Source organism: Hemitrygon akajei, chromosome 6 (genome assembly GCF_048418815.1).
Source record: "Hemitrygon akajei chromosome 6, sHemAka1.3, whole genome shotgun sequence".
Taxonomy (NCBI): Eukaryota; Metazoa; Chordata; class Chondrichthyes; order Myliobatiformes; family Dasyatidae; genus Hemitrygon; species Hemitrygon akajei.
In genome coordinates, this window is record NC_133129.1 from 39741581 (window position 1) to 39885759 (window position 144179).

Here is a 144179-nt window from a genome sequence, read left to right on the forward strand (position 1 = left end):
GCCAATAAAAGCCGATATCTCGCCTCACGTCTCCGAGAGTTATTGATGGTGCATCAGTTTCAAAATGAATGCCGAAAATATATCCATTTGCCTCTGTTGAGTTGTGCAAATGGGGTGGGGGGACTGTCTTTGCAATGAAGGCCGCAGCCCTGAGGTAGTGGGTCAAGTTGAGTGCTGGTATCGGAGTCTAAACCTGGGCTACTTTTACTGTGACTAACAGTTCAGTGTGTGGCTACATCTCATATACACCTTTGCAGTGTTCTGGAATATTTAGTATACATGCAATATTATAAACACTTGCATTTTTACGGTAACTTTTAAGATTTCAAGGTTTTCGAAGGGCCTGACAATTAACTTTGGAAATGTTACCAGCGCGGAACAGGAGGCAAATGGAACCAATTTACTCATCCCTTACAAACAGCAATGAGATAAAGTACAAATCATTTAATGTTGGCCTGGGCACCGGGAGAATCATGTTAGAGCAGGGGATCTTCGGTCGGATTTTATTTTCTGTGACACTGTTGCCGTGGGTGTCGGCAGATTTGAATTTCCATTGGTGGAAGACTAGCAAATCCGCTTGCACCTTCCAAAGAAAGGTCTAAACTTTCCGCCTTCCGTGAAGTAAGCAGTTCAGGGAATTATCTTGAAAGTTTTGCTAAGCTTACTGACGCGAGTGATGGGGTGCATTTTTATAATGATGCTATTTCTGAAATTAATAGCCTGCTCGATGAAACAGGGGGTTGAAACAGTAACGAGATACACTTGGGGGGGGGGGGGGGGGATCTTTGTTTCTCCAGTAGCTGCCTGATTTTATTTTTAGCCTCCAAACCCCTTTCCTCCGAACATAATTCATCTCCTGTGCTTGTGTTCTTGAAGACGAGATTAAGCCTATTTTTAGTCTTTTTTTTCGCAACAACACCCATTTTATTTTTTCTTAAATAAACTCGGACTGAGCTGAGACCTGCTTCAGACACTCACTCTCTCGTCAAATGGAAAGATCATCAAGTGTAACTATCTCAATGGTTCCCATATGTTCAGGCAAATTGCGTAACCGAATAGCTCGGAAAGAACAAATCTGATGCAGCCAAGTTCGGAAGAGAAACATGCAAATTAATATTCTTCTGGTAATTGGGGAGGGAGGTGCGGTAAGAACTCGAGCATTAAGTATGTTTGTCAGTCAACTGCGAAAAAAAAACTTGTCATTACCATTTCCCCTCTGTGTCTCCGCTTTTCCGCAGAACTGACTCGCTATCACCCTCTCCCCTAATCGCCAGAGAATCGAAGTGGTAAGGATATTTCGGCCAAATTCTCACCCCTGTTATTCCATCACTAGCTGGCAGGAGGTGTAGTTGAAGCAGAATTACTGGATCTCGTTCTCCCTCTTTCATCCCCTCCCCACCCTGACATACATTGCGTCCCGAGAGGCGCTTCACCTCGCAGCTTGGCTGAAATGTGTTGAAACATATGCCAAGTGCAGTATGCAGTTGCAAAGGGACACGCAGTCCTAGGATTTTGCGTGTCAATTACAGGTCAGTTTCATAACAGCTCGAATCGTCAATGTTCCCTGCGTGCTGGGGCTCAGTTAGAAGCGGGGATGGCATTGCTGTGATAACATTTATATAGCATTCACATTAAAATAACAAGAAACTTGCTGTCCTTTTAAATAATTAAGGAAGTTAAAACTAGGTTGAAGTGGACATTCTTCAATCTATTTGAAAAGGGGTGCTGCAAGAAGTTGACGTATTTCTGTTCTGTTTAATGGTTCTGCACCCAGTCGTTTCCAGTGATAGTAAGTTGCAGTTCCAACTCCTGTATTTGTGATTCAGATAAGAGAGGGTTAGAGTTCATTCCTTCCCCCTCCTGACTCCCATCAGCAGACGGGGTTGGCAGCCTTCCAGTAACCAGACTCAGTGGGTGGAGGAACACAAGTTTAAGTCTCTGTTGAGAAGTCTGTTTTAAAAAAAAATGCATTCGTTATCTTCGGACCTTTAAAATGAGACTACAGAATATAAATCTGGGAAGTTATTTTAAACATGAGTTGGGCTGCAACTGCAGGGCTTTGTTCAGTTCCGGGCCATCCTTTTGGAACCCGGGCTTGGTATGGGTACACTGGCATCAGGGTTTAAAGGTCAGGGACTTGCAAAGGCCAGAGGAAATTGGGAAAAACTGTAGAATTGCGTTTAGCGTAACACGATCACAGTGCCGTCAACCCCGGGATCACTTCTACCACTGTCAGTAAGGAGTTTGTACATTCTCCCCATTAACTGAAGGGTTTTCTCCGGGTGCCCTGGTTTCCTCCCACATTGCAAAGGCGTATCGGTTAGTAGGTTAATAGGTCACGTGGGCAGCACAGGATCATTGGCCAGAAAGGCCTGCTACAGATCTGTATCTCTAAATTTAAAAAAAACTAAGATTGCTCTTACAGCAAAGGAGGTTATAGGGGTGGGACTTGATAGAAGGCTCAAATTCATGAAAAAAAACACTGCAGATGCTGGAAATTGGAAGTTTAAATAAAAAACCCAGGAAATACTCACCTGGTCAGGTGGTATTTGTGAGAAGGATAATAGGGGTAACATTTCAGGTTAGAGGCCATTCTCTGAGCTGAGAGAGGAAATAAGTTTTCTTGCAGCAAGGACAAAGAGGGATGGATAGGGCAACAGGAAAATATCTGAAAGAGTGAGGCCAAGATTGCTATGGTGATAAGCTGATGATGAAATTGATGGATTGATAAAGGCAGCTGAAGAGAGAACAAAGAACAGGTTTTTTATTTTTTAAAAAAGCTGCAAAATACAAGACACAGCTGTAGGAGCTATCAGCAGATCAGGCAGCTCCGGCTCCTTTTAAGCATGAGTGCCCCTCACTGTCCATGGTCCACAAAAATCGGGGGATGCGATTCAGGCTACAGTGCGTCTTTGACCACCTGTACTGATAAGCACATTAAATGTTTCGAGGACCCAGAACTCAAAAGACTTTGTGGAGTGCACCTTTAGGTTCTGTGATCTTATCAAACACTTCTGCTGCAGATATCAAACACTAGAACGGATAGAACTTATCATTATTCCTAAAAGGGAGGAGGTACAGGCGTCTGAGGACATACACTCAATGTTTTAGAAGCAGATTCTTCCCCACCACCATCAGATTTCTGAGCGTTCCATGAACACTATCTCACTATTTTGCTCTATTTATTACTTATTGTAACTTATAGTATTTTATGTATTATACTATGCTGCCATCGTAAAACGAAAAGAATTCACAATGTATGTCGGTGATAATAAATCAGATTCTGATTCAGGTTCAGATTCAAGCCTTTCCCTTCCCTCTCAAGTTACTGCCCCCATATTGAAGAGGACTATTATGGTGAGCCTACTGAAGAAAAGCATTTGGGTTAAAGCTCTGGGGACTCGGGTGGTGGGTGGCATGGGTACTGCAGAGGGGCGTGGGAGCTTGGTCAGTTTGTGTACCTGTGATTTACAGGCAGGTATTGCAATCAGGAGAGACTGGACTTGCATTTCTTCCGGATACAGTGTTTCTTTCCTTCAGACAGGACAACATCGTAGGCATAATTTGCAGGGCACTAGAACACTACGTTGCCTTGTACTAAAAAGTGTTTCATGCCCTCCAATGACTGACTGGAATGGTTTCAGAATCCCTGGACTGGATGCATTTGGAATTAGAGCTATAAGAAGATTCTGTCACCTGTTCTAATGAAACTTCTGAATTTTCTTTTGGTTTTACTTTCTATCATCAGCTATGATGATAATTTATCCAGAACTCATATTTCCTCAAGGAGCCACAGAGCAGAGAAACAGGCCTGAGAGCCCATCAAGTCTGACATAGAAGGAGGATCTTTCATCCCATAGTGTCCGCTCTGGCTCTTTGAGCCATTCCTTTCCTCACTAATACTCCCTGTCACCTATCTCAGTCAGCTCCAGTTTAGACTCTGCACTCACCTGTGCATCAACACATGTCCTTTATAAAATAAAGTGAGCGGCACTCGGTGGTTGGTGGGGCCTCGTTGTCACTCTGTACAGTAGAAGCAATCCAGAATCAGGTTTATTCTTACTGACATGCGTCATGAGATTTATTTATCTGTGGCAACAGTACAGCGCAATACATTAAAAAAATACTATAAGTTACAATAAGAAATACAAAAATGTATAAAGAGCAAAATAATGAGGTAGTGTTCATGGGTTCATGAACTGTTCAAAAATCAGATGGCAAAGGGGAAGAAACTGTTCCTAAACGTTGAATGTGCATCTTCAGGCTTTACAATTCAACCGCCAGGACTTAAGAACTTTTTAAAAGCTATTATTAATGCTTTTTGAGATAGTGATTTAGATGCATATCATATTTTTTTACTGAGTTAAGTATTGTATGTTATTAGTTTTGCTACAACAAGTGTATGGGACATTGGAAAAAAAGTTGAATTTCCCCATGGGGATGAATAAAGTATCTATCTATCTATCTATCTATCTCAGACTTCTATACCTCTTCCCTGATGATAGCATGTCCCAGATAGTGTGGGTCCTTAATGAAGGTTGCTCCCTTCTTTGGTCACTGCCTTTTGAAGATGGCCTTGATGATGGGGTGGGTGGTGCCCACACTGAAACTGGCTGAGTCTAGAACCCTCGGCAGACTCTTCTGATCCTTTGTTTTGGAGCCTCCGTACTAGGCAGTGGCGCAATTGGTCAGAATTCTCTCCATGGTACTTCTGTACAATCTGCAAAAGTGTTTGGTGTCACACCAAATCTCCTCAAATCCTATTGAAATAAAGCCACTGGTGTGACTTCTTTGTGATTGCATCAATATGTTGGGCTCAGGACAGGTTCTCTGAAATGTTGACTCCCAGGAACTTGAAGCTGCTCATCCTTTCCACTGCTGACCCCTCAATGGGGGGGGGGGGGGGGAGAAATTCCCTTCCTGAAGTCCACAATAAATTCCTTGATCTTACTGATGTTGAGTGCAAGGGCCACTCAAGCAGCCAGTGTGGATTTAATCTGGCTTTTTTTTGACACTGATCAACAGAAAAAGTTTCTTCCTTGTCAAAGTGAAAACAGATCTCTACAAAGTGATCTAAATTAATTACAAACATAAAGCACAAAATAATGGTTTGTATAATTACTCACCCCCTTCAAGTCAGTATTTAGTAGATGCACCTTTGGCAGCAATTACAGGCTTGAGTCTGTGTGGACAGGTCTCTATCAGCTTTGCACATCTGGATACTGCAATTTTTCCCCATTCTTCTTTACAAAACTGCTCAAGCTCTGTCAGATTGCACGGGGATTGTGAGTGAACAGCCCTTTTCAAGTCCGGTCACAAATTTTCAATTGGATTGAGGTCTGGACTCTGACTTAGCCACTCCAGGACATTAACTTTGCTGCTTTTAAGCCATTTCTGTGTAGTTTTGTCTTTACGCTTGGTGTCATAGTCTTGCTGGAAAACAAATCTCACAAGTCACAGTTCTCTTGCAGACTGCATCGAGTTTTCCTCCAAGATTTCCCTGTATTTTGCTGCATTCATTTTACCCTCTACCTTCACAAGCCTTCCAGGACCTGCTGCAGTGAAGCACCTCCACAGCATGATGCAGCCACCACCATGCTTCATGGTAGAGATGGTGTGTTTTTGATAATGTGCATAGCATTTAGTTTGATGGCTAAAAAGCTCAATTTTGTTTTCATTAGACCATTGAACCATCTTCCAGCTGATTTCAGAGCTTCCCATATGCCTTCTGGCAAACTCTAGCAAGATTTCATGTGAGTTTTTTTCAACAGTGGCTTTCTCTTTGCCACTCTCCCATAAAGCTGCAACTAGGCAACAGTTGTTGTATGCGCAGTCTCTCCCATCTCAGCCACTGAAGCTTGTAACTCCTCCAGAGTTGTCATAGGTCTCTTGGTGGCCTCACTCACTAGTCCCCTTCTTGTACGTCCACTCAGTTTTTGAGGCAGATTTACAGCTGTGCCATATTCTTTCTATTTCTTGATGATTGACTTAACTGTGCTCCAAGGGATATTCAGTGACTTGGAAATTTTCTTGTATCCATCTCCTGACTTGTGCTTTTCAAAAACACTTTTCATGGAGTTGCTTGGAGTGTTCTTTTTTCTTCACGATGTAGTTTTTTGCCAAGATACTGACTTACCAGCAGTTAGACCTTTCAGATACAGGTGTATTTTTACTACAATCAATTGTAACACATTGACTGCACACAGGCCTCCAAAAACAAATCTTCATTTAACTGGTTATGTGTCTTCTAAAACCATTTGGTTGTGCCAGTGATGATTTGGTGTACCATATTAAAGGGGGTGAATAATTATGCAATCAATTACTTTGTGTTTTATCTTCGTAATTAATTTAGATCACTTTGTATAGATCTGTTTTCACTTTGACACAGAAGAGTTCTTTTCTGTTGATCTGTGTCAAAAACTCCAAATTAAATCCACTGTGATTCAATGTTGTGAAACAATAAAACATGAACACTTCTGGTGGGGGGGGGGGGGGGGGGTGAATACTTTTTATAGGCACTGTATCGCACACCTGTACACCTTTTATTGCTATTGGAGATTCTACCAACAATAGAAGTGTCATTGGTGAATTTGTAGATGGAGTTTCAGCTGTGCCTAGTCAAACTGTCATGAGTGTAGAGAGAGTGGAGCACACATCCTTAAAGTGCACCTGTGTTGATTATCAGTGAGGAGGAGATGTTGCTTCTGATCCACAGTAACTGTAGTCTCCCAATGAGGAAATCAAGGATCCAGTTGCAAACGGAGGTACTGAGGCCCAGGTTTCGATGCCCAGTCCTCCTCTTACGTATCCATCTGCTTACAATAAAGCAAGCCTCCCTCTTTCATATCCAGCAGTGGTCGACTTATGGCTTCTTCACGTTCCAGTGCTTGTGGCATAAGTATAAAGAGTAAATATCAGTGTGTGCCCAGAGTTCATGTAAAAATGCAGCTTTAGAACTCCGATCCATGCCTGTTGGAAAACTGGAGTCAAGGGTACATAGGTAATTAGAAAGCTACCCAGAATTCCAATATAAGGACAAGAGGTCAGTGAGCATTATCAAGTACGGGAAAGTGGCTGAAGAAGAATGTGATGTGATTAACGTATTTTCTCTAAGTGCAGGGACTGAGCAGGGAAAAGTTACTGATTGTTAAAGGTAGTTCCAAAACTATCCTGTTATTTAAGATAATTGAATCTTGTATCATCCTATACATCTTTCTTTTCATTATTAGAAGAGATTTTGTCTTAACTAAGATACCTCAACAGATTTATGAATTGAACGTATATGCTCAGTGTCTACTTTATGAGGTCACCTGTACACCTCGGTATTGCCAATATCTAATCAGCCAATCATGTGGCAGCAACTCTGCATAAAAGCATGCCGACATGATCAAGATGTTCAGTTGTTGTTCAGACCAAAGATCAGAATGGGGAAGGAGCCCCTCAGGGCTGTGTACTAAGTCCTCTCCTTTACTCACCGTATACCCATGACTGTGTCGCCACCCACAGCTCCAATCTGCGAATTAAATCTGCAGATGACACTACATTAATTGGCCTAATCTCAAACAATAACAAGGTGGCCTACAGGGAAGAAATCATCTCTCTGACACAGGGGTGTTAAGAAAACAACCTCTCCATGTCGCAAAAACAAAGGAGCTGGTTGGAGATTACAGGAGGAATGGAGACGGGCTAGCCCCTATTGACCTCAATGGATCTGGTATTGAGAGGGTAAACAGCTTTAAGTTCCTCAGCATCCACATCACCGAGGACCTCACGTGGTCTGTACACACCAGCTGTGTGGTGAAAAAGGCACAACAGTGCCTCTTTCACCTCAGATAGTTGAGGAAGTTCGGTATGGGGCCCCAAATCCTAAGAACTTCCTACAGGGGCACAATTGAGAGCACCCTGACTGGCTGCATCACTGCCTTAGATCAGAACTCTGCCACTCTTAATCGCAGAGTTCCGCAGTGAGTGTTAAGGACAGCCCAGCGATGATTCAGGACGTTTACAAAGACAGTTATGAAAAAAGGGCCAGAAGATTCATTGGGGACCCGAGTCACCCCAACCACAATCTATTCCAGCTTCTACCATCTGGGAAACAATACTGCAGCATAAAAGCCAGGACCAAAAGGCTCTGGGACAGCTTCTTCCACCAGGCCATCAGATTGCTTAACTCATGCTGATTTGAGTGTATTACTATGTTACATCGACTGATCTATGTATTATAAATTATTATAAATTACTATCATTGCACATTTAGATAGAGATGTAATATAAAGAGTTTTACTCACATATGTGAAAGATGCAAGAAATAAAATCAATTCAATTCAATTCAATTCAAAATGTGATCTAAATAACTTTGATTGTGGAATGATTGTTGGTGCCAGATGCGGTGGTTTGAGTATCTCAGGAACTGCTGATCTCCTGGGATTTTCATTCACAACAGTCTCTAAAATTTGCACAGAATGGTGCGAGAAACAAAAAAAAAATCCAGTGAGGTCAGAGGAGAATGGTCCATCTGGTTCAAGATGACAGGAAGACAACAGTAACTCAAATAACCATGAGTTACAATAGTGGTGTGCAGGAAGCCGTCCCTGAATGCACAACGTATTAAACCTTAAAGTGGATGGGCTACAGCAGCAGAAGACAATGAAGGTGATTCAAAGATTGGTGGAGGGCCAGGTAGTGTTGAAGAAACGGTAAGCTTGTGGAAGGACTTAGATTAGGGGAATGGGCTAGAAAGTGGCAAATGAAATACTATGTTGGAAAATGCATGGTCATGCACTTTGGTAGAAGAAATATATATACAGACTATTTTCTAAATGGGGAAAAAAATCCAAAAATCTGAAATGCAAAGGGACGTGGGAGTCCTTGTGCAGATGTTAACTTGCAGGTAGAGTCACTGGTGAGGAAGGCAAATGTAATGTTAGCATTCATTTCAAGAGGTCTAGAATATAAGAGCAAGGATGTGATGCTGAAGCTTTATAGGGCACTGGTGAGGCCTCACCTTCAGTATTTTGAACAGTTTTGGGCTCTTTATCTAAGAAATGATGTGCTGGTATTGGGCAGGATTCAGGGGAGGTCCACCAGGATGATCCTGGAAATGAAAGGGTCATCATACAAGGAACATTTGATGGCTTTGGGCCTGTACTCACTGGAACTTAGAAGGATGAGGGGGGACTCTCATTAAAAACTTTCAAATGTTGAAAGGCCTAGACAGAGTAGATGTGGAAAGGCTATTTCCCATGGTGGGGAAGTCTAGGACAAGAGGGCACAGCCTCAGTTTAGAGGGGGGTCCATTTAAAGCAGAGATGCGGAGTAATTTCTTTAGCGAGAGGGTGGTGAATTTGTGGAATTTGTTATCACAGACAGCTGTGGAGGCCAAATCGTTGGGTGTATTTAAGGTGGAGATTGATAGGTTCTTGATTGGCCACAGCATCAAAGGTTATGGGGAAGGCCAGGGAATGGGGCTGAGGAAGGAGAAAAAATGATCAGCCATGTTTGAAAGGTGGAACAGACTCAATGGGCCAAATGGCCTAATTCTGCTCCTATACCTTATGGTCTTAATGGCTACTTTGTTAGGTACAGCAAGTACCTAATAAAGTGGCCACAGAGTGTAAATTCCCTTTGGCACAGTCAACTGCAAAACTAAAAACAAAATGTGAAATAAAATAGATCATTTGTGTTATTTCATAGTTTATGCCAAATGACAATCAACACATTGCATTTAGATGCAAAATACCTAACAGATGTTGCTTTGCATAGGGCAGACAGACTCTAGTATATGATCCTGTCATTTAAAATACTTAGCAGTGGTTTAACCAGGATTATCAATAAACATACTAAATCTTTAATCCACCTCAATTTTCTGAACCAATGAAAAATGCAGATGATGACTAGGAATGTACTTAGCTAATTTGAAGTACTGTGTGAGGCATGTTAATTATCTCAGCAGTTGAATACATCCAGGTCGTATGACTGCCAATTCCGACAAAAATCTACGGCGTGTATTTTGCTGAACTTCATAATTGCAGCTTATCAAAGAATCTGTCAGATAGGACCTGGCTCTTTGTGATTACAAAACTGTGGGCTGGAAATTCTTAAATTCTCGGAAAGGTGTGTTAAGTAGCCACTACACGGTGCCCAAAGTATAGTTGTTACACTGTTCCCTGCTGCAAAGTTTTATGGTATATGAATGCGTCCAAAAGCCTTTCCCCCAGTGATGGATTGTGAGAGTCACAATGGGAACAATAAAACATAGAAACGTACAGCAGAAGAACAGAATCTCTGGCCCACAATGTCTGTGTTGGACATAATGCCAAATTAAACTAATCCCTTCTGCTGTACTTGATCAATATCCCTCCATTCCCTGCACGTCTCATGTCTCTACCTATAGTACGATGCCAAAGTCTCTGGCACAAATACAGTATATTGCTAGGGTGCCTAAGATGTTTTCAGAGTACTGCATTAATGTTATGTATTGCACTGTACTGCTGCTGCAAAATAAAACCGAATTTCATGACATTTGTTTGTGATAATAAACCTGATTCTGATGTGGACTGAGAGGGAGAAGGGGGCAAAGGGGGAGGTCATGTTTGGGAAAAGGGGATGGGAGAGGGGAGGAAGTGGGAAGCACCAGAGGGACATTCTATAATGAAAATTTGAAAGTTCAAAGTAAATTTGTTTTCAAAGTACATATATGTCACCCTGTACAACCCTGAGATTCATTGTCTTGTGGGCATACTCAATAAATCCATAGAATAATAACCATAACAGAATCAATGAAAGACTGCACCAACGTCGGTGTTCAACCAGTGTGCTAAAGACCTACAAATACAAAAGGAAAGAAAGAATAATAATAAATATATAAGCAATAAGTATCAAGAGCATGAGATGATAAGTCCTTGAAAGTGAATCCATAGGTTGTGGGGACATTTCAATGATGGGGTAAATGAAGTTGAGTGAAGTTATCCCCTTTGGTTCAAGTGCCTGATGGTTGAGGGGTAATAACTGTTCCTGAACCTGTTGGTGTGAGTCTTGAGACTCCGGTACTTTCTTCCTAATGGCAGCTATGAGAAGGGAGTATGAACTGGGTGGTGGGGGATCCTTGATGATGGATGCTGCTTTCTTGCGGAAACGCTTTGTGTAGAAGTACTCAATGGTGGGGAGAACTTTACCTGTGATGGATTGCGCCGTATCCACTACTTTTTGTTGGAATTTCCATTCAAGGACATTGGTGTTTCCATACCAGGCTGTGATGCAGCCAATCGGTATACTCTGCACTACACATCTATAGAAGTTTTTCAAAGTTCTGGATGTCATGTTGAATCTTCACAAAATCCTAAGGAAGCAGAGTCACTGCTGTGCTTTCTTTGTAATTGCACTTACATGTTGGGCCAAGGACCGGTCCTCTGAAATAATAACACCAGGGAATCTAAAGTGGCTGGCCCTCTGCACTCTGATCCTCTGATGAGGACTGGTTTCCTCTTCCTCAACTCAATAATTACCGACATTGAGTGAGACGTCGTTGTTGTGGCACCACTCAGCCATATTTTCAATTTCCCTCCTCTCTGCTGATTCATCACCACCTACGATTCAGCCTACAAAGTGGTCAGCAAACAGTTCAGGACTGTGCGAAAGTCATAGCCCAGCTATATATAGGTGCCCAAGACTTTTGCACAGTACTGTAAATGTATTTGCTTCTACCACTACCCTTGGCAGTGCTTTCCAGGTGCCTATCCCGCTCAGGGTATGTCTTGCTTTGCATATCTCCCTTAAGCTTCCTTACATCTGCTCACCTTCCTTCCCCAAAACCAAATTCTGAATTTGCCCCCGAGTTATCAGGTGTCAGAGTAGGCTATAAAAGAGGCTTATGTTTGGTCCCGTGATCCATCTCCGCCATTCAGAAAGACCATGGCTGATCTCTTCGCTCAGAGCAATTTTATTTCACTAACCCACATCTCTTGGTATCCAAAAATCTTTGTCATGAAATACTCAGCAGATGAGCATTTACAGCCATTCCAGAAAGCAGATTCTAAATACTCACTAAGTGTTCTCTAAGTGAAGAAATTTCTTCTCAACTTTGTTCTGAATGTCCAACCCATTACTTTTAGACAGTCACCCCTGTGTGAAACCCATAAGCGAAACATCATCTCTGTAAGCTCTGTCAAGCCCCAAACATTTTAGTGTGATTACTGCTCATTCCTTTAAACTCCAGACAGTTTAATTCATCTTTATGTATAGGACAACCACCATTTCTAGGTATCAACCTAATTTCAACCACTCACATTGGGCTGGCTACACACTGAAGTTTAGAACTTCAGGGTCCTCTATAAAATTTACATTGACTGTAATAGTATAGTAACTGAAATTCTCACGGTAATACTGCTAGCAGCATGGAGGCCAAGTCACTGGGTACATTTAAAGTGGAGGTCTGTAGGTTCTTGATTAGTAAAGCATCAAATGATACTGAGAGAAGGCAGGAGAATGGGATTGAGAGGGATAATAAATCAGCCACGATGGAATGAAGTAGCAGATTCAATGGGCTGAATGGCCTAATTCTACTCCTATGTCTTTTGGCAATTTTGAACTTGTCAGATTTTTTTTAATGTATGTCCAACAAGATGGTAAGGAAATGGGTGGAATATAGCTCTCAAAATTTACTGCAATTCAAAGTGATCATGACTGATCTATGCTGGGCTCAACCCTTCTTCACTACCAGCTCCCCATAGTCTTTAATTCCTTGTCTGTCTTCATCTTAAGTATTTCCAGTTAACCGACCTCCTCCAGATCATTAATGTAAACAGTAAACAACTGAGGACCAAGAACTGATCTCTGGCATACTTAAGTAATTTCATCCCTTCAGCCTGAAATGGATCCATTTATCCCAACTCTATACTTTCTACAAGACAGGCAGTTTTCAATCTGTACTAACACATTTTCTGCATTATCTTCATTGATCCACCTGCTTCTTATGCCGCACCTTTGCCAAGTGCTTTTTGGAAAACTAATTGCACTACATCTACAGCTCCCCTCTATCAACTCTCCCTGTAATGTCAAAAGTCTTTCACAAATTTGTCAAACATGATTCATCTTTAATAAAAACATACTGAGGAGTTTTGAATATATTCTGATTTCCTATAAGATCGGTTATTTCCTCTTAGATAATTGATACTAGCACTTTGCTAACAATAGTTACAGCTCTCTGTTTCCTGTCTCCCTCCTTTTGTGATCAAGGGAGTCAGACTGGCTGTTTTCCAGTCTTCTTGTGGTCCCCTTGAAGTCAACAAGTTCTGAAAAATTTCAGCCATGGGTCCACTATCTCTGCAGCCGCCTCCTTTATAACCTACAGGTGCAGGTTATTAGTGATTTCTTTGCTTTGAGCCCATGGGGTTCTCTAATACTTTCTCCCTTGTGATTTTGATTTTTACAACTTCCTTCCTGATCGTTGAAATTAGCCCATCTGTTATCTTAGGGATAGTTGTAGTGTGCTCCCTGCTGAAGACAGATAGAAAAATTGATTTAACATATCTTCCATTTCTTAGGTTCCTGTAATTAATTCCCCAGCCTCATTCTCTGGAGGGTCCACACTCCTTAGCTGTCCTCTTCCTACTTATATATCTTTAGAAGCACTTCCTGTTTAGATATTACACACAAGCCTTCTCTCAAAATCATGTTTCCCACTTCTAATGACCTTTTACTCCTTTACTGCAGGATCCTAAGGATTTCCCAGTGCACTGGGCTATCACCAGCCCTTGCAGTTTTGTATGCTGTGCTTCTAAATGTAACATCCTTGTCCTCTTTTGCGAGACACAGAATGTGATTTATCTGGGATTCCTTTCTGAGTGGAATAAATTCATGTTGAGACTTAAGGACCAGCTCTTTGATTATCCACTCCTGATCATCCACTGACTTGCCTCTTAGCTTACAATCCCAGTCTACTTTAGACTACTGGACCATCATACCATTATAATTACTATTATTAAGTTGAAGACAGTGGCTTTGGTCCTGTGGTGTTCTTTCTCAAAGTGAATATAGTGGGGAGAAAAGATAGTAAGAGATGTAAGAGATAAGAGATAGTAAGATGGTTTTGGTCTCGGCCCAAAACGTCGACAGTGCTTCTTCCTATAGATGCTGCCTGGCCTGCTGCGTTCCACCAGGATTTTGTGTGTGTTGCTGGAATTTCCAGCATCTGCAGATTTCCTCATGATGACAACATCTTTGCTTTCTTTGAAGTTTGCTTAGATCCAGCACAATCTCAATAACTTTCACAAACCCTTGTAAATGCACAGTGGACAGTATCCTAATTGGTTACTGGTTGCATCACAGCCTGGTATGGAAACACCAATGGCCAGGAATGGAAAAGGCTCCAGAAAATGATGGATGCAGCCCAGTCCATCATAGCTAAACTGTTCCACACCATTGAGTATATTTACATGGAGCCCTACCACAAGAAACCAGCATCCATCATCAAAGATCTCCATCACACTACCGCCTGTTTCTCACTGTCACCATCTGGCAAGAGGTACAGAAGCCTTGTATCTCACACTATCAAGGTCAGGAACAATTAAGCTCGTGACCGGTGTGGATGACTTCAGTCACCATTACTCTGAACTGATTCTAAGACCTAGAAACTCACTTTCAAGGACTCCTTGCAAATAAATCATGTTCTCAATATTATTTTTATTTTGTCAGCTTGCCTTCATTTGCATATTGTTGTTAGTCATTCTTTGTCTGTTTATGTCACGAACAAGAGAAAATCTGCAGATGCTGCAAATCCAAGCAACCCACATAAAATACTGGAGGAACTCAGCAGGTCAGGCAGCATCTATGGAAATGTCGACTGTGCTTTTCTCCATAGATGCTGCCTGACCTGCTGAGTTCCTCCAGCATTTTGTGTGCGTGGTTTGTCTGTTTATGTACTGTTTTTCATAAAATTCTTTTGTATATCTTTTTTCCTGTAAACACCTGCAAGGAAATGAATCTCAAGGTGGTATATGTTGGCTTTATATGAACTTTGATAATGAATTCCCTTTGAACTTTGAACTTTAGTGAGTGGAAGATGACTGAGTGTAATTTCTATGAAGATGGGATAACTGTTACACATCACAGGTAGCAGCCTCACATGGTCGTGCCAGAGGGAGTTCTTGGTCCAGTAGCAAGGAGGTGCAAGGCAATTGGAGATGAGGTTCTGATGTATATTTCATGTGCACAGGGTGGATTCCTTCTGGAGGACTGGGGTTGTCTGACTCAGAAGGAGCTGTGACTCTATGTTAGGCTCTCTGAGCTCTATGTTAGGATCAGCTCACCAGTGCTGAGGGGGTGCCATACACTGAGTGTGGCTGCACCAACCTTGTAGACTGTACATCTGGCATTTAGACAACTAGTATTAAGCCTGGTCAAAATCCTGTTTCATCTACTCCCAATCTTTGTTTGCTCTGCTCTTCTAACTCTCTCTCTAGTTCCTCGGCTTCCATTCTCAGCTTTGCTCTTCTATCTCCCTGCCGAGCAGTTGAAACCTTTGCCCAGCAGCAACCACATACTTGTTTACGGGCACGCTGACCTGGTCCTCCTGAGGAGCAGCCCCTGTGGCATGTGTAGGTCCCACTTTGTCCAGCACTGGCTTCATAGACCCAGAAATCAAAAGCCCTTCCTGCTACACCATCTCCTCAGTGTGCCTTTTCCCCAGATCTGTTCTCACTGCTGCATCATTGGGAGATTACTACTTTTAAGGCTCACTCTCCTAACCCCTTAAAGACTTTTGCCTGAACTCATCATTTCATCTATTTTGTTGGCACTAATACGGATACCAACCTTTGGTTGTTTGGCCTACTCTCCAGAATATTTAACATCAGCTCTGTGATAGCCTTAATGCTAGCATCAGGGACCACCTTGGAAATACGATTGTAGCCATCGAATCCACTATCTATATAATCCTTATTGATCTTTATTTCTGTAGTTTTTATTTTTTATTTTTTATTTCTTATTTAGAGATTCAGCATGGTAACAGTCCTTCTGGCCTAATTACACTCAATGTGACCAATTAACCTCCTAACTTGTATGTCTTTGATTGGTGGATACCGACAGCAAATCACAGAGAAAACCCTCCCCACCGCAGAATACATCTGCAATGAAGCTGCTGGTTGGAGACCCGACATCGTCGAGGCTAGATTTTGGGGCCTAAAACTGGAGGCTGGGAGGTGACCTGTCCTGGCGTTGGAGGCCTTTCGGTCTGTGTGAGTGGGGAAAGAGGCTTGTTTTGCTGCTGCTCTTTTATCCTTTTGTAGTTGAGGCTGCCGCTTGTGTTCATCTCAAACCTCTGTAGATATACGGTTGAGAGGACCCGGAATGGTTGCTTCACTGCCTGGAATGGAAGCATCAATGTCCAAGAATGGAAATGCCCATACACGGTGTACAGCTCAGTGCATCGAATGCAAAGCCCTCCCCAGGGATGAGCATGTCAACAAGGAGCTCTGCCGCAAATAAGTCACGTCCATCATCGAGGACCCCAGCATCCAGGCCATGCTGTCTCTTAATGTTGCTGTCAGAAAGGAGATACAGTAACCTTAGGCCCTGCACCTCCAGGTTCAGGAACAGTTATTACCCTTCAACCATCAGGCTCCTGAAACAGCACGGATAACTTCACTCACTTTAACACTGAACTCATTCCCCAATCACTCTCAAGGACTCCACAACTCGTGTTCTCAGTATTACAGTTTCTATCTATTTATTTATTTTAAAATTTGCACAATTTGTCTTCTTTTGCACATCAGTTGTTTGCCAGTCTCTGCGTGCGGTTCATTGAGTCTATTGCATTTTCTTTGTTTTACGGTGAACGTCTGCAAGAAAATGTATCTCAAAGTAGCATATGGAGATGAAAGTGGACTTCGATAATCAATTTGCTTCGAACGTCGAACTTTGTAATGTGGTAGGAGACCAGAGCACTCGGAGGAAACCCAGTGCTAACCTTACAGACAGAGACAGGAACTGACCCTGTAATAGGATTACGCTGACCACTACACTACCAAGTGGCCCCGAGGACAGCTTTTACTCTTCCTGTGCAGCTGAAGGACTCAGGGTACTACAGTTTTGGCCCTTGCTGTAGTCCCCAGGAACATAGAACAGTATAGCAAAAACACCCAAACACTAATCCTTCCTAATGACCCATGTCCACATCCTTCCATCTTACTTCCATCCATGTGCTTATCCAAACATCTCTTAAAAAGCCTTGAATGTATTTGCCTTTACCACCATACTAAGCAGCGCATTCCAGGCATCCACGACTCTCTGAGTGAAAAAACTTACCCCTCACGGCCACCTTGAACTATGACCTCTCACCTTCAATGCACGCCCTTTAGTATCAGACATTTCAACCCTGGGAAACAGATATTCTCTGACCTACGCCTCTGATCATCATGTAAAACTCTATCAGATCTCCCCTCAGCCTCCAGTGCCCCAGAGAAAACAAGTCAACTCTATCCAGCCTTGTGTGATAGCATACACCCTCTAAGTTGAGCAGCATCCTGGTACCCTCTCCAAAGCTTCCTCTAACGGGGCGACTAGAGCTGTATGCAATTTTCCAGATGTGCCCTGTCCCTTGGCAACATGCAAAAACAAATGCTGGCTTGGGGCCAGGAGTCTCCTGAACTACCTGTTTGTTGTTTCACTCGACTGGAGCCCACCCTGCCCCTCTCTCCCTGCATTCTACTGAGCTGTGAGACAACCATCTCCTGAAACAAACCATCCATGAAGCACTATATGTCACAGATGGACTTAAATGAGATCCACTGTTGCGCAAGCTCTGAAACACAGACTCCAAAGCTCCGACAGCTGATAACACTGCCTCCCCTTGTGGTTGACCAGGACACAGGAAGCATCCTGGCATTCTTACACAGCACAGGAGATGCCCCGCCATATGGCACTTGGCAGCAGTCCGCCAACCAGCCACTTCCATGGTGCCTGGATGAAGTTGGGGCTTGATTTATTCTAGGTCTTTCCGTGTAGGTCTTGCCCTTTTAGGGCAATAATGATTTCAGCACCAGAAGTGGCTTGAAGAAGTACTGACCCACTTTATGTGCCTTCCTCACTGCTGCCTCTGTTTAGTAGTGTGGTGCGGATTACGTTGGAATGGATGACTTAAAATAAGGGGAAAAAAACAGATCTGGTTCTTTAAAGGCTGAGGAAAAAACATGTTGCTCAGAAGTAGGAGACTCTTTGCTTTCATTATGTTTAAAGTAATGAATGTGGCCCTTCAGTGTGTTTTAATATATGACCATTTATGTTCCTCCTCTGCCTTGGATTTCTTCACAATATCCTCTCACATTGATTTTACTGTCCAATCGATGCCAAATTTATAGGATGTTTTGGAATATGTACAATATAAATCTGCTTTACTTCTTAACATTTGAGTAACAATGAATTACACTTTGAAAAACTGAAGCACTGTTGTGGGACTGAATCAGCTGAAGTCAGCTGTTCTGTCAGGTTTTACAGTGTTTAGATTAGCTAGTTTATTTATTTCTCCATGCAGTTTGGAGCCTATTGATCATTGCATTTGATACCAGAGTCTGGACACTTAAGTATATGAATGACGTTTTATGTTGTCCATTAAATTTAAATGGATTAATACCTCAGTCAAAATAAATATCAAATTAACATGTCACATGCTGCAGTGCACACAGAATTTGTAGACTTTTTTTCCACTCACCAATGGGGAAGGCCTATTTAATTGGCTCAACACTTGCAGTCACTTTTAACAAATACACTGGCAGTTCATAAAATAACATTTAAATCCACTGCTCAACTACACTCACATATAAGTCCAATATGCTTCCTGCTATCAAACAAAAAGATAAAAATATATTTCTGTAAAACTTTTCTTACTGTAACCCTGTGAATAACAATTTTTTTACATTTCCTAGAAATATGTACTGAGCTTCACTCATGAAATTATTAGCAACCTACAGTTGAAAAATAGGTCACTCGGCAGATTTTGAAAGGATTTTTTTGTATGCAGACATTTTAAAGCAGCAGACAGGTTTTTCATTTTTCTTCAAATCCGGTATTAATTTGTCTGCAGGATTTGTACAAAACAGATGTATGTTGGATTGGTTTTAAAGGTTTCGCTACCAGGAAAACTTACTTTCAAATTCTATATACATTTCATCTTAGCAAGAATATTCCCGGAAAATCTGACGAACTCCTTTAAAAGAGAATCCTGCTGTGTGAGAGAAAAAACATGCAATAGTTGCACGCAAACGTAATTACAACTGAAATGTTAAACATAATTTGCCATTGATTTCTGACTTGACTTCTGTAAATAAAAGATTTCCTTTGCCAAGCACGCCATTCATTAGTGGTTTTTGGATTACAAACCTCCCTTACTTTAACAGATATTTTCCTGGGAACATTCTGTAAATGCGAATGACTTTTGTCTTCACCACATCAGCACCTCCCCCAGCAGACAGTGCAGCTGTGCTAAGTGCAGCAGCCCAGATTTCATGAGAGCACAATGCCGTCTCAATGTGCATTACATAAGCAGCATAAAATATATCTTTACACCGAAAGATGGCAACTGTCTGTCAGTCTCATTCAATTCAAGGATTAATAGCATTTTCAGATTTCTGTGCAGAATAAACATGGTTTCTCCATGCACAGTTAATGTTGAACTGCCCAGTTGCACAGATTGATTTTCAATCCACAGTCACAGAATAAGTAGGCCGCAGTCCAAGTACTTTCATGATTTTGGGTGGTGTGCCAAAATTCTCTTCATGAAAGTACTACATTTTCCAGCAGACTATATATAATCAATGCTCATACTTAGAAAAAAGAATGGGAACAAGAATTCTGAAGTCTTGGTGGTTTATTTGAACCAAGGAACTTACAATTTATTTTAGCTTAGTTGGTTCTGTACTTAAAACATCACTGTACAATGTCTTCATTGAAAGTTTTTCCTCACCACCAGTTTGAGCTAGAAATTGCTTGAAGTCTGAACTTCTCTCAGTAATGTGTTCCAGATGTGTGCAGAGTAGGCCAAGTCTGTGACTGAAGCACAACCAATGTCCATTGGTCACGCTCTGTGCACTTGTGGCGAGCCAGCTTACACAGAGACTCAGCATTAAGGTAATCTTAAATAAAGGAAATCTGTTTTTATTTTAAATCCCCTTTCATAACTATCGTCATTTACATTTACATCCAATTAAAAGCATTAAAGGCATTCCATCACTTGGATACAAAGTGATTCCAAATATCACTGAACTTTCAACTCATTGATAAATTTCCCTAAATGATATCCCTCAAAGGAATCCATTGATGCCTCCACATGATAATGAGACCCTGGCATGTTTTCACACCACAAGAAATAGTTGATAGAAATAGAGGAATATCAAAGCGAGACACCACAATGTTGAATATCCATGTATACAAGTTAAGAAAATCAAAATATACCAAAGATATATGTGAAAATATTAACATCAAAGGCAATGATTTGGTACAGAAAGACGTCAGATGGTTTTATGATGTGGAAATATACAAAGCTGTTAGGAAGGAAAAGCCTGTCTGGTCCATTGAGCCTGTCTCACACAGTTGTGATGTCTGAAGTATCACAACTGGATACTTCTACACACCACAAGCATGTTACAAAGAACATGGCACATGACAGCACAGTACAGGCCCTTCAGCCCACGATGTTGTGGCAGCCTTCTAACTTACTCTGAGATCAAACTCACCCTTTCCTCCTGCATGAGCTTCCATTTTCTAGCATCCATACACCAACCTGAGAGTTTCTGAAATGGTCCTAATGCAGTGTTTCTCAATCGGGGTTCCGTGAGAGATCACCATTAAAATAAACATAGTTTTATTGAACTTTGTGTGACAGGCATTGCTAGTGCTCGCAGTGTGGGCAGTGACTGAGCAGTCCTGTTAGCAATCTCATTAGAGGTCTCTCAATCCAGTATGGCGGTGCACAGCAGGACCGTTATTTGGCTGAGTTTTCTGTCTCCCGAAATACCTTTCCCGACTTCCAAAATCAATTTGCAACCTTTATTTAAAAATTCATTCTCTATTCAAAAGAGCATTGACAATTATTTTTGGATTATTATATCTACAATTTACTGATCATACTGTAGATATATTAATTTTCATGCAGGGGATCCCTAAGACCTGAGAGAGGCAATGGGCAGGCAAGGAGATAAGGTGAGAGTGTGGCCACATTCAGTTTGGAGAAACTACACCTTATATTCCGTCTGGGTAGCTTCCAACCTGATAGCATGAACATCAACTTCTCGAACTTCTGGTAATGCCCCCGCCCCCCCCCTTCACCATTCCCCGTCCCTTTTTCCCTCTCTCACCTTATCTCCTTGCCTGCCCATCGCTTCCCTCTGGTTCTCTTCCCACCCTTTTCTTTCTTCCACGGACTTCTGTCCTCTCCTATCAGATTTCCCCTTTTCCAGCCCTGTATCTCCTTCAGCAATCAACTTCCCAGCTCTTTACTTCACCCCTCCCCCTCCTGGTTTCACCCATCACCTTGGGCTTCTCTCTCCCCTTCCCCCACTTTTAAACTCTACTCCTCATCTTTTTTCCTCCAGTCCTGATGAAGAGTCTCGGCCCGAAACATTGACTGTACTTTTTTCTATAGATGCTGCCTGGCCTGCTGAGTTCCTCCAGCATTTTGTGTGTGTTGCTTGGATTTCCAGCATCTGCCGATTTGATGGAGTTGCTTTTGTGATTGGAAACCTGTAACCAGTGGTGTATTGCTGTTAATTATATACACTATGGGAAGGACGTGGCTGCACTGGGGAGAAGCCATGGATGACTCAGAATCAGGTTGAATACCACTGCCATATGTCATGGAATCCTGGGATAAAATGTTATGAGGAGAGATTGGATGATTAATAATGTTGTTGTCAGGCATGATTACTACACAAAAAGCCGGTGGTGTTGTTGATAGTGAGAAAGATAGTCTTAACTATTTGAATGTTATTGAACAGCTGGTAAATTGGGCAGGGCAATGACATGGAATTTAATCCTAATAGTATAAGGTAATGCATTGTTTGAGGTGCAATAAGGAAACAACATATTCCATTTTTGGAAGTTGTGGGGCGAAAAGGAATATTGTGGAACAAAGAGACCTTGCTGTGCAAATGCAAAATGCTTGAATGTGTCAGCACAGGGAAGTTGTAGAGTGAAGAAGGTATATGGAGTGCTTGACATCATTAGCTGAGGCCTAGCAGGAAGGTTTTGGTACAACTCATGGCACCAGAGCCCTGGGTTCAACCCTGAACTCTGGCACTGTCTGAGACCATAAAACCATATGACCTAGGATCAGAATTAGGCCATTTGGCCCATCCAGTCTGTTCTGCCATTCAATCATGGTTGATTTATTTCCCTCTCAACTCCATTCTCCCAGTGAGAGAGGAAAGTTTAAAGGAGATTTACAAGGGAAGTTTTTTGTTAATGGAGGGAGTGTTAGGTGCCTGGAACACGCTGCCAGGGCTGGTGGAAGTGAAAACATATGTGGTGTTTAAAAAGCTTTTCAACAAGGCACATGAATATGCAGAGAATATGTCATCATGTGCAGGCAGAAAGGATTAGTTTAATTTGGCTTCATCTTTGTCACAGACGGCATGTGGGCCAAAGGGCCTGTTTCTGTTCTGTTCGATTCTAACCATTCAGAACACAATAGGTTTCAATAAATAACTGCCATTACCAACTTTCCATTATTTAGTCTTAGTGCTAACACTGCCATTCAACTGAGGATTTGTTCTTCCAAAGTATACTGTTACACTCTGGCAGATTATAATGTTGTTTAATTTAGTTTTACTGGAAACCTATAAATTAAAATCAAAACTTAAATACTAGTAACAAAAGTTCAAAGACCTTTTATAATAGTAACCAAGAATGGAAAAGTACAGATTGAGGGATCTGCCTGTGCATTCCTTTACAAAATCTTCTCCAATTTCAGCCAAATCTCCTCCCCAACAGTCAGAAAGAATCTCCACATCAACTTCAATGTGCGGTTGAAAACCTCTGGCATTGCGAGGGCCGGATTGTGGAGTAGAACACCTTCCTGCGCAAAGGTTGCAACCTGGTGGAGGAGAAGGGTCACGCATTGGATTTGTACAGGATTAGTACCGAGCAGTCTCCGCTTGGAATTGAACTGAAATAGGTTGAGAGAGACGATTGTGAGTCATAGTTCATATTTCTCCAAGGTTTTTGGGCAATTCCATGAATTCAGAACCAAAGCAAATAAGGGATTAGATTGTTGTGATAGGTGCTTCTGGTCCAATGCGCTCCATTCTGTCCTTGCCCAAGATTTTACTTAGACCAAATCTGGAATATTACTTAAGATTTATTTCCTCCTGTCTTTAACAGAATTTTCAGTGGAGAATGTAGAATCTAAGTAGTTGGAAAAGAAATTGAGAAAGCCCATTAGAGTGATTCCCAGCATGAAGCAACTTAGTTTCTCACACGGATTTAAAATGATATGTGAATTTAGAAGCAAAGTGAAGATAGCACACTGCAGTGTATTATGGTTTAAGGGAATTGATGAGAGTGTGGATCTTAAAAGGAAAGTTATAACAGGATAGGTTTAGTAACCTGACAGAACAGCACTAAATATTAGTTATATAGTCTTAGACACATTGAAGAAACAGACTTTTCAGCCACCATGCTGACCATCAATGTACCAATTCATCCGAATCCCATTTGCCTGCACCTGTTCCATGGAACATTATGTCTTGCTGATTCAAGTGCCTTTCTAGATTCTTACTAAATGTGTAAGAGCACATGCCTCCAAAACCTTTCAGTGCATTCCAAGTTCCAACCGCCCTATGGGCGAAAGAATTTCACCTCAGATCCCCTTTAAATCGCCTCCTCCTCCTCCTCATTGTAAACCAATGCCCTCTGATCTTAGTTGGCTTTGCCATTGGGGAATGTTTCCTACTATCTACCCTACCTATGTCTCTCACACCTTTGTATACCTGTGTCAGTCGCCGGCTCTGCTCGAGAGGCAACTGTCCCAGCTTACACACCTTCTCCTCGGGGCTCAAAGTTTAATGTAAATGTATTATCCAAGTATGTATATACTACCTTGAGATTCACAGGCATTCACAGTAGAACTCTGAAATGTAATAGAATCAAATATAATAGATATAATAGAATAGAGAAACAATGCCTTTAAAAAGTATTCAACCCCCTTGGAAGTTTACATGTTTTATTATTTTACAACATTGAATCACAGTGGATTAATTTGGCTTTTTTTCACACTGATAACAGATGTCACAAAAGCCAAATTAAATCTGTTGTGATTCAGTGCTGTAAAGCAATAAAACATGAAAACTTGCAAGGGGGTGAGGTGAATACTTTTTATAGGCTCTGTATATACTGTAGAGACTGACAACCGATGTGCAAAAGTATACAATTTATGCAAATGAGATAATAATAAAAATAATAGATAGATAAAATAAATAATGAAAAATACTTCATGGCATTTTATCCCAAGATTCCTGATTAATCTTCCCCATTTTCTCTCCAGTGGTTTGGATCCTTCCCATGGTTTGGTGACTACAACTGCACAGTGGTGATTTAAGCAATATTTTATAAACCTATAGTATCAGGTGGAGATAGAACATGGAAACAGCTCTTTAGGCCAATCGAGTCCATACCAATCACCAATCTCCCATTTTCGACTAACCCCATTTTTTAATTCGCCCCACATGCTCTTCAACCCCCCTCGGATTCTGCCTCTCACCTACACACTAAGGGAAATTTACAGTGTTTACTGGGATACGATGTTACGAGGCATAATTCATTATTTGTTTATTTATCTATCTATTTAACTGGCCATCTTTGGGAGAAAACCCAAAGAACCAGAGGAAACCCATACAGTCGCAAGGAGCATGCGCAAACTCCTTATCTGAGAAACGATGTGCTGGGGTTGGAGAGGGCCCAGAGGAGATTCATGAGAATAATCCCAGGAATGAAAAGGTTAACACATGAAGAGAGTTCGATGGCTCTGGGCCTGTACTTGCTGGAATTTAGAAGAAAAAGGCGGGATCTCATCGAAACCTATCGAATATTGAAAGGCCTGGATAAAGTGGATATGGAGGGGATGTTTCCTACAGTGGAGGAGTCTAGGACTGGAGGGCACAGCCTCAGAATACAAGCATGTCCCTTTAGAACAGAGATGAGGAGGAATTTATTTAGGAAGAAGGTAGTGAATCTGTGGAGTTTATTGCCACAGACAGCTGTGGAGGCCAAGTCATCGGGTATGTTTAAAGCTGAAGCAACAGACACAAAATACTGGAGGAATTTGGTTGGTCAGGCATCATCTATGGAAATGATTAAACAGTCAACATTTCAGGCAAAGACCTTTCTTCAGGACAGAGAAGGAAAGGGAATAATGCCAGAATAAAAAGGTAGGGGAGGGGAAGGAGGCTAGCTAGGAGGTGGTGGGTGAAGCTGGGTTAGTGGGAAAGATCAGGGGCTGGGGGAGGAATCAGAGAATGTACCATGGGAGAAATAGAAAGAAGAGGGGTCCCAAGGGGACGTAATATGCAGGAAAGAAGAGATAAAAGGTCAGAGTGGGGAATAGAGGAGAGGAGGCAGCAATTTTTTTACTGGAAGGAGAATCAATATTCATGCCATCAGGTTGGAGGCTATCTGGATGGAATATAAGGATTTGCTCTCCGATCTGAGGGTGGCCTCATCCTGGCACATGAGGAGACCATGGACCGTGACTTTGGAACGGGAATGCAAATCGGAATTAAAATGCTTAGCCACCAGGAAGTTCCCTTGTAACGGCTGGAGTGGATGTGTTCGACGAAATGGTTCCCCAATTTACAACAGGTCTCACCAATGAGGCTGCCTCAGGAGCGCAGGACACAGTGGAAGGACCCCAGCAGATTTGCAGGTGAAGTGCTGCCTGGGACCCTGAACAGAGGTGTATGGGCAGGTGTAGAACTTAGGCCACTTGCAGGGGTAAATTAGCGGGGAGGGAGGAACGGACGAGGGAATCACAGAAGAAGCAATCCCTGCAGAAAGCGGAGAGTGGAGGGTAGGTAAAGACATTTTGGTGGTAGGATCCCTTTGGAGATGGTGGAAGTTGTGGAGAATGATGTGTTTGATTTGGAGGGTGATGGATGGCAAGTAAGGACAAGAGGAGCTCCATCACTATTAAGGTGGCGGGAAGACGGGGTGAGCGCGGATGTACGAGAAATGTCCTCTGATGCCAGGAGAAGGTCAGGTGTGCTAACCTGAGTTACACCTGAAAGTATTCGATCCAATTTTGTGATTGGTGTGATTTCACTAATCGTGTGAATATTATTCTGATTATAATTCCTAGTCCACTACTTCTACTTCTCCACAGACTCCAGGAACCATCTCCATTTGAGTGAATGGTGGATATCTGTGGCAATTCAAAAGCTGATGGATATCTGAAATAAAATTGGAACAGGATGGAACCGTTCAGCAGGTTGGACATTAAGTCATAAATCAGGCAACAGAGAAACTGGCCCAGACTCACTGAGTCTTCACCGATCAGCAAGCCCTCACTTACTGTACATCTGTCTGACTCTAATGCTAGTTTAGTCTTCCCACATTCCTGTTAATTTTCTACAGATTTTATCACTTACCTACGCACCCTTGGCAATAGTTGCCAATTAATCAACTGACTTGAACAGCTTTGGATATGGGAGTGAACCGGTGCAGAAAGCACACATGGGGACACAGGAAGAATGTGCAAACTCCACACAGATGGCAGTGAAGGTCAGGTTTGATTCCAGATCATTGGCACAGTGAGATGTTAGCAATATCAGCTGCACCAGTGTTTGAAGAGAAGTAGATTTAACTTTTCAGATCATCAAAACAGGGAAAATGAGAAAAACAACACACACAAAATGCTGGTGGAACACAGCAGGCCAGGCAGCATCTATAAGGAGAAGCACTGTCGATGTTTCGGGCCGAGACCCTTCGTCAGGAAATGAGAAAAATGAGGGTCTTGTGTTAGGTTGCAGAGAAAGTAGGATTGGATGGACTATTGCTGGGAGGGTGAAGTCAGGATTGTCCAGGTCATCCCAATATGGCCCTTGTTAGATATTTGGATATGGCCAAGTTAGATATGGCCCTTGTGGCTAAAGGGATCGGGGGTATGGAGAGAAAGCAGGTACAGGGTTCTGAGTTGGATGATCAGCCATGATCATACTGAATGGTGGTGCAGGCTTAAAGGGCTGAATGGCCTACTCCTGCACCTATGTTTCTATGTTTAATTTTCCTGAACAGTTTGATTAGCAGATTAGTAAGAGTAGTTATATATATTAAAGCTTTATCGGAGTTGTTGCTGGAGCCTGAAACAATCTCAAGAAGTATTGGGATCACCTGAATCACTCGGTCTTCAAAATGGAACTGATATTCGCTTTGTCCTATCCATTTCTCTGCAACTTCGTGCAAACTGGTTTTCCAGTGCTGATGACACGTCTTCCCTGAAATGACATTCATTCCCTTTTCCGACATATTTTTGAATTGGTTCCAAGGTACCGTGGATAAGGGTAGGTCACAAATTGAACAATGCTAAACCTGGAGATAAGGTAATACTCTGAAAGTCTGGCTTCTGATTGTCTGTAAATCCTGATGAGCTGGTATTTGGCTCACTCATTAGTTTGGAGCTTGATCTGTAGATCCAGAGTGTGGCCCCTGATCTGGAGGTTCAGACTGAGCTGGGCTCATGGTCCAGCTCTGGGACACCAGGGATGAAGCAGACAAGTCAGTTTGTGGGAAGAGCCAGGATCTGGAAAGCTTAAATATTTCCTGCACCCTTTAAGCCCACTGGGTTCACTGGAAATTGTATTATACCTTTGTGTAACAAATAAAAGAAGTGAAATAAAATTGTGTTTTGGGATTAGCATACAATTATCTGGAAAACCTGATAGTCTGCCACCAGCAGACTGTTTTTGGAGTTTAGCTTTAGGTGTGTGCAATGTTAAGTTTTGATAGTGTGCTGTTGAATACCAGTAAGTTGGAATATTACAGAGGAATGTTATAATGATGAAGTAACCAACAGATGGCAATGCCATCTGACTTGTTTGGAAGAGCGAACCTTTGCATTTTCCTAATTGGCGTTGAAGCACACACCCCGAAGGTAGAATTTTAATTTACTGATGATGGCATGATTTTACTTCAGGAGGCATACGAAAATCTTATTACTGGCAGTGGCAGTACAATTGCTTCTGTTACATCTGATCTGATCCTACACTCAGTTGACACTTTATTAGGTACCTCCTGTATCTAATAAAATGGCCGCTGTGTGTAGGTTCATGGTGTTCTGCTGCTGTAGCCCATCCACTTCAAAATTTGACATGTTGTGCATTCTGAGACGCTCTTCTGCACACCACTGTTGTAGTGCGTGGTTGTTTGAGTCACTGTCGCCTTCCTGTCAGCTTGAAACAGTCTGGCCATTCTCCTCTGACCCCTCTCATTAACGAGGTGCTTTCTCCCACACAACTGCTGCTCACTGAATGTTTCTTTTGTTTCCTGGTCTAACATTATCTCTGTAAACTCTGAAAATCACCAAGGGATCAATAGTTTCTGAGATACTCAAAGGACTCCATCTGGCATGAATACTCTGATGTTCGGTGTGAACAAAAACGGAACCTCTGGACCATGTTTGTGTGTTTTTATGCACTGAGTTGCTGCTACATGATTGGTTGATTAAATATTTGCATTAACAAGCAGGTGTACCTAATAAAGTGGCCACTCCAAGTTGGGACATGCCTGGTTACAAAAATCTGATCTGTGTGCCAATCAAGTCCCTTTCCGTCATACACGGAAATCCACTTGGGCTGTAGAGATCTGGAAGTCTCTAATCTAAAGAGCCATTGAGAACAGTCTAATTGAAAATCCTAAAACTGAGATTGCAAGATGTTTGTAAATGTGAGATGTTATGAGTCATATGTCTGGAAATTTAGTTACGCTATCTATATAGTAGCTCCATATAGTAACTTCGGTACATTGTTCCCTGCCTTTGAAATGCATTCTGTTGAATTTCCCTCATCCTGTTTATTGGAGATAAGTTGGGAAGGCAAATGAATTTATGATTCAGAACAGCCATGTCCTATTTGGATAGCAGTACTGGCTCGAGAGGCTGAATAGTCCACTCCTCCCCCCTTGTCCCAAAACCACTAACCTTTGTTTAAAAAATAAACTTTTTGTGTCAAGTGGAATCAAATTATTTGACATATTACATATATTTAGGATCATAAATATAAGCCCCTTCTAAAGAGATGCTAACTAGATGATGTGCACGTTCTAATTAGATGAACAAGCTTCAGGTGTATACATTGAGAACTGTATGGAGGAAGATACTATAAAGTATAAAACCACATTTAGGTGGTAAAATGTACAAAGTAATTGATAGTTTTAAAATTATGACATGAATAAGTACATATGCACGGCACATGAAATTTCTGTGCAGCATGTGACACGTCATTTAGGACTATAGTTCCATTGTCCTGACTACACAAGAAAAAATAGCAACAACTATACTAGACCAGTGACGCTTCCCTCCCTGACACTCCAATCAACTTCTATGCCACACTTTGAGGCATGCAACACAATGCCACCATGAATGCCACCCCCTTCCCAGGTGAGCAGCGACTGTAACAGCAGCAGATGTGAGGAGGACTCCACAGAGAGTCAATCCCTGTAAAGAGTCAGGCTAGACACCAACCCAGGCCGAGTACTCGAGGAGTGTGCACACCGGCTCACTGTGTCATTCACAGATTGCTTCAACACTTCGCTAATCTAGGCTGCTGTCCCCACAGGTTTCAAATCAGCCACCTGTACCAAAGAACTCTACACCTCCAGAAATAAACTTCTATCTGCCATAGCACTGATGCCAATCATCATGAAGTGCTTTGAATGGCTGGTAATGATACATATCAAAAACTCCATTCCTTCCATATTGGATACTCACCAATGCGATTACTGAAAAAAGCTCACTATGACAGATGCCACAGCATTCAACTAGCCCTAACACATATAGAAATAAGGAAACTTATCTCAGAAGGATGATTTCGCCCGACTCCGGCCCCCCTAGGCCTGAGTCAACGTAGTAGTAGATGATTCTGGATTCCAGTTTGGCATTCAACACTATTGTCCGACAGATCTTGGTGAACAAACACCTACTCCTTGGTCTAAGTACACCACTGTGCTACTGGGGTTGGACTTCCTAATGAACAGACGTCAGATACTGAGGATGCACAACCACTCCTCCCTTCCCCCCCCCCCCCCCCCCCCCCAGGGCTGTGTGCTGATCCCACTGCTGTACACCCTGCTCGCACGTGACTGCACAGTCAAACACCCGAGTAATCGTCGTTTACTGGCGACACGATGGTGGTGGAGCTCATCACCAATAAAGATGAGATGGCCGACAGAGTGGAGTTGCAAGAGCCTGAGATCTACTGCCAGGTAACTAACCTCTTACTCAGTGTCAACAAGACAAAGGAGATGGTTATCGACTTCAGGATCACTTGTACCACTCACACAACTCTTTACATCGGTGGCACAGCAGTGCAGACTGTGAGCAGTTTCAAACTCCTGGGAACTCCTGAAATAAACAATCTTGTTTCTTGAATCTTACCAATAGTTTGAGTGGTCAGTTTCAAGTTCAAGTTTATAGTCAGTCAATGCACACAAGTATAATGCCAAATGGAACAAGGTTCCTCTGGACCAAGGTGCACAACACAGGACATATAATAAACCTGAGAAAGTCTGCAGATGCCGGAGATCCAGAGCAACACGCACAAAATGCTGGAGGAACTCAGCATCTACGGAAATGAGTAAACGGTTGACATTTTGGCCAAGACCCTTCTTCAGTTGTAGGTACTTCTTACAGTACATATAACTCACAACACGTAAAGTAATATTACCACAAATAAATTAAGGAACAACAATATATTTTCCAGAAGATTGACATTTAGGCACAAGTCAGAAATTAAACAGTATAATGTCATGGGCACTTCATAAGTGACATGACCTCGGTGCTGGCATGGAGTTCAGTGGTCTTATGGTCTGGAGAAAGAAGCTGTTTCCCATCCTAACATTCCTGGTCCTAATGCAGTGGTGCTGCCTGCCTGAACGTAGTGGGTGTTGGGTCAAAGAGGTTGTTGGGTGGATGGAAGGGATCCTTGATAATCCCTGAGTACACAGCGCTCCTGATAAATGTCTCTGATGGGTGGAAGAGAGACCCCGATTATCCTCTCAGCAGTCCTCACAATCCCTTTAGGATCTTGCCATAAATGATCAGATATAATGTTTGCTGAAAATAATTTTTCTGAGGTTTAAACCAAAGCACCATAAAACAAAATCTGAGAAATCACACAGGACATCAGCAAATGGATAATAATCTTGAAATATATAAAGCAGAGGTTTTACTTTCCGTCCTTTGGCACAAGAAACATCACTGCAGACCTCCCAACAACTGCTTGAGAAGCAGGCCCAGAAGAGCCCGCAGTTTACACTATCTGGTGGAAACCTGAATGACGTTTTCAGCGGTTTTGCAGCCAGGAATTTCACTGGAGATTTCAGGGTTATCCAGCTGAAGGCTTGGTATCTTCAAATCAAAATATTAACCGCATTCATGTGCTTTGCAAAATTTTTAAAAAAGGCTATCTACTGATGAGATAAAGCACGACTTGTGGAGTATAAAGACTGTTCGTGCATTCTTTGCTTTGACATGACAAGTCTACTTGAATAGATAATCATGATTCAAAATGCCTTCCTTTATCTGCCTTTGTTATTGCATGTGGGCAGTATCGATCATTGGGCATCTCAAAGGATAAGGAGGATTGAATGAAAAGAATGTTGAGGTGGGCATGCTCCACTGGAAAAATCTGAAAACAGCCATTAAACTGAGCATATTTCTGCATTATGCTCAGTGTTGTGGTGAGTAATGCAACCTAATCCCTTTCTTGTTTGTCTTTGTAGTGTGGCTGAATGCACGATCCAAAGAGAGTAGCATTAAACAAGTTTTTTATATATCAGAAGAAAATACCATTGGCAGGATTATCATGCGTATGCAATAGTTATTTTTACAATAAAATATATTTATTAAGTTGAATGCAATGTATAAACATAAATTGAGAAAACTCCTAAGCTGCGTTTGCATTTTTGTTCAGAAACGGTAAAAGAAAATCTAACACGAGGAAATATGCAGATGCTGGAAATTCAAGCAACACACCAAATGCTGATGGAACACAGCAGGCCAGGCAGCATCTATAGGGAGAAGCACTGTCGATGTTTTGGGCCGAGACCCTTCGCCAGGCCTTTCAGTTAGTCCTGACAAAGGGTCTCGGCCCAAAACGTCGACAGTGCTTCTCCCAATAGATGCTGCCTAGCCTGCTGTGTTCCACCAGCATTTCGTGTGTGTTGCTTGAAAAGAAAATCTAGTTTGTGAGGCAGCTAACCATATCCATTCAAAAACAGAAGAGAATATGCAGATGCTGGAAATCCAGAGCAATGCACATAAAATGGTAGAGGATCTGAGCAGATTAAACAGCATGTATGGAGAGGAATAAACAGCTTAGATCCATCTATTTATTTCAAGATCAAGTCCAAGTTATTGTCATTGAGCCACACATGTATACAGCTAAACGAAATAATGTTCTTTAGGGACCAAGGTGCAAAACACAGTACATATACAGTCCCTAAAAAAAGTATTCAACCTCCCCCCACCCGGAAATTTTTGTGTTTTACTCTTTTACAACATTGAATCACAGTGGATTTAATTTGGCTTTTTTGACACTGATCAAGAGAAAAAAGACTTTTCTGTCAAAGTGAAACAGATCTCTACAAAGTGATCTAAATTAATTACAAATATAAAACACAAGATAATCGATTGTGTGAGTGTTCACCCCCTTCAAGTCAGTATTTAGTAGATACACCTTTGGAAGCAATTCTAGCCTTGAGTCTGTGTGTATAGGTCTTCTTCAGCTTTGCAATTTTTCCCCATTCTTCTTTACAAAACTGCTCAAGCTCTGTCAGATTGCATGGGGATCGTGAGTGAACAGCCCTTTTCAAGTCCAGCCACAAATTCTCAATTGGATTGAAGTCTGCATACTGACTTGGCCACTCCAGGACATTAACTTTGCTGTTTTTAAGTCATTCCTGTGTAGGCTTTGCTTTATGCTTGGGGTCATTGACTTGCCGGAAAACAAATCTTCTCCCAAGGTTTTTCTCCAGGATTTCCCTGTATTTTGATGAATTCACTTTACCCTCTACTTCCACAAGCCTTCCAGGGCCTGCTGCAGTGAAGCATCCCCACAGCGTGATGCAGCCACCCCCATGCTTCATGAAGTGTTTTCAATGATGTGTGGTGTTTGGCTTATGCCAAGCATAGCTTTCTTTTGTTGGCCAAGGAGCTAGATTTTGGTTTCATTAGACCATAGAACCTCCTTCTAGCTGACTTCAGGGTCTCCCACATGCCTTCTGGCAAACCCTAGCTGAGATTTTGTAACAGGTACAACGAGGAGCAGGTAGGGAGACAGATTCTAGAAAGGAGTAATAATAACAGGGTTGTCATGGTGGGAGATTTTAATTTCCCAAATATCAATTGGCATGTCCCTAGACCGAAGGATTTAGATGGGGTGGAATTTGTTAGATGTGTTCAAGAAGGATTCTTGACACAATATGTAGATAGACCTACAAGAGGAGAGGCTGTACTTGATCTGGTGTTGGGAAATGAACGTGCTCAGGTGTCAGGTCTCTCAGTGGGAGAGCATTTTGGAGATAGTGATCACAATTCTATTCCCTTTACCACAGCATTGGAGAGGGATAGTAACAGACAAGTTAGGAATGCGTTTAACTGGAGTAAGGGGAAATATGAGGCTATCAGGCAGGAGCTTGGAAGCATAAATTGGGAACAGATGTTCTCAGGGAAATGTACGGAAGAAATGTGGCAGATGTTCAGGGGATATTTGCGTGGAGTTCTGCATTGGTATGTTCCATTGAGACAGGGAAAGGATGGTAGGGTATGGGAACCGTGGTGTACAAAGGCTGTTGTAAATCTAGTCAAGAAGGAAAAAAGACCTTACGAAAGGTTCAAAAAACTAGGTAATGATAGAGATCTAAAAGATTATAAGGCTAGCAGCAGGGAGTTTAAGAAAGAAATTAGGAGAGCTAGAAGGGGCCATGAGAAGGCCTTGGCAGACAGGATTAAGGAAAACCCCAAGGCATTCTACAAGTATGTGAAGTGCAAGAGGATAAGACGTGAGAAGATAGGAACAATCAAGTGAGACAGTGGAAAAGTGTGTGTGGAACCGGAGGAGATAGCAGCGGTAATTAATGAGTACTTTGCTTCAGTGTTCACTACGGAAAAGGATCTTGGTGATTGTAGGGATGACTTACGGTGGACTGAAAAACTTGAGCATGTAGATATTAAGAAAGAGGATGTGCTGGAGCTTTTGGAAAGCATCAAGTTGGATAAGTCACTGGGACCGGATGAAATGTGCCCCAGGCTACAGGCGAGGGAGGAGATTACTGAGCCTTTGGTGATGATCTTTGAATCATCAATGGGGATGGGAGAACTTCCGGAGGATTGAAGGGTTGCTGATGTTGTTCCATTATTCAAGAAAGGGAGTAGAGATAGCCCAGGAAATTACAGACCAGTGAGTCTTACCTCAGTGTTTGGTAAGTTGATGGAGAAGATCCTGAGAGGCAGGATTTATGAACATTTGGAGATGCATAATATGATTAGGAATAGTCAGCATGGCTTTGTGAAAGGCAGGTCATGCTTTACGCGTCTGATTGAATTTTTTGAGGATGTGATTAAACACATTGATGAAAGAAGAGCAGTAGATGTAGTGGGCTGAGAAGTGGCAGAATGAGTTCAACCCAGGTAAGTGTGAGGTGGTTCATTTTGGTAGATCAAATACAATGGCAGAATATAGCATTAATGATAAGACTCTTGGCAGTGTAGAGGATCAGAGGGACCTTGTGGTCTGAGTCCATAGGACACTCAAAGCTGCTGTGCCAATTGACTCTGTGGTTACAAAAACAAACGGTACATTGGGTTTGTGTTTAGGAGCCGAGAGGTAATGTTGCAGCTATATAGGACCCTGGTCAGACCCCACTTGAAGTACTATGCTCAGTTCTGGTCACCTCACTATAAGAAGGATGTAGAAACCATAGAAAAGGTGCAGAGGAGATTTACAAGGATGTTGCCTGGATTGGGGAGCATGCCTTATGAGAATAGGTTGAGTGAACTCGGCCTTTTCTCCTTGGAGCGACAGAAGATGAGAGGTGACTGATAGGGGTGTATAAGATGATGAGGGGCATTGATCGCGTGGATAGTCAGAGGCTTTTTACCAGGGCTGAAATGGCTAGCACGAGAGGGTACAGTTTTAAGGTACAGAGGTTAAGAAGTAGGTACAGAGGAGATGTCAGGGGTATGTTTTTTACGCAGAGAGTTGTGAGTGGGTGGGATGGGCTGCTGGCGACGGTGGTGGAGGCAGATACGATAGGGTCTTTTAAGAGACTCCTGGACAGGCATATGGAACTCAGAAAAATAGAGGGCTATAGGTAACCCTAGGTATTTTCTCAGGTAAGGACATGTTCAGCACAGCTTTGTGGGCCAAAAGGCCTGTATTGTGCTGTAGGCTTTTTATGTTTCTATGATTTCATGTGATTTTTTTTCAACAGTGGCTTTCTCTTTGCCTCTTTCCCATAAAGCAGCACCTGAAGCACCTGGGTAACAGGTGTTGTGTGCATAATCTCTCCCATCTCGGCCACTGAAGCTTGTAATTCATCCAGAGGTCTCCTGGTGGCCTTCCTCACTAGTGGACGTTCTTGCACGGTCACTCAGTGTTTGAGGACAGCTTGCCATAAGCAGATTTACAGCCATGCCATATTCTTTTCATTTCTTGATGATTAACTTAACTGTACCCCAAGGGATATTCAATGACTCGGAAATTTTCTTGCATCCATCCTCTGACTTGTGCTTTTAATAACCTTTTCGCAGAGTTGTTTGGAGTGTTCTTTTGTCTTCATGGTGCAGTTTTTTCCAGGATACTGACTCAATAGCAGTTGGACCTTCCAGATACAGGTGTATTTTTACTGCAATCAATTGAAACACCTTGACTGTACACAGGTCTCTAAAAACAGATCTCCATTTTATTAATTATCTGACTTCTAAAACCTGTTGGCTGCACCACTGATGATTTGATGTGTTATCTTAAAAGGTGTGAATACTTACGCAATCACTTTATAGAGATCCGTTTTCACTTTGACATGAAAGAGACTTTTTCTGTTGATCAGTGTCAGAAAAACCAAATTAAATCCACTGTAATTCAATGTTGTAAAACAATAACACATGAAAACTTCCAAGGGTGGAAGAATATCTTTTATAGGCATTGTATAACATACAGCTCATAAAAATTATTACCACAACATTAACACATTAAAAGTATTCTGTAGATGTACAAGTTGACTTAAAGTGCATATACAACATACAGTTGAAACACCAGTATATTGCTACTGTTGCTGTCATAAATAATGTGTACTGTGTGGTAGCAGGGTGTTCTGAAGTCTCGCAGCCTGGGGAAAAAAGCTGTTACCCTGCCTAACAGCCCTTGTTCTTATACTGTGGTACCTTCTGCCTGAGGGTAGGAGATCATGGAGATTGTGGGGCAGATGAGAGGGGTCTTGACCATGTAGAGGGCTCTGTGAACATAGCACTTCTGGTATATAGTATGCCCCTAGATGGGGTGGGGGAGGTGGAAGAGAGACCTCAATGATTCTCTCAGCAATCTTCATATTCTGTTACAGGGTCTTCTGGTCAAATGCCTTGCAATTCCCATACCGGACAGTGATATAGCTGGTTAAGACACACTCAGTGGTGCTCTGGTAGAATGTGGTTAGAATGGGGTGTGGGGAGTCTCACTCGCCTCCATCTCCTCAAGAAGTAGAGGTGTTGCTGTGCTTTCTTGATGAAAGAGGTAGTGTTGAGTGATCAGGTGAGATTGTCCGTGATGTGCCCTTCAAGAAACTTGGTGCTGCAAACTTCCCCAGTGGAGGAGATGTTGATGTGGAGTGGTCAGTTTGCAACTTCTTGAAGTCCTCAATCATCTCATTAGTCTTATCCACACTGAGACACGTTGATGAGTTTGCACTGGTCCCCTTGAGCCGCTCTATCTTCTCTCTGTATGCTGACTCATAATTTTTGCTGATGAGGCCAGCCACTGGTGATTAGTTAAAGATGTTACTGCCAGCATGGACTGTCTGGGACCTCTCCAGAAGTCCACGATCCGGTTACGGAGCGACAAAAAGGACAGTTTACTCACCAGCTTCTGAGGAATGCCCGAATGAAATTGATGAACTGTATACTGACGTAGGACATCATCCTCCAGATAGGACAGGACTGAGGCTACGGCATCATCGGTTGCTCTGATTTGGGTGATATGCAAACTGGTAGGGTTTGCAATGGCATGGGAAGGCAAAGTTTAATGCAAGATTTGAACATAATCAGTGCAATTTACATGATAAGATTGTGATCTGGAAAGATTAATCTTTTCCTGCATCATCCAGGTACACAAGTTCTATTATCAGCTCTCATCAAAGATAAACACTTGGTTGTGGAAATTCACTTTTGCTACAGTTTTCCTAAATCAATGCTTATAGCAACATATAAAAAGACAAGAATATCTTTACCTCCATACATATGATTTAAAAAAATTACACCTTCTAAAGAATTTTTGAAGTGCCACGAATAATCCCATTTCCTGGTGATGGAACAAATACAATGGAATTCCAAGGAATCATCATGGTAGGAGCTGTTGGGTTGTGCTGGAGAATTACCCATGTATTGCAGTGGAGACTAAGTTTCATCCAGTATTAATGCCCCACATAGAGATGCACCAACTAGCTGTTGGTTTTGGGTGTTTGCACACAGAGTATACTGTTCACTCTTGTATTTTGGAATGTGATTTAATGTTGATAAGGTTAGTAGTCATCTCCATACCCTTGGCTGAGGCTATCAGGAGTATATCCTCAAAAATACTTTTCAGAGGTTTGTGATTGGTGAGAATCATGAAGTTCCATCCACTAGATTTCCTATGTGGAACCCTTGGCCACCAAAAGAAATGTTGATGCAAAACAGGTAGATTGCTTATTTCCATTCTCCATAAATTAGTCAAAAGTTACACCAGTGCCATGAAGTAATGCATCACCCAACAACAGAAATATTTTTGCTGGCTCATAGTGAACAGCCGACTCAGCAGCAAGTGCTTCACCTCCTGAAATTCAGCTTCTTCTTTCCTTGCCCACCTCCATGTTGCCTTGTGAATTAGCAATTTATCTCGAGGTTAAGAGTAAAAGATTAAATATTTAAGGCAGAACTTCTTTACTCAGAGGGTGGTGAAAATGTGGGAAGAGTTGCCAGTGGAATTGGTGGATGCAGCTTTGATTTCAACATTTAAGGGAAGTCTGGATAAGTACGTGGATGGGAGGGCTATGGAGGACTATGGTCCAGGTACATTTCAATGGGACTAGGCAGAATAATAGTTTGGCATGGACTAGATAGGCTGAATGGCCTATTTCTGTGCTGTAGCACTCTTTGACTGTAAGGGAAGAACCATTTATAACATTCGAGGAGTTTCAAGTAGGCCTGTTAGATGGACTAGGTATATCCAACACAACCTAGAACTTTTCTGCAACTGGTGGAGACCTTCAATATAACAAACATGAATCAGTTTTGAGGAAACAAAAACGTACTTGTCTTCCATTTTCAGCTGCACAGTTCCATCTGGCCAATGTCATTTAAACTCTCCTCGCACATCTTTGCACATCAAATACTGTGCATTCTCTTCATTACCTTTGATAATTGGAAAGATTCAATAGACATGTGACATGAAGACTGCGTCATGAAGCTGTCATCTAGGTCAACACTTTATTCACATGATCCTCCCAGTCCATCGTAGGCAAAGCACTCCCCATCATTGAACACATTTACATGGAGCGCGGCTACAAAAAAGCAACATCCATCATCAAAGACTCTCACTATCCAGGCCATATACTCTTCTCCCCACTACTATGAGGCAGGAGCTACAGAAGTCTTAGGTCCCACATCACCAGGTTCAGGAACAGTTATCACCTTACAGCTGACAGTCATCTGAATTTCAATTGCCACAACTCTGAACTGATTCTATGACCTACAGACTCATCTTAAGCTTCCAGTTTAAGATGGCGCTGGTGAACTTCAGCCACTACCGGCTGACAAAAACAAGGAAAACAACTAAATACTTTGATATTCATACTTCTTCTGACAAATGATCATCACAAGTAGTAGGCTGTAACTTCCCCTCACTCTTGGAGGCAATTTGATGTGGCAGAACCGAGGCAAGGTGAGGCAGCAGGCCCGTCGCGGAGAGCGAGGAAGACCCGGGATTCGATCATTTTAAGCACCATGCCAAATTGGAGAGGTTGGTTATATGCCAAATTGAGGCAACTCTGTCCAGGCCCAGAGCCTATCAAGGTGACTGAACTCAATATTTGGATAGAGATTCAGGCATCGGGCCAAATTTAAAAAGTCAAGGTGTCAGAGCACGAGGGAAGGGTTGGGCTGTTCAGATCTCTGCTCAACAACACAGCTCTGCGCTGAACTATGTTGCACTTTCTTTGCAGTCTTATGTTCAGAACACTATTTGCTTGTGGGTATTCTTCGCGTGATTTTTTCCCTCTTTTTTAATATAGGTTACTTTGGGTTTCTTTGTTTCATTTCTGCCTGTTAGGAGATGAATCTCAGGGTTGTATAATGTGATAATGTTGTATACTTTGATAATAAATGTACTTTGAACTTTGAAGGACAATTGTCTCAGATACACACAGAAAATGTTGTAGAAACTCAGCAGGTCAGGCAGCACTGACGGAGAGGAATAAGTGATCGATGTTTTGGGCCAAGGCCCTTCATCAGGATGCTAATTATGGGAATTTGGAGGATTTCACAGAGCAGAAAGGTGGGGAGTGATTTAGGAAGAGGGAGGACTGAGGGTGTGTGAGGTAAAGGAGAGGATAGGTGAGGTGATGGAGGAGGAAGAAATTGAGGGAAAGCCAATGGGTAAAGTCGCTTTTACCTGAGCCCATTTGTTTATATATATGCCAAATACTTCCTTCATGTTAAGGGCAATCACATTGGAATTCAATTCATGGTCCACACTTGAGCCAAAGCTCTGATGCTGTGTAGAGTCAAATAGTGAAACCCCAAGTGTGCATCAAAGTGTTGGTTATTAGTGGATAAGTGACTCTGAATAATACTGCTGACCTTACCTTCTGCACTCAGTGACCTCTTTATTAACACCTACTTGTTCCTGTAATTGTCTTATCAGACGATCATGTGGCAGCAGCTCAATGCATAAAACATGCAAACATGGTCAAGAGGTTCAGTTGTTGTTTAGACAAACATCAGAATAGGGAAGAAATGTGATTTAAGTGCCTTTGACGGTGGAATGGTTGTTGGTGCCAGGTGTGGTGATTTGAGTATCTCAGAAACTGCTGATCTCCTGGCATTTTCTTACACAACAGTATTTAGAGTTTACGGAGAATGGTGTGAAAAACAAAAATACGTTCAGTGAGCAGCAGCTCCGTGGGCCAAGGCACTTTGTTGATGAGAGTGGTCAGAGGAGAATGGCCAGACTGATTCAAGCTGACAGGAAGGCAACAGTAACTCAAATAACCAGATGTAGCATCATTGAAGAGCATCTCAAAATGCACAAAACATCATTTCTTGAAGTGGATGTGCTACAGCAGCAGAAGATCATGAACATACACTTACCTTCTGTACCTAATAAAGTAGCCATTGAGTGTATAACTTTGCTGATGAAATGGTCCTAATAAAGATGTGGTAGACAAGCAAAATTGTTGGCATGGCACAGTGTGCCAAAAGACACATTTCTGTGCTCTATGATCCTATGACTTTGCTGAGAGAAGACACTAGGTGGTTAATAACTAGAAAAGATTTGTCTTGCACTTTGTGAATATGACCTTTCTAGAAAACACAAGACAAAGTCGCAAAACACACCACAGAACTGGGTAATTTTCCACATGTTTGGGTGTTGCAACTATACTGGAAAACCATGATTGAATCAGAATGGTTTTTACTGCAATTTGCAAGTTTCGTGTTTGTCATTACTAATGGCAACTTTAAAAAATAAATTCCAGATCATTAACTTAAATTCCACAGCTGCTGTAGCGGGATTCGAAGTCACGTTTGTTTTGATTAGCTTGCACTTTACCCTACTAGCCTCCAAGAGGACCACAATCTTGTCATAGGATTTGGAGGCTTGCGTGCCTCAGTGACCTGGAGAGCCATGTTAGCTGGAGTCAAGGCTTTATGCTTTGACTCTTGGTAGGGTCACCCATGCCAAACAAGTCAAAGGGTAGAGGACAGACTAGGAGTGGTCCACCGGTCCTCCAGGTTTGGGGGTTCAGCAGAGGGCTAACAACCCTGTCTGGTAAAACAACATTGTTATGGAGACAGCAATGAAGAATCCTTCTACGTCTGAGCATTCCTAAGTCTCCACCCTGGACTTGCATGACTGACAGCAGGGAAAACTGGGAGGAGGCTACTGGGCACCCTTGAAGGAACCCTGAACACCACCAGAGATGGAGGACCTTCATTGCTACCCTAAATGCCAGCAGTATAACAGGCAGTAAGTGAGTTATCCTACTAGTGTGGTAACTTAACTATTGCTTCACTTTAAGAGATACAAATGGAAGCAGGTCTCTTGGCCCTGTGTTCAACAAATATGTTGGTTCATCTTTGACCTCTGCCTCACTTTCCTGCTCCAACTCCATATTCCCTGCTTTCCATCATTTCAGAAAAAAAATCTATTGATCTCTATCTTGAATGTATTTGGCAATTGAGCCTCCACAACTACCCAAGGAGAAGAATTCCATAAACTCACTACTCCCTCTGAGTGAAGAATTGTCTTTTCATCGTTCTCCTCAATGCCTTACCACTTACACTCAGTGGGCACTTTATTAGGTACACCTGCTCGTTAATGCAGATATCTTAGCAGTCAATTATGTGGCAGCAACTCAATGCATTAAAGCATACAGGCATGGTCAAGAGGTTCATCTGTTGTTCAGACCAAACATCAGAATGGAGAGGAAATGTGATCTAAGTGACTTTGACCATGGAATCTGTGTTGGGTGCAGATGGGCTTGCTTTGAGGATCCCAGAAACAACTGAACGCTCTTGGGATTTTCATGCTCAACATTCTCTAGAATTCTCAGAGAATGATGTGGAAAACAAAAAACATTCAGTGAGTAGCCATTCTACAGGGGAAACCGGTTTGTTAATGAGAAAGGTCAGGGGAGAATGGCCAGGATAGGCTGCAGCAGTAGAAGACCACGAACATACACTAGGTGTAGTTTGAGACTGGGATACATGGTTGTAAGCAGCGCAGCCAAGAGAAGTATCAATTCTGCATTAAACCTTTTCAAGCCCCATAAGCGTTTTATATGTTTCAATGAGATTATCTTTCATTCCTCTAAACTCCAGAGAGCATAGGCCCAGACTGTTTACCTTTTCTCATATGTCAAAAGAATCAACTGGGTGAACCTGCATTACACTCTCCCTATTACATTTATCCTCCCCTATGTAGGGATAAGAAATCTATGCACAGATTTCCAGATGTGCTCTCACTAGGATCCTCTCTAATTGAAGCAAGGCATTGGCCATTTGGCCGTTTGTACCTGCTCTTTCATTCAGCAAGATCTTTAACATCATCTGTTGTCAAATCCTTTTACAGCAAGGCCAAAACAGAAACTGCCTTTGAAATTGCTTGATTCACCTGAAAATTAAATAACTTGTGTACAAGGACACTCAGGTTCTGCTTAACTTCTGTTGATTCCTGCTGATTATTCGAACTTAAAGGTAAATTTGTTATCAAGGTACATATACGTTACCATACACAACTGAGATTAATTTACTTGTGGGCAATCACAGTAAATATAGAAACACAATGGAATCAGTGAAAGACCTCACCCACCAGGGCGGACAACAACCAATTAGCCAACCAACTGGTACGTCTTTGGACTGTGGGAGAAAATCGGAGCACCGAGAGGGTGTCCACGCGGTCACGGGGAGAATGTACAAACTCCTTACAAGCAGTGGCAAGAATTGAACCTGGGTCACTGGTACTGTAAACATTGTGCTAATGACTATGCTGCTGTGCCATATTATTAAGGCTACGTCCACACTACACCGGATAAATCCGTAACCAAAGCTTTTTCTCTTCGTTTTTACCCTCCGTCCACACTAAAACAGCGTTTTCGTCCCCAGAAACCAGAGCTTTTCAGAAATGCTTTCCAGGGTGGGTATTTTTGAAAACGCTGCTCGGGCAGATCAGTGTGGATGGGGTAACCGGAGACTTTTGAAAACGCTGTCAGACAGCAGCGCACTATTTCATTGTTTTCTTGAACGCAACCTAGCAACTTCAGAACAGACGGCAATGAGACTGAAGCCAGAAGAGTTAGAAATGTACTCACCAAATACTTTGACCCATAACTTACTGAATAAATAAGCATACACACTTTGCCCTGTTTTCAGTCCTTGCTCGTATGAAGGTGGTTTACCTATTTATGCAAATATTTCTCTGACAATAGTTGTGTAACAGCCTAATGTAACATTGTATGGAAATACAAGATAACACTGATGCAGACATGTTTTATACATTTAACAAAGTGCTTTATTAATGCAACAGAGTTAGTCAGTTTTTCAATGTTTGTCGTCAGCTGGGTCAATCTGTCCGTGAACTCCCTGTCAGTTGCCCCCATACGCTCCAGTATTTGTTTTTTTTTTTTACTTTTAAGTTCTCCTGCACGAAAGCCGACAGCTGTCTGTCATTTTAAGTTTTTCTAGTCTGTAACTACACAAACGCGCACTTTTACGGCGAGATTCGACTCCAAACATGTCACTGTTTTTCGGTAGATGTGTCCTGCGCATGCGCAGGAAGAGGAGATTCACTGAGATCTCCGTTTCAATGTGGATAGAGATATTTTCAAAAACGCACAGTGTGAATGCCTATCGTTTTTACACGAAACCGGCGTTTTCAAAATTATCCGGTCTAGTGTGGATGTAGCCTAAGTGTTACATGCACAAAGAACAAACAGAGAAAAATGAGCTGTGAGAACAAAGAAAGGAGCAAAAGGCAAGTAGATGTGGTGTTTCATACTCAGACTAGAGATCACCAAAAATTTCAGTGATAACAATTAACCTACGAAACAGCCAGATTCAAGTGACATGACACATGCTACTGAAAGCTACAAAGTTTCTGGAAAAATGCAGAAGCAATGTTACCATAATTACTGGAAAATTCACTGAACCTAATAAAGTGACCACTGGGTGTACGTTCATGGCCTTCTGCTCCTGTAGCCCGTCTACTTCAAGGTTCAACATGCTGTGTGTTCAGAGATGCTTTTCTGCACACCAGTAATGTAACCCATGAGTATTTGAGTTACTGTTGCATTCCTGTCATTCTCCCTTGACCTCTCTCATTAACAAGGCATTTTTGCCTGCAGAACTGTTGCTCAGTGGATGTTCTTTGTTTATCGCACTATTCTCTTTAAACTCCAGAGAACATTGTGTGTGAAAACCCCAGGAGATCAGCAGCTTCTGAGATCCTCACCTCCACCACCCTTCCTGGCACTGACAGTCGAAGTTATTTAGATCACATTTCTTACTCATTCTGTGCAACAACTGAACCTCTTGACCATGTCTGTGTGCTTTTATGCATTGAGCTGCTGCACATGATTGGCTGAATAGGTGATCATTGAAAATTGCAAGTAAGCTTAGAAAGGTTAAACTACAAAAAATACAAGAAAAATAACAAGCTTAACACAATGCTACAGCATACACTGATGAGATAGCAGAAGGGGAATGAGCAATGGGAATTGAAGGCATATAGAAAGGAATGAATTTTCCTCCCCATCATGTTAACATTATTTACCTTTGTTTGCTTCCAGTGAATTCCACAGGGGTTCATAGAAGAGCAAGTAAAATAAGTTTTATCAGAAATCTGTGTATTGGAGGAAAGAAAGCCTGGAAGACATTATTCTTTGGAATTCTGCATTGGTTGGTGAATGAGTAATGTGAAATAATAATGCTTGGCTTCTTTACAAATATGAGAAAAGTCCATAGGCTCAAGTTCAAAAAAGATAAACTGACTTCTAAATATAAGTAGATTGCACAAGGTGGTAAATAAATAGAAAGGGAATGTGGAGGCAGATTATGTTGCCAAATACTGAAGGAACAGAAGTGGGGAATGTTTTTCAAATTTTAAATAAGAAGCTCTGTAATGGGAAAAATGACTTTTGAACACAATGCTCAAAAACATCCAAAGTTCAATAGAAAATTCAATTATTTCCATCAGAGAAAGATACAATAATCCTTGAAAGAAGTGTAGTTATTACAAGTGTGCCTCTAGGACAGTAAGTTAAATAATAAAAAAATACGTTTTTTCATATACAACACTAAATGCTAAACTTGTTGAGAAATTTAAGTCTTGACATGTTCAGCAATTGGCATTTTTTCATCATCCTGGGAATATCACAGTGATATTCACTTCTGGTTTCACAGTACTAATGGACTGACTTCCAGATACCGTAGTTTAGAAAAAATCTGAACTATAAAATCCCACCCATTCTTTCTTTCTTTGTGCTGAGTAGGTCAATAAATGATCAATTTCAATTGCCAAGTGAACCCAGTCAAGTTACACACAGTGTAATATAGAATTAGGTGTTATATCTTGTGGAAATCATATGACCTTCAGATGAGAAATACATTTAATATGTGATCTTCTAGCTAATATGTTGAGAGATAGATAAAAGGTCAGAGGGTAACCGTAGAACATGTTTTCTCACTGTTCGCCAGTGGTCACCTGCCTGAATCCAGATAGCACTCATCCTTCCTGAGACCCAACGATATTCTTTATCCACTCTGTCATCTTCTGAAATTGTAGTAAGCACTTCAGTGCTTGCTTGTCTTAGAGGAAATGCATCAAAAGTTTCCATCTGCAACAAGCAACATGCTGGAAGAAGGCTACGGCTGAGGTACCTATCATATCCTAGCATCTGTCACTATTTCCACGCTCTCCTCCCACTGAATCCATCTATAGAAACATAGAAACATAGAAAATAGGTGCAGGAGTAGGCCGTTCGGCCCTTCGAGCCTGCACCGCCATTCAGTATGATCATGGCTGATCATCCAACTCAGAACCCTGTACCTGCTTTCTCTCCATACCCCTTGATCCCTTTAGCCACAAGGGCCATATCTAACTTCCTCTTAAATATAGCCAATGAACCGGCCTCAACTGTTTCCTGTGGCAGAGAATTCCACAGATTCACCACTCTCTGTGTGAAGAAGTTTTTCCTCATCTCGGTCCTAAAAGGCTTCCCCTTTATCCTTAAACTTAAACTATCACTTGCTAACTCTTGCTTCACCCCTTCCCTTCACCTTTTGTTACTGGCTGTCTCTCCTCTTGGGTGGCAGGGTGGAGATATATCACTACTATAGGAGGTGTAAGACACTCCTTGCCTTCGCTAGCCTGCAGGTCACCCTTGGGAAAGGTGTAGTACCTAGTTAGCCCCCCTGATCAGGGTCATGTGAAGTCATGGGAGCAGGTGGTGGATGGTCATATGAGCAGCTGGTGCATATCACAAGTCCTGGTTATGTGACCATTAACACCAGGCAGACAATTTCTGAAGAGTATTGCTAATGGTTGGAATCACCCATCTTGTAAAGACACTCTTCACAAGAAAGCAAGCCACTTCTGCAGAAAATTCGGCAAGAACACTCATGGTTATGAAGACCATGATCGCCCAAGTCATTACAATATGGCACATGATGATGATTTTCTTTCCTCTGTTTCTCAGTCCAGATGAATGGTGTGAACCCAAAATATTTTCTGTCTGTTTCCCTCCATCCCTTTGACTTCCTCCAGCTTCTTGTTGTTTGCTATAGATTCTAACATCTCCAGTCTCTTGTGCCTCCAACAGTTTACACTTTTCCACATAGAACTCATTCTAGGCCTTTGTGACTATGAATCAGGATCAATCCACTGACCATGGTCAATGCAGCAAAGGAGGGACAAGTAACATAAGGAAGAGAGGGCAGCACAGAAGCACAGCTAGTAGAGATGCTGCCTCACAGTGTCAGAGACCCAGGCCTAGTCCTCAACTTGGGTGCTGTCTTTGTGAAGCTTGCATGATCTCTCCAGGACCATTAAGGTTCCCTCCAGGTGCACTGGTTTCCCCCACACCCCAAGGATGTCTGTGTTGGTCGGTTAATTGGTCACTGTAAATTGTCTCTAGTGTGTTGGTGAATGCTGTGATCTGTGGGCAGTTGATGGGAATAAAATATCAGATAAGTGGGACAATAAAAAAATTGAAAAGTGTAGGAATGGAATAAGTGAGTGATTAGTGGTTAGTGAAGGCCTTTGTGATATAGGGTCTGTTTCTGTACTGTACCTGACTATGATTCTATAATTCTATGATATAAGTCTGCTTGGAATGTAACAAAAATCATAAGCTCTAAGAGCAGAATTAGGCCGTTCAGTCCATTGAGTCTGCTCTGCCATTCCACCATGGCTGATTTATTATCCTTCTCACCCCATTCTCCTGCCTTCTCCCTGTAACCTTTGATCCCTAATTAATCAAGAACCTATTAGCATCTGCCTTTAATATACCCAATGACTTGGCCTGCACATCCGTCTTTGGCAAAGAATTCCACAGATTCACCACCCTCTGGCTAAAGCCATTTTTCCTCATCTCTGTTCTAAATGTATGTTCCTTAATTCTGAGGCTGTGTCCTCTGGTCCTAGAGTCCCCCACTGTAGGAAACTTCCTCTTCACTTCCACTCTATCCAGACTTTTCAATAGTCGATAGGTTTCAATGAGATTCCCTCCCCCCCCCCCACCACCTCATTCTTCTAATCTTCAGTGAGTACAAGCCCAGAGCCATCAAACACTCCTGATATGTTAACCTTTCCATTAGGGGTATCTGTACTACAATGTCTTTATTTGGAGTCATCTGAAATACTCCTGATGATCTGTTTTGGTTAGATGGTGCATGTTTGACCTTCCTGCTTGTCTAGCTTTTTAACTTGCAATGCCGAGTGACGAGTACCCAAGGCATTATGCAAATAGAGGGATGAGCAGAATTTGAGGAGTGCAGATGCCTTAGAGAATTGATGGGCTGGGGGATAGAATGGGCATGGATATGGGATAAATTGAAAATAAGGCAACATCTTAAAGTGGCTACTTTTTATTTATTTTATTTACTTAGAGATGCAGCATGGAAACAGGGTGTTACGGCCCAATGTGCCCGCACCGTCCAATTACACCCATGCAGCAAATTAGCCCAGTAACTCGTATATCTTGGGAATGAGGGAGGAAGCTAGAGCTCCTGGAGGAGTCTCATGTGATCATGGAGAGTGCATACAAGCTTACAGAGAGTGGCGGAACTGAAATATGCTGGCGCTGTAACAGCATTGCGCTAACAGATATGTGACTTTGTCTAACCTAATGTATGGGTGAAGGGTGAACTCGACTAGGCTAACATTAAGTCCTGAGGAGCAGAGTTTTGGTTGACCTCATGCTTACAGAGATCAGTGGGATGTTAGTCATGCATGGGCAGGAATAATTAATTAAAAAGGCAACAAAGTGCATGTATAAAGGTCTCAGCAACAGACAGGCTCAGTGAAGGTAGTGATAGGAATTGGACTTCTTAATAATGGTATGAATGTGTGGTCTGCCTCTGAAGCACCAGCAGTCTGGGTCAATCCTGCCATTCACTGGAGAACTCAGCTTTTGCTTTTACTGAGCATGTTCCTGCTCTCCAAATAACCTTTCCCTTCTCTGTAACTTTCTTAGTACAAATGGCTCTTATTAACTGAGAGAAATAATTAATTTTTGGTTGTTAGTACACTAAGTGTACATGATTATATTACCTTTTTGTATAAGGTCTTGTTTTTGTTCAGTCATTTATTTCTCTCTCTTCACTGTGGTGTATAATTTATGTTCTGGGAGTTGTCTGTAGCTACAGGTCTGTGATGCTGCTGCAGACAAGTTTTTCATTGTATGGTACCACCTCACCGTACTTACACACATGACAAAAAACTCGAGCTGACTTGAATTGCCCTGGAAGCTAATATAATATAGAAATCTAGTTGCTTGCTGGTAATTAGTGAGGTTTCTGCCAAAAGTGCTGCTGGGATGAGTCAATTCCATGAATTTTCTATCAAATGCCATTAATAATTATTTTGTTCTTTTATACCACCTGTCCGAGGTCAGTCCTATGGGTACCTTTACGATGTTGCACTGGACTTCATCATTATTTTATTTGTCTCATACAATACTAATCAAGGATTCACGCTTGTGGCCCTGATCCCCAGACTAACTCAGAAATACATCTCAGAACTTCTGGAATCTTTCAACAGGTCAGGCAGCATCTGCTGAAACCTGTAATGGGCGGAGATGTTAACTCTGATTCTTGCTGCCGGTTAGGGTGAGTGAGTTGTGGGCGTGCTATGTAGGTGCCGGAAGCCTGGGGACACCTGCCTGCCCAGCACCATGGAAATGACCCACTTCACTGTATGCTTCGATGTGCATGTGACAAGCAAAGCTAATCTTTAAAATCTTTATCTATCTTTGTTTCAAGCATTTTCAAGTTTTGTTTTCAATTTCCAACAGCTACTTTTTCCTTTATTTTTCGGAAGCATATCTCAGTTGCCCGTTCGGTCTCTTGGTAATTGATGTTACGCATTTACAAAGGTTGCAGAACTAGGTTGCTCTATTTTAACTTCATTTTTTAATTATTCAATTATTAATATCCTAACATGTCCAGAATTTTAAATTCTATTAAAAGGATAAATTTTTAATAATTTTTCAAAGCAAAAGGATGAAGGAGAGTCAGAAGAAAAAAGTTTAAAAAATTAAAGAAAACCATTTAAAAATGAATATTTAAGAAGAACTTCAGTCAAAGCTTGGAAATTGGACTCCTTTTAATTGTGAAAGCTTCTGTGTTAGGTTATGCAAGTGTAGAGGTATCTTTGAAGCTGGTCAAGGGAGTGTGCTGACAATGTTTTTTGTGTACCTTGAAAATTTATTGCTGGGCCAGAGTGTGATTCTTAAGACTGAGAGATGGTGAGAAAGCTTCTGAGGCATTGAACACTTTCCAAACCTTCTTGGGTTAAGGAATATAATGCTTGAGCCAATCTGTTCGAGTCATATTTGATGTTTGTTGGAGATAAAGATCCTTTGCCATTCACCTAAGAGCGAATTAGGACAAGGTCATAAAAGGCCAGTTGTTCTGCCCTTCATCAGGTGGTTTGGTGCCAACGCTGCCGGTTCAGGTCACCTGTGCTGAAAAGTCCGAAACAGGGAAAACTAAAAATAACAGTGCCGAGTTAGTGTACATGGGTGATAGTCAGTGGACTGAAAGGTCTGTTCCTATGATGTATCTCTCTCTATGATAACAGAATTAAAACTATTATTACTATCACGGGTTTATATAAGGTGAAATTAGTTGTTTGTTTCAGCAGTACAGTGCAAAGACATGATGTAACGTAGCAGTTAGGGCGACTCGATTACAGCTGGGGTGTTTTGGATTTCAGAGTTCAGAGTCAAATGAGGAACATTTGACCGCTCTTGGACTGTACTCCTTGGAGTTTAGAAGAATGAGGGGAGACCTCATAGAAACATTTCGAATGTTGAAAGGCATGGACAGAGTGAATGTGGCAAAGTTGTTTCCCATGGTGGGTGAGAGGACATGACTTGAGGATTGCAGGGCACCCATTCGGAATAGAGATGCGAAAAAAAATTTTTAGCCAGAGGGTGGTGAATCTGTGGATTTTGTTGCCACGGGCGGCAGTGGAGGCCAAGTCATTGGGTGTATTTAAAGCAGAGATTGATAGGTATCTGAGTAGTCAGGACATCAAAGGTTATGGAGAGAAGGCGGGGGAATGGGATAAAAGGGGAGATTGGATCAGCTCATGTTGAAATGGCAGAGCAGACTCGATGGGCTGAATGGCCGACTTCTGCTCCTTTGTCTTATGGTCTTATGGTCTATTCCTTGTGGGTAGCCTCCAACCTGATGGCATGAACTTCAATTTTTCAAACTTCTGGCAATGCCCCACCCCCCCTCATCATTTCCCATCTCCTTTTCCCTCTCTCACCTTACCTCCTTGCCCACCTATTGCCCATCACTTCCTTCTTGTGCTCCTCCCCACTTTTTCTTTCTTCCATGGCCTTCTGTCTCTTTCATCAGTCAACTTCCCAGCTCTTTACTTCATCCCTCCCCCTCCAGTTTTCACCTATCAACTGGTGTTTCTCTCTCCCCTCTCCCCACGTTTTAAATCTACTCCTCAGCATTTTTTGCCAGTCCTGCTGAAGGATTTCGGCCCAAAACGTCGCCTGTACCTTTTTACATAGATGCTGCCTGGCCTGCTCAGTTCCTCCAGCATTTTGTGTGTGTTGCTTGGATTTCCAGCATCTGCAGATTTTCTCTTGTTTGAAACTAGAAGAGGCTCCCTTTATTCCCACTCTTTTTCTCCTGCCAATCAGCCACTGCTTTATCCATTTTAGAATCTTCCCTGTAATACCATGGGCTCGTGGTTTGTTAAGCAGCTTCATGTGTGGTACCTTATCAAAGGCCTTCAAATACACTACATCAACCGATTCTCCTTTGTCTATCCTGTTTGTTATTTCTTCAAAGAATTCCAACAGATTTGACAGACAAGATTTTCCCTTGAGGAAACCAGCCTATTTTATCATGTGCTCCCAAGTAACATTTTCCCAACCAATGAGGTCAGACTAACTGGCCTATAATTTCCTTCCTTCTGGCTCTCTCCCTTCTTGAAGAATGGAGTGACATTTGCAATTTTCCAATCTTCCAGAACCATTCCAGAATCCCATGATTCTTGAAAGATCATTATTAATGCCACCTCTTTCAGAACCCTGGGGTCTCTATCATCTAGTCCAGCTGACTTAGCTACCTTCAGACCTTTCAGTTTCCCAAGAGCCTTCTCCTTAAGTAATGTTAACTTCACACACTTCATGACCCCTGATACCTGGAACTTCCACCATACTGCTGGTGTCTTTCACAGTGAAGACTGATGCATAATACTTATTCAGTTTGTCTGCCATTTCATCATTCCCCGTTACTACCTCTCCAGCATCATTTTCCAGTGGTCCAATATCCATCTTGCCTCTCTTTGACAGTTTATGTATCTGAAGAAACTTTTGCTATCCTCTTTAATATTACTGACTAGCTTTCTTTTGAATTCCATTTTTACCTTCTTCATGACTTTTTTAGTCACCTTCTGTAGATATTTGAAAGCTTCCAATCCTCTAACTTCCCACTAATTTTTGCTCTATTATATACCCTCTTTTGATTTTATGTTGCCTTTAACTTCCCCTGTTAGCCACAGTTGTGTTATGTTTCCTTTAGAATACTTTTTCCTCTTTGGGATGTATGTATCCTGTGCCTTCTGAATTGCTTCCAGAAATTCCAGCCATTGCTGCTCTGCCATCATCCTTGCCAGTGTTCTTTTCCAATCGATTCTGGCCAATTCCTCACTCATGCCTCTGTAATTCCAGTTCCTCCAATGTAATACTAATAAATCTGACTTTAGCTCCTCTTTCTTAAAATTCAGGGTGAATTTGATCATATTATAATCACTCTCCCCAAGGGCTCTTTTACCTTAGCTCACTAATCAATTCTGGATCTTTGCACAGAATAGCTGATTCCCGAGTGGGCTCTAAAAGTCATCTGTAGACATTCTAGAAATTCCCCCTCCTGTAATCCAGCACCTGCCTGATTTTCCCAATCTACCTGCATATTGAAATCCACCATGATGATTGTGAAATTGCCCTTGTGGCATGTATTTTCCATTTCCCTTTGAAATTTGTAGACCGGATCCTTACTACATTTGGGGGTCTGTATGCAACTCCCATCAGGGTCTTTTCACCCTTGCAGTTCCTTAGCTCTATCCACAATGATTCAACACCTTCTGACCCTATGTCATCTCTCTGTAATTATTTGATTTCATTTTTTACCAACAGAGCCACACCACCTTTTCTTCCTTCCTGCCTGTCCTTTCAATACAATATGTATCCTTGGACATTAAGCTCCCAGTTATAATCTTCTTTCAGCCATGATTCAGTGCTGCCTACAACATCATACATGCCAATCTGCACCTGTGCTATAGGTCCTTCTACCTTATTCTATAGACTACACACATTCAAATATAATACCTTTAATCTCGTATTCACCCCCTTTGATTTTGTCCACCTTTTGTATTGTACCCCATTCTGTTGACTGCAATGTTGCCCTATCATCGGACTCCCCTTGCTAGAGTCTCACTATGCATTGCCTCTGTTTGTAAAGCAACTACCTTATCTTCAGCACTATCATTCCAGTTCCCATCCCCCCGCCAAATTAGTTTAAATCTACCCAAACAGGTCTAGCAAACCTGCCCGCAAGGATATTGCACCCCTCGGGTTCAACTGTAACCCACCCCTTTTGTATGGGTCATACCTTCCCCAGAAGAGATCCCTATGATCCATAAATCTGAAATCCTGCCCTCTGCACCAGTTCCTCAACCATGCATTCACCTGCTAAATCATCCTCTTCTTACCCTCACTGGCACGTGTCACAGGCAGCAATCCAGAGATGACTACCCTGAAGATCCTGTTTCTCAGCTTTCTACCTAGCTCCCTAAAATCTTCCTTCAGGATCTCCTCACCTTGTCCACTTAGGTTATTCGTGCCAATATGCACCAAGACTTTTGGCTATTCACCATTGCCCTTGAGAATGCCATGGACCCGATCCGAGACATCCCTGATCCAGGCACCAGGGAGGCAACATACCATCCGGGTGTCTCTATCGTGCCCACAGAACCTCGTTTCTGTTCCTCTGACTAAGGAATCCCCTGTCAATGCTGCAGTCCTCTTCTCCTCTCTGCTCTTCTGAGCCACAGCACCAGACTCATTGCCAGAGACCCAGTCACTGTGGGTCCTCTCGGTAGATCATTCCCCTCAGTAGTATCTAAAGTTGTGTACTTATTATCGAGGGCAATAGCCACAGGTGTACTCTGCGCTGGCTGTGCATTTCCCCTCCTTCTCCTGACAGTCACCCAGTTACCCATCTCCTGCAACCTAGGACTGACTACATCCCTGTAGCTCCTGTCTATCTCCTCCTCATTCTCCTGTCTGAGTCAAAGGTCATCCAACTGCAGCTCCAGTTCCTTAATACTTTCTCTCAGATGCCGCAACCCGGTGCACCTGGTGCAGGTGCATTTATCTTAGAGACTGGACGTCTCCCAGACTTCCCACATCCCACACAGAGTGCAAAACACTGACCCTGGAGCCATTCTCACTGATCTACTGCAAGAACATAACAAACAGGAGCAGGAATAGGTTGAGACTGCTCCGCCATTCGTTGCCCTTTCTAATGAACCCTTCTTGCAGATTGGTTGCTCCTCAAATTGGAAGAACAGCCACAAAGCTCTGCCTTCAAAATCTCAATCGCCACCCTGATTAAAAAGTAGCTTTTTTCACACACCCCTAATTTGGATCGTCCAACTCAGAGAAAACTGGCTTGAAGCTTTGCTTTTTAAATCTTGAAAGCAGACCTGACTGAAAGGTAGCTCTTATTACGCACTGACAATGGTGATTGTTGTCTACTCAAATCAGAAAAACCACTGTGAAACTCTCCAAGCCATCAAAATCCTGATCGCCACATTGATTAAGAAGTAGCTGTTTTCACACTCCCCTGGTGTGTGGATTGTCCAACTCAGAGGCAGGTTAATTGGTCATCGTAAATTATCCCGTGATTAAATTAGGGTTAGTCAGGTTTGTCGGGAATTGCTGGGGCCTACTCTGCACTATCGCTAAATAAAAATAAATAAACTACGGTATATATTACAAAATAAACAACAAACACAAAAGGAAATAATGGTGTGGTGTTCGTTGTTTCATGGAACATTCAGAAATCTGATGAAAGAGGGTAAGGACTGTCCTGTATCATTGATAATGGGTCTTTGGGCTCCTGTATCTTTTCCCTAAAGGTAGTAACAAGAGGACATGTACCAGATTGCGAAGGTGTTAGATGAATGTTGCCTACTCGGGGCTCTACCTCTTGAAGATGTTCTCAACAAGAGGGTTGTGTCCATGATGAAGCTACTAGCTGAGTCTACAACCTTCTGCAGCCTCTGGCAATGGTGCATTGGAAGCTCCATACCAGGCTATGATACGATCAGAATGCTCTCCACTGTACATCTGTAGAAATTTGTAAGAGCATTTGGTGACATACTGAACCTTCGCAAACTCTTAATGCTGCTGGCGTACCTTCTTCACGAATGCATCAATGTGTTGGGCCCAGGATAGATCCTCTGAGATGCTGACGCCCAGGAACTTAAAGCTGTTCACTTTTTCCACCCTGACCCCTCTGCTAAGGAATTAAGATTGCTTGCATGACTCTTGCTTCCGTCTAATCTCTCTTTCCTTGAGGTAGCGGCCAAACACATTGCTGCTTCATGAATGTCAAGCATCTTAAGATAAAATGCTAAAGAGCTGTTCAAGAGACTAACATACCCCTTTTCTGTCTTGTGAGAGGTCTTCTACTAACACTGCCATGGGGTCCTGTTACACAATTCCTTAAAGTCACCTGGTCTTATTTCATTTGCAGGGACCAGAATGTACTGAAGGGTAAAATTATGTCAAAATTAACCTTGCTGAAAGGGGACTGGACTTCACTTCAACATTACTGAAGACTTTTTTCCACTGCAAAATCCCTGCCAAAAATAATAAGGAACGGAAAGAGTCAAAGACAAGGTCATAAGTAAATACTTCATTCTGGCAGGGTAGCGAAGATAACCACAAGTCCACATGGTTTTTGTCAGTCACCATCAGTTATTGATTCCCCTCCCCGCCCCAAACCAGCATAAAATAGCTTATTTACATTTATGCAAATCGGTGAGCAAATGACAACTGAAGCTCGAGGTGCGGATTTATGTATCACTCGGAAGCCTTTGGCATTCATCAGTTATGAGAGACAATGGGAACTCTGTAGACTGCCCTGGCTGTGACCTACTCCGAGCCTGAAGAGTGTGTGCACACTCAGCTCAAAATTCAGGTATAAATATGTGACCATGCAACGCCCACGCGTGCATCAGGTTCAGTAAAGCTCTAAAACAGAAGCTCTTTTGGTTTCAGGCTTGGCCTGTGTTTTGCCAACTGCTTTGAGTTACTGTGTTTACAAGAGAATGTGCAGCTGTGTGCATGAGAAGTACATTGGTGCCTGTAAATGGAGTAGGAAGGGCAGAGCGTGCAAGCTGGAATCAGGTCATGCCACATGCATGACAGAGAAGATTAAGAACACTGTGAATGGATTTTCTTCAGACTTCTGTGAAGGAGCATACCTTTCAATTTTAGAATTTTAGTCTTGGATCAAGTTAAGCAGAACGTTTTAGGTCCCAAGAATTAGAAGTTATAAACGGATTCATTTCTGTGTTGAATCTTTACATGTTTCCATAACCTTTAGTTTAACCTCACACTCCATTAAAATTTTTGCTGCTGTTGCAGCTTGACATCCTTTAAGATGTGCGTTCTATTAAATTTGTTTAAAAGCTGATACCATGGATTTTAACTGTTTGACTCCCGGAGGTTGGCTTCCTACTCATTCAAGAATACAATAAGGAAACATGGAACCTGTCTACCAGTAGAAAGTCAATGGCCTGATTGACTGGCAGGGTAGTTCCTTGGGAGAGTGCCCATTGATTGATTAGGGGCTTGAGAGAATTAGATCAAGGCGGGAATAGCTGGAGATTTTCTGGTGACATCTGGGAGCACTCCTGCTCTTCCTGACAACAGGCATGATGATGCAAAGCGGGGGAGATGGTAACGGGCGAAATTTCACGAAAAGATGGACACAGAGGAGGTGCAGATTGAATTAACAGAATATCCATTGAGTCCAAAGCATGACCTCAATCTTCTGGTTGACTGTCACTCTAATAATCTGTCCCAATCCTCCTGTTCTGTGTCATTAGCTCCTTGCTGTTCCAGTGAAGTTTAGTTTGGTGTCAAGAAACATGATGTCACTCTTTGATAAGGCATGTTGCAAAAATATTCTGCTCTTCTTGCTCAGAAAAGGTGGTGAACTTACCTGTATGTTTATATTTCTAACACATGGAATCTATGCCACTCTTCAGAGTAGCTCCATCGATACCAAGTCAAGTTGAGTTTCTTGTCACATGCTCAAGTATGATAAGATACAGGTGCAATAAAAAACTTGCTAGCAGCAGCATCACAGACCTGTAGATTCAGACAACAACATAAAAACATTATACAAGACAGTGAAAACAAACTGGGCAAAATAAAGCATTATTGAAAAAAGATAGGTCATGGGTTTAACTTTTATCTGCACAATTTGTCTCCTTTTGCACATTAGTTCTCTGTCATTGTTTATGTATATTTTTCATAAATTATATTGTATTTCTTTATTTTCCTGTGAATGCCTGCAAGAAAATGAATCACAAGGTAGTACCGTAGATTCCGGATTATAAGCCGCTACTTTTTTCCCACATTTTGAACAGCTTTGAACTCTGCGGCCTATAATCCAGAGCGGCTAATACATGGTTTTTTTTCATGCCGCCTCGTAAACATTTTGCCTCGTAACAGTAGACCAATAAAATTGATGAGTAGTTCACAGAGGTCCAATGAAATTGTACGATAAATCAAGCGCACTTTCACAATTAAATTATTGTAAATCAGTCATTTGTACTCACCCTCATCAACATGGAAAATACTCGAAGAAAAGCAAGACCCGAGCGCGTCAGACCCGATTAGACCCGATCGCAATGCGCAAGCGTCAGACCCGATTAGACCCGAGCGCATTGTGCAAGCGCGTCAGACCCGATTAGACCCGATCGCATTGTGCAAGCGTGTCAGACCCGATTAGACCCGATCGCAATGCGCAAGCATCAGACCCGATTAGACCCGATCGCATTGCGCAAACGTCAGACCCGATTAGACCCGATCGCATTGCGCAAGCGTGTCAGACCCGATTAGACCCGATCGCAATGCGCAAGCGTCAGACCCGATTAGACCCGATCGCATTGCGCAAGCGTGTCAGACCCGATTAGACCCGATCGCAATGCGCAAGCGTCAGACCCGATTAGACCCGATCGCATTGCGCAAGCGTGTCAGACCCGATTAGATCCGATCGCAATGCGCAAGCGTCAGACCCGATTAGACCCGATCGCATTGCGCAAGCGTGTCAGACCCGATTAGACCCGATCGCAATGCGCAAGCGTCAGACCCGATTAGACCCGATCGCATTGCGCAAGCGTGTCAGACCCGATTAGACCCGAGCGCATTGCGCAAGCGTCAGACCCGATTAGACCCGATCGCATTGCGCAAGCGTGTCAGACCCGATTAGACCCGATCGCAATGCGCAAGCGTCAGACCCGATTAGACCCGATCGTATTGCGCAAGCGCGTCAGACCCGATTAGACCCGAGCGAAAACGCTGCTTTTAAGTTAAAGTCGATCAATAACTTCCTGGTAGGCTGCAGTATATATATTTTTACCAGTCGCTAGGAGATATTGGAATGTTGTTCGTGCTGTTCAGTAAAAAAGTATATGCAACGTAATTTGTGTTACCGATACGTATGTATATTTAAAAGTAGCGGTGCGGCCTAAAATCCGGTGCGGCCTTTACAATTAAAAAATTGATTTTATTTCTAAAATTAGAGCCTGAGGCTTTTAATCAGGTGCGCTCTGTAGTCCGGAATCTACGGTATGTGGTAACACACACTCTGTGGCCACTTTATTAGGTACACCTGTACACCTGCTCATTAATGCAGATACCTAATCAGCCAATCATGTGGCAGCAACTCAATGCATAAGAGCATGCAGACATGGTCAAGAGGTTTAATTGTTCAGATCAAACATCAAAATGGGGAAAAAATGTGATCTAAGTGACCTTGACTGTGGAATGATTGTTGGTGCTGGACGGGGTGGTTTGAGTATCTCAGAAACTGCTGGTCTCCTGGTGTTTTCACATACAAGTCTCTAGAGTTTACAGAGAATAGTATGAAAATCAAAAAACAAAATCTAGAGAGCAGCTGTTCTATGGGCAAATATGCCTTGTTGTGAGAGAGGTCAGTGGAGGATGGCCAGACTGGTTCACGTTGAGAAGAAGGCAACTATAACTCAACTAACCACACGTTAGAGCAATGATGTGCTGGAGCATCTCTGAACACACAACACATCAAACCTTGAAGTAGGTGGGCTATAGCAGAAGAAAACTCCACATAATGAGTGTATATGTACTTTGATAATAAACTTACTTTGACTTTGACTCTCAATAACTTGTTCTTTCTCATTTGTTCAATGCCACCCTTCTTCACGACCAAAAATGTCAACCATTCCTTTTCATCACAGATGTTGTCTGACCTGCCAAGTTCCTCCACTAGTTTGTTTTTCACCAACAGTTGCTTCTGTTTTCCTCATTTACCTCAGTACTCTCTCTTCCCTTTGAGTTGCATTTCCCCGTCTGATGATCTGAAACATTAACTCTCATTCTCCTTGCACAGATCCTACCTGACCTGCTGGGGTTGCAGCATTTTCTGGTTTTATTTCAGATTTCCAGCTTCTGCAGCATTTAAAAAAAAATTCCATTCACCTCTTTTGCCATTTGATTTCTCCACATGATCACAGACTTTTTCTTTTGATGTTTATTCCCCTCACTTGCTCGGAGGCACAGTGGTTAGTGCTGCTTCCCTCATAGCTCCAGTGACCCAGGGTTAGTCCTCGCCTCTGTTGCTGCCTGTATAGAGTTTGCCTCTTCCTGTTGTGGCCACATGGACATGCGAGAAGAGCTTCGATTTCCTCTCACCTCCCAAAGACAACATGCATCGTGGTGAGCTATACGAATACTGTAAATAACCCTGGTGCAGATTCCTGGGAAAATAATTCACCGAAGTTCATGAACATATATGAAAAAGTGTTTATCAGGAATTAAGTACCTTATGGATTGAAGGGATCGCTCTGAGAACTGGTGTGGACCAATGGGCTGAAAGACTCTTTTAATCTTGTTTGAAGTAAGTTTGCTACCTTCCTCTGCATTCGTTCCATCTCCAAATTCCCCCGGTTCAAATGAGGAATAATCAGATTAACAGTTAATTCTTTATTTTCTCCATAGACTTGCTGAGCATCTCTGGCGGTTTCTGCATTTATTTTAAGATTTCCTACATCTCCATTTTCTTGCTTTTGTCTCAGAAATATATAAAGTCATTCTCCACAGAAGCAGGTCCTTTGGTCCATCTGGTTCATGCCCAGCAAGATGCCCATCCAAGATAGTCCCATTTGCCCATGCCTTATCCTTCTAACCTGTTCTATCCATGGACCTGTCCAAAAGTATTTTGAAATTTGGTAATTTAACTTCCTCTAACACATTCTATATATGAACCACACACTGTGTATAAAATATCTCCCCTTTCACCTTAAACCTATACCCTCTAGTTCTTGATTCCCTGACTCTGGGAGTAAGTTCAGAGTTCAGAGTAAATTTATTAACGAAGTACTCATATATCACTATATACAACCCTGAGATTCATCTTCTTGCGGCTATACTCAATAAATCCAATAACCATAATACAATCAATGATAGATTGCACCAACAGGGCAGACAACCAATGTGCAAAAGTCAACATACTATGCAAATATAAAAGAAAGAAAAAAAATAATAGTATTAATGATAACAAATAAATAAGCAATAAATATCAAGAACAGGAAGAGTCCGTGAAAATGAGCCCATAGGTTGAGAGAACAGTTCAGGGCAAGTTCATGTGAAGTTGAGTGAAATTATTGGCTCCTGTACCTTCTTCCTGATGGCAGCAGTGAGAAGAAGCCATGAAGAAAGCATACTATCTTTTCCACTCCTGGGAATTATGGGTTCTAAATATCTTTATCAAGTGTTATTGAACTACAAGATTGTATGTGTATGAGAAAGAGTGAGACATCGCCTACTCATTTGGCAACCCAATCTTAAGCCTGGTCCTGCCTAAAATTGGGTTAGTGGTGGTCCCAGTGGAATGGAGACCCTGATTGTCAAATCCAATGTCATGGACTTTCAGCAAAACACAAAGTGCTGGAGGAACTCAGCAGGTAAAGTAGCATCTTTGGAAGGAAATCTACAGTCAACGTTTTGGGTCACAATCCTTCATCTGGACTTGTGTCTATTCTAAGGCAGGAGTATAGTAGTCCTAATTAGTTTCATCTGGACTCAGTCCAGATGAAGGGTCTTGACCTGAAGGGTTGTTTGTCCATTTCCCATCATAGATGCTGCCTTACCTGCTGAGTTCCCCTGGTGCTTCGTGTGTTGCTCCAGATTCCAACATCTGCAGTCTTTTGTGTCTCCATCATTGATTTTCAGTCTCACTGAGCTAGAATAAGTGCGCACAGAGGAGAGAGTTCTTTCTTACATTCAAAATGCACTCAGTAGTAGCCGTACCTCCGTCTAGTCTAAGGCAGGACTGCAAAGGTGTTAGCTAATTTCAATTTTAAGGCTCCTTTAATTGTTCTTTGGCAAGCCACATGCACTAAACATGTGTTTTCCTGTATCTCACTGGCTTGTAATCACTGGGAAACATCAATTAGCTGCCACGGGGGGGGGGATAGGAATGTTAGTGGAGTTTGGTGGGGGAGGGAGAGGAGGAGAGATACAATTAGATCCACAGCTGTCTTGAAGATTTGCTAGTCGTTTTGAGGTGCTCCTGGAAGTTTAAAATGCCAAGGACAAGTACTGAAAGTGTATCAAAAGGCTGAGAGAGGACAAGGCAGAGGGGGTAAGCTGGTGCTTGGTGAGCAGTTCTGAATATAAAAGCAGAGAGCTCCTCAGCAGGTACAGCAACAGAAAAAAAGCAGTGTTAATGTTTCAAGTCAACGACTAATAATCAGAACTACAAGTTTAGATAATTCACTCAGGGCCACTTTATTAGGTACCCCCGGTGACTAATAAAGTAGTCGTTGAGTGTAAGTTTGTGGTCCCCTACTGCTTCTTCAGCCCTTACTTTTTCATCTATCACCTCCCAGCTTCTCACTTCAATTCTCCCCACCCCAACACCACTCGCCTCCATCCCCAACTTGGTTTCACCTATCACCTTGCTCTCCTTCCCCTCCCCCCACCTTACTCTGGCTTCCTCCCCATTCCTTTCCAGTCCAGATGAAGATGCTCAGCCTGAAACGTCAGCTGTTTATTCCCCTCCATAGACGCTGCCTGACCAGCTGAGTTCCTCCAGTATTTTGTGTCTTTTCCCTGTTGAAAGTTCCTTCAACAGCTAGCATCTTCCTATCCCATTCACAGAAACTGAATGATTCTCCTCTCTCCTCTTACCTACCCTGAGGAAACTAAATGGATTCTAGGATGAACTGTTTGGTTACTTCATTAGGAGTTTGAGGAGATCTGGTGTATCAGCAAGGATTTGAGAATGTCTATGGATGTATGGTGGAGAGCTTTCTGACAGGTTGCATCACTACCTGGTGTGGAGCTTTCAAAGTTCAGGATCCAGAGAAGCTGCAGGGGATTGTAGGCTTAATCAGCTCCATCATAGGCACAACCCTCCTTAGCAGCTAGAACATCTTCAGAAGATAATGCCTTTTGTTGGTCCACAGCACAACAGCAGTCTTTTTAACTACTCAGCCAGCCATTCAGCTCAATAGGTGGTGACACTGTTGGGATTTGAGTACTGAGAAGTGCAAGGATTTAGGAAAGGGAAGCAGAGGATCTCTGAGGAAGGAAGTCCTGAAGTTCAGCAGAACTGGAGTCAGCCTTTTGGACTACTGGGGTTTGTTTAGGGGAGTAAATCTTGTGGGGGTAGGATAAATAGAAAATTGGGAGATTAGGAGCTCATCTTCAATGAATTTGCTTACTCTCCACTAACTGTTCCCATGTGTTTACCTTCATCCTATGTACCATGGAATCCATAGTCAATCATCTTAGAAACAGCTCACTATGCTGATGCTGGCCATCAAACTACCCATCACTCACTAACACTCAGACCTTAGTGCCTAACCATTGCATTTGCTTGCCACCGTCAGCGTAGGAGGTGAAATATTAAATGCAAATGCTGCAAGTTGGCAATAAGAAAAGGGCAACCTGAAATGTATCTAAAAGAGAAAATGAGACTAATATGTGTGTGCCTGGCGCAGTGTGCTGATACCATCGCTGATTCTGTGGTCCAGAATCCTGTGAGAGATGGAGAGCAGGCTCTGTGCCAAATTCCTCATGGCCTGCTATCCCACACCCTTCTATTTTTAGTGAAGCATCCATTTCCTCTACAAGCCTCATTAAGAGGCTGGTTTTAATGAGCACATATTTAAATATACACCCAGCATTAGTCATTTGGGCTTACCCTCTTCTGATTAAACTCCCTGATCATTTCTTTGCTCACAGGGTTCTCATTGGACTTCAGGATGGGCAATACTATGATATTAATACAGAAAGCAAATTGTTGCACTGTTACTTGGATATACCTGTGGATCAGTGCCCAATGAAAGTGAAAGTGACATTTATATACAAGGTCACATGAGTAGAACCACAATGAAGATAGAATCAAAACCATAATACATAAATAGAAGGGAATTAAGAAGAATTAAGTAGGGGGGAAGAGAGGAAATGTTTATTGGCCAGGGAGGAGAGTAAAATCGCAAGAGGAAATGGGGTTGAAGAACAAAATAAAAGAAGTCCTGGTGAAACCAAACTCAGCAACAAGATGGAAAAAAGTGTAATTGCAGAAAATAAGTACAATAACTAAAGGAATAAGGAAGGTCTATTTGCAAGAGGATTTGTGCTACAACGCCATAGGTACTTATGTCCTGATGTGAGATACTCTCATCTGTGCAAATTGTCATGGGTTGTTTTAAGTCAGTTCGAGTTGGCGCTGGATGAAGCTCCACAGCAGGATAGATAGGATATCTTGACAATGGATCTTTCCGAAGGGGAAGGTAGTGCTTCAACAGAGTTTCTAATTCAGCGTGTGTGAAATTCTCCAAGTCACAAGGGAGGCATGCTGGCCTGCATGGCAGATTTAAAGATATCTGCTGGGGACAGACAGCAGACATTTAGAAACCTGTCGGAATTTCACTGGCTCTTCTTCAAGTAATCTAGTTCCCTTGGCAAACCCTAAAGGTTAATTTCCACTGTTATTAGTCCCTTTTACCATAATTTCCTGTAGGTCTTTTCATTTCTGGCATAAGATGTAAAATATTTTAAAAATGGGGCCATTAAAACAGCAGAAGAGAGCTGTTCTGTAGCATATGCACATCTTGTGGGACTGACTTTTGTCTTGCAATTGTGTTGGCGTTGCAGGAGATCCTCACTGTGCAGAGTGCAGTTGTTTAAGAATCTTGCCATGATTAGCTATAGTGTCATCAATCAGTTGTACCCTAAGCTCTGGAATTCCTACCGTGAACCCTACTTCCCTTCTTTAGCATCCTCCTGAAAACTACTGATTTGATTACGCTTTTGATCATCTTCCTTAATATCTTCTGCAATAGCTGATGTCTGCTGGATTTAACTGGATGGTCCAAGTGGCCTCTGTGGGAGTATGGAAATCAGTTCACAAGAGACTGCAGATGCTGAAATCTGGAGCAACAAACAATCGGCCGGGAATCTCAATGGGTCGAGCCGCATCTACGAGGGAGGGGAGGGAACTGACGTCATTTCAGGTCAAAATCTTACATCAGGGTGTGCTGATGCAGGGCTTTCCCCCAAAATGTCAACAAGTTCTTTCCTGCCCCCAATACTGCATGACCTACTGAGATCGTCCAACAGATTGCTGTTTAATATAGAAATTAAGTTCTGTTTGTTAAATCCCAGCAATGTGCTTCAAGTCATTTCCCCATGGAAACGGAAATACAGGTTGTTGTTTTAGTTGTGCTCCTTTTTTTTTTAAATTGAATTTTTTATTTCAAGATACAGCGTGGAACAGGTCCCACTGAGCTACGCTGCCCAGCAGCCCACCAATTTAACCCTAACCTAATCACAGGGCAGTTTACAATGACCAATTAACCGACTAACTGGTATGTCTTTGGGCTGTGGGAGAAAACTGGGCCACCCAGAGGAAGGAACATACAAACTTTCATATATTGGGTGTTGGAATTGAATTCCGAACTCCGAAGCCCTGATTCACAATAGCATCACACTACACTTTCCAACATGCTTCCTTGGTTCCCAGATGAATATTTTCTAATGCTAATGTGGTGCCAAAGTTTCTTAGTCATTGGTCCAGTTCAAGATGTTCAGAGTTTGTTGCAGGATTTAGATTTAGATTTTCTCATGTCTGAGGAACTGTGAATGGAACTGAACAGTGTCCAGTCATCCACAGACTGTCAGATCGCTGATCCCATGGTAGAGGAAGGTGCCTATGAATAATCAAACAGAACATTCTGGAAACATTCAGCACATCAGGCAGTATCTGTGGATATAGGAACCAAGTTAATTCATCAGGCTGAAGTGTCTTTGTTAAAACTGGGGGAAATGGGAATGAAGGAAGGAGAGTAAAAGAGATACTGTCCGAGAGATCAGCAGAATTTCTTCAGGGTTGGCACTCCTGGAAGAGAAGGGGCAATAAATTCTATAGTAAATGAAAATAAAAAGGTTGCAGATACAGAGAAACTGAAATATAATCAGAAAATTTTGGAAGCGCTCATCAGATCTGCTTTGTGTGTGCAGAAAAATGGAGTTAACATTTAGGATAAAAACCCTTCATTAAAACTCAGTATTATATTTTTATTGACCAAATCCATGAGCGTGTTCAATAATGAAAATTGAGCCCAAGTTTTTGTTAGAGTGAACAGATTTTTTGAAGTTCCACGATCACAATGTTGAATGACATATTTGCACCACACTCGGAACATCATGGTCTGGTATGTCAATCCCCATAAACAGGAGTTATGAGAGAGCACTTGAGTTAGAAAGAGCACTGTATGAGAAGGATTTGGGCATTCTGGTAGACTCATCACTATCAACATCCAGACAATGCACAGAAGTGATTAGGAAAGCTAATAGAATGTTGGGCTATAAGATGCACTCAGTGGAATTCAAGTCAAGAGACATCTTCCTTAAGCTGTAAAATGCACTTGTGAGGCCGCACCTTGAATACTGTACAGTTCTGGTCTCCATATTTTGTGAGGGATGTGAAGGCACAGGAGAGAGCCCAGAGAAGGGAGACTAGACTCATCCTAGTCTACAGGGTATGAGCTATGAAAGAAGATTGAAAGAATTAAATATTTTTAGCTCAAGTAGACGTAGAATGAGAGGAGACATGATAGAAGTGATCAAAATCATTAAGGGTATAAGGAAGGTGGATGTAAGCTGCTACTTCAAAATTAATCCATTATCAAGGACACAGGACCATTGCTGGTTAAAGGGAGATCTTAAACTAATATCAGGAAGCATTTCTTTACACAGAGAGTAGTGGACACATGGAGCAAACTATCTAGTATGTATTTGAGGGTAGTACCTTAGTGATTCTAATTCTGATTCTAAACTTGATAGTTATCTCAACACACTGTGTGAATTGGAATTTTGTAAGCTTTGTTGGGCCGAATGGCCTGTTGTTGTCAAAAGCTTTCTAAACTTCTAATCACTACCACAGTATAGAAACACTATGACCACTTTGAGCACTTTAGTCAGCTGATGGTGTAGTGTCATCTGCACTGGACTTCGATGCGACTAGGCCCACTGTTGAATTTGGCCGGCTCTTTGAACACTTTCCATCCACGCTGGGTTTAGTGTCGAGCCAGTAACTCAGCCTCGTGAACAATAAAACAGACAAATGCTGAAGAAACAGCAAGGCTGCTGCCCGATGTGCTGCAAGGAACGGAAAGTGACAACAACTCTGACCACTTTGCACTACAATAAACCATTTTAAAGTTTATCTGTTTACAGTATTGAGATACAGCATGGAACAGGTCTTTATGGCCCTTCGAATCGTGCTGCCCAGCAACCCACGTTTTAACCCTATCTTCATCACAGGACAATTTACAATGACCAGTTAACTTACTAACCGATACATCTTTGGACTGTGCAAGGAAAGCAGAGCACCCAGAAGAAACACATGTGGTCATGGGGAGAATGTACAAATTCCTTACAGACAGTGGGAGGAATATTTGTTATAACTGTGTTCTTTCTTGTATAATTTTGGATAATATATGTATAATTAATGTTTCTCTTGTGAATTTTGTCACGTTGTATATCTGATGCTATGTCCCTGTGTGTGATGCTGCTGCAAGTAAGTTTTTCTTTGGGTTTAAGAGAGATGGTTTTAAACTTGCCCGGGTCTTTTATGATGTCAATCCGTTGAGTCGGGGGAGTTGGTTCCCCGTTGTTAGTTCAAAGCCGTTTTCCGTGGTACCAGCCACCAGTCCCAGGCAATGGAACTGAATGCACATGGCTTCCTTCAAATGGCTTCCCGCTATTATGGGATCGCTAGCGTTTCTTCTGGTGCATCTGAGGGGCTGTTCCTACAGCCCCTCTTTTATCCTGACTCGCAGGGTCATAGATGTCAATCAGGTTGGGGATGATGCAATCTCTCTCTCAACCAGCCCCCTTTGCCCGAGGGTGTGCATGTAGCATAGTCCCCAATCCACAAACATTGTCTCCAGGAGGCAATGGCCATGTCTCGTAGTTTTACATCGCCAGGGAACGAGGCATTTTGCACGTCTCTCTCTCATTTCCTGGGTCCCCTGACCCAACCCAATAGTGATCTTGTGATTCTCACAAAGGAGGGGGCTGCAGGCATAATACCCCCCTTCTTCAACGCGTTTTTACCAGCGGTTAAAACGAAGTAGTACAGAGTCTTACAGGATTGTGGAATCTACCACAATACAAAAGCTTTTCCTCTTCACTACAGAGTAATACAGTTATACATCCAATTCAGCATCCAAACAGTTAACGATTACAGTGTCACTTCCTTTACTAGCTTAACATCTTGTACCTTACTAAAGTCTTATAGCATCAGACTTCAACTTAATAACCACCTATTTTTTTTTCAGCAAACAAAACTAAAGAGTTGTGATCTTAAGCTTACGTGTATACTACCAAAGGTCATGCAAATACCAATCGTTATGTTGCTTTCAAACTTAACAGGCAGGCTTCCATGGGGGTTGTCTTTTATTATTCACAGGCGTTGTCGAAATCCCTTAAAACCGGTTTCTGCTATTTTAAAATGGCATCCCCCATTAACCCTCGCCTCTTTTCCGGTTATTTCCCACATGGGGAGCTCGGGTAGTTTGGCGAGGTAAACTCCCGCCCGCCTCTTTCATAGGGGTTATTTTATCAACACCGTGTCCCAAACTTAGACCATTTCCACCCAATTCTTTAATTTTACACAGGTGGCTAGCCCACTCGTCAGGACCCTTCAGGCTATTGGTTTTTAATTCGAACTCTTTGTTCAAGCAGCATTTCAAATTCTGCCTCTTCAGACCACATTCTGGAATAACAATAGGGTGGGGGGCCCCGGCATCTCCCGGCTTAATCTGTAGATAGATAGATAGATAGATAGATAGATAGATAGATAGATAGATAGATACTTTATTCATCCCCATGGGGAAATTCAACTTTTTTTTTCCAATGTCCCATACACTTGTTGTAGCAAAACTAATTACATACAATACTTAACTCAGTAAAAAAATATGATATGCATCTAAATCACTATCTCAAAAAGCATTAATAATAGCTTTTAAAAAGTTCTTAAGTCCTGGCGGTTGAATTGTAAAGCCTAATGGCATTGGGGAGTATTGACCTCTTCATCCTGTCTGAGGAGCATTGCATCGATAGTAACCTGTCGCTGAAACTGCTTCTCTGTCTCTGGATGGTGCTATGTAGAGGATGTTCAGAGTTTTCCATAATTGACCGTAGCCTACTCAGTGCCCTTCGCTCAGCTACCGATGTTAAACTCTCCAGTACTTTGCCCACGACAGAGCCCGCCTTCCTTACCAGCTTATTAAGACGTGAGGCGTCCCTCTTCTTAATGCTTCCTCCCCAACACGCCACCACAAAGAAGAGGGCGCTCTCCACAACTGACCTATAGAACATCTTCAGCATCTCACTACAGACATTGAATGACGCCAACCTTCTAAGGAAGTACAGTCGACTCTGTGCCTTCCTGCACAAGGCATCTGTGTTGGCAGTCCAGTCTAGCTTCTCGTCTAACTGTACTCCCAGATACTTGTAGGTCTTAACCTGCTCCACACATTCTCCATTAATGATCACTGTAAGCGATCTGCAGGGTTTAAAATTTCTTCATTCGATTTGGGAACTGCAGATTTCCCGTTTCCTTCAATAATAATATTTATCTCCCCATTTTTGAGCTCCGCATTAACTTTCAACACACCTTTGAGCACAAACACCTGGGAACTCTCACTTCCCACTATTACCAAGGTTAACCCTTTCTTCACTGATCCCAGTCTATCTGACCCACAAGGACGGCCGTCTCGTTCAGCTGAATCAAATACCTCAGACTTTTCCTGAGCTCCGTTACTAGGTTCAGTACCACGTGCATCCCCATCTTGGACACACTCAAACAGGACATTGGCCTCTTCCAGGCTTTCAATACCCGTACCCTTTTCAAATTCTAAGCTCCCCTGATCCTCCCAGTTACTCTCTGGGCAACTCCTTTCCGGAGTAAACTCAACCCCACGGGCTGAAACAACCTCATCTGCCAACCCAGCAGACTTCTTCAAGGCAAGGGCACCCTTTTCATCTAGGACTGCCCTCATTTCATTATCGGGAACACCTTTAGAATTTTCAACTTCGTCAAACAGTTCTGCCAAACCAGACAGATCATCCTTGTCCAACTCTGGACCTCTTAACCGCTCTAATGGTTCCTCATCTTTATTTTCTGCCTCTAGAACCTTTTTCCTCGCTAAGGGAAGATCTACCTCCTCTCCCTTACCCTCTTTCACTTTACTACTCTTCGTTTTTCCACCCTCTAAGCCCTCGTGGTACAGGGTCGGTAAAAACATCTCGGCCAAATCGAAACTGGCCAGATTTAAACTGCTCTCATTCTCAGCTGCCTCTCTCGACAGGCTGCGAGTGACCACGCATGCGGGATAGCTCTTGGAATCTAGGGGTGGAGCCTCAACACTCACAGGCTGTTTTGTCAGCGTCATGGCTGCCCAAACCTTACCACCGGCTAAATCGTTCCCAAGAAGGACGTCCACGTCAGTTCTCGGGAATTCTGATCGCACCCCTATTTCAACTGGTCCAGACGCCAGCTCACAATCCATAATAACCTTATGTAAGGGCACCATTTCTGTCCCTTTACTTATTCCTTTCACAGCTACCATTCTCGTCTTGCGATGAAACTCTAATACCTTACGGCTGATCAACGACAGCTCAGCCCCCGTGTCTCTCCAGATCCGTACGGGAACTGGTGTGTCCCCCTTCCTCACAGACACGGTTCCGTGTGACAAACAAGTCTCAGACCCTTCTTGTACTCTGTCTACCCAGGGCTCTCTTGTCGATTTACTGATTACCACAGCACATCCGATGTGGACTGCTGCTTTCCCTTTTCCTGTCTCTTTCCTCGGAGCAAAGCACCGAGATGCAATATGCCCGCTCTTCCCACAATTAAAACAGGTCAAGCCTGGAAATCTCTGTCCGTCTGGCCTTTCCCCCTCAACCTTACCACTAGCTCCCGGCGGGACCTCTGCCTCAGCCGGCAGACTTTCTCGATCGTTCCCACGGTCTCTCGGGGAACTTTTATTTGAGGAAAACTTTGTCTTGTGGGTTAGGGCATATTCATCTGCGAATCTAGCAAATTCTGAGATGGACTTATTCGGCTTCTCATTCAAATACATCTGGATCTCCTCCGAAACACAACCTTTAAATTCCTCAATCAGAATTAACTCCCTGAGATGCCCATAATCCTCATCCACTATTTCTGCGGTGCACCAACAGTCCAAGAGCACCCCCTTCTCATAGGCAAACTCGGTATACGTCTGATTCCACCCCTTCCTTAAATTTCTGAACTTTTGTCTATACGCTTTAGGTATTAGCTCATAACCCCGGAGAATGGCCGCCTTTACTTTGTCATAACTCTCCTCCTCTTCCTCCTCCATGGACAATGCCGTATATGCCCGCTGTGCCTTCCCTGTTAACACACTTTGCAACAACGCCACCCACTGTTCTCTGGGCCACTTCTGATTCACTGCCACCTTTTCAAAAAGCAAGAAATAACTATCAACATCCGTCTCCTCGAACAGAGGTACTAACCTCAACGCCCGACTAACATTAAACCGCTCCTCTCGGTCTGACCCCTGACCTCGTTGCTCTTGCTTTAACTTCTCCATCTCCAAGTCATGTTTCCTCTGTTTCTCTGCCTCCCTCTCCTTCTCGGCCCTTTCCTTCTCCTTCTCAACTCTTTCCTTCTCCTTCTCAGCTGCTTCCAGCTGTTTTAACTGAAGTTCATGCTCTCTTTGCTTCTCAGCTCTGTCCTGCTCCCTTTTCACCTCTAACGCCTTTAGCTGGAGCTCATGCTCCCGTTTCACCTCTAACTCCTTTAGCTGGAGCGCATGCTCCCTTTATTTGTTGGCCCTTTCTTTCTCCTTCTCAGCTGCTTCCAGCTGCTTTAACTTAATTGCATGTTCCAACCTTAATTTCTCCAACTCTAACTGAGCCATCCCACTAGCTGGTACCTTTTCAGGGATATTTTCCAATACCTCAGCTGCAAACACATTCTTCTCAATGTAATACTGAGTTATGGCCCTTCGCACCTCCCGCATTTTCATTGACAACATCACCTCTGCAAGGTTTAACCCCTTCGCCACATTTATCAAGTCTGATTTGGTGGCCGCCTCTAGTGCCTCCAGAGTCGGGTTTTCTATAAATTCATCCATGTCCATCTTTGCTGGTTTCCCATCTGGCTACCTGCGTAACCAGATCCAAGTTTGGACTTACAAGCCCGATTCACTGGCTCCCCAATTTGGTATCAAATCCCGGATGAGCCCCCAATTTGTTATGTACCCCGTAACTGGGTCACTTACCAGCAAAGATAGAGCGGTCCATTGAAGTCTGATGGTACTATTTTTAAAAGTCTTTATTAATAAAGGGGCACAAAAATAAGATTAATACAAACATTCAGATAATATACATCGTCAATACTCAATCTAAAAGTGAGGGTATAATAATAATAATCAATAAGAAATAGCTCTATCGTTGTCTAGGGGATACTGTATTGTCCGATGGAAAAATAAAAGTCACTGTCATTCAAGCTGTAGCTCTTTGGGTTTAAGAGAGATGGTTTTAAACTTGCCCGGGTCTTTTAAGATGTCAATCCGTTGAGTCGGGGGAGTTGGTTCCCCGTTGTTAGTTCAAAGCCGTTTTCCATGGTACCAGCCACCAGTCCCAGGCAATGGAACTGAACGCACGTGGCTTCCTTCAAATGGCTTCCCGCTATTACGGGATCGCTAGCGTTTCTTCTGGTGTGTCTGAGGGGCTGTTCCTACAGACCCTCTTTTATCCTGACTCGCAGGGTCGTAGATGTTAATCAGGTTGGGGATGATGCAATCTCTCTCTCAACCAGTCCCCTTTGCCCGAGGGCATGCACGTAGTATAGTCCCCAATCCACAAACATTGTCTCCAGGAGACAATGGCCATGTCTCGTAGTTTTACATCGCCGGGGAACGAGGCATTTTGCACGTCTCTCTCTCATTTCCTGGGTCCCCTGACCCAACCCAATAGTGATCTTGTGATTCTCACAAAGGAGGGGGCTGCAGGCATAACACATGGCACTGTACTCCTCTGCGTACTTGCGCATGTAACAATAAACTTGATTTTCTGACATCCTGATAAGTGTAAGGGTTCATTTAAACTGTGTATCTCCTACAGTTAAAATGTTGGTAGTTAACAAAAAAAATATTTTAAGTCCATTACCAACCTTATGCCTCAAAGGCAATTTTTAAACAAGCTTTACATGTGAATTTCTCCAAGAGAAATAAATGTCTACTATTGTGCCAAAGTATATATTATTGGAATTTCTGAATCACAGAGCCATTGCTATTTTGTTTACCAGGACAATCCAATCAAAACCTTAAATAAAGAAATCAGAATGATCGTAGGAAGGCAACAATATTGGTCGAAACACAAAATCAATACTGTTAAAATTTAGAGTCAAAAAGTACTACAGCACAGAAATAGGTCCTTCCGCTCATCCATGCTGAGCTATCTTCTGCACCTGTACCATAGCTCTTCATACCCCTCCCACCCATGTATCTATCCAAATTTCTCTTAAATGTTGAATTGAACTCACATCCACTGATTCTGCTGGCAGCTCATTCGACACTCTCACCACCACCTGAGTGAAGAAGTTTCCCTTCATGTTCCCCTTAAACATTTCACCTTTCAACCTTAACTCATGATCTCTAGTTCGAGTCTCAACCAATGTCAATGGAAATCCATACCCCTAATAAATTTGTATGCCTCTATCAAATCTCCTCTTATTCCTCTACACTCTAGGGAATATTGAATATTCACAACCAATCTTTTGCCTCAAAAGGTAGTTTATTTTTAAACAAGCTTTACAAGTGAATTTCTCAAATAGAAGTATATGTCTTTTATTTATTATTTTCTTTTTTACTCTGTTTATTAGTAATATAGTACTGAACTACACCAAGAGAGTGATCTGTTTAAGCTTTACATTGCATGGGATGTCTAAGACCAGTACCCGTCAGTTAAATATCTTATTTTTGTGCCTGATGGGACATCTATAAAAGTGCAAGATTTCATTAAAGTATATCAATATAACTTGGCTCAGGAATTGTTGCAGTTGTACATTCGTACTTCAAGTGCAGAGGAAAATAATCAGCTATGTCTCCAGTCAGTTGTTGTGAATAAGCTAAGAACAGCAGACATTTATTTCATGGGAATATTTTGGTGAATGAATAAGGCTCTGAGTGGGGCTGTGCTGGTAAAACATTCCTGCTTTGAATCCCTTCATTAACCTCCTTGGAGGCTTGCTGGCATCTAAAGTATGTGATGAAAATGACCCCCAGTAAAGTATAAGTTTGATTACACTCCTTTGTTTCACTGAAGGCATTTGGCTCTAAACTCATTGCAAAGCCACAAGCTTCATCACCCTTCATATTGTGTATTGGCATTGGCTTGCTGGCAGAGATGTGTGTGTGTGTGTGTGTGTGTGTGTGTGTGTGTGTGTATGTGTGTGTGTGTGTGTGTGTGTGTGTGTGTGTGTGTGTGTGTGTGTGTGTGTGTGTGTGTGTGTGTGTGTGTGTGTGTATGAGAGAGAGCACCAGTCACCAGTGAACCGGCTTCAGTACTGCTCTCCCCTGCAATCTACCCAGTTGGAGCTCACTCATACACAGATCCTGACCACAGACAGAACCGTCCCCATTCTAGACTGTAAAAATGGCCCTGCAAGTGAAATACTGAGCGGTGATGTCTCATTGTCTTCTTTCTCTTCTGAATTAGAAGTTTGGAGTATTTGGCATTGGAAGGAGCAAGAGTTGGATTGTCATAGAGAACAGAAGAAACATGTGCTTGTGAGTCAGAGATTGTGGGATAAAACATCAAAAGGACAAAACATGAATGTAATTTACGTAGTTCCTTTGCCTTCAATGCCTTCCAATTTGCCAGGAGATGGTATTCCTTTTACTATGTGGGCCTGCACTTTCTCCTCTATGAGGGGTAACGTGCAAACATTCTCACTTGTCTCCAGTTCTCTTTTACTGACTCCAGTTCATGTGCAACCTTCAACAGGAAAGTATGAGACATAGCAATGAGTGTCCTGCAATGTATTTTAACAAAGTGATATCCAAAGTTGACTAGTAGCTATGAGCTGTATGAGTGAGGCTTGTGACTGCTACGTGTGTGAAGGTGTAGAGATTATGATCTTCATTATATTATTGGCCAGAAGGGCTATTTTGCTGAAATGGAAAGATGCTTCTGCTCCAACTTTGATACAATGGTTTTCTCAGGTGATGCTATGTCTTAGTTTGGAGAAAATCAGAAGTTGAACTTTTGATCCTGGATTTGATTTTGAGAAAAGGTTGGGTTCATTCGCCTGCTACTATCATCTGATTTGAGTTAATTAACATGGTTTCCTTCCGATTTTTCTTTAAGTAGATTTGAGTTGGCGGATTGATTTTTTTTCTTGGAAGCTTGTATGATGTTTAGCTCCGGGGTCGTGCTCCCAATGAGGTTTTTTTTTTTTTTGTTTTTTTTTCAGTTAGTAGAGGTTTTTTTTAGTTAGAAGGGGTTCTTTTGTTTTTTCCTCTTTTTTCTTTCAAAAAATATTCTTAACACTTTATTTTTTCTTATTATTGTTGATATATTGCTTAGCCTTGTTAATCAGTTATTTGCTAATTTAATTCTTTATTGTACATAATGACATATTGACTTAATGTATCTTTTTTTTGCTAATCTTCAATAATAATTAATAAAAGAAGATTTAAAATGAAAATGAGATTATGATCTTTGGGGTTGAGAGCTCATTGTTAGAGCTTGCCAGCAGATGAGTGATGAGGGTGGAACAAGTTAAGCCTGGATAAGGTTTATCAGCACAATTGAAAGGAAATGTGAATAAACCTTAATAACATGCCAATGCTTCCTACACAATATCCAGAATCCAGAATCTATACCCTCGACATTGACCTCTGCCGTATCCAGTATCCAGTGCCTTCCAAATATAGAAGATGGGGTGTTATGGGGTATTAAAACATTAATGAGGCTGTATTTGGAATATTATGGTCAGTTTTGGACACCAAGCTATTGGAAAGATGCCATTACACTGAAAGGAGTGCAAAAGTGATTTATAAAGTAGTTGTCAGGACTTGAGGGACTGAGTTATGGAGATAGGTTGACTAGGTTGAGCCTTTAATCATTGGACCAGAGGTGAATGGGAGGTGATATTATAGAGATGTATAAAATCATGAGGTGTATAGATATGGTGAACATGCATAGTTTTTATCCCTGGGTTAGTAGCCCCTCTAGCCGTAGAAGATAAAACAAGATTTAACTTTGTCTGCGATTGCACCAAATGCTTTCGGACTTTATCAGAGCATAGTATCCTGCCTCCAACATGGTGTCTCAATAGCTAACCACACCATTCACTAATGACTCCTGGTACTGCAGTAACTGTGTGCTTACCTCTCCTTTAAGAGATTCAGCCAATGAATGAACAGAGAGTACTGGATGCAAGCAGCAATTATTTTAAACAACAAGTCCCAGAAATATAGAGCCAGATCTTGCTTGATTGTCTTCTCCCTGGGCCACCCAATGTGACCCCGTGTATTCTCTTCCACTGGCAAACCAGCTCCTAGTTCATCAGCAATATACAGTGTAGTGCTGGGCTCTTGCCTGTGAACATGGCTGGCTGCAGTGTCAAGAATGGTGTAAATAATGGTGTGACCTCCCAGCTCGCCGGCTGATTCAATTTACAAGACAAGTCAGGAAAGTAATCAAATACTCTTTCCTTCTCTGAATGAGTTTGCTCTTGAGAAACTCAACACCATCTAGGAAAGAGCATGCTGTTTGCTTGGCACCCAATACCCTTCAACACCATTTGTACAGCATGTATCGTGTAGAAAATGTACTGCAGGTAACTGGCCATGTGGCCAAAGCCATGACCTTTCCCACCATGAAGGCCAAAGGTTCATTGGAGCACCACCACTTGCAGTTCCCCTCCAAGTTGTGCACCATCTTGATGTAGAAACAAGTCACTGTTACTTCTATTTCACTCATTCTAAGTCATGGAACTTCCTAGTCATCGATACTTTGGGAACAACATCAAAAGCGAGGAGAACTTCACCAGCGTGATTGCAATGGTTCATTAAGGTAGTTCACTGAGGCTTTCTCAAGACCAATGAGAGATGGGACATAGAACATAGAACAGTACAGTATATTACAGGCTGTTCGGCCCACAACATTTTGCCAACATTTTATCTTTGCCCTCCGTAGGTCAGGGTTGGCCATGGATGTTTGTCCTAGCTATCTACGTGATACGCAAGCCAGGGCAGTACAACATGGAGAGGAAGCTGCCCATGCAGCTGATGAATCCAAAGGAACAGCAGATACTAATACAGATTGGCACCAGTGGCATCACAGGATATGCCAGGCAGCATTAAACTTAACATAGGACTGTCCTAGGGACTCCAGTTCTGGATTGTTTCTACGGTTTACTACCAAAGACTTCGTCATGAGTGGGTATAGCCACAAGGCAACAGAGGTTTGAGATCAGAGTTTTCCTTCTCCTAGATGAGCTGCCAACCATGGCTGATGAGCCCCATCTGCCTGGTTTTTATGGCACCAGTAACCCATCCTGTCAGTAGAAACTGTTCTGCCGGGCTTAGTAGCTACACCAGATGTGAAGGCCAGGACCTGGACTTAGCTGACAGAGACTATTTGAGTCACACGCCATTGGGAGCATTTAATAGGTAGTGAGAGCTTATCCATACTACTTCCTCCAGCTATGACAACCTAAAGGAACTACTGATGTTTTAACCTACTGCAAAATCAATCTACCCTTTTGTTCCTACACAGCCCTTCATTTCACTGTGAAAGAACTGATTGTGGACTCAGAAAGGGTAAGACATGGAACATGCACCAGTCAACATAAAGGGATCAAGTAGAAAGACTGAGCAACTTCAAGTTCCTGGGTGGCAAGATCTCTGATGATCTAACCTGGTCCCAACATATCGATGCAGATACCGAGAAGGTAACTGACCACAGCTGTATTTCATTAGGGGTTTAAGGAGATTTTGTATGTCATCAAGGTCACTTGCAAATTTCTACTGATGTACTGTGGAGAGCATTCCAACTGGCTGCATCACCATCTGATATAGGGGGGTGGGGTGGCTACTGCACTGGATCGAAAAAAGCTGCAGAAAGTTATGAACTCTGTGGCCTCCCTAGCATCCAAGACATTTTCAAGGAGCGATGCCTCATCCGTCATTACCCCACCACCCAGGACATGCCCACTTCTCATTGTTACCGTCAGGAAGGAGGTCCAGAAGCCTAAGGGCACACACTCAGCAATTCAAGAACAGCTTCTTCCCCTCAGCTATCCAATTCCTAAATGGATATTGAACCCATGAACACAACCTCACTTCTTTAATAAATATTATTTCTGTTTCTGAACTATTTTTAATCTGAAATTACTCACTCCACTTCTGATCCCTGTATGAGGATTGGTTCGTGTTTCCACTCCTTACCCTTCCTGAAGTTCACAATCAGCTCTTTCGTCTTACTGACATTGAGTGCAAGGTTGTTGCTATGATACCACTCAACTAGCTGGTATATCTTACTCCTGTACACCCTCTCATCTCCATCTGAGATTCTACCAACAATGGTTGAATCATCAGCAAACTTATAGATGGTATTTGAGCTATGCCTGGCCACACAGTCATGGGTAGAGAGGGAGTAGAGCAGTGGGCTAAGCACAACACCCCTGAGGTGTGTCAGTGTTGATTGCCAGCAAGGAGGAAATAATATCACTGATCCGCACAGGTTGTGGTCTGCTGGTTAGAAAGCTGAGGTCCAATTGCAGAGGAAGATACAGGTGCTCTAGCTTATGAATCAGGCTTGTGGGAACGATGGTGTTGAACATTGGGCTATACTCAATGAATAACATCCTGACATAGGTGTTTGTATTGTCCAGGTGGTCTAAGGCTGTGTGAAGAGCCATTGAGATTAAACCTACCATAGACCTATTGCGGCGATAGACAAATTGCAGTGGGTCGAGGTCCTTGCTAAGGGAGGAGTTCATTCCACTCATGACCAACCTCTCAAAGCATTTCATCACCGTAGATGTGAGCACTACTGGGTGATAGTCATTAAGGCAGCTCACACCACCCTTAGGCACTGGTACAATTATAGTCTTTTTGAAGAAGGTGGGAACTTCTCACCATAGCAGTGAGAGGTTGAAAATGTCCTTGAACTCTCCCGCCAGTTGTTGGCACAAGTTTTCAGAGCCTTACCAGGTACTCCATCCGGGCCTGTTGCCTTGCAAGTGTTCATGCTCTTTAAAGACAACCTAACGTTAGCCCCCAAGGCAGAGTTCACAAGGTCACCAGGTGCAGCAGGGATCTTCACAGCTGTAATATTCTCCCTGTCAAAGTGGGCATAGAAGGCGTTGAGCTGATCTGGTAGTGAAGCATTGCTGCCAGTCATGCTATTGGGTTTCACTTTGTAAGAAGTAATGACCTGCAAACCCTACCAGAGTTGACATGCATCTGCTGTCATCTCTGACCTCGCTCAGAATTGTTTATTCTCTCTTGAAATGGCCCACAGCTAGTCCTACCTGGTTTTCTTATACAGAAGTAGCCCTCTGCAAGTCTACCTGGTTTTCTTGTACAAAGAATCCATGGAATATTTTGCCACCTAGTCAAGTCATTGGGTATATTTAAGGTGGACGCTGATAGGTTCTTGATTAATCAGGGCATCAAAGGTTACCCTAAACCTGTGCTCTCCAACTTTCCCTACCCTAGGAAAAAGACTGTCACCAAGCACCTTAACAATGACCCTTCCATTCTCTTGTAATCCAAGGAATAAAGACCTCGCCTGGCCATAAAGCAAATGCAATTTAGCCAATGAGACCTTCCTTGCTCCCTGTCCTGTCTCCGCCTATCCTGCCAATTAGGTTTTGAAGTTTCTGCAGTATTAACCCTCATGTGTCTTTCCTTTCAGCCTCAGCACTGCACTAAAATGTCAACCTAGATTAGGCCTTCAAACTGGTTATCTTCTTACCACCTGTGAAAGGTAAAATGCGAAATAAATCAAACAATTAAGTGTTCCATGTTTTGTCATTATATTTCCTTACAACATGGAAGAAGGCCACTTAGCTCATCAAGTCTACGCTGGCTTCCTAAGAGACGGGCATTTTAAGCTGGAGCTGGTGAAACACACTGACGACTTGCTGTCAACTACCAACTATTAATCACACTTTTTCTGGGAAATGGTCACTGCAATGAATAGTTCGTAACTCCTCTTTCAGAGTGGAGGTTTTGAATCACCTGTACAACCAGACATTTTTGCAGTGTGACCTGAAGTCTGGAAGGTGCAGAATGGTTGTGTTCTGGCATGTATGAGCCGATCGAGGTGATGGGGTCTGGGCCTGAGAGCTGGGAACAAGCTGGCCATTGCTGGAGCAGACTGGGAGATGACTTGAAGTGGAAGGACTAAGGCAAATTGCGCCCAGACAAGGCAGAGTCGAGGTGGCGGGGTGGCAATCCGAGAGTGAGCAACATGCCTAGTTCGGCCTATTTTAGTGCCGACCACATTGGAATGGGTGCGATCGAGGCGGGGGGTCCTGAGAGCGAATCAAAGGGGCAGGACCCAGATCCAAGAGCGAGGAATGACCCACTGTTTGGTCGATTTAAGCGATAGGCCAGATTGAAAGGCTCAGGGTGTCAGGGCCAGAGGCAAGGGTCAGGCTCGTGTTCAGCTTGCTGCTCACAAGGTTTACTTGTGTCTCCACTGAACTGAGGTTATGGCCTGTAACTAAAGGGCGCGTGGATCGGCTGTGACTGGCTTCGTGGCTGTGGACTCACTTTACTGAACTTCAGTTCTGAATGTTATTTGCTTACCTTCACTGTTTACACAATTCAGTTTGTTTTTGCACATTGTGTGTTTGATGGTCTACTTTTTTAATGGGTTCTATTGGGTTTCTTTGTTTGGTGGTTGCCTGTAGGGAGATGAATTTCAAGGCTGTATATAGCAGTCATACTTTGATAATAAATGTACACTGAACTTTGATTTATGTGCAATGATAAAAACCTAAAAAATAGATCTCACCAATCCCATTCCCCCAATAATTTCCTTTCAACCTGTTCTCTCACACATCCATCAACTCCTTCTAATCTCCCATTGGCCAATTATATCAGGGGCAATTTACAATTAACCTGTCTACTAGCACATCTTTGGGAAATGACTAGAAAACAGATTGGCCGGGAAACCCATCTGGTTTCAGGGTTTTTGACAAAGTCAATGTAATTTATTTTCAAGGTATGTATATTGAGATTCATTTTCTTGAAAACATTTGCAGTAAAATAAAGAAACACAATAGAATTTATTTAAAAAGCTGTACATAAATAAAGGTGGATGAACAATCAATGCACAAATAAACAATAAACTGAGAGCATGAGTTGGAGAACACCAAGTTTCTTGGTGTTCACTTGACGGAGAATCTCGCCTGGTCCCTCAACACCAGCTCCATAGCAAAGGAAGCCCAGCAGCATCTCTACTTTCTGCGAAGGCTGAGGAAAGTCCATCTCCCACCCCCATCCTCATCACATTCTACTGGGGTTGTATTGAGAGCATCCTGAGCAGCTGCATCACTGCCTGGTTCGGAAATTGCACCATCTCGGATCGCAAGACCCTGCAGCGGATAGTGAGGTCAGCTCAGAAGATCATCAGGGTCTCTCTTCCCGCCATCACGGACATTTACACCACACGCTGCATCCGCAAAGCAAACAGCATTATGAAGGACCCCATGCACCCCTCATATAATCTCTTCTCCCTCCTGCCGTCTGGGAAAAGATTCCAAAGCATTCGGGCTCTCACGACCAGACTATGTAACAGTTTCTTCCCCCAAGCAATCAGACTCCTCAATACCTGAAGCCTGGACTGACACTTTGCCCTATTGTCCTGTTTATTATTTATTGTAATGCCTGCACTGTTCTTGTGCACTTTATGCAGTCCTGTGTAGGTCCGTAGTCTAGTGTAGCTTTCTCTGTGTTGTTTTTATTTACGTAGTTCAGTCTAGTTTTTGTACTGTGTCATGTAACACCATGGTCCTGAAAAACGTTGTCTCATTTTTACTATGCACTGTACCAGCAGTTATGGTCGAAATGACTATAGCAATGACTTCGCTTGACTTGACTTGAAAGTGAGTCCGTAGGTTGTAGAATCAGCTCAGTGCAGTGGTGAATGAAGTTATCCACGCTGGTTCAGGAGCCTGATGGTTTTAGGCTAATAACTGTTCCTGAACCTGGTGGTGCAGAACCGAAGGCTCCTATATTTTCTCCCTGATGGCAGAAGCGAGACAGTACCTCATACCTGCATTAAATCAGTGTCCCTGGTTTACCTGCTGTACCACAGTGCTATCCATGAACACACAGCATGCCTGAACTTTGGGTAAAGTTTCAGCAGTTTGTGAATCATACGCCCTTCATTAGACTGATCTGTATGATTATAGGCATCGTCTCCACGAGTTCCGACTAACCGTCTGGCAGAGCAGGCTTGCAAACAAGAAGTGGCACAGCTGTGCCTCAACTGGAAACACAAGTATGAGGGCTGGATTGACACGAAGTAAGCCAGCATAGAAGCAGCTACATACTCAGTGCTCTTTGTTATTTCTTCAGCAGGCGTTACCTCAAGCACCTCTGGAGCAGAACCAACCTTACACAAGTCAAGGCATGTTGGCAACTTGACATGATTGTGGAATGGCCAGGGTTTCAGATCTCAGATTAATAATTAATTTTTTTGAAAACTTTTTTTCTCTTGTTGATACTTGAGATCTGACACCCAAACCCATCATGCATCGTACGAGTCCTTTGATGTGCCTGGAGATTAACGATGTTCTTCGCTGTTTCCAGCACACACATTAACTGTGGAGTGATGTATTTCATCTCTTAACTACACAAAGGCTTAGCATACAACAAATGACCCCCCCCCCCCCCCCACCCCCGTGTTACTTTCCCTGCTGCAGCTAACAATAAAGGTTATTCACACATTGGGTTATCCATCTGATCTTTGATTTCCAAAAGGCCCTGCAACTCCCAAACAAAGAAACACAATAGAATTTATTTATATGTTTTTGTACATAGCTGTAATTTAAACGAACTGCATCCAGTGGAATGATGAGGTGTGGCCCTGTCATCAGCCTGCTATAACATCGTGACAGCCCATTGTCAATTGTAGGGACATTTAATTAACATATCAAGGGCAAAGTCATGTATATGTCACCTTGAGATTCATTTAGAGGAAAATAAAGAAATACAATAGAATTTATGAAGAACTACAAGAATTACACAGAACCAAATGACAAACAATGTGCTGAAGAAGACAAATTGTGCAAATAAAAAGAATAAATAAAGAATGCTGAGAACATAAATTGTAGAGTCATATCGAGAATTAGGACATGAGCAGTGCGCAGCTTGTCCAAACCCAATCTGCAAAACCTCAAATGGTTTGGGGTTTATGAGGTCAACTGGCGTCGCAGCAGAGCCCTGAATTGTTGCTGGACAAAATCAGCTGCTGCTTAACAAGGCGGAAGCAGTACTGAAGAAACCTGTCATCACTGCAAGTCTGAGAGGCTTCGCAGAGAAACTGAGTACAAGCTTGAAGAGGTGCTTGTGCCTGGTGTTACATTTTGGGAAGACAGATCAGGGTAGGACATACACAGTGAAGAGTAGGACCCTGGGAAGTGTTGTAGGACAGAGGGGCTAAGGAACTTAAGTATGTGGCATCACAGGTAGATAGTTAGCATCTCAGATCCTATAGAGGGCAAGTGAATCATTTTCAGTCCCAAGGCATGATTAAGAAGGGAAAGGAGTACTTGAATGTAGCCAATAGCATACAATGAATGCTCATCAACGCACAGTTTCTCTCACCACCATGACAGCTCTGCCAGATTTGACATCTTGGTCTTCAAACTTTTGTTTCTCATATGCTCTGAACAGCACCTTCTGTTTTTATTTATATCTGGCTGTTAAGTTTGAAGCTTATGAGGGGCTCCAAGAAAAATGGCAGTATATGTAATATAATCTTCCACATGGTTCTGAAGATGTGGGGAGAGGATGAATAAAATGAAGGGCCATAAGAAGCATCTAACCAGTAGAAGCTTCTCCATCTAAAGAATGTTTATACAACCGTGTTCATCCAGAGAACATATAATCTCGGCATCCAGGAGGAATAGTATCAACATGTCCAGGTGATTCTTCAAGTCTCTCACCGTCCTGACTTGGAAATACATTGTCAGCCCTTTGTTACCTCTTGGTATAGTCCTGGAATCCCTTCCTATGGGAGTACCTTCACGGGAAGACCTGCAGTGTTTCAAGAAGGGAGAACTTTATGGTCTTCTCAAGGGCCGTTAGGGATGGGCAATAAATACTGCCTTTCCCAGCTAAGCTCAGATTCTGAAAGATGAATTTATTAATCAATAGGCAACTGAATGACGATCACAGTCCACCCTTTATCCACTACCATCAATATTTGGGAATTTTAAATGATCAGAAATGCAATTGAACCTAACAAAATGCACTTCAGCAATTCGACAAGGCTTCTTCAAAGGTGCTTCCCAAATCCGATGAGCTCTTCTGCATAGGATTCAAATTCTCCCTCCAATCACACTGTGATCTCACTCAGAAATATATTGATGTTCATTTGTCATTGTTGGTTTAAAACCTTAGAGCATGTTACCTAACAGCACTGCTGTGGACTTCATTCATTTAATTCAAAGTCTAACCACCACTTTCTTAAATGCACTTAGATCTCAGCAATTTATACTGGTCTTACCAACAAATCACTTAAGAGCAGACATATGAAAGAAGTCTTGTGATGGGGTATAAATAGCAAGTGGACTGAATGACCTTGTTTCTTTGCTACAATTTCCTTGAAATTGTTATGGAATAAATGTGTAGGCTCTGCTGTCACCTTGCAATGTTTTCTTTCTCATTTTGCCCAATGAAGTATGTTAAGAGGGAACGTCAGCAATGAACCTGCTTCCAACCAGTTAGTGTTCAATACTAGTGACCCATTACTGCAATGTTAGTTCCCGCTTTCCATTAGTTGCTGATTAAGCTCAAAGTTAGTTACAAATGGGAGGATCCTTTGAAGTCCAGACACAAAACTCAACGTAAAATGTTATCAAAGTACAAATAAATAATATCTAAAGCACATTTTCACAAGGTGGAGTTCCAACAAAGAATCTCACTTTTTTCTTACATGCAACCACTCTGTTCTCAAAGGAGTTAACAGGAAAAGGATTAGGTAACTGGGCTAGAAAAGGCTCTCACAAGGACTATATTAAGAAAGGAGAGACACTCTTCGTGCGATAGCTGATTCATATAGAAAGCTGCCACAGTCAATTGTCTATAACTCATACAACTTCCTGTTCTCTTCTTCCAGATGTCACCAACGGCCCTGTTGGTGAAGCTTATTAGCAAATTGCTGACCCTGGTGTCAATGATGTGCATTCTCATCACCAAATCTTCCTCTCTATCAAGAGGACCAACGGCCAAGTAGTGTCCTTCGTACCTTTGTAGTTCAGAGTTGGTGCTCTTTGGCAGGAGTTTCTTTCATATGAAGTTATTTATTAATACTGTATATTTAGACAGAGTAATCCATTTTCCTATGAGGCTAGTGGAGCATGATCCCTTGTTGGCATTCTCACAAAATAAGCACAAAGGACAAAGAAAACGTTTACCAGAGCTGGACAATTAAAATGTGCATGGTAATAAATCCAGCTCATTTTGACAAGCGCAGAGTTTTCACTTTTGCATTTATCCCTGGGTCACACTTCCCAGAAAGAGAAGAGGATTTACAGTTTACTTTTTTTTCAAAAACAAAAAGAGCACGAGGATATTAAAAGATGACTTTAAGTCAGCAGGCATTGCATTCTATAATAGAACAGATGAAAAGAAGGAAGGCTTGCCAAAAAAAATCTTCCAACCCTATCTGCAGTTTGAATAATGGATGATGCAATCGAGAGACCGAATCTCACAAGTTCTGCTTTGCATGCCCACTGCCTGCTGGGTGGCATTCCCTCTCCTCCTGCAGAAAGAATAAAGTTCAGCAACTGCATCTGAGAACAGTTTTCTTCGGTTCAGACAAGACCCCTGCAAGGCTAGGAAAGGGCAATCCTACAATGCTGCAGTGGGACATTTTATTATAATGTACAGTAAAGGATAAATGGATAACTGTATTGTGCTGCTCACATACCACAATGACACTCACGGATGACACACAAACAAAGACTGGAGTTAAATACCTGCCAGCTATCACGTGGCTAATCACGCAGTTGCTTATCTCATCATCTTTCCTAAACCCAATTCTCCATTGTGAACTTTGGTTGAACCTTATATAGCATAAGTGTTCAACTCAGCCGAAAGCAAGGCTAGAATTCTGAGAATAATCTGTCAGGTGATAGCACATCCCCTTCTACAGGACATGCTCCGGTTTCATAGGATGTGCTATCTATAGTCTGAAAAGGATAATTGATTAATGGGTTAAGACATTCGAGGATTCAGATTAAGTTTGAGAAATGTGATGCAATCTCCTTTTTTAAATCTAGAATAATACTGCAGGAGGCAATTTTAAGAGTTCGGAACCACTGCATTCACTAGCTGTGGGTAAATCCCTTCTTCCTAATACCAGTAAAGGATTATCCATGAATCAAGGATGCTCTGGTAAATCATGAAATTGTAACTAGTGTTGAACCAGTTTAGAAGGTCATAATATATTTTTGTTAAAAGCAAATCGCAAACAAGAAATGTTAGCAGACCGAGAGCTGCTTTGTCCCTTCGTCTTGAATGGACATTTTGGAGGTTAAAATCCGCCCTAACAGGTGATAGGCTAAGTCGACAGTAAAATGCTAAAGGAGTGCTATTTGTCAGATATGCAGTGTGTCCCTACGTGTAGTTCATGCAAAGACACAACAGACTATGGAAGGTTAAGGCATCAAAGGATTTGGCAAGAAAGCATGTGTACGGGCTGTGGGATCTGGGACCACTCGTGGTGGAATGGCAGAGCAGACTTGATGGGCAGAATGGCCTAATTCTGTTTCTATGTCTTATGGTCTTATGGCTACCGCCTGGGTAGCCATACTACCCAGTGCCTCACCTCCCCACACACCTCCTCCCTCACTCCCATTCAGGGCCCCAAACAATCCTTCCAGGTGAGACAACCCTTCACCTGTGAGTCTTTTGGGGTTATCTACCTTATCCGATGTGGCCTCTTGTATATCAGTGAGACCTGATGTAGATTGGGAGACCACTTCGCTGAACACCTACGCTCCATCTGCCAGCAAAAACAGGATCTTCTGGTGGCCACCTACTCCAATTTTACTTCCCGTTCCCATTCTGACATGTCAGTCCATGGCCTCCATTACTGCTATGATGAGGCCACATGGGTTGGAGGAGCAACACCTTATATTCCATCTGGGTAGCCTCCAAACTGATAGCATGAGCATTGATTTTTCAAACTTCTGGTAATTGTTTCCCCCACCCCTTCACCATTCCCTGTTCCTGTTTCCCTCTCTCACCCAAGACCTCCCTCTCTTCCATGGTCTTCTACCCTCCCCTATCAGATTCCCCCATCTCCAGTCCTTTATCTCTTTCACGTGCCAGCTTCCAAGGTCTTCATTTCACCACTCCCCCTCTCCCGGTTTCACCTGTCACCTACCACCTTGTACTTCTTCCTCCCCTTCCCCCATCTTCTTGCTCTAACTTCTCATCTTTTTTTCCAGTCCTGATGAAGGGTCTCGGCCCGCTAGGTTGACTGATTATTCTTTTCTATTACTGCTGCCCGGCCTTCTGAGTTCCTCCAGCATCTTGTGTGTGTTGCTTGGTTTTCCAGCATCTGCAGATTTTCTCGTGTTTGTCCTAAGTCTACGAAAGGGTAAGTTCTCCAGTAATGAATTATTTTGAACTGGGATATATGAATCAAAGATCAAGGTCCATATCAAATTATCTGATTCACCTGTGGAGAGGCAGAGATGCTACTCTATGACCCCAGGTCTCACTTCAGTGACCTGTCTTGGGAAGTGCATGAACAGACACCAGGTGAACGTTATATCATTCACAGTTTGGAGGGCCACCCCTCCCACATACAGAGTTAACCAATGCAGACTCACTTCCCCACCTACTGACACTCAATACCCTGATCTCTCAGGAAGAGTGACATTTCCAAAGGATCATACTTGGAGTGAACAATGACAACATTCAATTTTCAAAGAAAGAACTAATATTTCTCCCCCTAGAGTAGGTGAATGGTAGAATATGATGGAAGTTGATGGGAATGTGGAGAGAATTATATGGGTTAGGGCAAAAGATTAGAGTAAAATTGGTGCTTTTTGGTTGGCACCAATTTAGTGGGCTGAAGGGTCTGTTTCCATTCTGTATTTTCTCTAGAGCTTCCTCTATAGCTCTATGATTCTTAAGTAGTATGCTTTGTGCCCTAAAGACGTTATAGAACATTTCACAGCAAGCAGTTCCTTTTTAAAATCTCTCTTTGCACAGATATACCAACCTCTGCACAAAGCAAGGTGCCACAAACATTAGCACCAGAAATAAATGGCATTGTTAGTCAAGGGTTAACTATCAGCCACAATCCAGGAAGAAACCCTTTCTCTTATTTGAAAAGTTATCTTGTACATTTCTATATGCAACACAAAAGGCTTTGTTTTGCAAATAAGCTTGCAAAGTTTTCATATATGAATTATTTACAAAGCAGAACACTACGCCTACGTTGTCTCTTAGGGTTCTGCTACAGACTGGATGCTTTTGGTAATGGTTATTTTGTTATTCCATTCAGGAAGTGCACGCAAACATGAGTTTAGAGAGTACAAGAAGTTGACGTATAGAGATCAATGTTCTTCTGACAGATGACCCCTCTGACACTGGAGCAATCCTTTAGCAGCCTCTCCTGATATGAATCAGGTTTACTCTCACTGGCATGTGTCATGAAATTTGTTGTTTTGCATCAGTAGTACAGTGCAAAACAGAAAATATACTATACATTGCGAGATATACAAATTACTAGATATACAAAAAGTAAGCAGTGCTAAAATAGTGAGGTAATGTTTATGGGTTTATTGTCTATTCAAAAATCTGATGGCAGAAGGGAAGAAGCTGTTCCTAAAACATGGTGTGTGCATGTCTTCAGGCTGTAGTACTGTAGCGATGTACTACATACAGAGCTAGAGACTACACGCAGTCGGTAAGCCATTTCGAGACTAGTTTATTCAAACTTCGCGGCGCTGGCATTTAATCCCTAGCACCCACACTCTCGGGGCGGAAATGACATCAGAGGTGCATTACCAAAGTCTCTCCCCGTGCGCTGGCTATTTGTGAGCCGGTTCGCCTGCGCAGAAAGTGGGTCGCCACATAACCCCCCCCCCGCCCCCAGAACCAGCGATACACCCCCCAATGTCCACAGTCTGGATCAGCCTCTGTTTGGGAGGTCTGCCTCTGCGCCGCGGTGCCTGAACCTCGACCGGCTGCGCCAAGTCCACATGGGCTGGTTTGAGTCGGTCCACCATGAAAACCTCCTCTTTCCCCCCAATGTCCAGAACGTACATGGACCCGTTGTTGTTGATCACCTTGAACGGCCCCTCGTACGGCCGCTGTAGCGGTGCCTGGTGTCCGCCCCTTCGTACAAACACAAACTTACAGTTCTGCAGGTCTTTGGGTACATGGGTCGGGGTCCGTCCATGCTGTGAAGTTGGTACAGGGGCCAGGGTGCCGAGCCTTTCGCATAGTCTGTCCAGGACTGCTGTGGGTTCTTCCTCTTGCCCCCTTGGGGCTGGTATGAACTCTCCTGGGATGGCCAGGGGTGCGCCATACACCAGCTCAGCCGACGAGGCATGCAGATCCTCTTTGGGCGCTGTGCGAATTCCAAGCAGGACCCAGGGAAGCTCGTCCACCCAGTTAGGTCCTCTCAGGCGGGCCTTGAGAGCCGACTTCAAGTGACGGTGGAAACGCTCCACTAGTCCGTTCCACTCTGGGTGGTAGGCAGTTGTGTGGTGTAGCTGCGTTCCCAACAGGCTGGCCACAGCCGACCACAGGCTGGAGGTGAACTGGGCACCTCTGTCGGAGGTAATGTGGGCCGGTACCCCGAAGCGTGCTACCCAGGTTGCAATCAGCGCTCAGGCACAGGAATCAGCAGATGTGTCGGCGAGCGGGACCGCCTCTGGCCACCTCGTGAACCGGTCTACCATCGTGAGGAGGTACCGCGCTCCTCGGGACACTGGTAGGGGGCCCACGATATCCACATGAATGTGGTCGAACCTCTAGTGGGTGGGTTCGAACTGCTGCGGCGGGGCTTTAGTGTGCCACTGCACCTTGGCTGTTTGGCACTGCGTGCACGTTCTGGCCCATTCACTGACCTGCTTGCGAAGTCCGTGCCACGCGGACTTGCTAGAGACCAGCCGGACGGTTGTCCTGATAGATGGGTGCGCCAAACCGTGTATGGAGTCGAAAACTCGCCGCCTCCAGGCTGCCAGGATGATGGGGCAAGGTTGGCCGGTAGCCACGTCGCACAGGAGGGTCCTATCACCTGGGCCTACGAGAAAGTCCTGCAGCTGCAAACCCGAGACTGCGGTCCTGTAGCTGGGCATCTCGTCGTCTGCCTGCTGTGCCTCCGCCAGTGCTGCATAGTCCACCCCCAGGGATAGGGCCTGGATAGCTGGTCTGGAGGGTGCGTCTGCCACGATGTTGTCCTTTCCCGAGACATGCTGGATGTCCGTCGTGTACTCGGAGATGTAGGACAGATGTCGCTGCTGGAGAGCCGACCAGGGATCGGACACCTTTGTGAACGTGAAGGTCAACGGTTTGTGGTCCGTGAACGCGGTGAACGGCCTGCCTTCTAAGAAGTACCTGAAATGCCGGATTGCCAGATACAGTGCCAACAGCTCCCGTTCAAAGGCACTGTACTTGAGTTTGGGTGGTCATAGGTGCTTGCTGAAGAACACCAGGGGTTGTCAGCACCCCATTGACTGCTGTGTGGGATGCGTCCACCGTGAGAGCGGTCGGAACGTCCGTTCTGGGGTGCACCAGCATCGTGGCATCTGCCAAGGCTTCCTTGGCTTTAACGTAAGCGGTCCCGGCCTCCTCGTCCCAAGTAATGTCCTTGCCTTTACCCGACATCAGGGTATACAAAGGGTGCATGATACGGGCTGCTGAGGGGAGGAAACGGTGGTAGAAGTTTAACATACCAACGAACTCCTGCAGGCCTTTGACCGTGTTGGGCCGGGCAAAGTGGCGGATCGCGTCTACCTTGGCGGGCAGAGGTGTTGCCCCGTCTTTGGTAATCCTGTAGCCCAGGAAGTCGATAGTATCAAGACCGAACTGGCATTTGGCCGGGTTGATCGTGAGGCCGAAATCACTCAGATGGGCATAGAGCTGACGGAGGTGGGACAGATGCTCCTGGCGACTACTGCTGGCTATAAGGATGTCGTCCAAATATATAAACGCAAAGTCCAGGTCGCGTCCCACTGCATCCATTAGCCGCTGGAACGTCTGTGCGGCATTCTTCAGGCTGAACGGCATTCGGAGGAACTCGAACAGGCCGAACGGGGTGATGAGTGCCGTTTTGGGGATGTCTTCAGGGTGCACCGGGATTTGATGGTATCCCCAGACGAGGTCTACTTTGGAAAAGATTCTTGCCCCATGCAGGTTTGCTGCAAAGTCCTGTATGTGCGGCACGGGGTAGCGGTCTGGAGTTGTAGCCGCATTCAGTCTGCGGTAGTCGCCACATGGTCTCCAGCCCCCTGTTGCTTTGGGCACCATGTGCAGGGGGGAGGCCCATGGGCTGTCGGACCTCCGTATGATCCCCAATTCCTCCATCCTCTTGAACTCCTCCTTTGCCAGGCGGAGCTTTTCCGGGGGGAGCCTTCGTGCGCGGGCGTGGAGGGGTGGTCCCTGGGTCGGAATGTGGTGCTGTACCCCCTGTCTGGGCATGGCTGCCATGAACTGCGGTGCCAGAATCGATGGGAAGTCTGCCAGGATTCTGGTGAATTCATTGACCGACAGCATGATGGAGTCCAGGTGTGGGGCTGACAACTTGGCTTCACCCAGGGAGAATGTCTGGAAAGTCTCAGCATGTACCAGTCTTTTCCCTTGCAAGTCGACCAGCAGGCTGTGAGCTCACAAGAAGTCCGCCCCCAGGAGTGGTTGGGCCACGGCGGCCAGTGTGAAGTCCCACGTGAACCGGCTGGCGCCGAACTGCAGCTGCACTGTGTGGGTGCCATAGGTCCGTATCGTGCTGCCGTTTGTGGCCCTCAGGGTGGGTCCTGGCTTCCTGTTGCGGGTGTCGTACCCCGTCGGGGGCAAGACACTGATTTCCGCTCTGGTGTCGACCAAGAAGCGGCGTCCCAACTGTTTGTCCCAGACGTACAAGAGGCTGTCCTGGCGGCCAGCCGCCATAGTCATTAGCGGCAGCTGGCCCTGGCCCTGGCCCTTGCAGGGCGGGCGACAACGGCGGGCTTCTGTGCCCCACCGCTGGTGGTAGAAACACCACTGTTCACTGTCCTCCTCACTCCTGCCTCTGTGTTGTGTGCGCCCCCCTGCCGGGTCTGGTCTGGTAATCTGACCGATGGATGCCACGCTCTCCCTCTTGGCTTTCCACAGCACGTCTGCCCGGGCCGCCACCTTCCGGGGGTCGCTGAAATCTGCGTCGGCCAGCAGCAGATGTATGTCCTCGGGCAGTTGCTCTGGGAACGCTTGCTCGAACATGAGGCAAGGCTTGTGTCCGTCAGCCAGGGCCAGCATCTCGTTCATCAATGCTGACGGCGGCCTGTCTCCCAAACCGTCCAGGTGAAGCAGGCGGGCACCTCGCTCACGCCGTGAGAGGCCAAAGGTCCCAATGAGCAGCGCTTTGAATGCTTCATATTTGCCTTCTTCCGGGGGCGAATGTATGAAATCCTCAACCTGGGCGGCCGTCTCCTGGTCAAGGGCGCTCACCACGTGGTAGTAACGCGTGGAATCAGAGGATATCTGCCGAATCTGGAACTGGGCTTCTGCTTGGCTAAACCACATGCGTGGTCGCAGCGTCCAGAAAGTCGGCAGTTTTAGCGAAACTGCGTGAACAGATGAAGAGTCGGTCATCTTTGGTCCAAATCCCGTTTGGACCATCGGGGTCACCAATGTAGCGATGTACTACATACAGAGCTAGAGACGACACGCAGTCGGTAAGCCGTTTCGAGACTAGTTTATTCAAACTTCACGGCGCTGGCATTTAATCCCTAGCGCCTGCCCTCTCCGGGCGGAAATGACGTCAGAGGTGCATTACCAAAGTCTCCCCCCGCACGCTGGCTATTTGTGAGCCGGTTTGCCTGCGCAGAGAGTGGGTCGCCACAGTACCTCCTTTCTGATGGCAGCAATGAGAAGAGAGCATGTTTAGATGGTGGGGGTCCTTAATGATGGATGCTGCCCTTTTGAGGCTTCACCTTTTGAAGGGGTCCTCGATGGTGAGGAGGCTAGTGTCCACGCTGAGTTCACAGGCCCCTCCATACCATGCAATGAATGTTTTAGCTGAGACTCACACTCGCTGATGGGTAGTGTTTGATCTACTAAATGACTGATCCCGACAAGAGGATAAATGAATTTTCATTCTGGTGCCATCACCTGCTTATGATTTACTTTCCTGCTTGAGTTTCAGCCTACCATCTTCCAACATTAACACAGGAAACCATTCCAGAAGCATTGCGAAACTTCAACCAGGATTACGTAACATTCTAAAAGGGGCCAAGGACATTTAGTTCTGGAAGATTTAAACACAGCCTGATGGTTGGCTCACTTGAACCTTTCCATTTATATGAAACAGAGCAATTTAAAACCACAGGAAATTTCCACAGAAGCAATATATATTGAAAGTGACTATTAGATTAATTGAAGGAATTAACTTTAAAGCATTCCTTGGGTACCCAGAAGGTGCAGTCTCTTGCCTGAGACATGAAGTGTGGTTGTGTTGAGTTTCATTCTGATGTGTCGCTGCACATGCTCTAAAAGACTGTCTCCGCAACAACTCGTGCTCCAGCTTGCTGAGACAAGCGAAGGCTCCACCGTCTCTGGAGCTGGGAAGATGACAGCAAGTGCAGTAGTCGATGATTATGTGATCTGGTGACCAATGTACTCGCCATGGTGAGCAGAACACTATTACAGCTCGGGGCATCCCAGTTCCGTGTTTAATTCCGGCGTCCTCTTGAAGAAAGTCTCGACATTCTGCCCTTGTGCGCATAGGTTTCCTCACAAAGTCCAAAGGGAGAAGGGTCCATTGGTTAATTAGTCATTGTAAATTGCTCTGTGATTAGGCTGGGGTTAAATCAGTGGGTTGCTGGGTGGTGCAGCTAGTTGGGCCAGAAGAGCTTGTTCTACACGATAATCAAATTAATTAATTAATCAGCAGGCATTTTACCTACATTTTTACCTTCATTATTATTAATCCAAATTTATTATCTTTAATCTAAATACAAACAAAAACACTATTCTTCGTGTTAAAATCATTTGTTCTCCTTTACACTTGTATACTGATGAATGACAATAAACAATTAGAACCATAGAACATTACAGCACAGAAACAGGCCTTTTGGCCCTTCTTGGCTGTGCCAAACCATTTTTCTGCCTAGTCCCACTGACCTGCACCCGGGCCATATCCCTCCAAACCCTTCTCATCCATATACCTGTCCAAGTTTTACTTAAATGTCAAAAGTGAGCCCGCATTCACCACTTCATCTGGCAGCTCATTCCACACTCCCACCATTCTCTGCATGAAGAAGCCCCCCCCCCCAATGTTCCCTTTAAACTTTTCCCCCTTCACCCTTAACCCATGACCTCTGGTTTTTTTCTCCCCTGGCCTCAGTGGATGATGCACCATCAATAACTCACTCTGAGACGTAAGAAGCGAGATATCGGCTTTTATTGACTGGAAGAATGAACAACACTACATCCTGGAGAATGAGGCCGGGCTCAGGCCTCAATCGCCTTTATACAGGGGTCAGTGGGAGGAGCCACAGGAGCAGTCCAGACAGGTATATGTAGTTCACCACATTCACCCCCCCCCCCCCCTTTGTTTTAAAAAGAGTCCCCAGGTGGCGAAGTTTCTTATAAGTATATTTACAGGTTAAGTCTATCAGGTGGTCAAATCTTTCGCTGCAATCTACGTAGCTCCGGCTGCGATGGCACAGGTGCCGAAGGTGGTGATTGCACAGGAGACGGAGGTTGTGCTGGTTCTGGCCTAACTGGAGGTGTCAGGGATCCCTCACGTGTGTGCGAGGCGCCCGGAATATACGCGTACGAGATGCCTGGTACATGAGCATCGTGAGGAGTCTGTGTGGGGCACGGTGTGCGCGGTGTCACCTCGGGTACAGGGTTCATAGTTACCGTGGAGTGTTCGGGGTAGTGGTCTGCTGCTCCTGCGGGCGCCAGGTCGCGGACGGAGACCGTGTCCTCCCGCCCATCAGGCAAGACCACGTAGGCATACTGGGGGTTAGCATGCAGAAGGTGAACCCTCTCGACCAGCGGGGAGTATTTATTACTCCTCACATGTTTTCGTAGCAGCACTGGCCCTGGGGACGTCAGCCAAACTGGTAGGGTGGTCCCAGTGACAGACTTCCTGGGAAAAGAGAATAGGCGTTCGTGAGGGGTGGCATTGGTGGACGTACATAACAGGGAGCGGATAGAGTGGAGTGCCTCAGGGAGGACCTCCTGCCATCGGGAGACCGGCAACCCTTTTGACTTAAGGGCTAAAAGTGTGGCCTTCCACACTGTGGCATTCTCCCTCTCCACCTGTCCATTCCCCCGGGGATTGTAACTCGTGGTTCGACTAGTAGCAATGCCCCTAGCTAGCAGGAACCGGCGCAACTCGTCACTCATAAAGAAGGACCCTCTATCACTGTGGATATAGCAGGGATATCCGAACAGAGCGAAGAGCTGGCGCAGGGCTTTTATGACAGACGTGGTAGTGGTATCGGGGCAGGGAATGGCAAAGGGGAATCGCGAGTACTTGTCAATAATATTGAGAAAATAGACATTGCGGTCGGTGGAGGGAAGAGGGCCCTTAAAGTCAACACTCAGTTGCTCAAAAGGGCGGGTGGCCTTGACAAGCTGCGCAGTGTCAGGACGGTAGAAGTGCGGTTTGCACTCAGCGCAGATCTGGCAGTCCCTGGTCATCGTCCTGATGTCCTCCAGGGAGTACGGCAGATTCCGGGCTTTAACGAAATGGTAAAAGCAGATGACCCCCGGATGGCAAAGATGTGCATGAAGGGCATACAGCTGGTCGAGCTGTGCGCTAGCACACGTTCCCCGGGATAGGGCATCAGGGGGCTCATTGAGTCTGCCAGGCCGGTACAGGATATCATAATTGTAGGTGGAGAGTTCTATTCTACACCGAAAAATTTTATCATTTTTGATTTTGCCCCGCTGTTGGTTGCTGAACATGAACACAACCGAGCGCTGGTCGGTCAGCAAGGTGAACCTTTTGCCGGCGAGATAGTGCCTCCAGTGCCTAATAGCTTCCACTATGGCCTGGGCTTCTTTCTCCACCGCGGAGTGCCGAAGTTCAGAGCCTTGAAGGGTACGAGAAAAGAATGCTACTGGCCTGCCTGCCAGATTGAGGGTAGCAGCCAGCGCGAAATCGGAGGCGTCACTCTCTACTTGGAAGGGAATGGTCTCGTCCACCGCATGCATCGTTGCTTTGGCGATGTCCCCTTTAATGCAGCTGAAGGCCATGCAGGCCTCAGCAGAGAGGGGAAAAGTGGTAGACTTGACCAGGGGGCGGGCCTTGTCTGCGTAATGGGGGACCCATTGGGCGTAATAGGAAAAAAAAACCAGGCACCGTCTGAGGGCTTTGAGAGTGGTGGGAAGAGGGAGTTCTAACAGGGGGCGCATATGGTCGGGGTCAGGGCCAATGACCCCGTTTTCCACGAGATACCCAAGGATAGCGAGTCGGGTGGTTCTGAACACACACTTGTCCCTGTTATAAGTAAGGTTCAAAGCTTCGGCCACTTGGAAAAATCGTTGGAGGTTGGCGTCGTGATCCGACCAGTCGCGACCACAGATGGTGATGTTATCTAGATAGGGAAATGTGGCCTTCAGGTTGTACTGGTCCACCATTTCCCTCTGGAAGACTGAGACACCATTGGTGACACCAAATGGGACGCGCAGGAAGTGATAGAGCCTGCCACCCGCCTCGAAGGCGGTGTAGGGGCAGTCCTCTGGGCGGATGGGGAGCTGGTGATAAGCGGATTTCAGATCTATTGTCGAGTACACCTTGTACTGAGCTATCTGGTTGACCATACCCGCGATGCGGGATAGGGGGTACGCGTCAAGCTGCGTGAACCTATTGATGGTTTGACTATATTCCAGTACCATCCTATTTTTCTGCCCAGTCCGAACAACAACCACCTGGGACCGCCAAGGGCTTGTGCTTGGCTCGATGATCCCCTCCCCGAGCAGCCGCTGCATCTCTGACTGAATGAAGGCCCTGTCCCCTGCGCTGTACCTCCTGCTTTTAGTCGCCACCGGTTTACAGTCGGGGGTAAGGTTGGCGAACAGCGATGGGGGAGGGATCTTGAGGGTGGAGAGGCTGCAAGTAGTGTCAGTAGCACTGCTGTCGGCATGGTGCTGGGCGGGACGTGTGGTTCGGTGTGTATGTGTGTGCGGTAACGGGGTATATGGCGAAGTCCCACCAAACTGAGGATTCCTGACAGTGAGCGGTGGGAGGGGCCCGTCATATGCCATAGTCACACTTTCGAGATGGCTCTGGAAGACCAGCCCCAACAGCACAGGCGCGCACAGTCGAGGCATGACCAGGAACGCAAAGTTCCGATATTCTGTGCCCTGCACCACCAATGTCGCTACACAACCCCCCCGGATGTCTGTGGAATGCGACCCAGAAGCCAAGGTGATCCTGTGACTTACCAGCCATCTCACGAGTCCACAGCGTTGCACTGTGTCCGGGTCAATAAAACTCTCAGTGCTGCCCGTGTCAAACAGGCAGCTGGTCCTGTGTCCCTCCACCAGGATGTCCATCATTGACCTTGCGAGCTGGTGCGGAGCGCTTTGGTCGAGGGTTACAGAGGCCAGAGTTGAAATGCAGTCTTGGTGCCCGGTAAACACCGGCGAGTCGGGGGCGGGGCATGGTGATGCCGGCAAAGATGGCCGCCCACATCCGGGCATGGAAGATGGCGGCCCCCACGTCTCAAACGCAGCGCTGCTCGACCCTGCGCGTGGTTTAGACTTACAGGCTCTGGCGAAATGACCCGGCTTTCCGCAGCTGGAGCAGGTCGCTTCTCGAGCTGGGCAACGGCTTCGAGGATGTTTCTCAAGCCCACAGAAATAACACAGCTTTCGCTTGGTCGAGTTCAGGGAGTGCGTGGAACCGTGACTGGCAGCAGCGTTGGTGAATTCGCTCGTGGGAACCGGTGGCGGCGGGGTGGGAGGTGTCCACAGAACCGGTGGGGAATCGCGCGGCTGGACAGCGTCAGCGTTGTGCAGAGCAGCCTCCAGCGTGCCGGCCGTCTCGATCACCGAGTGTAAGGTAAGATCAGCATTTTCCAGCAGCCGCTGGCGCACATACACTGACCTAATTCCGGTCACAAAGGCGTCTCGTACCAAGAGTTCCGCATGCTGTTCCGCCGTGAGCGTTTTGCAGTCACAAGTCCGCACGAGTGCCTGTAGAGCTTGGAGAAATTCGGCAGACGACTCCGCAGGGCGCTGTCTGCGCGTGGCCAAGCGATGTCTGGCGTAGACGGCGTTCACCGGCTGCAGGTACTGTCTTTTGAGGGCGTCAAGCACCCCTTCGTAGGTCGAGAGGTCCCTGATGAATGAATAAACTTTTGGGGTGACTCTCGAGAGGAGAATTCTGTGCCTAACAGCGGGGTCAGTTGCACGAACCTCCTCCAAGTATGATTGGAAGCATGCAAGCCTGAGTTCAAAGGCAAGAGCTGCTTCAGGGTCTTGGGGGTCCAAATCCAATCTTTCCGGACGTAAAATGGTTTCCATGTTTTAACTTCCAGTCAATAAAATTGATGCACCATCAATAACTCACTCTGAGACGTAAGAAGCGAGATATCGGCTTTTATTGACTGGAAGAATGAACAACACTACATCCTGGAGAATGAGGCCGGGCTCAGGCCTCAATCGCCTTTATACAGGGGTCTGTGGGAGGAGCCACAGGAGCATTCAGCAGGGGTCTGTGGGAGGAGCCACAGGAGCAGTCCAGACAGGTATATGTAGTTCACCACAGTGGAAAAAGCCTGCTTGCATTCACTCTATCTATACCCATCATAATTTTATACACCTCTATCAAATCACCCCTCATTCTCCTACGGTCCAGGGAATAAAGTCCTAACCTATTCAACCTTTCTCTGTAACTCAGTTTCTCAAGTCCCGGCAACATCCTTGTAAACCTTCTGTGCACTTTCAACCTTATTAGTATCCTTCCTGTAAATAGGTGACCAAATCTGCACACAATACTCCAAATTTGGTCTCACCAATGTCTTATACAACCTCACCATTACATTCCAACTCTTATATTCAATACTTTGATTTATAAAGGCCAATGTACCAAAAGCTCTCTTTACAACCCTATCTCCTTGTGACGCCACTTTTAGGGAATTATGTATCTGTACTCCCAGATCCCTCTGTTCTACTGCACTCCTCAGTGTCCTACCATTTACCTTGAATGTTCTACCTTGGTTTGACCTTCTGAAGTGCAATACCTCACACTTGTCCTCATTAAACTCCATCTGCCATTTTTCAGCCCATTCCTCCAACTGGTCCAAATCCCTCTGCAAGCTTTGAAAACCTTCCTCACTGTCCACTACACCACCAATCTTTGTATCAACAGCAAATTTGCTGATCCAATTTGCCACATTATCATCCAGATCATTGATATAGATGACAAATAACAATGGACCCAGCACTGATCCCTGTGGCATACCACTAGTCACAGGCCTCCACTCAGAGTAGCAATCCTCCACTACCACTCTCTGACTTCTTCCATTGAGCCAATGTCTAATCCAATTTACTACCTCTCCATACCTAGCGACTGAATCTTCCTAACTAACCTCCCATGCGGTACCTTGTCAAAGGCCTTACTGAAGTCCATGTATACAACATCCACTGCCTTCCCTTCATCCACTTTCCCGGTAACTTCCTCGAAAAACTCTAATAGATAGGTTAAACATGACCTACCACGCACAAAGCCATGCTGACTCTTTCTAATAAGTCCCTGTGAATGTTGAATCTTGAAAGCAAAGACTTCCTGTAAAATTATGTTTGAGATCCAAAAAAAGCATTAAAAATGTTTTGGTGGTTCACACAATACCCTTCTCCTAAATTCATTTTTCTGTTCTCCACTGTGAATCTAATCTCAATGTGCACTTAGTTGGCACTCTATTAGGCCTACCTGTATGCCTGCATGTAAATGCAAATATCTATTCAGCCAAGCGTCTGGCAATAACTCACCGCATAAATGCATGCAGACATTGTCGGAAGGTTCAGTTATTATTCAGACCAAACATCAGAATGGGGGAGAAATTTGATCTAAGTGACTTAGACTGTGGAATAATTGTTGGTGCTAGAAACTGCTGCCCTGGGATTTTTACGCACAACATTTTCCAGAGTTTACGGAGAACGGTGTAAAACACAAAATAGCATCCAGTGAGCAGCAGTGCTGTGGGTGAAAGTGCCTTGTTAATGAGAGAGATGAGAGGAGAATGACCAGACTGGTTCAAACTGAGAGCAATACAAATAACTATGCATCACGACAGTGGTGTGCAAAAGAGCATCTCTGAATGCACAACACGTCGAATCTTGAAGTGGATGAGCTACAGCAGCAGAAGATAAACATGCACTCAGTGGCCACTTTATTAATACAGGAGATCAGATAGACTGAAAGACAGGGTGTCAGTCAGAACAAGAGCCGATTTTGCTCATTCTCTGCGATGGTCATCTCCAAGGCGCTGAGGTTATGAAGACTGCCCCAGCTGCTGTGCTCCGTGCCTGCTAATATGATGAACTGATCAACGAGGCTTTGGGCCTGCTCCAGGCTGCTCTGGGATTCAGATCCGAGGATTCAATTTTGGTTCAGAATGCTGTTGTTGTTATTTGCTTCAGTGGTTTGCATGATTGGTCTTTTATTTTCATTCTTTCTTTCATTGTGTTCTTTCAGGTTTCTTACTTTGTGGCTGCCTGGGAGCAAGCTAATCCCATGGTTGTATTATTTATACATTCTTTGATAATAAATGAATCTTAAAGAAGTGGCCACTGAGTGTCTATAGTTTTGTTACACACTTTGCCATTTCAATGGAGAAGTGTTTTGCCCGAGCTGCTACGTGTGATGTTAATTTCCGTGTGAAATTAATGTCAGTGCAAGAGTTCAGTACCCCAGCTGAGGTGGATGCGTTTGGGTACGGAACAATATGTACCTTTATTACTGATCCTTTTGCAGATTTCCCTGTCCTATTGTTGTGTCTGCAGCTCCCTTCTCCAGAACTTCAGGTGGGAGGAGTTTATTCCACTCTCCTGACTCTCTCTGTACTAAATATCATGTGAATTAAGGTCACGTGGCCAAACCTCAAAAACGTAATGGTGAGAGGAGGAGGAGGAGGAGAATTGCCTGAACATCGTTTTAAATTCAAAGGTAATTAAATGTCAGAGTCAATGTTTATGAAACATCAGTGCCATTCAACTCCTTTGAATAAATTCCTCTTTAGCTTCTCGCTGCCAGAGCTTGAGCAATTCTAGCTCTGAAGCTCCCCTGTTTAAAGGGGAGTGTAAAAAAAACCTGAGGGATGGAACTCAACAGTTGGTCAGGTTCATGGCACTGTTTAGTGTTTATGCTTCAAAACTGCACTTTTCGTGTGATTGGACTGGCCTTGTTGCAGTTCAAAAGTTTACATTTGAAAATGAAATGAGCCTCTTTTAGCCTGGCTGGGTCTTACTCATGAATATCTTACAAAAGAGCTCAGATTTCTTTGTGAATGCTATAGGAAATATCATCCTAAATCGCTTCAATGATGAACACACAATAAGTTAGGTATTAGTTGCAGCTCAGAACTCTACCTCTGACCCAGAGGACGGTTGATTTAGTGTCCCCTTCATGAACAAACATGCGATGCAGTACTGAGAGAGCACATGCATAAAGTAAATATCTCTGACCTCAGGACTGGCTGAAACAAATGGGAACTCAGTAGATTTTAATTAGCCACACACCCATACATAATCCTAGTGATCAGATTGGGGGGATGCACGGGTTGGATGATGCCACCGCATCAAGAAGGCATCAGAGATCTCCACCAGGTCGTCCTCTCACAGCAGGAGGTTCAGAAGCCTGAAGTCCCACTCCACCTGGTTCAGGAACAGTTACTTCCCTTCAACCACTGAGTTCTTGAACCAACTGGCACAGCCCTCATCACTACAGTTTAGCAAAACTATGCCCACTGTGGTCACGTTGCACCAATTTCTTTTTGTTCTTTCTTGTAGAAGTTGCGTATAATTTATGTTTTCCTTGTCAATGCTGCTCATATGATGCTATACCCCTGTGATGCTACAGCACGTAAATCTTTCATTGTGCAAAAATCAACATGTACTTGTGCATTTGACAATAAGATTGACTTTGGCGTTGATTAGGATTGGTGGCGGGTGTTAGATCAGGTTGGCAATTGGTGGGAGCAGGGTGGCGGAGTAACTGGTTCTACATAAAACCTAAATAAGTCACATGGGAAGGGGGTGAGGGAATGATCAGAGGATCAGATCTGTGAGGGAGCTGGAGGCTGGGGGACTCAGGAACTCAGATCATTGGTGGTCAGAGCCTTGGAGAAATCAGGGTGATGATAGAAATGCATATACATCTGATGATAGATACATAGACGGCAGATACGCTAAATGATTTGAAACGAACGAAGTTTATATCACAAATCCACATCATTCAAAGTTTATCTTTAAATCACACATCCTTTTAACAAGAAGGGTGTCAGAATTAAGATGGATTGTTTACAGGTCAGTTTGAGCTCTATTGTAGAAAAAGTCTGGGAATATTCATTGTCTGGCGGCAGAGCAGAGTAACGATGGCGCTAAGCGGCAACTGCCTGCATTTTCGGAAACAGCTCTATTTACATCTTTAATATCTTTATTTTTCCCTTTCAGGGTTCTTTTGAAGACCCTGACCTAGAGTTACATGCTGACTACAGTTCTTTGCGGGAATGGGACCCGCTCTCGGCACGCCAAGGGCTTGGCCTAAGAGTCCGGCTCGGATTTGGAAGTCTGGGATCCTGGGGCTCTGGAGACGGGTGGATTGAGTGTCGGTGTCACAGCAGGAGACCGGTGTGTCGTCGGGGGAGTTGGAATATCTACAGCTGTGTGCCCAGATCTTTGGGCACAGAGCTCAAAAAAAGCGACATAGCGGACTTTTAACATCATAAACCAGCGAGTTGTTTGTTATGTCTCCCCGCTCGCTGGAAAAACGGAGACACCTCTTTCTCCCTTATTAGGGAAAGAGAGAACCTGTGGTATATCATATACCGGGTGAAATGCGAAGTCTTTGGGATAACTGCAAGTCTCTGTCTTTGCTGTTGCTGTGCTCACGCTGGAGTGCTCGGTAGCGGGTGCCAATGCTTTTATTTGCCGATGGGGGGGGGGGGGAATGTTGCTTGCTGTCGCTTACACACGGGAGGGAGGGGAGCTGGGGGGGACTTTGGGGTTCTAATGTTTAACTGTCGTTCATTCTTTGGGGCAATCTGTTTTCGTGGATGGTTGAAAAGGAAAAGCATTTCAGGATGTCCATTGTACACATTTCTCTGACATTAAATTTAACCTTTCAAGATGAAATTATTAAACATCCACATAGGAACAAAGTAGCTAGAAGCATCCAACACAGAGGCAGGAGGGACAGTCCTGGTACAAGGTGTTTGACCCAAAGTGTTATCAATTCCTTTCCTCCCACAGATGTTGCTCAACCCACTGAATTCCTCAGGCAGGTTGATTGTTGCATTTGTTAAGGGACCATTATGCCTAACTAACATATTGGGGTTCTTTGAGAGAGAGTCAGTTAATGGTGGATGGAATTTATAGTGAACGTGGTGTACATACACTTTCAGATCTGTCTTTATTAAGCATAATACAAGATATTGGGGATGTTATGATGTATATGGAAAATGAGGTCAAAGTTATGAAATAGGATGAAACTTCACAATGGGGAGGAGGAGGGAGAGCATTGACACTGCTTGCTGCTGCATGGCTGTGGGGGACAGGGGGTTTAGAGGTTCTTACACTTTTCTGTCGTTCGTTCTTTGTAGCTTTTCTTCTGTTTCGAGGATGACTGTGGAGAGTAAGAATTTCAGGTTGGAAACTGTACACATTCTCTGATATTAAATGGAACCATTGAACCGTGGAATTTCTACTTCCGTGAGAGAATGAATTGGCCATATCTACTGCTCAATTCAATCAGATCACAGCTGATTTTGTTCCTCAATTTTACCCCCTAGTTCAAAAACAAAATCTGCTTGGTGGGAAAGAAAGCAACTGCAGCTGAGGGAAATCTAAAATTAAAACAGAAAATGCTGGAAATAGCCAGTGGATCAAGCTGCATCTGTAAGAAGAAAAACAAAGTTAATGTTTCAGGTTGAAGACCCTTGCCAGAACTGATGAAGGAGGCAAAAGAAGCCGTTGAGCTCCAGGAGGGTGGAAAAGGGGATGACTCTCATAGGTGATCATGACGATTAGCTGTAAGCAGGCTTACCTGGTTCGGTGAGTGAATGGGAGAAGTCAGAGAGGGAGAATATGGACATAAAGAATGTAGACAAAAGAATATCGCAGCTGTGAAGTGCAGGGCAGGAAGGAGTTCCCAGGAGGTCAAGCTAGGTAGGTCTGCACTCCCTATGGAAATAAAAGGATTGCCATTTTACAATAGACAATAGGTGCAGAATTAGACCATTTGGCCCTTCGAGCCTGCACTGCCATTCTGAGATCATGGCTGATCATCTACTATCAATACCTGGTTCCTGCCTTGTCCCCATATCCCTTGATTCCCCTATCCATAAGATACCTATCTAGCTCCTTCTTGAAAGCATCCAGAGAATTGGCCTCCACTGCCTTCTGAGGCAGTGCATTCCAGACCCCCACAACTCTCTGGGAGAAGAAGTTTTTCCTTAACTCTGTCCTAAATGACCTACCCCTTATTCTCAAACCATGCCCTCTGGTACTGGACTCTCCCAGCATCTGGAACATATTTCCTGCCTCTATCTTGTCCAATCCCTTAATAATCTTATATGTTGCAATCAGATCCCCTCTCAATCTCCTTAATTCCAGCGTGTACAAGCCCAGTCTCTCTAACCTCTCTGCGTAAGACAGTCCGGACATCCCAGGAATTAACCTTGTGAATCTACGCTGCACTTCCTCTACAGCCAGGATGTCCTTCCTTAACCCTGGAGACCAAAACTGTACACAATACTCCAGGTGTGGTCTCACCAGGGCCCTGTACAAATGCAAAAGGATTTCCTTGCTCTTGTACTCAATTCCCTTTGTAATAAAGGCCAACATTCCATTAGCCTTCTTCACTGGCTGCTGCACTTGCTCATTCACCTTCAGTGACTGATGAACAAGGGCTCCTAGATCTCTTTGTATTTCTCCCTTACCTAACTCTACACCATTCAGATAATAATCTGCCTTCCTGTTCTTACTCCCAAAGTGGATAACCTCACACTTATTCACATTAAACGTCATCTGCCAAGTATCTGCCCACTCACTCAGCCTATCCAAGTCACCCTGAATTCTCCTAACATCCTCATCACGTGTCACACTGCCACCCAGCTTAGTATCATCAGCAAACTTGCTGATGTTATTCTCAATGCCTTCATCTAAATTGTTGATGTAAATCGTAAACAGCTGTGGTCCCAATACCGAGCCCTGTGGCACCCCACTAGTCACCACCTGCCATTCCGAGAAACACCCATTTACCTTCCATCTTGGCACGTTACAGCTTTTTAAGCTTAATATTGAATTCTTCAACTTCACCGAACTTGCTTTCTCTCTGCATCAATTGTCCGTTTGTGATTTTTGCTCAACTTGTCTGTTGTTTTACTTCCCTTTTCTCCACAGTTATTTTACAGAAAACCCTGGGCTACCTAGAAGTTGAGAAAAATTAAGAAAAATGAACGTAATGCAGGAGAGTAAGTTCAAAGTTTGCCAAAGTGTGTGACAGATGTTGTGATGCAAGGAAGCTCTTGGGTGATCTACATCAGTTTGCATGTTGATTCCTGTCTGAAGCCAGGGCTGAATGCAATGGTTAATTATCGGAGGCAAAGAACACAGCAACTAAACACTGCAAAGTTAATAATAGACTAAACACAATTTTGAAAATATTTCTGCAGTGTACATTTTGTCACAGTAATTATACTGTAGTTCTAATTGTAAAAACATTTGGGAAATGTCATGGGTTACATCTTCTGTCCAATCTCATGTGTTTACACAGCTGACTTTACACTTAGTTGATGGGTGACCACAGGAAAATGTGGGTGTCCGATTCCAGAAAATGCTGCAGGATCATCATGGTCAGAACTTTAAAACCTCAGATTGGGGGAAATCAGAGGAAAATTCTTATAATGACAATTTAGTCCACCAGATGTATGTTGAACCCACCCCCCACTGTAGTAACCCAACTTATCCCACTCTCCTTGTCTTTATCTCCCTGCAATTTACTCTGTCTCACATAATTTAACTTCAATTTTCCTATCATTAATTAAGAGGTAATTAACACAAGAGATTCTGCAGATGCCTGAACTGAGGGGTAATTAGCAGTACCCAATTAACCTTTCGACATGGCTTTGAAAGGTGGGGGCTCTGAGGGGGAGGGCGCTGGGAAAACAGAGATTGTGAGTAAGACTGGGTCCCCTGAGTTAGGAGGCAGCAACATTAGCAGTTGTATTCTGCGATGCCCTAACCTCTGGAATGCTCCTCAGTTGAAGTCTCCTATGACAGTATAACTGCATGTCACATTCTACCACCATGGGACTAGACCAAACCGACACAGGGCCTCACTTACCTACCAGGTCCTACCTGCCAGTTTGTGCTCCTCCCCTCTCCCCACTTTTATTCTGGCTTCTGCTCCTGCCTGATTGAGGGTCTTGTCCGTAACCTTGATTGTTTATTTCCCTCCATAGATGCTGCCTGGGTCCTTCCAGCATTTTGTGTGTGTTGCTCCAGATTTCCAGCATCTGCAGAATCTCTTGCGGATTCTCCCAGGAACTCTTTGGACTACCAGTCTTAGTGAAGTCTGGGCCTCTTGAGAGACCATTTTCTTGTTCCTTCTCAGTTCTTGTTTCTGCCATTCCTTTAAATAATCTATTCTCAAAATTGTAATTTAATCTTCATTGTCTAATCTTTAACAAAAGGAGATGCAAAATACTCCTTTTTAACTAATATCTCCTGCGTGTTTTTCACATCATTTTACAGTCAGGAGGAGAACAGCATCAAAATTGCCCATGGCACAGCACCATTGCTGGGCCATCAGTCATGGCTGCTCATGGAGGAAAAGGTTTGAGTGGAGATCAGGTTTCTACGAATGATCAGACAGCCCAAAGCGTAACCGTTCTCTGATTTGATCTTGGTAGGACCCACAATAATTACAATAAGTATGCTTTCATTCAGCAGATGTAAAGGTGTTAGGCACACTATCAGGCAAATTAATTTAAGGATTTGTCCAAAAGCTCCCCAAACCCATCTGCTGTGTAATTCTTGGGTCTCTCCCAGGGAGCAGCCACACCCCCCACCCCACCCACTCCACTCTCAGCCACTGTTGCATGACCTTGTTTGATCCTAATTCTGTTTAAACTACTCTCCTGCCCTTTAGGAAGGGTGGGTTGAAATGACAAACACCTCACCCACTCATGTAATATCAATCCAATGACACTCAACTCCAGGCATGGAGGTTTGGAATCGTGAAAGCAAACAGCTGCATTCCTCTGTTAAAATATAATTCAGATTTTTAGGATCTGAATAACACTGGCAAGACAGCCCCATTGCGTATTTCCCTGGAACGGAGTAGCTCGTAGCCAATTTCAGAGACTGTTAATGACTTAGCAACATTGGTAGGTCAGCTCGGTCCATAGTGGGTCAGACAGCATTTGATACCAGAATCTGGTGGCTTTGTATTAAACACTAGCACATTTTTCATCTCCAATTGAGCTACCTGAAATTAAATCCAACACCTGGCATGAAAGGATTTTACAATCTGGGTTGTTAGCCCAGAACTCGGGGCTACTTGTCTGCTAACTTTTCTGCTAGCGTCACTAACAAACCGAGTGGCATGCTTTGGCCAATGAAAGCAACTGTGGTCCATTGCAAATTGCCCTTGTTTGCAGGTAGGCAGTAGAATCTGGGGAAAGTTGGTGAGAATATGGGGAGAATAAAATGAGATTGATGTAAATAAGTACTTGATGGTTTACCATGGGTTCGATGGGCCGAAGGGTGTGGCTCCATGCTGCATAATTCACTGACGATATCTGTTTTCACCTCAGCCTCAATTAATTTGCATTTTCATCCATGGATTTGATTTCTCTGGATGCGGCTGTTGAAACACTAGTTCGTTTTTCATCCATCTTCTCAACCCCACCCCCCCCCCACTAAAAATTTAACAGAACTAAAATGCCGCTTTGTATTTGAGTTCCCAGGGAAGTAGGGGAAGTGAGTCCCACAGGCTGTGTGGTCTTTTCAGGTGTTGCCTTGATTTCATCCCGTTCTATTTGCTTATAGTCAATATTATCTTGCAATGGTGCTCCAATTCCCATAATCCTGTTTGATGTCGTTTTGTCCACCGAACAATGCCAGGATGAGCACAGGATTGTGACTTTGGTGACATTTGGAGAGGTGCAGTACATCGTCAATGCGCCCAACGTTCTCTCTAAGGTGTGTGCGTGAGCACATCTTTAGCTACTAGCGCACAAACAAACTTAAACTGTGCACAAAAGGTTGTCACGCTCTACCTCATTGGCATGTTAAGTATATTTTACGATCGTACACAATCACATTTCCCTTCCCGGTTTCTGATGCAGATGGTGTTGACAATGTGGAGTTTGCGATGATATGTCTGCAGTTTTGGAACTGGCTTGTTTTTGCTTTTCTTTAATTGAGGAAGTTATTCAGTGCAGACATGTTGTCACTGGGCAAAAAAATTGCTCAGCACAGGAGTTTGGTGCACACTGGCCATTACAACATTGCATGCAGCATAATCTCAGTTTCCTCCATACTTATGGCTGAGGGGCATCTTACCCTTACTTAGGACATGGCCCTGAAGCACAGGTGTGAGAACTTTTACCTGAGGGATAGGTTGGTACTCACCATGCATGGCAGTTCATTTATCTTTATGATATTGAAGAAGGCCATATGGCCCCTCTTATGTCAGCACATTTGAGTAATCCCATTCCTCCACGAATTTTCATGGCAGTCTTTTTTTTCCACGTTCCCATCAGCCCTTCACAAATTCTACAATATACGAACTAGGCGCAATTTACAGTAACCATTTAACCTTCCAACAAACACATCCTCTGGATGTGGGAAGAAACCGGGGATTCTGGAAAAAAACTCATGCATTTGCAGAGAGAGTGTGCAAACTCCATACTGATATCGTGGGAGGCCAGGACTGGACGTCAATCACGGAAACTGTGAGGTAACAGCTCTATCATCTGTACTACTGTGTCCTCTACTTTGATAATAAATGATAAAGCAGTTGGGTTGTGTTAAAAGAATTACAGAGAACATGGAGAGTAGTACAGCATGGAACAAATTATATTAAGACCATCAAACATAGAAGCAGAATTATGCCATTCGCCCTAACATGTCTGCTCTACCATTTCATCACAGCTTACCCATTATCCTTCTCAACCCCATTTTCCTGCCTTTTCCCCGTAACCTTTGACGCCCTTACAAATCGAGAACCCATCAGTCCCCACTTTAAATATACCCAATGATTTGGCTTCCAGAGCCATCAATGGCAATGAATTCCATAGGTTCACCACCCGCTGGCTAAAGAAATTCCTCCTCATGTGTACTGTAACGGGACATCCTTGTATTCTGAGACTGTGCCCTCTGGTCCTGGACTCTCCCACAATTGGAAACATCCTCTCCACGTCAACTCATGTCTAGGCCTTCCAATACTCAATTGGTTTCAATTCTTCAAAACTCCAACAAGTACAGGCCCAGAGTCCTCAAGCTCTCCTCATACGTTAACCCTATCATTCCCATCAGCCTCCTCTGGACCCTCTCCAATGCCAGCGCTAAAACCCACGATGTCCATACTGGCCACGAAACGAAATCAGAGTAAACCTATCGGTGATCCGTATCCCTCCATTTCCTGCCCGTTCACGTTACCCCTTGGCACTGCTCTTGGAACTTAATGTGACCATTGAAGATTGCACCAGGGAAAATGCGGAAAGGTCACTGAGGTTGTTCGAGCTCTGGGAAAAGGACTGCTGTGAAAGAGTAATGGACTGTGCAGAAACGTATTGTGGCTTGCACTTGCGATAGGCCCCTGGCACGGAAAGCTGACTTGTAGCCTTGCCCTGACCACGTTGTTGAAATCTGACATCCCCCTTTCAGGTGAAAGCTTTCATGCCTTCAGCCAGCTACAGCAGGTCTTGTCTTGTCAGTCCTCTCCTAATCTTATCCTGCATATCTTTAATCATAGCAGCACGAACAGGGGCAAGCACGGGCAAGCAAGGCTCCATTGTGCAGGGATCTGGCCAGACTGGAAGCTGCTTGCCCTGTGTGACAGGTGAGAATGTGGCAGTCCCGATGGTTGTTGAGCCTTTTAAATTGCTGTCATCAGTGATCTCTCTGCAAACACTCCCTCAAGCAACCATTTGGGTAGAAGCACAGACAAATTATGCAGATGCAAATCAAATAAAACCGTAGATGCTGGAATCTAAAATAAAAATAGAAAAATACTGGAGGCAGTCAGCAGGTCGGGAAGCTTTGTGAAGAACCTACATTTAGTTGCAGGCTCTGAGCTTTCTGTTTCCTGCCACTTTAATTCTCCATCTGTCTCCGTCAAACCCCCTTTCTACAGTGACAGAATCATGGGTGGATGTAGGCCATTCAGCCCAGCTCATCTACCCTTCCATGTTAGCCCCATTGCCCAGCACTTTCTCTATAGCCTTTTATTCCTAAGTGTTCCAGTCTTTCCTAGTTCTCATGTCAATGATCCATCCCATCTGTCTAATAATGTATTTGACCCCTGCCATCAGGTCAGAGGTATCATAGCGTTAGGACAAGGACTGTTAGGATGCGACACGGCTCCTTCCCCCTAGGCCGCGGAGTCACCTACTGTGTCCGGTGCTGCCGATGTAGCCTCTTCTACATAGATGAGAGCCGGTGTAAATTGTCGAGCATCTCCACGCCACCTGTTACAAGCTGGACTTCCCAGTGGGCAAATATTTAAATCCCATTTCCCATTCCTATTCTGATGTGATGATCCACGGCCTCCTCTGGTGCTGAGATGAGGCCACCCTCAGGGTGGAGGAGCAACACCTTGTATTCCATCTGGGTACCCTCCCACCTGATGGTATGAATATTGATTTCTCCTTCCGGTGAACAAATCCCCCCCCCCCCCCTTCTCTATTCCCCACTCTGACCTTTTGCTTCTTCTCCACTTCCTATTACTTACCCCTAGGTCCCCTCCTCCTTCCCTTTCTCCTTTAGTCCACTCTCCTCTCCTATCAGATTCTTCCTTCTCCAGCCCTTAACCTTTCCCACCCACCTGGTTTCACCTATTACCTTCCAGCTAGCCTCTCTTCCCTCCCCCAACTTTTAATTCAGGCATTCCCCACCCCCCACCACACCTTAGCCTCGGCCCAAAACGTCTTGTCCATATACACCGCCTGACCTGCTGAGTTCCTCCAGCATTTTGTATGTGTTGCTTTGGATTTCCAGCATTTGCAGATTTTCTCATTTTGTAACATTGGATCGGCTTTTCTTTTTCCATTAGCACAGTCTGCCCAGGTATCTTCACTAGCCCTGACGTTTGTAATTTTGCTTTTAACAATGCTTTGTTTGTATGATCATCTTTAGGTTCCACCATTAATTGGAGGATATCTGCAACTTATCCCTATGGCAATCCTGACCTCACCAGGTGCAGTTGATTCCTTTGTCCAGTCATCCCTCTGCAACTTAAAACTAACTTGCTTTTCTCTATTTCACAATTCTGACAAAGGAACTTTCATTTGAAGCATTAGTTCTGTTTCACTTTGCACAGATTGCACTCAATGTGTACAGAATAGTGGATGATGTCATGACAACTGCATAGTCACCTCAGATAGCGGGTCTTGTGAATGAGTGAACTTGTTGATGCGCTTTTCAGAATGTCCCTTTCCCCTGCTGGTCAGTGCTCCATTCACCAACTAGCCCGAATATTAACAAATGTGAGGCCGTGGAACTATGACTGTGTGAGGCTTAAGCCGCACCTCGACAAAGACACTCGCAAAGCTCGGAGAAAGCACCTAAATTTGCTATCACAGCTGGGCAAAAACGTTACTGGGAGCATTTCTAAGCCACTGTTACAAGCATGTCAACAGGAGGAGGTTAGAGAAGAACCGAGGAGATCAGAGCCCCCTTCCCATTTCAGGCACAATATTTGGTTTCATCTTATGGTAAGGACATGCCCTCTTCTAACTGTTGCTATCAAAGGCACAAGAGCCTGAAGGTGAACACGGAACATTTTAAAACAACTTCTTCCCCTCTGCTGTCAGATTTCTGAATGGCCTGTGAATCCTACCTCACTGTTTCGCTCTCCTTTTGTACAACTTATTTTTAAAAATATTTTGTATTGTAACTTGCAGCTTTTTTATGCGTTGTACTGTCATGCTGCTGTAAAACAATTAATCTCACAACATATGTCAGTGATAATAAACCTGATTTTGATTCTGAGAACATCTCGAACTACTCCACAAGTGCAACCTGACAAGTTTTATACAATGTAGGAGGCCAGGGAGAGATCAGAGTGGGGAAGGCTAACACCACCTCAAAGATAAAAAGGGAACTGTTGGGGGTAAACAAAGTTTTTTTTTTAAATTTCAAAAACAAATTGATGCAATTATATATTTGCTGTTCACCAACTTCAGTACTTCCTCCTTGTCACTGGCACATTGATCACTCTCCCAGACAATCTCAGTGCACTCTGCCATCCCCTGTCCTGCCTAAAGCATACTGCATCTCAAAACGGAATCAGAAGAGGCTGCAGATGCTGGAACCTGGGGCAACAAGCAATTCACTGGAGGAATGCAACGGGCCAGTTAATAGTATTAAGTGAATAAAATAAAATTTTCATTTAAAAGAATGATACAGCAGTACCGGCATCAAAGGAGGCTAAGCAGCCCATTGGGTTTATGTTGGTTCTGCTTAAAAGCAATCCAGCTCGCCCCGCTCCCACACACTCTCCCCCCAGGCATGCAAAATCTTTCCTTTCAGATACTTATCCATCTCCCCTGTGAGTGCCATGGTTGAACCTACCTCCACTACTACTCACAATAGTGCATGCCAGACTCTAAGCACTCATTGTTTAAACATTCTTTCCTCAGAAATAGATCAAAAATGGTGATGTTTATATAAAGCAATGTCTTGTACTCCATCCAGAAACTCCTTGGCTTTAAAGTACCAACTGTATAATGTCATTAATCTTAAATATGCAACTTTAATCATTCTGAAAGCCAAGTTTTGTTTCTCTGACAGTCTTCCCAGAAAGAGGAGAAGCTTGAATAGTGGAGGTTGAGCATAAATGAACCTGAGAGGAGGTGTGATGTAGCCTTGTGCTTGATGAAGTTGGCTACGACAGAAGAATTTGTTCCATGCTGGTAGGATGTAGGACAACAGCCGATGGAGTGAGGCAGTGATAGAAATGGGTTGTTCTGAGGTAGAGATACATGGCCTAAGTGCAGATATTTAGCTGAAAGCACATCTCAGTATGAAGTGAAGTAGCAAGGTTGAGGACAATTGCTTCAGGTCAGCGAGTGGCCCGGAAAGGGGATGGGACTGAAAGATGCAAACTTGCATTTGGGATGGGCAACAGTGCCTTCCATTGAAATGTCCTCAACGGAAGGAGATTTCTGTTCATTCAGTAGTGGATACTGAACAAGTTAGTAGTAAAATATAACTATACAGCAATGGAAGCAGACCCGGATTTTGTTGCCATGCCATCAGTCTGCAAGTTGTTTCCAAAATTGTGCAAGAATAATACATAATTTAATCGAATGAAAATGCTGATCATGCATACAGCTGAGAAAGCAAACTAAATTAATGCTTCTTTTTTGGCCAAAATGTCAATTAGAGAAAACAAAGTTTATTAATGAGGGATTTCATTTTTTTACTTAGTTCTTGACCTGAATGGTTAAAAAGTCATAGAGCCTAATTCAAAGAGGAATTGTAAATATTTGAAAAGAAAATAAATGCAGCACAAAGAAACAAGCAGGTCTGATGAATAATTGGATGGCTATTCCATAGAGTCATATGGACAATGGGGAAAACAGCCTGCTTCTGCATCATTCTGTGATAATGAGGAAAGTACACAGTTGTTTGGAGGATTCCTGACAGTATTGATGTACAGAGGGATCTTGGAGTGGCTGAACAAGTTGATGGAGTGATAAAGAAGGTGTGTAGCATGGTTGCATTTATTGGTTGAGGCACTGAGTTCAAAAGTCAGGAAGTTAAGTTGCAGCTTTATGAAACTCTAGTTAGGCTGCATCTGGAGTATTGCATTCAGTTATGGTCACCATATTTATAGGAAGGATGTGGAGTCTGGAGAGGGTGCAGAAGAGGTATACCAGGACATTGCCTGGATTAGAGGGCATGTGTAGAGAGTATGGACAAACTTGGGTTGTTTTCTCTGGAGTGGTGGAGACCGAGGGGAAATTCTGATAGAAGTTTATAAAATTATGAGCGGCATTCGAAAAGTAGACCAACCGTATCTTTCTCCAAGAGTCAGAAGGTTTAATATTGAGGACATCCATTTAGATCAGAACTGGTAAGTTCAAAGGAGATGTGTCAGGCAGGCTTTTTACCCCAAAAGTGATGGGTGCATGGAATGCATTGCCAGGGGTGGTAGTGGAGTCAGAAATGGTGGAGCTGTTTAAGAGACATTTAGATAAACAAATGGATATGCAATGAATGGAGGGACATGGACTTTGTGTCGGCAGAAGGGCGTAGTTTAGTTAAATTAGTTCAGCTCAGCATTGTGACTGAAGTGTCTACCTGTGCTGTATTATGTTCTGTAAACCCAAAATAACAACATAAACTGTCATTTCTGGTTCTGAATCTTACTTGGGTTCACATCTGTCCCCATGCTGCTTTCCCATTTGACCTCTGTTGGCAATTGGCACTTCATACACTGGTGATTTCACGAAGGGTTAAATCTGAACCTTGGTGTGACCAAACCAGGAAGTTACTAGAATTACTGTTTAACTGATGTGGAAATATCAACGCTTGGTATAATGAAGATAAAATATGGTTTTGCAACCCAACTGCTTTTTGACCACTGATCATTCCTATCCTAGTCTCAAACTTTAGGATGGTGAAGTCATAATCACTGGTCTCTAGGCTCTTTTATTTCTATGGATGTTGCCTAGGAAACTAAAATCTCCTTTCAAAAAGATTGAGACTGCAAATTGAAAATTAACAACATAAAACAGTTGGCACTTTATAAGGAGGGAGTTTTTGGAAAGAATACAAGACATTGTTTTACACAAACATCAGCACATTTAATCTAGGGCTGAGAAGTGATCAAATTGGTACATTTGGGATCTTGCAAAATGCCCTTTATGGTGCCTCCACTATTTGTCTTCCTTATTTCTTTTGATTTGCCTGAACTTGCTGTGCTGCTTTCTGCTTCCATGTGTCACGAATTTATTTTCCTTTCACATTTTATGAATAAATTGTTAAAAGTTGTTATAGTTTAGAGTCTGGAGCCAACAAGAATCCTGGACTCTGTCCTAGTTTCATTAACAAAGAATTCACACCAGCAAGCACAATTATTCTCATTTCTGCATGACAGTACTAATCTTTGGAAAGTAAATGTGCAAAATGGCCTTGGCATAATTAATCTGGCACGATAAAACAAATATTGGTATTTCAGTTGTTTCAGATAACAGACGTTGCTGTAGAAATTATCTCTCTTTTCACCCAGTTTTCAGGGTGGAAACACCTCTGGTCCTAATGCAAAATGTGATGACTCCCATACTGCTTAAGATATTCCCAAGCAATCACTTAAGATGAATCTATTAGGACCCTTCTGGCAAGTGGGAGGTAAAGTTCAAGGTATGATCATGCAAAGCATTCAGAAATGGGGTTATGTCAAGGAGGTTCAAGACTTCTCTGAAGGCATGTCCTTGCTAATGGTTGTTAAAGACATTTTTTGAGTAATATTTTGGCTGTTCAGCTGAGTTGGAATGTCTTTCTTGCTAAACAGCTGTCGGAGATGTGACTTCTGGCAGCATTTGAAATCTGTCATCGCACTGGCTACAGGAGGGCTTGGAAGGTTGGGGCTGTTGCTGGTGTAAGCGACGAGGCTACTGGGCAGTGACAAAAGCCCCGGGGAACTGAGCAGACCGGTGTAGCCAAGAAAAAGTGCAGCTAGAGGCAAGGATGCCGGACGCCCCAAGGGCTCTGGGAATTTAGCAACAGGAAGCCTCATCACTGAACACCAAATTCAGGAACCACAGTGGAGAAGGTGGTAGAACTGCTGTCTCATGGCTCCTGTGACCCAAGTTCAATTGCGACATCCTGTCTGGTGTTTACATTTTCTCCCCATGACTGTGTTGTCACCGGCTCATGTCACTCGCTGTAGGAGGATTTGAGCCACATTCTCAGGCCATAAAGTGACTTTGAGAGTTATGGTCATTCTTAACTTTAAAACGTATGCAAGCAACTAGCACCCTCCAAGAGGACCACAACCTTGTCTTTGGGTTTGGAGGCTTGTGTGCCTCAATGACCTGGAGAGCCATGTTGGCTGGAGTCAGGGCTTTACGCTTTGGCTCCTGGCAGGGTCACCCCATGTCAAACAGGTCAAAGGGTAGAGGCCAGGGTAAGAGTGGTCTACCAGTCCTCCAGGTTCGGGAGGTCAGCCCCGGACTAGCAACCCTGACTGGAAACAGGATCCTTCTACATCTGAGTGCAATGGTATTCCTGAGTCTCCACCCTGGACTTGGATGTCAGGCAGTAGTGAAAGCCGAGAGGAAGCTACTGACGTGATGAAGGAAGCCCTGAACACCATCAGAGATGGAGGACCTTCATTGCTGTCCTAAACGCCAGTGGCATAACAGGCAGTAGGCAAGTAAAACAACTTGCACCAGCCACATGGTAGAGTGCTCAGCCACAGGCAGCCTCTCGGCATCACTTTCTCGGAGTAAGTCACTGATCGGTGGGCTGCTGCCAGAGTTGTCTGCATCACTGCTTTCTTCGGGTGTTAGATCTCAGTGACTACCTACATGTAACAGACCTGCTTGTAAAAACATCTGTTGACAGCAGACTAATAGAGCCTATAATTAAGGATGCGTACAGGTACTAGTCTGTAGCTGCCTGCTCCTGTTTGATCTCTGAAGCTAAACAAACTTTGGTCTGGTGATGATTTGGGTAGACCACCCAAGGTGTAATAGGTGAGGTGGGATTTGCCTGAGGAGGGAATGAATATTGTTGGGTCATTCAGTGCAGAAGCTAACAGTGATACAAAGATGTTACATTTTCAATGTCTCCCTCACCCCCTTCCACCCCACTGTGTGCAGCTACTTCTGGACTTTTTGAAAATGTCTGAATGTCATTAGCATTCTCAGTTGAATCAAGGGAAGGGAGGCCATTGCCTGAAGAACCTGAATGAAGTTACTAATGGAGTGGGCAGAGTGATATCAATAGGAACGCACACAAAATGCTGGAAGAACACAGCAGGTCAGGCTCCATCTGTGGAGAGAAATGAATAGTCGACACTTTTGGCCAAGACCCTTCATCAGGAAGGGTGCAGAAGCTAGAATAAGAAGGTGAAGAGAACCACTTCATTCTGTTCCCCCCCCCCCAATAGCACTTCTTTTGTTTTTTCCAATTCTGCTGGCCCACTTCTCTTTTCCTGCCTTCCTAGCCTGCCCATCACCTCCTGCTAGTTCCCCATCTTCTTCCTTTTATTCTATAGGCCTGTGTCCTCTCCTTCCTCAGCACTTTACCTCATCCAACCACCATCTCCCAGCTTCTCACATCATTCTCCCCTACTCTACCCACACTTTTACCCTCACTGGGTATCACCTTTCACCTGCCAGATCATGCTCCTTCCCCTCCCCCAACCTTCTTAATCTGACCGCTGCTCCCTTCTTTTCTTCTGATGAAGGGTCTCATCCATAAAATTTTGACAGTTCATCCCCCTCCATAGATGCTGGCTGGCTTGCTGAGGTCCTCCAGCATTTTATGTGTGTTGCTCAAGATTTCCACCATCTGCAGAATTTCTTGTGTGTCTGTAATGTCAGACGTGCTCTACCTTAAATGAACTTCCAAAGGCATTTGTTTAAGGAGATAAAGTAAATATAATTTGCGGGATTACACCAAAAGAAACAGAAAATAGGTTTGGCCACTCAACCTCCTGTGCCTCTTGAGTCTAACTGGCTCTCCACCTGGATCTTTCTCTTCAGCATCACTTCCCCGAACAGACCCTACATTCCTTGATTCTCTTTATATTGCGTTATCTAAAAAATATTTATCTGCTCTGCAATGATTTGAGACCAAAGCTATTCAATATATTAATAAATGTCTGAGATAAGAGGATAGAAATCCACATATTCACATGACACAAAGAGGCAGCTTTATCACATTAGATGGAAACATTGAATTACAAATTAATAGGAGGAAATACAGTGTAATGAACTCTTCAGGGAGCCAGAGAGTTTTTTAGAGCACCTGAATTGGTTAATTGTTCTTTAATGAGAGTCATTAATTGTTCAGAGGCCCTTGTGTTTTTCTCTCAGACGACTGGCTCTTTGTAATGCGGTCTCCTGGTGCTTTCTGTTTAAACTTGTCAAGTTTGTTTTGATAGGATCGGGGATTCCATATTACTTGTTTTATTTAAGTGGACACCCAATAAGTGCTAATCGCGGAGTTTTGAGAATGTTACATCTCATGGTGTCACTTGGCTGAGCCGTCAATGTTCTGCTAGAATCCCTGTGAATAAACTTTGGTTGCCTTCTCTACATTGGTATCTGTCTTTCCTTTGCACTTGGGTTCCAACATTGCCGGCACATATCATGACAGGATGGGATAACTGTGTGAGTAGGAGGCATGAGGGCCAATAGTCTGTGTGTCTGGAATTCAGGGTCCTGTCATTAGCTAGTCTGGGGGTCAATACCAAAGATCGAAGCATGAAAGTTGATTGGAAATCTGGAAGCCCAAGCCTGTTGGCCAAAGCCTGGAGACTGGAGACTGGAGGTCTGTCCTGGAGCTGGAGGACTGTCCGTGTGTGTGGGGAGAAGGGAAACGGATTGTTTTGCTGTTATTGTTTTGTTGCTTGCTGTGTTCTCTGTTGTTCTGCTGAGGATCGTGGGTATGCTACAGTCCTGTGCAAAAATCTTAGGCACATATATATAGCTAGGGTGCCTCAGACTTTTGCACAGTACTGTAGTAAGCTTATGTATTGCAGTGTGGTGCTGCTGCAAAAAAATCAAATTTCATGACATATGTGAGTGTGATAAACCTGGGTCTCTGTCGTGGACTGAGAGTGGGAAGGGAGCAGGGACAGGGGAATCATGGTTGGGAAAGGGGAAGGGAAAACAGAGGGAGCGGGACACACCGGAGAGACATTCTGATCAATAAACCAGTTGCTTGGGATCATACGACCTTGCCAGTGTCTCAGGGCTGGGTGTGTCTGCACCTGAGCCAACTCCGGTTCCTGGCACTAATTCTCTGCCATCTGTCTCACAGCCCTCCCACTGAACTCCACACTCAGCATCCTGGCATCCTTTGCTCTGCCAGACTTACAAACTTGCTCTCCACTCCACATTGACAAAGGTATATCTATAAACAGTCTATGTGCTAGTTTTCTATATATATATGCTGAAGACTCTTTGCACTGTACTGTACTGTATTTTGGTGTGGCGATGCTTGAGGTTTGCTCCCAGCATGTCTTTGGATGTGTTGGTTGTCAACAGAAACAGTAATTTTCACTGTTTTGATGTACATGTGATAAATAAATCTGAACCGGAATCTGAAAATGAACAAAACTTTGTCAAATAGATCTCATTGCAGCCAAGCATAAGATTTGGACTTGGAATGGATGGCGTCTTCTGAATGATGAAAATCTAGACACCGAGGAGATGCAAGGGCAAAGCAGGCACAGAGGCACCTGGAAGATCTACAAGGTAGTGGCTTTTACATCTAGAAGTCCAGAGTTAAAAATGGAGAAAGTTGTGTTGTAAGTATACAAATCCCTGACTAAACCACACCCTGGATGGTTACTTATAATTCTGGGATATCATTTTAGGAGAGGTAGATTGTCCTTGGAGAGAGTACGAGATTTAGTAGAAGGTGACTAGGTTAGTAGCAGGTTTAATGTCTTTAGTTGTTATATCTGTGGGTGGAACAGTGGTGTGGTATAGACGGTACATTCTACGCATGACTGTGTGAGTTTCCCTTGGGTGTTCCCATTTCCTCCCACATCCCAAAGAAATGTGGGTTGGTAGCTTAATTGGCTGCTGCTACTGACTCAAGTGCGTGGGCGAGCAGGAGAATCCAAGGGAATGTGGAAAGAACAAAATGGGCTGAGTGCAAAAGGGCAGGGGACGATTGGCATAGAGTTTGAGGCCTGAGGGGCATGTTTCCATTTTAGGAAGAAATATTTTCCTTTCTGGCTGCTCCCGCTTTCTAACTTAACTTCCTGTCCATCACATCTTTACCTCTAATGGCAATTCCATCAAGAGGATAACAGTTCCTCAAACTGCAAATTTAAAATTGTCGGCGTTTTCTAAAGGTACCTCCTGTTTCACTTTGCCTGTACTAGGCAAGAGGAAGCTTATCCACACCCCTGTTTTGCAGCCTTGTAGGTTACAGCACATCTGATTCTCTCCCAGCTATGTCCTGAATGAGTCCTGATGAAGGGTCTCAGATTGAAATGGTGACTGTCTATTCCTCTCCATCGATGCCGCTTGACCTGCTGAGTTCCTCCAATATTCTCTGTGTGTGTTGGTCAAAGTTTCCAGCATCTGCAGAATCTCTTGTGTTTTTAACCTAACTCCTTCCGTCTCCAAATCAATGGGTGATTTAAAAACAAATTTAATTTCCCCAAATCTTGTTGTGTCTTTCCACCACTAAACCTAAATCTATATTCCCTGGTTATTGACTATTCTGCCAGGGCTACTAGATCCTTCCATTTCACCTTGTCTGGGCCTCTTGTAATTTTATATACAGTGCATTAGATAAAATCTCCCCATCACTTCCTTTGTTCTAAATTTAACACCAACAACTGCAGAACCATAGTTCCTCATCCCTGGCAACAAGCTCATTATTCTTCCACTGTAGAGTTATCATTAGCTTTGAGGTGCAATGTGGTCAGCAGAACTTCATACAGTCCTCCAGCTATGGTCTAAGTGGTGAATGATGCAGCTCTAAAATTGTCTGGTGTACAGATAAATGGCACAGAACGTGGGGGTGAATAAAAGGAAAAATGGCGTGTGATGATTGAAATGGACTTTGTAATTAAGAAGCTAAAGAGCATATTTGCTTTTTATTAACAAATTTGTATCAGCTAATAAAGTCAAGTATGCTATGTGATTTTTCAATCACTTTATCTGCTTGCTCTACTATTGTCAGAAATCTATGAACTGTCGCAGGCTCTTCAGGTTCCTACAGATATACTGCAGGGTAACGTAATTGAGAGAAATGCCCATAATTCACAACCACCAAATTGGGGTTTTGCTTTAAGAGGCTGGTCTGATGTGATGACATTGTTACATAAAAATTTTTAGCATGCTTTTGTATGGAGGTTTTGGAGTTCAATGAAATGTGTTATCGGTTTACATTAAACAAATAATGCCTCACTTCGTTTTATTTCCGAAAACCGACATTAGTGACCCTGAAGCTCTAGGATGATTCCAGAGTTATTGAACATGTTGGCCAGTGCAGTTGCTTTGAAACTGCTGGAGTTTTGGGAGCAAAATGCCGTTCCTTGGTTTATACAAACTGAGGTTCAGTTCACTCTGTGAGAAATCACCACCAATGACACCAATTTGTATGGTGTGGTAGCATCACACAGAAACTCCATGGCCGCAAGAGAGGTGAATCTACTTGAACAGCTGCCTGAACGTGATAAATACCAATCACTGAAAACTTACCTTTTACAGACTTCTGAACTATCAGAGTCTGAATGCGCAAAACAGTTGCTCTCCTTAGGCCTTTGGAGCTATTGGACCCCATGCTGTCTCTCCTGGGAAATCAGCCTCCTTGTTTTATTTTGAAAGAACTCTTCATGCAGCAAATGCCTGATCAAGTTCACATAGCCCTCACTAATGCACCTGTGAATGACTATAGGGAGCTTGCTAAAATGGCTGAAAGTCTACACTTAGCTAGGCAGCAATGTACCATTGCTCCTCCTTTCTCTTCCTCAATAAGCTCAGTAACCAAGGCCCTCAACATAAAGACAGCTGTGGCTGAGAAACAGACAATGCCGGGCCTGTGTTTATACCACACTCGCTTTGGTATGAATGCTAGGAAGTGCCGACTACCTTGCAGTTTCAACAGTGCCAGCACATTGGGGTATCAGAGATCTGTGAACACCATGGGTTCCAGCTACCAGGGTCATTTACGGTTATTTCGGACACGCTTTCCAGGCGACACTTCCTGTGTGACATGAGTGCTCAAGTGAGTGTGATGCCAGCATCGCCTATTGATGAGAAGGCAAAGAGCAACGAAACCTCGCTGGAGGCCACCAATAGCAGCAGGACTTACAGGACACGGCGGGTGACGATCTGCTTCAGTGGGTGACATTACACATGGGACTTCCACCTGTCTGAAGTGGCTAGGACTCTGCTCACTGCAGATTTCCCGTGTGCCCAAGGACAGACCTTAAGAGCAGCTGTCTTCTGGATGTCAAGAACTTTGGTTCATTACCCTACTATCCCAGTAAGTTCCCCACAACGACTGTGGCAAGTGCTTGCAGCACCGTGTATGTTTACTCGACTGCTGAGCGAATTCCCAATCTTGACTAAGCCCACATTCTCCACTACCGTCACAAGTAATGGGGTTGAGCACCATATTCCCACAGCCAGCCCAACAGTCCATGCCCACGCGCACAGATTGGACCCAGAAACACTGGCAACCGTGAAGGCTGTGCTTGCCAATATGGAAAGACTCGGCACTGTACGCCGGCCAAATAGCCCCTGAGATTCGCCCGTCCGTATGGTCCCTAACTTCGATGTTGGTTGCCAACCATGTGGTGATCCCCGATGCCTTAACCAGGCCATCACCCCTGATTGTTACCTGGTCCCACACATCCAGGACATTTCCCACACTTTTCACTGGAAAGTACGTTTTTTCCAAAGATCTAGTTAGGGGCTACTATCAGGCGCTTGTGTGCTCGGAGGACATTCTCAAAACTGCTGTGATAACCCCATTTGACCCTTTTGAGTTTCTGTACATATGCCGTTTAGGCTGAAAGATGCAGCACAGACTTTCTAACAGCTGATGGTCTCTGTATTAAAACACTTGGGTTTTCTTTTTGTTTTCCCGGATGACATACTTGTCGGCGGTGCATCCAAATCCAAAACCGTATCTCACCTCTGCACACTTTTCCAGCACTTAAGTCAACACGCGTCGATTATTAGCCCTGCTAAATGCCAGTTTGGGTTGACAACCAATGACTTTCTCGGCCATCGCATCTCCGCAGAAGGTGCAAAACCCCTCCCATCAAAAGTAGCCGCTATTTATGGATTTCCCACCGACCAGCAATACAAAAGAACTACAGAAGTTTTTGAGTGTGGCAAATTTTTATCACTGCTTCATTGTGCTAATGGTGAACTTATGCTGATAGAGTGCTTAATACTCCAATACCCCTAATCAAGTGCTTGACTGGTCAGTGGACATGACCAGGGCATTTGATGATACCAAACATGCTCTTTCCAACATGACCCTACTCACGCACCCGCTCCCCAATGCACCCATAGCCGTTACCACTGATGCCTCAGACTATGCTATGGGTACTGTGCATGAACTGTTAGTTGGAGGTGTGTGGCAGACTTGTGGCAGTCAGCAGCTCTCCCCCCAAAAGGAAGTACTGCAAGTTTGACTGCGAGCTTCTCGGTCTATCTACTTGTCCGCCATTCTCATTTTCTTCTGGAGGGTCACCACTTCACAGCGCTTGTTGACACAAACCCTTTGCGCATGTGATGCTCAAAAATCAGACTCTTGTTCTGGACGGCAGCAATGCCACCTGGCCTATATATTTGAGTTTGCAACTGATATACATCATATTAAGTGGCTGATTGCCCCTCACGGCCAGCCATTGAGGCCATACGCATAGGGGTTGACTATGTCGTATACGGCAGCTGACCAAGTTACTGACACAGAGGTCTAGGCTTACCGAACAGCAGTTGCTAGGCCTGCGGTTGGCTGACAGTAAATTCAGAGAAACTGCGGTTTCTCTCCAGCACAATGCTTCGAACAGTCACCCTTGCCATGTTGTGCCCGCAAACTAGAAATGGACTCCATACTTGGCCTCTCAGACTTGGGCTTGAAGGCCTCTCAGAAACTGGTTGCACTAAAGTTCATTTGGCTCGGCCTCAGAAAAGATGTGCATGATTGGACTACATATGTGTGGAGAGCCAACAGGCAAAATAACTGTCCTGTTTGGGCGCCACTGGCACCTTTTGAGGTCCCTGAGCAATGGTTTGATCATGTTAATGTGGACCTTGTTGGTCCTCTTCCCCCATTGCCATTTCACATACCTCCTTACCATGGTGAACCAGATAACCAGGTGGCCAGAGGTTGTCCCTCGAGCATCGATGACGGACACAGACGTGGCTCAGGCGTTCATCAGCACCTGGGTTGCTGGGTTTGGCACCCCATCTGATGTTTCCAATGACCACGGTCCCCAATTAGTTTCAGACCTCTGGGCTGCGATGGCCCAGAACCTCAGTGTTAGGCTACATCACACCACAGCGTATCACCCGCAGTCCAATGGCCTGTGCGAGCGGTTTCACCACTCCTTAAAGGCTGCTCTGAGGGCTTCCGTGAATGATGAGTGTTGGCATGATCGTCTCCCATGGGCCAGAACTACTCCAAAAGAGGACCTGCAGTCGTCCATGGTGGAGTTAGTATACGGGTAGCTGTCACGAGTGCCAGGTCATTTCATTCCTGACACCATGACCGCCTAATCGGTCTCTCAACAGTGTTCCACGCTCCTCAGTGAATTCAACTCCTTTTCACCTGCTCCCATCTCCCATCATGGTGTACAGCAGTCCTGTTCACCTGCATTCCTCCTCGTTTATTTTCATCCACCATGGCACACGGCAACATCCCCTCAGGCCCCCTTCTGTGTTTTGGAATGGGGAGAAGAGACTTTTATCATAGGAAAGTGGGGTAAACCTGAACGTTGATCGCCTTAAACTGACCACAAGATTTGGCGTATTCTGCTGCCGTGCCCCTGGCGTCACAATGCAACCAGGAGTGTGTTAATGTGTTGCTGGTTGAGCCAGAGGCACCTGCGACTCCTCCACCCACAGAGCCCAGGCTGCTCATCCGAGACCGGAACAGGCTCACGGTGCCGGCTTCAGAGAATTTGGCGGTGGGGTGGGGTGGGGGGTATGTAGGGTAATGTAATTGGGAGAAATGTACATAATTCACAACCACCGACATTGATTTGGGGTTTCACCTTTAAGAGCCTGGTCTGATGACATTGTTACATAAAGAATTTTAGCACACTATTGTGATTAGGCTTTGGAGTTCAATAAAGTGTGTTGGAGGTTTCATTAAATGTAAAATGCCTCACTTTGTTTTATTTGCAAAAACCTCCAATACAACATGGAAGCAGGTTCCTTGATCAACCAAGTCCACTATGACCATCAGACGCCCATTTACACTAATCTCACCACATTCACACCAGTCCACTCTATCATCACTCACCGCACGCCAGAGGCAATTTACAGTGGCCAATTAATCTGCTGATTCAGTTGGATGTGGGAGAAAACCGGAGAGCCTAGAGGAAGCCTGCACGATCGAGGAAGGATGTGCAAACTCCACGCAGACAGTGCCAGAAATCAGGACTGACTCTGGGGGTGTGAGGCAACAGTTCAACTAACGTCAGCGCTAGGTTACCCTTCTCAACATTTTCTTTCATCTGATGCCACAAAGCAGAGAAAGATATTAATTCTGAAACAGACATATTTAATAAATGACATGCCAATTTAGCTACTGAAGTTGTCTTGTCCCTCCTCTGTTGTTACTTTCCCAAATGCTATTTTCCCAGCTGACAGCCAAACCTGGAGTCAACATAAAATCACTTAAAGTGAAATGCTGGATGTTGCATAGAAGTCAATCTTCAATCCCAAGGGCTTATGGAAACAGCCTTCACAAGAATATCAAACTTCAGCAGGGCATGCAAAAGGCTGATTAAAGAAAAGTACAGTAGATCATTGGTAATTCTATCATTGAAGCCCATTCAAAAAGCTTATTGTTGTGAGCTGTGCATTGGTGAGATGATGCTTTATATATTTTCAAACTGAATGAATGGGCCATGAAGAATATTCTTTCTGTCCGAGGATGAGCTATGACAGAGCAATCCTTGTAATGGGAGAACTGTGGCAATGATACTGCAGGCAGCTGTTGGTTTGAAGCAAGTTTTATTTCAAAATGACTTGAACTCTTGTTCCACATGTGTTACTGTGCCAGTCTGTACGATTAATTGATGTGGACAACCAATGCATCATACAGAAAAAAATACAAGGCACACACCAGAGTACAGCGCGTCACAGCACAGATCACAACATGATATACACTGTAGCACAACACTACACATGGAACTGCACAGCACAACACAACGCAACAGAACAGTGCAGTACAGTATAGGCCTTCTGCTCATGATATCGTGCTGATCTTTTAACCTACTCCAGGGTCAATTAACCCTTGCCTCCTACAAAAGAAATGGTAATGGATCACAACGCAACATTGCACAACATGAAGCACCCCACAACATTACACCACAGAACACAATGCACAACATGAATCACAGCACAGCACAGTACAGGAGATACAGGAGCCTCAGGTCCCACACCATCAGGTTCAGGAACAGTTATTACCCCTCAGCACCAGGCTCCTGAACCAGCTTGGATATCCTCACTCACCCTAACACTGAGCTGATCCCATAACCTTTGGATTCACTTTCAAGTTCTCTACAGCTCATGTTCTCACTTGTTATTTACTCATTTCTATTTTTCATTTGCACAGTGTGTCTTCTTTTGCACATTGGTTGTATGTCACTCTTGTGTGTTACTTCCCCTAATGTTATTTCCTCAGTGACAGGCCGCTGGGGAGGGGGAGAAGTAGTTTGTTCGGAGATGTGCTCCTCCCAATGTCTCTGTGTCCTCCTGACACACGAACCTTGAAATTCTCAATACCCTTTCAAAAGCTGCCTCTCCACTTTGGTAGCACATCAGTGCTATTATTTTTCCCAGTGTCCTAACGTTCCTGTTGAGTCTATGTCTCGGATGCATATAAGAGGGCAGGAGTCATTGCTGTGCAGTAGATGATCAGCTTTGTGCTAGGTGGGAGATTTAAATTACCTAGATGAGTTGGCCCTTGCCCCTGCTGGTGAACTGAAGGAGGGAGTAAACTTAATCATTAGCATCTATTTTAACTGAGGGGTAGCTCCTGAGAAATGGCATAGCGGTTGGTGAAATCACTTTACAGTTGGGTGTGACCACTGACCGGAGCTTGATTTCTGCCGGTATCTGAAAGGAGTTTGTCCTTTCTCCCCGTTAGTACATGGGTCTTCTCTGGGGGGTTCGGTTTCTTCCCTCATTCCAAAGACATGCAGGTTAGGGTTAGTAAGTGGTGGGCATGCTGCATGGCAGTACTTGTGGGCTGTCCCCAGCACAACCCTCGCTGACCTGACTTGACACAAATGACGCATTTTCTTTCCAGTCCCGATGGAGGATCTCGGCCTGAAACACCAACTGTTGCTCCATAAATGCTCCCCTGACCTGCTTGGCTTATCCCGCATTTGTGTGCGATGCTATGGATTTCCAGCTTTGGATGCGAGTCCTGAGGCTCCTGTACCTTCTTCCTGATGGCAGCAGCGAGAAGAGCAGATGGCCTGGGTGGCTGGGGACCTCGATGATGAATGTTGCTTTCCTGCGGCAGTGTTCCATGTAGATGTGCTCAATGGTGGGGAGGGCTTTACCCATGATAGACTGGGCCTTATCCAATACTTTTTGTAGGATTTTCATTGGTGTTCCATATCAGGCCATGATGCAACCAATCAATATACTTTCCACTGCACATCTGTAGAAGCTTGTCAAACTTTCAGATGTCAGGCCAAATCTTCGCAAACTTCTATGGAAGTCGAGGTGTTGCCATGATTTTTTCACAGTTGCACTTAGGTGCTGGGCACAGGACTGAACCTTTGAAATGGTAACACCGAGGAATTTAAAGTCGCTGTTTTTTTATGTTTTGTAACTCCAAAAACTAATCAAAAGAAAAACACAGGAGTAGAGAGCTGCATGTCTACTCTGTTTTACATGGCACTGAATTTGCTATGTTGTAAATTTTATATTGTCCCACTCAGGCTTAAAGATTTAATCACTGAGGAGGACTTCTTACCTTTGTGGGATAACATTTTGGTAGCTGAGACTTCTGGCTATCTCAGGTTCTGGGGACTCCTCTGTGGTGGTTGTAGGAGTTGACTCTGAGACCGCAGGAAGTGGTTCTGACCGCTCTGGGAACCCGACTTCTGGATGTGTTGGCATCCCAAGCAGAGCACGGTATGCTGCTCGATCTGCTGATCTATCCCAGGCAACCAGACAAAGCTTTGGGCCAACGCTTTCATTTTGACTATGCCTGGATTACCAGCATATTCCCTCCTCCAACACTTTGGCTCTCAGCTTGGACGTTGCAACAGCTCTCAATCCCCACATAAGGCAACCCCCATCAAGGGTTAGTTCATCCCAGCACTGGTAAAAATGGAAAATTGGAATTACCTCTGCACATTCCAGCCATGCTGGGTGGCCATGTCGACCTGAGAGAGTGTGGGTTATTTTCTTGTTTCCCCTTGGATCATCTCTGCTGTAATAGGGAGACTTCCGATTTGCATTAGGAAGAATACATCAAGAGGAGTGTCCTCTTTTGTAAACTTTTCAGGTATTTCTGTTCTCCAAGGCTAAAGATGCTTCCAGTTTAAAGTTGCATTACTGAAGATGAGCGACAACTTATTGCTGGTCTCCAAAACAAGAAATACAACTAAATTCTTTATTAATGAATCCACTTTTTACTGGGCATCCTAGAGATGCAGTTTGTTAGACCCTCAATAGCAGCCTCTGGATGCAGCGGTGAGAAAATCTCCTTTCCCAGATTCTGTATGTCTAGGGTCGATATGACTTGGGTCCGGCCAAACCTGTGAAAGTGGAATGTCTCGCCCACCTGAACCCTGATCTGTGTGAACGCTGTGTAATTTACTGCCCCCATGCAATCGTCTCTCGGCAAGAAATAACAGACCGTACACTGCATATAATGAGAAAGAAAGCACATTTATGAATGTTAACTTAACCAACAGTTATTAAAGAAAAGAAAGAAAAAAACAAAAGGGTCCATCATAATTAAATAGTCATATAAGTTGGAGCTCATCTTGAAGTTGTCTTTAACTCAGCACTGGACTCTTGGTCTGTGTGAAAGCACACACCACCTTCCAAAGGCAATCACGAGGAAATCTGGAGATGCTGGAAATTCAAACAACACACACAAAATGCTGGTGGAACGCAGCAGGCCAGGCAGCATCTATAGGGAGAAACGCTGTTGATGTTTTGGGCCGAGACCCCTCGTGAGGACCCAAACATCGACAGCGCTTCTCCCTATAGATGCTGCCTGGCCTGCTGCGTTCCACCAGCATTTTGTGTGTGTTACCACCTTCCAAATACTGCTTGAAATCCATCTCAAACAAACGGGCTCCCCCACAGGAGTATTGGTCCATCCTCCTCGAAGCCATTCAGCTGCGCAAAGACCTTGTGCAACCGGGATGGCCTCCTCCACCATCTTCCCTCCTGTCTTCTCCAGCTCCCACTATAAAGGCCTCGACCCATACTCGTGTCTGTCACAAAAATCTCTCTGCCCAGTATTCTCTAGAACCTTCTCCCAATTCCACCATCTTGACTGGCTGACACAACATTCCTAAGTTGAACAACAAAGCCCCTTATCTTACCTCAACCCCAAACAAGCTGAAAGCAGAATAGATAGCCCTTACAGAACTGCTAAAATGAAATACCTACAGCATAGCAGTAAAAATCTTACTCAGCCATTCGACTAATAACACTTTTTCTGTGAAGAATTATGGTAAATGATCACTGCTAACAACGAGGAGGCGGGCGAAGGTGAAGCTGACTCGAGGATTGAGGCATGCAGCTGCAATGCAAAATCGGAGTGATGTCAAGGTACGTTTGAGGATAAGTGGGCAGAACAAGGTTGAGACATGGCTGAGACGAAGTCAGCATGTGTGAAGCGGAGTAAAGTCAAAGCAAAAGAGCTTCAGAGCCCATCCATGTAAACTGAAAGTGAGGTCTAAGTGTTGGGCCCGTTTAGATAGGTTGGGTACTGTCTGGAACATGGTGGTGAGTTCATGGGCCAGAGTGTATTGATGCGACAGGGTCTGGGTCTTAGAGCAATGATGTTTGAGCAATTTAAATGCCGGGCTAGGTGGATTGAAAAGGCAGAGTGTTGGGCTGGAGGCAAGGGACAGGCCCGTACTGCTTGCGACTCCGTGATATTCGCTCTGCTTTTCGCTGCACTAAAGCCAAGGCGATGGGCCTGCTCTGGCTGCTCCAGGCTTTGTGTCTATGGACTCATTTTCATTCTGAATGCTGTTGCTTGTTTTTATTGTTTACACAATTTGTGTATTTTTCTCTCTCTCTGCACATTGTGTGTTTGGTAGTCTTTTTTTAGTTGTCCTCTTGAATTTGATCTTGTAATTGTCTCCTCAAAGGAGCAGAGCCCTTCTCTGCATTCATGCTGCTCCTGTTAATGAAATGCCCTCTGTGGACAGAAAATGGACAGTAGTGGTTGATGATCTGTAACGAGGGTAAACTCTCTCCCATACAAGTACTGGTTGAAATGTTTTACACCCCATACCAGACTCAAGGCCTCTCTGTCAATCTGTGCATAATTTTTGTCTGCAGTGGTATGGGAAGATGATGCAAAGGCTGTGGGGGTGTTTACTTCTATCACTCATAAAATATGACATGACTACACCTATTAATTGTTTGATTAGTCAAACAATACATTTACAAATATGACTGAAGTGTTAAATGCACTACATCAATCTTCTTCATCTCTGACCCTCTGAAAAGGACAGGTCTGTGGACCTCCTATTTCCTCCTCCTGAAGTCAGTAATCAGCTCCTTAATCCTGTTGACATTGTATGAGAGGTTGTTGTTATGGCTCAGCCAGATTTTCAATATCCTTCCCGTATGCTGGTTCATCACCAGCTTTGATTTGTCCAATGACATTGGCAAACTTCACAATGGCATTAGAACTGTGCTTAGCCTCACCGTTGTGAGTATAAAGTGAGTAGAGCAGGGGGCTAAGCACACAGCCTTGTGGTGTATCTGTGCTGATGGAGATTGTGGAGGAGATGCTTTTCCCAATCTGAACTCACTGGGGTCTGCAAGTGAGGAAAGCAATGATCCGATTGCACAAGGAGGTATTGAGGAACATGGTCTGGAAGCTTATTGATTAATTACCAGGGGATGATAATATTGAATGCTGAGCTATGGTCAACAAGGAGCATCCTGGTGTATGCATCTTTGCTGTCCAGATGTTCCAAGGTTGAGTGAAGAGCCAATGAAATGGTATCTGCTGTGGACCTGCTGTTCTAGTAAGCACATTGGAGTGGATCCAAGTCATTTCATCACCAACCTCTCAATGCATTTCATCACAGTGGATGTAAGTGCTACTGGAGGATAGCCATTGAGTCATGCTACCACTTTCTCCTGAAGCACTGGTCTAATTGAAGCCTTCTTGAAGCAGCTGGGTACCTCAGGCTGCCAAAGCAGGAGGTAAAAGATATCAGTGAACGCTCCAGCCTGACGACCAGCACAGATCTTTAGTACTCAGACCGGCACTACTTCTGGGCCCAGATGCTTTCCACGGTTTCACCCGCCTGAAGGATGCTCTCAGAGACGGAGATCACAGCGTTGTCGGGGGCTGTGGGAGTTTGTAAAGGTCCCTCCGTGTTTTTATAATCCAAGTGAGCATAAAAGGCATTGAGCTCATCCGTGAGTGAAGCCTTGTTGTCACCCATGTCACTTGGTTTCACTTTGCAAGAGGTGATTGTATTCAACCACTGCCACAAAGACGTATAAAAACTAATACAGGACTGAAGCATGTAAGGTCTGGCCTGCGTTAACTGACTGAACTAGTTTACTATTGGCCTGGGTCACACTATTCTTCGGACGATAGTTCTATAGATCAGATTTGGGATGTCAAGGTTCCGGACTCTTGAACCTTCCTTCTGCAGTGTGGAACTATGGAGCGTGCCAGTGCACCAGAGTCAACACCAGTTCCAGGAACCGAGCTCAGGTGTGTTACGATAGGAATCCAGAAACATAGGGCATAGAACATACTTGACATCTGGCCCTTTGGTTTTGCCTCAGCCAAGCTGTCCAAAGCTTCATCTGTTTCCAAGTGTCTCTGATAAACAGGGGCCTGCATCAGCATACTTAAATAATAGTATTTGCTATTACTACCAAGATCTGCACCTGCCACAACCCCATCTGGGTCTACGCATTGGGTGTGCCCAGTGTCTCTGCTACTCATCGCAGCGTAGCCCCCACCCCATGCAGGGGTTCCTTGCACTGCCAGCGACAGCCAAGTATGGGCCAACACCCCAGTGCCATCTTTTTCAGGGCTAGTTGATTCAGCGGTATTTGGAGAGTGTTAAATGTATTTAAAACACTTTTAACTGATGAAAAATAACAGAACATTAAAAACTAATCCTGTGGATTGCTTCTATGAACCATGAAGTATGATGGATTGGATTCATGATCCAATTCCTGCCACATTGTTCTTATTGAAATGAATTATTATGCATTAGATCATTTACTTTAGACACAAGCTAAATATTTAGTTTAGACAGCATTTCCATGCGCACAGAATTTGAAGCAAATGAATCACCAGAGAGACTGCAGGGAAAATAAGATGCTGTCAAGCACATCACCATTGCATACTGCAACATGTGGGAGTGGTCTAGAAATTCTATTTGTCAATAGCTGCCCCTGTGCTTATGTGAACGAATATGTTCGCATAATATACTTTAAAAATCAAATGCAAGGATGATGTGATAACAACCAAATCACTTGTCTTTTCGGGAAGGTAAATACTTATTTGGAGATTAGTAAAAAACTAAGAGATATTACTGCAGGTGGTCAGTATTGGAACTTTGCTCATTATAATTAATCATGTGAACTAATGCTGCCTATCGCTCGTGACTCCACTGTCATCCAAAACTCTGTTTGTCCCATGCTTGAAAATATTCAGTAAGACAGAACTCCACAGATCACTTGGATAAAGTAATTTAAAAAATTCAGTTTCTGAGAGAGGAAATTATTCTTCATCATGTCTAATGGGCAACATTTTACTGAAGCAACACCCCTTACTTAGCAAACCCCACACAGGGAAACATCCTCTCAGTATCTACCTGTTAATTCTTTTTGGAATGTTATGTTTCAAAAAGGTCACCTCTCATTTTACTTCTAAGATGACGCCAGCAAACAATGATTTCTCGAGTGACATCTTTCAGATAGCCAATCTCCTCAATTATTTTACTTTCTCTATGTCTTCTGCTTGTTCTTTTTGTCTTGAGTGTATTATGGAAACTGTTGAAGCCTGTGACATGCAGTTTGGAATTAGGATCGAATGATCTAGTGCTCTGCTGTATCTGGGGAGCTGCCTCATGGAGAAGATCAGAGACAGGGACCCATAAAAGACTGAGAACATGAGCTGACTTGTGGGAAAAAACAGAGTTGGGACACGGGGTCATGAATGACTCCATTTTGAATCAACGAGGAAGGGTGAATGTGGAGGAGGTCAGTGGTCATTCTCAACAGAGCCCATGGGGTCTGTAGACGGGTTGGCAGTGTTCACATTTGGACCCGGTGTGGTGGTCACTCTTCACAGAAGGACTGAGTTTGTGCGGCTGCTCTTCTCGAAAGCTGACGGAAAGTTGTTTTTCGTTTTCTGAGATTTATGTGATTATTGGACTGTGCTTTCTATTGGTCTCCAGTTTTTGGTGTTTTTCTTTCTTGCAGTCAGTTGGCAGATGGGCAATACGTTAATATTTATGTGAGGGAGAAGCTGGGGATTTGGAATCTGAGGTTTGTTGTTCTGTTCGTTATTTTCTGTGTGGGTGAATTGTAGATTTTGTGTGTGAGGGAGGGGGTTGGGGGTTTTGATGCTATTGTCTGTTATTTTCTGCGAAGAGGGGGCTGGGGATTGATGTTGTTGCCACTGTTTTTTGCAAGAGAGGGGGTGGGATGTTTAGGGGTTTGCAAGGTTTTCTTTTTCATGTCAGGGGCGAGAGATGGCTTTGCTTTTCAACAACTCTCGTGGTTTTTTCTGCATTTCGTGGTTATCTGGAGAAGACAAATATCGGAGTTGTATTGTACATGTATTTGACAATGAAATGAAACTTTGAACCTTTGAAGTTCATTCAAAAAAATCCAACAAGTAAAAGCTAACCAAAATTCAAGCTAAGAAACTCCTCTAAACTGCAACTAATGCAAATTTACCCATAATTTAACAAGAAGACTAGATATGGTCTGTATAATACATTGTAGCAAAGCTTTCCTACTCTTATACTCCACTACCCTCGGGTTAAAGGATATTTGTATTTTCTCTTTAATCCTCCAGGCAAAGCTGTGCCTGTACAAACATTGCTTTTATCATTCTCATATTGTATGTCAAACTGCAAATTACAAAACTATGGCAGACATGCCCTGATATATAAAATTTACTACTTCCACGTCACATATTGTTTCAGTCCACTCGGATTTTTTAATATCAACTTGTCAACTGCGGTGAAACTTTGTCATGTCCTGTTGTGTAAGCAGACCCCCTTTAGACTTTCCAAGTGAAGAAACACTGATTAATTTGTCAATGCGCCTCAAGTGATATCATATCTGCATTTCCTTCAGCTCGCCAGCTCCTTTTAATTCCCTTATTCCTGCTCTGCATTTGGAATGTCCAAAGGAAAACCCATCCTCAGTATTTTGCATGGTCTGATTCAAATACCAATAATCACCAAGGATAGCGAGCCAAGTACTGGAAAGAAAAATAAAATAGGTAAAAATGACGCACCACACAGCAAAATCAATGAACCAAGTAGTTCCATCAACAGAAAAAAATGCGACTTGAAGAACTTCCTTAGAACGAGGTGTTGTTGCCAAGTTGCAACAGAAGTGTCTCGCCCACGATTTGCTTTCCGTTCTAATACTTGTAAATAAAAACCAATTGCACATTTGCTTCTTATTCCTATTACTAGAATTCCTGCAGATGAGCTGAGTGAGGGACAACAGCAAGACTGGGGACTCCTTGTGTCCTGAAAACTGCCTTTTCATTACTTGATATAAAGGATGTGCCAATATAAGAAAATACATATGATTTGACATCCCATTGTACCTCATGATCAGTCACTGCACTTTTGTACAGAAAAAACCATAAATAAAAATCAGCCTATAAACTCTTTCACTTAATTGGATCTTCCACTTGGCATCTGTGCCTTGCTTAAACCCATTCTGCATCAAGCTGCTCTTAAAACACACAATTGTGTGTAACTCTTAATCCCTTCCCAACATTCTGAAACTGTCCTCTCTCAACACTTTTAGTGCCCTGAGCAAACATGTACCCTTTCAACAGATTGTTTTTTAACCAAAGTCATCTCTTTGGTAGTTTTAATGTGATCACACCCAACCCTACCAAAACCTCTTCAGGATACATGACAGTGCCTATCTCTTTTCATTCAAAATTGCTTAATTAGTTGTCTTTCAGATTGAAATTTCAGAGTATCACTTTGTATGCTGTCCGATAAAGAGATATGTTTTATTACAACACAATAATGATTTAAAGTTTAATAATGATTTATAGATTATACATCATACAGTTTTATTTGGTTAAGATGTAACAATCTATAATAACTATAAAGTAAAAAAAATCCAATGGCAAACTCAATCCCTTTAACTGTAAAGTATTCTGAAATATATTGTACTTTGTTATTATATTTCTTTAACTCTGCTGCACTAGACCATTGTGTCCAAGAGTTGTCCCACCTGAACATGGTGCCACATCATTCTGATACAACTTCCCATGAAATAGCTCTGTTGTTTGCTCACCACCTCAGATGTTAAAAGCAAAACCTCCTATATTCTATTAAATTGAAGGGATGACTATCACTGAAAGAGAAGTCAGTCTATTTCCTTTATTTTGTTTGAGCTCAGATACTTCAGCTTCATCTCCCGCATCCTCATTTTAATCAATTATAAGCCCAGCATGATGTTGATAGAACTCTTCTTCTCGCATCTTTGCCACAATTTCTATTTCTTTGGTCATGTGTCCTCATCCAAGATTATAGACCCTTTGTCCCACCTCCTGAATTCCTCATCCAAGTGGTCTCTGCCTATAAAGTCTTCACTTGTAATGTTCTCTTTTCTCACTCCATCCGAGCCTGCTCAGAACTTGCAGCAATTTTCTTCCCTAGCACTCAACCTCATCAACTTCACCAAACAGCTGACAAGGATGATGAGGTTGTGTTTTGGTGAACTGTCCATCATCAGCTCTCAGAAGCCTCCACATATCTCACACTGTTCCATAGCCCAATCACTGAAAACCAGGCCATTGCCTCCCAGTTGCTGATGCCACCTTCCTCCTCAGCTTCCTGCCCAGTACTGCCAGCCCTTATGTACACCCAAAGATCCATAAACTGCATTTTCTTCCAGACCTATTGTTTCAGTCTATTCTTGTCTAGTACAACCTCTTTCTGTCATGGTCCCGACTGTTAATTCCCCATTTTCTCCTAATTCCCTTTGATTGTGTCATGGTCCCGATCGTTAATTTCCTATTTTCTCCTAATCCCCTTTGATGATGGCACACCTGGTTCGAATCAAGACCTGCAGCATAAAAACCCCGACTTTGTACCCACTTGTAGCCAGATTGTTGTTTTAGCCAGTGTGGTAATTAATGTTCCCGGCTGCTTAGTATTGTGTATTCTAAGTTTTACTTCAGTACTGAGGTTAACTCTGTCTCTGTGTGTCAAGAAAAGTATTGTCTACCACTTGCCTTTCTATGCTCCGTGTCAAGGTAAGTTCTGCCTGCTTCCTGCTTTCCTGTTCCCCCTCCTGTTTGCCGTTCAGCTCCAGTCACTCCCACACCCTCGTCTGCATCCTAACTCGATCTCCATGCCAGTGTCCTCGTTTGGGCTCACTCCGTTCTCCGCAACACTTTCCACCTATGTTGAATCCACGGGAAAATTCCTGCCTATTTTCCCATTTTCCTTCTCCCTGTCCAGGGATCCAAATGGTCTTTCCAGCAATTCATTGAGACTTGTAATGTATTGGATTATATTCAGTGCCTGTGCCCTAGAGAGATCCAGAGCAGATTGGTTGACTGTATTGCAGGACACATCTGTTTAAGGGCATCGCTGAGCTGCAACAGCTGTGACAACACCAATCACTACAGACTTCAGCAGTTCCAGTTGCCATAGATCGGATGCTACAGGCAGCATTCAAACTTGGAGTTGGGTCTGCAATCAGCTACAGTAACACTTTGATAACCTGGCATATAGACGTGCAGAAGCACTGATAGTCTGGCATCTGCCTCACTCGTCAGTCCAGAATTTGAGCTGGGGCTCTGGAGTGTGTGGCTACACCTAGGGCTTGGAGTGTGACAGGGGCTGGAATCCAGAAGGTATGATGAGTGTGCTGCTGGGGCCACAGTCAGAGTCCAGATCACCACATGTTAGGAATATGGTTTGGTGTGAGAATGGTGCTTTAATATTCTCTGCTCCCTTTAACCCACGGGGTTCATTGGAAAATATGTATTGATGAGTAACAGGTTAAAAAGAAGCGAAGTAAAATTGCAATGACAGAACAGATGACCGATACTGGAATCTGGAATAAAAACAAATTGCTGGAGGAACAACTCCTTCCCCCACCTCAATTACTGAAGCTGGTTATGCATTGTATGTGGGGGGTAAAGGAATAGATTTTGGGTAATAAAAGTAGTAACAACCAAATAGTCAAAGAACCTTGTAGTTCTATGAGTGCCTGATTATAGGGTTTTTGCAGAATTTGTATATCCGGGCCCCTGTTCTCTTCATTGTCACGTGAGTCTTGACAGGTTGGCGGCTGAGCTGAGACATTGAAGGATAGGTTGGCAGTTGGTACTGTGTGGAGTAGCGGCAGAGTAGCTGAGCTGTGTGATATACCCCTATAGAGGGTGCAAATCAGCCACACATTATAGAGTTCAAATAGCCCCAGGAGTTCCCAGTGGCTGCTTTGGGGACAATTTTGTTTAGTTCCACCTGCAGTGGATGTTGTATGAATAGTGATGTCATCCTACATGTGCCCATTGCAGAAATTGCATCAGAACAATTGGGATGAGTCAGGACTGAAAGTTCCTGAAAGAATTTTCAGAGTGACATGACTTAACTAGAAAATCATTGCAAAAGGGGAAAACAAAAAAAAATCAGAAAAAAAGTGGAAGAAAGCACCCAAATTTCCCTTCCCTACTTAAATACTGTGGCTTTCTACTTCTGCAGTTCTGAGAAAAGTCCTCGACCTTTAATGTGACTGCATCTCTACCCACCAATGTTCCTTGATGCAGTGAGCATTTGAATTTCCAGTGTTTACGATTTTTGTTCTATATCTAGGTTGATTGCTCTTTTTTTTTTAAGTAGAATGTTGAATTGATATGAAGAGGATCGTTAGTGGACTGACTTTGCAATCGGGATATCCGACCATTTGGTGAAAGCATCCAACCAGCAGAGGAAAATGGACCACTGTATTACCCTGTGCAAACATTGTGGTTATCACTTCACTGGTATGTGTGTGTACTTCTGATGGCTTGACATGGAAAAATGTCTTGTGGGATGATTTGGAAAGATGCAATTTATAGGAATAGGAGTAGACTGTGCAGTCACTCCGTTCCATTCTGTCATTCAATTAGATCATGTCTAACTGGTATCTCATCTCCATGCACAGACCAGAACACCACATCCTCATTTACCAGACAAGAATATTTTAATCCTTTCAGGTAGAGAGTTCCAGATTTCGACTGTCCCTTGAGTGAAAAGTTACTTCTTGATTTCACCCTTTGTGTAGTCTTTGAAGAATAACCATTGGACTGGATCATCTCTACATCTAATCCAGTAAAATCCTATTTGTATACATTTGATTTCTAAACTCATTCTTTTAAACTCAGAATGAACATGGCATATTTTCTTCCCTCTTGTCCTCAATGTGTAACCTTTCTACAATTGTGGCAGTAGTTCTTAGGCTGAGACTAGTGCTGATGGCTGTCCATACTACAGCTGCGGTCTGACCCGCTGAGTTCCTCCATCTTTCAATCTCATAAGCCAGTTACCTTCAGTCTTTGAGAAACGGAATTCAGCAAAGCAACTAGTTTCATCAAGGTGTTTGAATACAGTGGCATGGAGTTGTACTGCCCAGAGAGAAGCCCTTCAGCACCATGTCTGTGCTGACCATTCTACCCATCTTGATGGATGCTGGTGGGGGTTTAGGCCAGTAGAGGGGTGCGGAGGTTAGGGGTGAGGTTGGGGGATGAAGGTAAGAGGGGGCCCTGACATAAAGAGAGGGGAGAGGTTTGGTGAGGCCGGGATTTGTGGGGTTGTGGGTCTCAGTTTGTGGCCCATCTATACTATTCCTATTTACCAGTGCAGCCCGCAGCTGTCTACACCTTGGTGACTCAAGTGTCTGTCTAAATAATTCTTAAAGATTTGCAATCATATCTGTTTCCACCACCACTTAGGCAGTGTGCTCCAGAGTCTAATCACATTATGAGTGGAAAAATATCATCTTCACATTCTTAAACTTCTTTCCCATTATCCTAAGTATATGTTCTCTAATTTTAGATATCTGTGCAATATCCACCCTATTTGGAGACTCATAATTTTGTATACCTCTCTCAGGTGCCTTTGCTCCAGGGATATGTTTATGAACGCATCCTTGGTTGTATTGTATCTGCGCAGAATGTGTGGCGACTCTTGTGGGCTGCCCTTAGCACATCCTTAGGCTGTGCTGGTTGTTAAAGCATTTCAGTCTTTCAATGTGCATGTGATTAAATGAATTGAGCAATTTCATGACCAAACTGATATTTGCCCGACATGAAAGAGGGGCAAGTATTTAGAATCATTGTGCTAAACAAGGCAACAGTAGGAAAAAGCATCATTCCACATGTAGTTAAATACAGCACTGCAGTACACCAGTCAATGTGTTTTTTTAAAAAAAAATAAAATTTGGACCCTATTCCACCTTGATCAAGGTGGGCCGTCCCAATGCATCTTGAGCCGATGGAGTCTATGAAATATGTAAGCAGTTTATTGCTTCAGTTTCAGACTCAGCTGAAAGTAAGTGCGCTTCTTTAATGCTAATTAAATGTTGTATGTAGAATTCGTATGGTATTTTATTTGTTCCTTTGCTTCCCTTTCATCCTTTGGATTATGAGGTTGTTTGCTGACCCCAAAATGAAAGGTTCAGTGTCACAGCAGATAGCTGAGCTGTCACTGTAAATGATTCCAGCCAAAGCCACTATGGGCATGAATTATAAAAATATTCTTTTTTTTCTAATAAAAAGGATTAAATATATCCTGTGTGAATCGTGTAAATAGAATACACATTGAGAATGGCTGAAAATAAATTTCCTATGCCACAAGCTGCATTACTCAGTCATGCCAGTGGTTTCCATGGGTTACGCTGGAGGTACCAACCAGTGCCTTATCTGCCATTGACAACAGTCCTTCTGAATATCGCATGCAAATGGTTAGGGAATCAGAACCAATTGAAATGGAGCAGCAGGCAATTCAGGCTAGGAATTTATTTTAAAATATTTGTTCTTGGGATGTGGGTAACGCAGAAATTTATTGACCGTTCCTGGTTGCCCTGAAAGTCCATGGGACCAAAGTCCATCGAGAATAGGCCAGAAAAGGAGTGGCTGTTCTCATTCCCCGAGAGAGGTCAGTGAGCCAGATCCAATGCCATGTTATTGCTGTAATTTATGAGCCAACAAATCAGTTTTCCTGAACTTAATTTCACCAATTCCCATTGTAGGATTTGAACTTACTACACAGGACGGGAACACCAAGTGATGAGGATGTGGACTGTGGATTTCCGATGGGAGTCTGCCAGTTCTAGGGATTCAGGAATACTGCCAAAACTGAAAGCATTAAGGAGCAGAGGCCCTTTGACAAGATGCAGCCTTAAAAAGATAAGTCCAGGAAGAGAATGACTGTACGATTCTCAGTTCTTCCACCACACAAACTCAGTGTTTATTATTGTTTCTCAGCATCAAGTGTCACTTATATACATGATTGCTGGGAACCGATGGCACGGGATAGAAATGAGATTCACTGTTTATTTTAATTATTTAGAAATACGCCATGGTAACAGGCTCTTCCTGCCCAGTGATCCTATGCCGACCAATTCCCCTCAAGCTGTTGCATTCTACCTCACTAACCTACTGCAACCGGCTAACAGCAATATGCAAGTCAATTGGAGCAACTGATGTCCAGCTCTGCTGGTGAAGTGAAAATGTCCAAAACTGAGACGGATGCAGTTTGCTGGATGTTGCATTAAGAGGAAATCAGGGCTAAGAGCGTATTGTCCGATGGTCATGAAGGATAAGAAAGGAGTGTCAGCAGAGAGGAGAGAAATGACTTTCAAATGGCAAAGGCTCACAATACCCAAATGTCTCTGCCACGCTTCTAGGTAGGCTCCCAGATCCAGTGAACGAATCGGACCTTACCTTTGTCAGATTAGGCCCTAAAGCATAAAGGTTGAAAATTACAGATGGGTCTGTTTGTCGAGCAGTGTACCAAATTCACCACTGCGTACTGAACAGAGGTGCTAAACTTTTTTAAAAGAATGACTTGGTTGTCTCAGGTTAATAAAAAAAAAAAGAGGAGAGTGGATTCAATGTTCCTATGATAATATTGCCTTATAGAATCATAACTGCAATTAACGGACGGAAGGAAACAAAATAAAAATTCAGTCCTGAACTGCCTTATTTTGTTTTCATAAAATGTTCTGAACAAGGGCTACAATGTATTTGAGCTTCAATATACAGTAGATTTATGGCTTAAAACCTCCACGTTCTCTTGCCTCCCATCTATATTTAAGCGGTATAAGATGGTGGTGAACGCACAAGTACATGTCTGTGTAATCCAACGCAAACACCAGCTGTCTGGGTCATAACCACAAAACTGGGAGTTGACAGGAAAACCTAAGCTCATAATTGGGATTGCTGTTGAAGTGAAAAGGATTGAAACTGGCTTTGGCATCCTGGTGAGGTGGCAGGACTTGAAAGCAGTGAGTTTCAGCCCTCTCCACTGTACCGGTAACACTGCCAACGTTTTCATGCATGGTGATTAATACGATGTGGCAAATTCTGGCATATCCACACAGGCGCACAGAGCCAAGACCCCAGCATTCTTGGAAACACCTCAATCAGTATTAGTAAAAAAAAAAAAAGGCTTTTCCAAATATTAATCAGAGATAGTTTCTACTGCTACAAAAAAAATCTGCTATTACCTTCACTCAGTTGAAGCTAACTTCCTTTAACGTGTCACTTTACCGGTTTTGAGCCAACTCTCAATATTGATTCAAATCCAATGAGATTTAAATGGATTTCAGAAAAACAGTATTCCATCGATGTAATTTTGCAGAAATCACATCTTGAGAGTAGGTTACTATCAACATTTGCATTACAGATGCGATGCAAATTAATTGTCCACGCTGCACGAGGACAGTTGAATGTAATGATGGAATGGGATGTGGAAGTCTAATGTCATGACAACACTGCTTCTGCTGATCATCTTTGATGACAGGACCTGAAGAAGGGTCTCGAACTGAAATGCCAACTATTTATTCCTCTCCAGCCTGGCCTGATGATGTAACACACACCACCTTGTGTGTGTTACACTGGTTTTCCAGCATCTGCAGAAACTCCGGTGTTTACGATCATTTTTCCAAGACTTTGCATTTCACCAAATGCATGGCCACTGTTTCGTTTTACTGCTTTTTTTTTATTGCATCTGTTATCATTTTGATTTGTTCGCTGGCTCAATTAATTAATGCTCAGAGTACTCATCTATGGGTAAGATGATGTGTTGGATATTTTCCAGAATCAGTAACGCACTTTGTCTTGCAGGTGCCTGGGAAAAATCATCAATCTACATTGATTTGTTTTGCTTTCCTCCTGGACTCAAGTACAATAACTATATCTTTTTTATGTTATATATACTGGCTTTTTCACGTTGGCCATTTATATTCCTGAATTGGTGGGTCTGTCAAATTGTCATTACTTAGACTGCAACATAATAAAGAAAGCAATGCTTTAAATATGTAGCCAAGATGGAAGTCACAAGGATGAAGGAAACAATCGATTAGAAGTCAGGTTTTACCTCTTTTAGCTGCAATAAACATTTAGTTCTTAAGCTTAGTTGCTTCCCAAGAAAAAGAATCCTATCTTTAATCAAGACAAGGCTTGAAAGAGCACTGGTATTAGATATACCGTGTAAGATGGGGTAAAGTAACACCTACATGTTTCACCAGGGAATTCCGGAGATCTAGTGCAATTGCTGCCTTAAAGAGTATGGGTGTATGCATCACTAATACTAGAAAAAGAGCAACCAATACAAAAGAAAACCAGCAAATGACCAAATAACAGAGTGCACGGTTGCAGATAAAGTTTTCCAAATCCAGGAGCATCGCTTTCATGTGACCTGGGCTGTAATGTGACCAAGGAGCACCTTAGCGTAGGCCCACCAGCGGCAGTCTGATGGTGAAATTGCCGGCAATGAAACACTTGTGCCTGCTTACCAGCCTTGCACCTTCGGGCTAATGGGGAGACTGACGAGAAGTAGCCCATCCTGAAACTCTGCTGGACAAATACAAAAACTGTTTAAAAACTTACCCT

General features: G+C 43.7%; 1 long non-coding RNA gene across 1 annotated transcript; it reads left to right on the plus strand.

Moving 5' to 3' along the window:
• The first annotated feature begins 1307 nt into the window (after nt 1-1307).
• LOC140728704 (uncharacterized) lies at nt 1308-79791 on the plus strand. The gene is made up of 4 exons (XR_012099157.1): nt 1308-1529; nt 31801-31932; nt 77605-77779; nt 79750-79791. It is a non-coding gene; the product is annotated as an uncharacterized lncRNA (long non-coding RNA).
• The last annotated feature ends 64388 nt before the right edge of the window (nt 79792-144179 follow it).